Source organism: Anastrepha ludens, chromosome 5 (assembly GCF_028408465.1).
Source record: "Anastrepha ludens isolate Willacy chromosome 5, idAnaLude1.1, whole genome shotgun sequence".
NCBI lineage: Eukaryota > Metazoa > Arthropoda > Insecta > Diptera > Tephritidae > Anastrepha > Anastrepha ludens.
The window spans coordinates 49,147,146-49,262,319 of NC_071501.1; the positions used below are offsets into that span (position 1 = coordinate 49,147,146).

Below are 115,174 nucleotides of genomic sequence, written 5' to 3' on the forward strand. Positions count from 1 at the left end.
GTGCAACATTTGGAGACAGGGCATGAAAAATATGTTTACCCACGGCTCGAAGTTGGACGGAAGAGTTGCTGGGGGAGTATTCTGCGAGGAGCTTCCCATGAAGCTCAAATTAAGGCTTCCGGACCAATGTAGTGTTTCGGAGGTAGCCGCAATTAGGGAAGCAGTGGATTGGTTGCTTACTTCTGTAACTACTGTAAAGGACGTAAATATTTGCTCCACAGCTAAGGGGCAATTAGGGCCTTGGGTTCGTTGATTCTACATTCCCGGTCACAGTGGCATAGAGGAAAACTGCGGGGTGATGAGTTAGCTAGACAGGGGAGCCTGGAGACGATTTCATCGCAAGGGTTACCTTGAAAACCTTTGTGGTCTACTACTTGAAAGATGCACGTCGCGTCAACTCAGTAAAGCTAGTGCGCAAATATGCAAATTCGCTAGATCCTTGTGGATAGATCGGGGGCGCTCAAAGGAACTGTTAAAGCCAACAAACCCGCAGCTCTTGAATTGAGGTGGAACCATAACAGCAGCTCCTTCTCAGCTGCCCTGCTCTCGTCGGGCAAAGATTTTGGCATCTGGGCTCTCACACCGCTACACTCGCGGTATTGCGAGTTTAAATATCACACACCTGGTGCAATTCATCACTAACTTGAAGCGGTTAATACGAACGTCATAAGCCACTAATTCAAAGCCTCTTCTACCTTTCTCCACCTGTTTTATATTTGTCTACTCTCTTCTTGCCTAATACAAATGTTTTTTTTGTTGGAGTGTAGTATGCCGCGTTTACTATGCTCCGCAGGAATTTGTTCTGCAGACGTTGGAAAGAGATGATGTCCTTTTGACTAGCAAATTGTCCGGTTATTGTTGTTGTTGTTGTTGTAGCAGTATACTTAACCCTGTCAGAGTTGTGAAGATCACCGGTAATTTTCCTCTAGCTCATCTAACGGTAGACCCAGGAAACTTGCCATTTCGACGCGTTGGGTCCAGAGGGAGAGGGGTGATAGATGAGTGTGTTTGATGGGACATTTGAAAAGGTGGTTAGTGTCATGCGGGATTCACATGCTTCACATATATTTAGTATGTCGGAGTCAATTCTGGATAAGTAGGAGTTTAACCTGCTGCAGTATGTAGAACGTAATTCTAGCTGGAGCTCTTCTTCTGTTTCTGGGTGGTGGTTGGACTCCGATGACGACATTGGGGGTCGGGAACTTAAGAAGTTAGTAAGTGTCCGGTCCAGCAGTGGTCGATTTGTTTTATCCTGGATATCGTCGGCGTAATTGAAGAGGTGTTTTTTGACCTGGCTGGGATGCGGCTCTCGTTCAAGCAGGTGAGATCTGCGGTAGCACCCTAGCAGAAACTGCTTGCTGAGCAGTTTGTTGTGCTCCTTCACAGCGAGCATCTGTGCCTCGTTATACAGGTGTTGTAGTGCGGACATCAGGAGGCATCCTGTCGCTGTCCGAATAACAGTGTTTTGGCAAGTCTGAAGCTTTGTTCACTGCGTATCACTAATACCAGGCGATCAGAACACCTTGCTTTATCTTCCTCTGTTTAGAGATTTGGTCTGAAACTATTACCGACGAGTGTCGATCACTCAGCTTTTTCAGCATCATCATGTTAACTCCGTCAGGACCAATGGCTTTTAATACTTTCTTTTTGTTGATGACCCCCTGAACCTCATCACAAGAGAAAGTAGGTGTCGCTCTGTCGTTCGTCAGTTTGTGCAGCCTTCTGGAGCGCATCTCTTCCAGTCCGATGAAGCGCAAGTGTTGAAGGTGATATCCACCTTGTCGTTGTGCTTCCCCGGGCTCGACAGGAACCTTACGGTGGACTAGAGCCTACTCACTCCACTGGTGAAGTTGCAGGTCTTCAAGTGTTCTTTCCATTTAGTCCGCTTATGTTGGGCGACTGGTCTAAACCGGTTGTTGTTGCTGTAGCAGCATAAACATTCCCCGTGCATATACGAGGAATGCTGCTGAAGTGACAGTCCTTGGCCGGATATAAATCCGGGTCGTTTCGGTAACGTAGAACCGACAGCTGTGGAAACGGGTCTAAACCGGTATTAATGTTTGCTTGTAAATAAGTAATTTGTTGCGTATTGATAAGCCCGAGCGCATCCCAATGAGAGTCTTTAATACAGTAGGTTCTGTTTTTATGCGGTAGATACGTTCCGCAAGAAACAGCATAAAGAAAAAACAGCATAAAAAAAGCTACTAGTTCTATAGTAAAACTATAGATACGTTTCAAATGCTAAAACCGCATAAATCTGAAATAATGTAATAAAATCGCAAAAAAAAAAAAGGGCACTAGTCTCATATTATTACTATAGATACGTTCCATAGACCGCATGAATCTGAAATAATTAAATAAAATCGCATAAACAAAATATTGTATCTTTGAAAATTATATCTTTATATATCTTCCATACTTGTAGGGTTAGCATTTCTGATGTAATCTGTGATGAGTTTTTGCTTAGCTGGTTTAGAATCTTGTTTATATGTACAATTCCCGATAGGTCGACATGCATTTTGTAATTTAAAAAAAACCGCACTATTTCAAAACCGCATAAAAAAAAGCCGCATAAAAACAGAACCTACTGTATAGCTGATTTAATTTCAAGTCAATCGCTTCTCGTTTTTTCTTTACATGAGCTAGATACATGAGCTTGCGATACATCAAGAAAAATAGCTGAACAAACTTGTTCTATCCCACACAGTTGATTAATGTTTTCAAACGGTCGCATTGCTATTGAGATTAACGAAGAAACAAACCCCTTTTTGGAAGTAAGAAAAATATCTGAGATTCTTTCGTTTCAAATTTATTCATTTAAGAGTAAATCTCATCGCATTTTCAATAAATCTTAATCGTAAATAATTGCTCATGATATCCTCAATATATAAACAACTGTTACGTCGAATATAAAACGATTATTTAGTCAACAAAGTTATGTGAGTACTGTGCACACCTACATGGATACAAATATGTGTGTGTATAATTCAATAAATACACTTTACAACGTGTACGTGTGGTGTGAACGTAGTTGTTATATTTAGTAACAGTAAATTATAAAAGTTATAGCTTAGAAATTTAACACAAAGTTTTTTAATGTAGAAAAAGCCTAAAGATATGTAAAATAGTTTGGTCGGCACAACATTTAAGCTTGGGTTATATAAAACAATTACGAGTTAATAAGAAATATACAAATTTTTAAACATTCTAGAAAATTTTAAGCTACTGAATTGGCTGTATAAGAAGTTTGCCCGTAGTTTCTATTTGTATGGCAAAAAAAACGCAATGTAGAAGTTGCAAATGAGAAAATATAAAAAGTTGTTTTTTCCTTCCTCATATTCCTTTCAAAACAGTTAACATCACAATCCTCAAAGCATATATTCATATACGTGCATATGTGTGCATATACTTCTAATATGAAAGTATTGACTGTTGGGCGCGCCGTGCCATTCGATCTCAAGGTGTCAATGTGTTTATCCGAAGACCTTCTCAAAGCATTCGTGGCAATATGGCTTGTCGTTTTGCTCCTTGAAAGTGCCTTTGTTGAGCTGCTTCAGGCAGAAGGCGCACACAAAGTGTTCCGGGTGAAATTTCTTGAACATGGCAGTAATGCAGCGACCGGTGATGGGCTTAGAACAGCCGGCGCAGAGCGAGCCGCGCTTAGCATGATAATGTGTCTCACAGTAGGGTAAGCCTTCGTGATCGAAGAAGGAGCCGCCTTGGAATGGCCGCCGACAATCCTGCAAATAATTAAGTAATATTAAAATTATTTGTTGAAATAATGAACAAATATAGAAATAAATCGATATTGTACTCGTATATGAAAACTTAAGACGGATTGCACTTATACGAGGGTTGTTTTTTACATTTAACACCCAATAATAAAACCGCAGTAAAATAATAATAAAAATGACTTTATTGTTTTTCAAAATAATATTCTTGGAAGTCAATACTACACTTTTGCATTCGCTTTAACTAATTTTTAACACCCAATAATAAAACCGCAGTAAAATAATAATAAAAATGACTTTATTGTTTTTCAAAATAATATTCTTGGAAGTCAATACTACACTTTTGCATTCGCTTTAACTAATTTTTAAAACACTTTTTCCCGTGAAGTATTGGGTTGGCAACTAAGTAATTGCGGATTTCACTCATAGATAGCTTCAGTTGAATTTTTAGGTTTGCAGACGTAGTACAAATGTAAAACACATTTTGTTATTTGATAGTTGGCAATTCAGCTGTCAATCAGTAAAAATCATTGCGTAGTTTTCGTTTAGCGTTCGTTGAAAAATGGAAAATCGTCATATTTAGCTTTTTTATTTCTGCAAAGGGAAAACCGCATCGCAAGCTCATAAAAAGTTATGAGCTTTTTATGGTGACGAATCTTTAAAAGAATGGCTGTTTTGTCAAAATTGGTTTGCCAAATTTCGGTCTGGCGATTTTTCACTCAAAGATGAAAAACGCTCTGGTCGTTGAAGTTGACGACACCCTAATCAAAGCAATAATCGATTCGGATCGTCACAGTACAACACGTGAGATTGGAGAGAAGCTTCATGTATCACATACATCCATTGAAAATCACTTAAAACAACTTGGCTATGTTCAAAAACTCGATACATTTTTTCCTCACGAACTGAAAGAAACGCATTTAACTCAACGCATTAACTGTTGCGATTTGCTAAAGAAATGTATTGAAAATTATCCATTTTTAAAGCCACTAATAACTGGCGATGAAGAATGGGTTGTTTACAACAATATCAAGCGGAAAAGATCGTGGAGCAGGCCAGCTGAACCAACTCGAACGACATCAAAAGCTGATACTCATCAAAAAGAGGTTTTGTTATCAATTTGGTGGGATTACAAAGGTAATGTCTACTTTGAACTCTTACCACCCAACCGAACGATCAATTCTGATGTCTACATTGAACAACTAATAAAATTAAACAATGCAGTTGAAGAAAAGTGGGCCGAATTGACAAATCGAAAAAGTATTGTATTCCATCATGACAATGCAAGGCCATACACATTTTGCCACTCGGCGAAAATTATTGGAGCTTGGTTGGTATGTTTTGCCACATCCACTATATAGTAGTCCTGACCTTACATCATCTGATTACTTTTTGTTTCGATCTTTACAACACTCCTTGAATGGTAAAGATTTCAATAATGATGATGATGTCAAATCGTACCTGATTCAGTTTTTTGCTAATAAAAACCAGAAGTTTTATGAACGTGCAATTATAGTGCTGCCTAAAAGGTGGCAAAAGGTCATTGATCAAAATGAGCAATGCATTACAGCGTAAAGTTATTTAGTTCCATGAAAAAATTGTCTTAAAAAATCCGCAATTACTTAGTTGCCAACCCAATAGATGCCTCCAAGCTTCTTCAGACGTTGATCTCCCATTTCATTTTTATGTTCAGAAACAAAAAGAAATTATTAGGTGCCAAATTAGGGTTGTAAGGCAGATGACCTATTATTTCGATCTTTTGAGTGCTCAAAAACTCTATTGTGCGCGCAGATATGTGAAAGATCTCATTGCCTTGGTGAAGGATGATTCGTTTTCGGCGGCTAGTTTACCACTCAGAATTGACTGTTTTAAGTTTCTCTAGTCGTGCAGGCAAAGGCAAACTTCCGAGTGTACCTCTGCCGCGAAAAAGCTCCTCATGAAAACCATTTGCCTTTTGGAGTCGGCTTAAAGCTGTAGGTCCATCCATTTGTGGAACAACATAAAGACGCACACCAAACACCTAACGCTCGGCTAAACATCTAACAAAAGTATACGAGTCAATTATTTATTTATTTTTTAGTGGTGCAGTTGCGACATGGCCAGATTTTCCGAAAAAACAGGCGATCACTTGAACACTTGGTTTGAGCTGCTTTTTCTGCGTACAACTTTTGCTGGATATACATAGCTCGTCTCGGAACACTCATACTGTCCATTGCAGGTTTGTTTCCGGCTCATAGGTATAGATCCAAGAAACTTCCATGTCGAAATTTGTAATAAACCATTGCATGCAAATTTTTCTGCTAAAATATACCAAAATTTTCAATACAAATATCGAGCTACCGCTCATCACATATAGTGTTGCAAAGGCGCAAATATGTAACGTATGGAAAAAATCGATTGATCTATGCACTTATTTTCTACTTTTCTGAAAGCGACAAGAGAAGGAAGCATGAAGGAAGTTAATACGTTCCAAAAAAGTTCTTCCCGCAGTATTCTATACAAAAAATGTTAAATATTTAATACTTATTTAATACCTCAGATGTAATGATTTTGTGACTTAGGCTATTTGCGAATTCAACTACATCTTAGCATCTGTCGAACTTGATTTTTCTTTGCCTAAAATAGTTTTTACTAATATTCTTATTTCAATGCCTTAATTTAAGTATTGCATAATTGTTAAATAGTCTGTAGTCTTAAGAAGCTTGACGGAGGGGCACCCAAACTAGTGGCATATGCCGATGATATAGCTATAGTAGTTACGGGAAAGTACCTGGACACCGTCAGTAATGTGATGAACAACACTCTCAAAACGATACACCAATGGGCATCACGCGCAGGGCTAGGGATAAACGCCGGAAAAACGGACATGGTACTTTTTACCAGGAAGTACAAAGTTCCGGCGTGGAACCTACCGAAGCTAGGCAACAACGAACTACTTCTCAAAGACTATGCGAGGTACCTCGGAGTAATACTGGACAGCAAATTGCTGTGGAAGCACAACGTTGAGGAGAGGGTGAAGAAGGCCAGTAATGCACTGTACGCATGTAAAAGAATGCTGAGCGTTACTTGGGGTCTATCACCCTCTCTGATGCATTGGTGCTACACAGCAGTAGTCAGACCGATATTGCTGTATGGAACCTTAGTATGGTGGACTGCGACAAAAAACTGGCATACTTAATGCCGTTAGAAAGGATTCAACGCCTCGCTGCTCTGTGCATAACAGGAGCGATGAAGACCACTCCAACGGCGGCGCTGGAAAAGATACTCAGCATACCACCTATTGACCTCATGGCGGAAAACCTGGCAGCGAAATCCGCGAGGAGGCTAATGGCTGCGGGGGTATTCACCTGCAGAACCTTCGGTCACAGCTCAATAGGAAAGTGGAGCTCAGGTGGCACGGACTATATGACTCAGTACTTTAATTGGGAGAGAAGGTTTCACACTACAATTGAAGAGAAGGGATGGCACAAAGGCATGAAGCCTGGCCATAGAACTTTTCACATCTACACAGACGGCTCGAAAACTCCAGACGGAGTGGGAGCGGGTATTTACTGCTCAAAACTGGGAATAAGGCAGCCTATCAAGCTGCCAGACCACAGCAGTATTTTCCAAGCGGAAGTTTTTGCTGTGGGGAAGGCCGCGGAGCTAGCCTACTCTAGAACAAGAAAGAACTCAACAATTAATATATACGTGGACAGTCAAGCAGCAATAAGAGCAATAAGCTCATAATGTATTAAGTCCAAAAATGTTCGACGGAGCAGGGAGGCCATAGAAAGGCTAGCCGGAAACAATAGGCTGCATATCTACTGGGTACCTGGTCACAAAGGCATTATGGGGAACGAAATAGTAGATGAGATAGCAAAAAGTGCTGTGAGGCTACCATTTGAACAAGAGAACGACATACCAAAACCACTAAACACAATATACAACGAAATGGACGACCGCATGAAAAGGCAAGTGGAAGCTAGGTGGACTAACTTGACCACATGCAAAACAGCAAAAGTCATGTGTAGAACTAACGACAAAAAACTGACTCCATTCGTACTTACGCTCTCGCGAAAGGAATGCAGAACTATCATAGGTATGCTAACAGGCCACAATCTATTGGCTGCATATGCGTACAAGATAGGGATTGCTAACACGGACAAATGCAGAAAATGCAGAGAGGATGTTGAGGAGACTTTAGAACACCTTCTGTGCGCTTGTCCGGCATTATTAAAAACGCGACTAAAATGCCTGGGAGCCCCACTGTTTGAGGGTCTGGAAGACGTCTCAAAAGCGGAGCTCCCAACCCTACTTAGATTCGCCAAAAGCGCTGACATCCTACATGATGTCTACTTCAGGTATTCATAGAGGTCGGTCTCCATCTGGTATCGCTAGGGCCAAAGGGTCTATGCGCGGCTTATTGCCAACCAGGCTAACCTAACCTAACTTATCCTAGTCTGTAAGAAATTATTGAAAAAATAAAAATAAATTCAAAATATACCTTCTGCTCAAATATGAACGAGACGTTATCAATAAAACGGTCCGCGGATGACATATGGCAAAAATTAATTTTTTGTTTTTTGGTAGGACTGTTATAAGCTTACATGGCAAATTTCAGCGTGATATGTCACATATGTAGTTTGTTTTCTGTGCTACTGTAAACAAGTCAAGCTCGAGTGTGTTCTTCGAGTTCTCTTTTACTGACTTCAATTGTCTCAAAATGTTTTTCACGGAGCGGTAACTTATACCAGAAGGTATAAAAAAAATTAAAAAAAAAAACAAAAAAAAGTTTAGGTTAGGATAAATGACTGACGTTGCTAGGAGCCCACTTGAATAAAAAATAAAGAAATAAAAAAAATAAATAAAAAAAAATTAAAAAATAAAAAAATATAAAGACATAAAAAAATAAAAAAAAATAAATAAATAAAAGCAGTGAAGCCTGAGAGAATATACATTTTCACATGTTTTATTTTGAAACAACATCTAGGTGCGTCTTTTGAAAGACCCTTCTTTTGGACTGTAGTATGTTTTAAAATGTATATCTTTTAATTTGCTAAGTCTAAATAAAACACGAATAATTTTCTAGGACTGTATTGAATTTTTTACTACGAAGAAAAAAAAATATGCTGCCAAAGTGACGATGGCATCCAGTATTGAAAGGACCTCTAGGACAAACCGACAACAAATTCGGACGAATTCGAAAGTTTCTTTTTAATATTCTAGGTTTGTCAGTGCAAAAATTAGTTTTTAAGTTTTTAGGTATTTAGTGGATGATTTCACCACTCAAGGGGTTTTTAAAATTCCGCACTTGCCGTGGTTGTTAGAACTACAATAAAAAAATGCTAAACCGAATTTGAATATACATTTATATTTTTTGTTTTTAAAGTTTTTCTGATCGTTAATAAAAGTGCCCTAATTCAAGGGTGTGTTTTGATATAACAAAAAAAGTTTATTCGGGCCTAGACAATCTCCTCCAAAATCATTTACGAACATTGTAGGAAAATAATTATTGAAATCGGCAAAAATTGTCTTCTCTAGTCGCAAAATCCCCATTGTGCTCCGTGAAAAATAATCTTAATATGTGTAAGAAAATGTGAAAAGAAAATGTATTGCAGTATATTGTATGGCAATATCGCATTAAATATATATTTTTTAATATATACTTTATTAATACAGTTTAAAAGAAATTTAACCACATCAACAAAGTTTTGTTCGAATGCAGAAAACAAATTGTTTTTGCAACACAATTTTCTTTCGCCTGGCCCCTGATGCATTGGTGGTTAGCGCGCGATATGTACGCTGTATGTACATAGGTATGCCTGCATAAGCATATGGGCGGAAAAAATAATTGTGAATGCGCTCAGTTTTGATATGATCGCTTAATTTTTAATTTCATACAAAACAGTTTATTTTGCTGTCGTTAAACATTTTCATTGCCGAAATCATTTCATCATAATTTTTTTATCTTTTTTTGTTTTTGTTTTTTTACCATTCGCTACCAAAAATACAATCAAATAACAATTTTAGCACTCAACGACATGGAAAAATTTAATGAATTTTTGTATTCTTATTCTATATTACGCTTGTCTAGTATGAGTATCCCAGAGGAACATGGAATATATCCAAAAGGGAGGAATAAAACTTCATTCCTTTTGACATGACTTCGAAGCACTAGACCATTATTACTCCATTATCACTCATCTTAGAATAGAAATGGAGCAATAGAATTCTCCAATTTTGTGGCTATTCTTTTCATAGATTATGTTTGTGTTGCTACTTTTAAATGAAAAAAAAAAAAAATAAATAAAATAAAAATAAAAAAATATAAAAAAAATAAAAATAAAAAAAGATAAAAAAATAAAAAAAATTATTAATAAAAAAAAATTAATAAAAAAATAGAAATAAAATAAATATAAATAAATTTAAATAAAATAAATAAATATAATAGAATAAAAAAATAGATTGAATAAAAAATAAACCAAAAAACCAAGGCGAATCTATTAAGGGGTTATATACCTTGTGTTGGACTAAAAAATCGAAATTTTTTTTAAGGCATATTCTAAAAGTACATCATCTTAAAAATATAAATTAAAAAAAATCATAAAGATCGGAGCACTAGAACGGAAGTTACAGGCCGTGGAAGCGCGCGACCTTTCTTGGAAATGAAGTGCACGCAAAACTTTAGACACGATTATCTCGAAGTCGTTTTTTTTTTTAAATTACCATCGCGGTGATCATTATTTATCAAAAACTATTTGACCTATTTGCATAAACTTTTTTTTTTATTATTCGAAGTTACAACCTCGTGAATTATAATTTTATAAATATTTGCATAGTTCGCTAGAATTAATTTTTTTTTTTAATTTTTCAACCCCTCAAAAATAGTTTTTTTTTTGGTGCAAAGCGGTTTTCATATCGAGAAAAATCTTTTTTGGGTAAATTAACCGTTCAGATTCACTAAAAAATATTTTACTACAATAATCATTTAATTTTTTTGATTTCAGTTGAGCTGCTCATGCTCTACTGTGATCACCGCAAGCCTCTTCTAAAAAACAGCGTTTCAACAATAAATAATAGCATTTTTTTTAAATAAAAACACCAAAATGTATTCTTTGAGAGTTACCCTTCAGTATGATATAGGCCTCATTTGAATAAAAGTTCCAAAACATATTAAAAAAAAATTATGACAATCGTCCATTTTTTCGGGCTTACAAGGTATACCTATAACCCCTTAAAGTTGGTATCAGTAGACCAGCTGTTTTTTTTTTTCGCTATGTACATTCGAATGTCAGCACATAATTTAATTAACCCTAAACCCCTGTCGTTCCATTTGGCACCTTAATTCCATGTCAATGGATCGTTCGCGTCCGGCGCTTATTTCTACTATATAATACCAACAGAATATAAGAAAAAATCCATCAAGTATCTTCTAAGCTCCAACTAAGAATATCCGAAGAGATTTTTTCAAAATTTTTTTATTTTAATAATGTTTTATCATAAACAACTGGTATGAAATATGCACCGTGCAGTAGTTTCATAAAAAAATCATTATTTCTCATCAACGAATTGACCGGTTGAAGATCTGATTATTTACATTAAATTTGTGACTTAAAAATTAAAATTTTGTAATGAATTTCAATTCACACGGTTTTTTATAAATAAATAAAATAATGAGAAAGTGTGCAATTTGTTTATAATAAATAAATCTCGTCTTTGTTTTCTACTTTGAAGGGCCATTCTAATATACAAAATTTTGTTGTTGTCCTAGCGCCACCTAGTGTTGTCCTTTAATGTACTCGTCTTGCAAATCAACTATCAACAAGTCTCTAACTTTAAACTATTGCAATTGTTCCAATTGTTTGTCTGATGAATGGATTCCTAAGGGTAAAGGACTACTCTGTAATTACTTGGTTCCGCGGTACGCGCGGTAAATTTGCTGCAGGTATTGCTTTATTAGGCCTATGCCCTATGAAGATCCATGATTGATGACCATGATGATTTTTTGTTAAAATTTAAAGGTCATTTTGTTGAAATTTAAAGCAAACAAAATAAAAATGTTATACACAGAAATGTAGTGAGCAAATGCAGTAATCGAATCCCAAAGGGAAGTACTGTTGGACTACTCAAAGGATGGATGACTCAAGGTTCTACTGGGAAACTATTTATATGTATTTACATACATATGACAATAATAAATTTCTGTTGCATACATAAATACATAAAGATGTGCATATACTCGTGTATACTAATACACACAAATGCATATCTGTATACCATTATATGCAATGTAGGTATGTACATATATGCATACATTAGGGCGGAGTAATTTGTTCGGAGCAAAATCTTCAAAGAAAGTTTATGACATTTTCGAATTCTACGCTAAATTCTAGGCAAAAATTCTGAACAAACTATATTTTAAAAATGCCGTTTGACACTCCCAATTAAAAAATGTTAGCAGGTTTTTAATATAATTTTACATCCCGATGCACGAGTATTTACATTTTATATATCATCCATTGGGTACTGCTGGAAAAGGAAGCTGCTATGCAAGCACTCTCCCTTCATATAAAAGAAAAATTTAACCCAGCAGATCTTACTGGATACCTCACTATCCTGAACAGGGTTGAACATGCAATGCAGCATGCATGACCCAAACGAATGGCCACACGGAACCCGTACTCAACTTTACTAAGAAATTCAAGGTTATTTTCCGTTTAGGGAAGAGTGGAATACAGGCCAACATGGCTACATTATGACTCGCAGAAATGGTATACAGATGGATCCAAAACACTTCAGAGGGTAGGAGCAGGAATAATGGGGCATAGAGCCCACAAATCTTTAACACTGAGTACAGATACCACGATTTTCGAAGCGGAGCATTTCGCCCTAATGGAAAAAGTAAAAAATTAAAATACTCTCGGACAGTTAATCAGTCCTCAAAGCCTTAAATAGCTTTACGTTTAATTCAAAAGTGCTCTTAGAGTGTAATAATGCACTCAGAAAACTGGCGACTCTCAATCAGTTTTCCCTGATTTGGGTATCAGGACATGGGGGGCTCGAAGAAAACGAGCAGGCAGACTTTTATGCCAAAAAAGGGGCAGAAGGGCCATTTATTGGGCCAACCACATTTTTCGGCTTTAATAAAAATAACCTAAAACAGGAAACCCAAAAAAAGGACCCAAATAAGAACCAAGGAATACTGCAACACGGTCTTAATCACAAAAAGTTCCTGAACTGTAATACCAACAGAGCTAAATCGACTCTAACTCAAGGCGAAAAGGGCCTAAGATTACTCTTTAGAGCACTTACAGACTACTTTGCCTACAATAAGCATTTCAATACAATGGGACTATATGGCTCTAGTTTATGCAGGTTCTACTGTGATGAAAAGGAGTCCATGGAACACTTAATCACCAACTGTGAAGCATTAAATCACAGGAGGCACAGAATCATGGGCTCATACCTCCTAGAGGATGAAGGACTACAAATGCTCCCTTATAAGGAGCTGGTTCGATTCCTCGCAATACTAAATAATTAAAATTAAGCACAACAGATCAATCTGGTCGTACTGCATAAAGGTCTTAGCCTAACCCGTACAATCATTATCATCCATTGGGTACAGTACATAACGCCAAACTTACACGTAGTTGTTTTTAAAGTTTAATACATGATTTTCAACTTTCCACATTTCTACAAAGTTTTTTCTTAAGTTTAAAGAAGTATACATTTCTCTGATCTGGGTTCCAGGGCATAGGAAAATAGTGAGTAATGAAATTGCTAATGAGCTTGCCAGGAAGGGGTCGACTGAATTGGTCTTAGAGACATTGTAAGCGGTCATCAGCATCCCCCGGATTGTTGATAAAGCGGACACAACTTATTTCTCAGGAAAACAGAGAAGAGGTTTAGCTCGAAAACTCTGTAATCTTAGTACAACAGACGCAGGACTCCACGATATTCAATTTCCAAATTCGTAGTTATGTTTATCGGTCATTGGACGATCGTCACACACGCGGAAAAGCTAGGTTTACCATTTAACCCCCATTGCAGAAACTGTGGAGCCTTTCAGGGAAGGCGGCTGTTGAGTACTTTCTCTGTAAATGTCCGGGTTGGGCAGCTAGACGATTAAGGTTCTTCGATAGCTTGGGGCAATGCGCGAACCTAAATCCCATCATTATTCTACATTACATCAACAGCTCTTGCTGGCTGTAGATATTTGCCTCTTAGAGGTCGCATAATAGTATCAGACCGGAACTTTATTGCTACTTGGGGTGTGCCAGAGTGGTACTTCAACCATTTCACCTACCTACCTAGAAGTATATGTAATTTCGTAAATGAGAAATTGACTACGATCAAAAATGTTTAATATACCGCTGTTTCTCTTCGAAATTGGGAGGGTCAAGCGTAATTTCTGAGACATAGGTTTTCAACATTTTTGCTTCGAAGCTTAGAATTCAAATATGCAATACACTTTCTTGGAAAAAAAATGCTCCGCCTTAATATGTATGCATACATATTCTCATCAATGTAATAAATTAGTATTCATTAAGCGAGAAAAATTTCATTTTGCACTTAAGCGAAAAGACAGACCACATATACAAATACAACAACAATGAATTATGAATTGAAGAATTGCATTCATGCAAAGCCATTAGATCGTTTGCAACTGTTATGCGCTTTGGCATCTTGACAATGTCACCATCGGATATAGCAAGCAACTATTGCGAGCTGCAACGATTTGTCGCCGACAAGCAAAGTGGCATTATGAATTAGCATCAAGACGTCAAAAGATTGAAAGACAAAAAAAGAAACGGAAAAAATTTTAAAAATGTAAACAAATTTTCGGAACAGAAATGTAAGTATGAGTTTTCAAACCATTGCAAAAAATTCCAAACGCATTTTGTTTTGCCAATACTCAACACGTATGTATGTATGTATGTATGTAATATATGTATGCATGCACGCTTGTGCGACACGAAGAACGTATTTTTAATAAGACTATTGCCACTTTCCCTATTGTTGTTGTTGTAGCAGTTCTTCAAGTCCTGCCAGTAAGATGTAATCCACCAATCGTCGTCGTCTCTCCCATCTCGCTGTAGGCCCAGGAAACATGCTCTTTTCACGGGTTGCGTCCAATGGGATGTTAGATGAGTGCGTTCAAGTGGGCATGTAAATAAGTGGTTAGTATCGTGCGAGGTACCTCCACATGCCGAACATATATTGAGTATGTCGAAGTCTATTCTGTATAAGTAGAAGTTTAACCTGCTACAATATCCAGAACGTAATTGAGCCAAAATTACGCGGATCTTAAGAGGCAGCTAAAGCTCGATTAAGGCATTCGGATGGTGATAAGAGACTCCTGATGAATGCCGTTTAATGCCTGCCTACAAACTGTCCGTTTTAGAAGTTTTAGTCGTATTTAATCCTGGCTCTCGTCACTATAGTCGAAGAGATGTCTCTTGACTCGCCTGGGATGTTGCTCAGCCTCTAGCAAATATTTGCAGGGGTGATTACTGTGATAGCAACCCAGCAGAAAATGCTTGGCGAGTATCTTGCTATGGTTCTTAAGCGGGAATATGAAATCCTCGTTGCGCAGATGTTGCATGGAAGACGTCAGGAGACATCCTTTGGCTGTCCTGATGGCAAATATTCTAACAGCTCTGAAGCGTTGTCCAATGCGAAGCACTAGTACGGTTCCCTTAGTTGCACTGATGGGAGTTTTCCACCAAATACACGGCTGTTAACTGAAATGTCTAGCAATAAATAGTACATCGAATAGGTATTAAAATAATTAGCGAGTATAGAATTTGTTAGTCGGCCGAGCTTTTTTGTTCTTAGTGCAGGATTTCTTACGGAAAACATGTTCATGACACTAATGCACTCGGAGGTTTTTCATTGCCTGTCGAGGAGTGAAAGCTCTAAACACTTTTTTAATATAATTTGATTATTCATATCTATAGAGAGCATCGAGCGTGGAACTAACCGATTTGTAGATGAGCAGAAGCCCACCCACTCAGCCAGGGTAGCCGCTTGACGTTAGACGGATTTCAGTGTTGGAAGTTTCAGAAGATAGTTGATAGTTTGGCGTAGGTTTGCAATTAAAATGGTGTAATTTAATTTTTAGTCACATACAAACAATTTTTTCCCACCAATTTTTGGTGATCCAAAGGCACCAAGTTAGAAAGCAAGGGGGTCTTAGCTACCATTACAGTTTAGCAACTTTCCATAGTTCAAGAAGTTGATATTAAACGGAATCGATTGTACGTAAAACCTAGCAAGTAACTATAGTAAGAAGGCGCTAAATATGTTATTTTCTAGTCTATTGCCATATTTTTATAGACTAGTGCCATAATCCTCCTCCAATTTCCTTTGAGCACAAACGGGCAAAGTAGAGCAGATTGCTAAATATTTTACGCTTCAACTTGGAGCTATTGAACAAAATTTCAATTTGTGGGTGCTGGCAGCCTATCAAATGGACTAGGATCAAAGACAAACATAAAACGACAAGAAATAAAAATTATCGAGTGAAAAATGCGTGGGACAGCTGCAGTCTTTGGCGGTAATTGTAAAGTCGCAAAAGTCTACAAGAAGCACACTCAAGTACAACCAACATGATTTATATGTACACAAGTATGATATTAACAGTAGGGAGAGCAATTTTTTACTTAAATTGATAATTTAGTAAAAAAATATTCATTTTGAAAGCACGATATGCACTACCTGCGTTCCTTAAGAAATAAAGTAAAATATGACGTTACTGTCTCCGTCAATTTATTTAATAAGATTTGTTTATATAAGATTTGTCTCTTGGCATGTCAACTGTAGAGAGGAGCAAACCTAATTGCTTTTATTTAGTGAAAAAAAGGAAATACAAGTTTTTAAGATTATTTGGAGAGTTTGACGTTTTGGAAAACTTTTTAAGAATGTGCCCGGAAAAATGAAATCAAAACTTTTGATAGCCTTTATTTAGTGAAAAAGAAAGAAAAGCAAATTTCTTAGAATATTTGGAGAGTTTGACGTTTTGGAAAACTTTTTAAGTATGTGCCCGGAAAAATTAAAGGAAAACTGTTGATAGCCTTTTTTTAGTGAGAAAGAGAGAAAATAAAAGTTTCTAGACTATTTGGAGAGTTTGATGTTTTAGAAAACCCTTTAGGAATGTTTTCAGAAAAACGAAAGCATAACTGTTAAAAGCCTTTATTAAGTGAGAAGAGAGAAAAAAATGTTGTAGACTATTTGGAGAGTTTAGTGTTTTGAAAACTTTTTAAGAATGTGCCCGGAAATATGAAAGCAAAACTGTTGATAGCCTTTATTTAGTGAGAAAAAAAAGAAAATAAAATTTTCTAGACTATTTGGAGAGTTTGATGTTTTGGAAAACTTTTTGGGACTGTTTCCAAAAAACAGAATGCAAAACTGTTGATAGCCTTTATTTAGTGAGAAAGAAAGAAAAGCAAATTTTTTAGAATATTTGGAGAGTTTGACGTTTTGGAAATTTTTTTAGGAATTTTACCGGAAAAATGAAAGCAACATGTTGAAAGCCTTTATGTGGTGAGGAAAAAAGAAAATAAAATTTTGTAGACTATTTGGAGAGTTTGGTGTTTTGGAAAACTTCTTCGGAAAGTGTCCGGAAAAACGAAAACAAAACTGTTAAAAGCCTTTATTTAGTGAGAAAGAAATAAAAAAAAAATTTTGTACACAATTTGGAGAATTTGAAAACTTTTTAGGAATGTTTCCAGAAAAACAGAAGGCAAAACTGTTGATAGCCTTTATGTGATGAGAAAAAACGAAAATGAAATTTTACAGACTATTTGGAGAGTTTGACGTTTTGGAAAACTTTTTAGAAATGTGCGCGGACTTTACGTTTCATTTTTAAAATACCAATGAAAAACTGTTTTAAAAAAACAAAAAAAGGACCACCCTAATTCTCGTCTGTGGTGTATCGGCTTATAGTATCGCTATGGGGGCAAATATGTATACCTACAAGTACAATAATACATGGCAATATATGTAATTTGTTTAAATATGTACAGTCGAATGGAAATAAATAAATGTAGGTGTTATTGAAAAATATATTATAAATAAACAAGTGCTTTTAAGCATATACATACATATATTATATATGGTATAATATATGTATATAGATATAGTATATATAATATGTATATATATAGTATATATAATATGTATATGCACATAAGCATTTCTATATATACTTGTATATGCATGCATAAGTGCATGACCATGTCCGTGAAGGTCAAATTGGAAAATCTAGCGGCAAAAATATTACGAAAATGACACAGAGGTCACAGGACACCCATTGAATATTCAACAGGGCCGAAAACGAGCACTGGCCCCCACCTTGCCTTCCTCAACTTAGGTCTCAAGGTGGCCACTACGTGCGCAAGGTCTCGGACGAGCACAACAGCCTCAAGTGCACGCTGACGCGCTAAGTGAGTTTGCAAGTTGAATGTGTGTATTTGTGTGTTTTTAATTTGTTTTATTTTTTAATATATTATTATTTTATTTTTATTTACAAATAAACAAATTACAATATTGCCTTGTATTTAAAAATAGCTTAACTTAGCCTAGTTCATAATTGATTCGACTTGTTAGTTTATACTTTCACTTCTGCTTTCCTCTTCCTCTAATTCCATCCATTCGATACTATTTTAGTTAGTTTTTAGTTTGACAATTAGAAATAAGGTATATATATATATATATACATAGATATATATATTATTCTTAAACATGTTCTTGAGGCACTGTGGCACAGCGATATTCTATGCAAAAATTCAAAGTTCAGGGACAACATAAGGCCATGCAGCATGGACAGGGACGCAATCACTGTGACATTGGCGAAAGCACCAATGGTCAATGAGTTCATGCGCACGCACTGCCACGCTTACGTTGAGAGGGTGTTGACAAGCAATTTACAAAATTTATAAACTTATTACAGCAGCAGCAGCGACGACGACACATAATTTTCATTTGGTGATGATGAGGAAGAATCAAACGAAATCAAATTCAATTTCTCAATGGAACGCTTAATGGCAACAGAATCCAATTGACTTCATTTGTGGATGTTCGTGTGTGAGTGCGTGTGTTTGTGTGTTTGTTGTGTAGGTTACAGTGGATTTTGGAGTGGGTGTTTGTATCTTTTTGTTTTGAATTGCAGGTGTTTGTAGGTGTATATGTATGTATGTTTTGTGTATTTGTGTATGTATGTGTGTGTGTGTGGTGTTTGTGTGTGTGTATGTGTATGCATACGCGCGTCCATCCGCTTTTCTAGTTACTTGCGTGAAATATCAGCAAAAATAGAAACATTGCGCTCCGGCGTTTCTTAAAATGATCGGCCGAAACGCACGCTGGCTACTGCGCTTATTTTTGTTTTTAATTTTTGCACCCGCCACGCACTGATTAAATGTAATGGCTATGTACATATACATACGTACATTTCCGTTTATATCTTTCCGAGGCACTTTATGTGTATGTAGCTGACTTAATTTGGTATTTGCAAAGTATCAAATTAACTCAAAATTAATAAAAACGAACTTTTCGAAAACAAAAATTAACAAAGACAAAAGAAACCGCGTATTGCAATAATTCGAAATTAAATTTTCCACTCAGTGCAAATTGTATTTCGGTTTATTCTTCCTCATCGACGCCCACGCATGTTGGGCAGACAGGTTTGCCTTCCATGGCGTAGAATGATTTGCCTCTCACCGCTTTCTTGCAATCCTAAAAAGGTGAAAATTACAAATAATTTAAGAAATGCACAAAGTTTACAATGATTCAAAAAAACTATAAGCGCGTTCGCAAGCAAAAGAATTTCAAATCCCCAGTGCAGCAGTTGATTTCCCCAGCCTAACCCCAGGCTGTTGGACAGCTTAGCTGATGCGAAATTCTAATTCAAAAAGTTGTTTATTCAACTTACCCGACAGACGAAGCAATCCGGATGCCATTGAGAATTCAGTGCCGAGATGTAGTTCTCCATAATGGCACGGTTGCAGCCATTGCACTTGGGCGCGAACATCTCAAAGTAATCGTTGCGGCAATAGGGTTTGCCATCGCGCTCATGGAAGCCGTCTTCGCCAAATTGTTGCCCACACTGTGCGCAGAAGAAATGCTCTGTGTGCCATGTCTTGTCCAAGGCTGTCACGCATTTCTACAAGGGGAGGATATAATTTAAAATGTTATTATTTTCAAAAAGTGCAAAATAAACAGAATTCTCTGTTGGCCGTACATCTAAAATAGCACCGTTACAATATGCACAACGTGGACTGAACAGATTGTGGTAGTCCGGCTCGCAGTAGGGAAAGCCATCGCGTTCAAAGAAGTTGCGTGTGCCCAATTCCTGGTTGCAGTGATTGCATGTGAAGTGCTCCGGATGCCAGGTCTTGCCCAGCGCGGTGATCACCTGTCCAACAATTGGTTTTTCGCAAGCGTTGCAGCAACCCTTTTGCACGGTATTGACTCCTTGACGACTCATATTGGCTTGTAAACTACCAAGCATAGAATCCAACTGATCTGGTTCGTTATCTTCTACAACGGTAGAAGTAGTGGTCTCGGTGATTGTTTGTGTTAAATGTGACACACCCTTGTTCGGTTTAGCGTAGTCGGTAACTGTTTGGTGGTGGTGATTTGAACCGTTGTTTACCTTAAAAAACAAAACGAAAAAAAATGTGAATATCCTTTATTAAATCCTTGACCAATGCGAAGGATTGCAAAAATTATAAATAAAATCAAGAATAAGTTTGGCGCCGTGCCTTACGTTCTCGTTTGCGATCTAAAGCGTCTGGTGAAAATTTTCAAACTGAAAATACTTTTATGCGCGACGATCTCAAAAACTCAGACTTCGTCTGCCGAAGCAGTACCAACTAAGAAAATATTGAAAAATAGAAGAAGCAGCGAATAAAAAAAAAAACAAAAACAAACACATTTTGAACGTGTTACAGACTGGGCACTGCGTCGTCTCAGGCAGCAGTCTCTGGGCATTGCCAAAAAAAAAAAATATATGTGTATGTGTGTATGTAGAAGAAAGCCGGTCATACGCGGGCAGCGCAATCCATTCAGCAAATTATATACAAATATATATATATATATATGTGTGTGCTTCCCTTCAAAAACTTTGAATTTTGCTTTTCTTCTGCCGTGCCCACATATCCATAAAGGGTATTCCCACTTGCAGCATACCACCGAACCCGTCTGGCGCCCCCACGAGTAACTCAGCATTGATAAATTTTTTGTATGCAACTAATCCTTAAAAGCATATGGTGGGACCGACGGTGGAGTCTAGGCAGTAAACAGCCAAGTCAAAATTGCACGTACAAGTTTTGCGTGCTGTTTACAAATAAATGTGTGTTTGTGTACTTTTTAATTTCTGGTTTAAAAATTCGCCAAAAAGGGTCTATAAGCGGCATGGAATTGACTGAAGCTTTGGTATTTTCGGTTCTTAGGTTAGTGTGTTGAGTCACTGCTATAGAAATAAATTAAATTAAAATCTCGCTTTCCTACTGCAGAACTCTCAAGCTTCCTATATTTGTACTTAAATTCTTAACTGAATATTGTTATGATATCCTCTCAGATAGTCAGGCGGCTTTGAAAACTCAACTGTAATCACCTCAAAAATGGCAAATAACTACCTGAATCCTCTTAACACGTTAAGGAACTTCAACACAGTATTATTTGGTTCGGTTCCTGGAAAATGAAATTTAATGAAATGAGCTGAAATTTGTTGAATACTGGCGAAATTCTATCTGTCAGCGATAAGCGAAACAATTCCTAAGGCCGCACAGAGAATTTCTGATAAGCTACTTTCGCTAAGCAGAGTAGACTTAAGACTTTTAACTGCTTACTTTTGACCTTTTACAGGCCACTGTAGCCCGAGATACAACTTAAACAAAATTATGTCTCCGAGACCATCATCTGCGGATTCTGTGAAATGGGCGCTGAAAATTCAGAACCATTTCTTTGTGAATGTCCTGCACTAGGCAGAAAAAGGCTACACCAGCTTGGTGGTATTGCTGTGCATTCATAAACCCCAAAATGTGCCAAAAATTTTAAGAAGCCTTAAAACATAGGATACCTCAGCATGCTTTGCAGAATAGATATCTTTTGGTCGCAGTGCGCAGTAGCGTAATAATAATAAAAAATAATAATCGTATCATCTCTGTTTCGCACAATTTCGGAAATTATCATGCATGAAATTTTCAACCTTCGCATGCAGCAATAGGCTGCCTTAGACGTACCTTAGTTTATATTCGGTCAAAGTACCTTTGGTCATACGTTCTCTGTAGCTCAATTTGTGAAGACGAAGGAATGCAAGTTTCCTGTTTTTCCTCATTTCTATTGATATCTATTCTTCCATAAAACAAAACCCTCATCTAAGAACTCACCACTAAGAGGTTATAGGGGATTTTACAACATTTGGGAAAGGCGGTTATTAAAGCAGATGCTTGTAATCCTGTGTAATTGCCTGACAGAGTACAAATTTCAGCCATGCATGGATGTAGTAGATAATGTACATAGTACCCTATCGAAAGATATAAATTTTTGCAAGTGGCGGTGTACGTCAATCATATTTAACGACAGCTGCAGTATACAAACGCACAAGCAATGAAGTGCCTTAAGGTCAAAATAAAGACTTCCACTACTCAAAATGATTTCTTTGTTTATTTAGTAAATTACCATTTTTTAGTCGAGGAAGTCTATTGTTTAGAGTGGTAATTTTACCCTCAGCCAAACATAAATGAGAGCGTTGCCTGTTGATTTATTTTTTTTTTTTAATTATATTTGATATATTTTATCGATTTCTTGTGTCCCAAATAGCAGCCATAGAATGAAATTCTAGAATTTTTTCGAGAAAGTTATATGCAAGATGTAATAACATCAAGTGTTCCGGCCAATTTGATGTATACACATTTGAGACTTCTTTAAATCCATCATTGGAAATATTTTTCGAAAAATGAGGCAGAATGAAAAAAACGACTACAACTGCCAAGTCTGCGTAATGAAAACGAATATCATTACTACCTGGTACACTTTATGTCCTTGCACATGTGAATTGGAAATGTGAAAAAAATTGAAAGAGTCCAAATGAAAGTATTCAGACCAGAGACCAAAAAAAGTAATCTTTATTTAATTTTTTTCTAAAATATAGTTCATACTACAACAAAATCCATGTAACTTAAAGTTTCACAATGCGCATGAAATCTTAAAAAAAAATCCATACAAATATAAAATTCTGATTAAATTTTTAGAAAAATTCCAAGTATGCAGTTTTATATAAATAAACTTATATTGGGCATTTGGCTGAGCTCCTCCTATTTGTGCAGTTTTATAGCCGTGGCAGTTTAAAGTCGCCCAAAATCCGCGTTGATTTTTACAATTTTTTTTTTTTTGGTTTTATAAAAATCATTCTCATCTGACTCGAAAAAATTTGGAGCTCTTAACAATCTTCCATCGTTTATTATATCAAAGCCTCTGTCAATATCTTGAAAATGAGTCATTCTTACTAGCTTTCAAAATTCAGGTGCACAGACATTCGTAAATTTTCGTATATTTCTTCTGATATTAATTTGCTTAAAACCAACTTTAGTACTCGTACCAGGTTGTGGTGGGTTTAAATTTAAACTCGGATCTGAGCTGAAAACCAGGTGCTAATTCGACTGCGATTACAATAAACTCCAGTTGTTCTTAAACCTCGGTTTAACAAATTTTGGCTCGGCTTTATTTTTTAAGTGTCTACTAAAATTGTCACAGGGGCCATGGCTTTCTTCTCATTTTGGGAGAATATAATATTTTAAAGGGTATTTCAAAAGACGCACCTAGATGTTTTACAATAAAACATGTAAAATTTAAATTGCAAAATATAATATTTTATAATATATTGTAGTATTCCTCATATTTCCATTTTTTACGTCCTTAAAGGTGGAAAAAGTGCTTGGGCTGATTAATGAAAATTTTAAATGTTGGGAGGTAAATTATTTTACATTATTTATTTGGGTTTTAAGAGTGATTTTAGCGCTAGAATTTATTTTTTAAATATTTGATGCACAGGTCCCCTCCGCTGAGTGGTCCAAATCACCGGTTTTCAAATCGATTATCTTAAATGTAATTTCTAATAGAGAGCTTGACCACGGAAACACAAGACACAAGTTGTTAGTCTGCATGCTTTTAGAAGTGGGAGATCTTCCTTAGAAGCCATCCAAGATGTAATAGCTAGCGTAGAACATGCCCAGGCAGGTAATCGATACTGCAAACGCTTAATACTACTAGCCACACTGGATATTGGAAATGCTTTCAACAGTTTAAGTTGGGACGACGTAATTGAAGCCTTAAAGGTAAAATTCAAGATCCCGAATAATCTATTGAAGATTATTCGTAGCTATCTAAGCAATCGCGTGCTCTTATACGAAACGCGAGAAGGATGTAAGACTAAACAAATAAAAGCAGGTGCGGGCCAAGGATCAATACTCGGACCTGAACTGAATATATGGTACGATGAAATCCTTCGAATAGAGATCCCTGAGGATTGGATTTAGTGGGATACGCAGATAGCATTGCAGCTGTAATAATCGCTCGAAACACTGACGAAGCCAAGAGGAAGTTAAATCAGGTGATGATCCGAGTTCAGCCATGGCTAGAATACCATGATTTAAAGCTGGACACAAAGAAAACAGAGCTAATCCTTCTAACGAACAGACGTATCCCATTAGGAGTAGATATACAAGTACTCGATGTCACTTTATCGACAAAAAGAGTGGTCAAATACCTAGTAGTGCAATTAGACACTAGGCTAACTTACTGGGCGCACATAAATCATGCTGCCACAAGAGCTGCCAAAGTAAGCGGCATTTTAAGTAAGCTCATGGCAAACCTTGGAGGTCCAACGCAGAACAAGCGAAAACTTTTAATGGACACGACGAACTCGATTCTCTTATACGGATGCGAAATATGGGCAGATTCGCTAAGGGTGCAATGGCGGCGGAAAATTCTGCAATCTGTGCAACGCACCTGTGCTCTCAGAGTGGCTTCGTCATACAGGTACTGTTCGTACCTAAAGCAACGGTTTTAGTTATCAGCGGAACCATCCCTATAGATTTTCTAGCACAAAAGCGCAAACGGAGATGGAAGGCAAAAATCACAGAAACCCCAGTACCACGCTTCTCCGATATTGGAATTCAAACGCTCACACTTTGGCAGGCAATATGGAACTCTGAACGGTACGTAGATGGGCAGCGAGACTAATACCCGATCTAAAAAAGTGTGTAGAAAGAAAGCACGGTGAGGTTAACTATTACCTCACACAGTTTTTGTCCGGGCATGCGTCTTTTCGCAAGTATTTGTGGCGAATAAGAAAAGGGAGCCTTCCAAACTGCATATATGGATATATGGTACTGAGTATGATGATGCGAGAGGTGGAACATAGAGAGAACAAGTCTGGAAGGAGCTATTGGTGTATTTACACCTGAAGAAATTATCGAAAAAATTATGATAGACGAAGAAAAATGTAATGCCGTCACAAATTCCGTGGAGGACATTATCCGAAAAAAGAAGCGTGAAATGGAAAGTTATGCTGAGGAGCATTGAGCATAGGTTCCTCAAAACAGCCGACTCTGGACGCTGGGTGAGTAAGTAAGTACCTCGAAGCAAGGCGGAAGCAGTCCCGGGGTGGAGGGAAAAATTCAAGAGAAGAGGAGGGATATTTTTAGTGGAATCACCACACACGTAGTGGCGACGATTACTGTATGGTGCGAAGGCATTTTTAACCCAACCTCACTGCCAAAAAAAAAAGTTGTTAGTCCTTTCGAACTTAACTCAATTTGCTACAAGTATCTACATGTTCTTTCGAGATTTGTAATTTTTCAAATGAAATGATTTGGCTCATGGTCAGCGAGCAATAAATATTAAGAAACAGCAAAAACTTTAAAACTTTTGCAGGGTGAAGAAAATTACAGAAATTTAGACCATAAAGAAGAAGCAAATTAAGAAAGCGACCACTATATTCAGGAACGGAGCAACACAGAGTGATGAACACTGATGACCTCAATTCTGCATAGAATTATAGTAATGGTATAGTTCTAAGAGGATGAATTCAAAAATACAACTTAACGAAATGCAACAAGTTGCATTATATTTTACTAAAAATAAACTCTGAAGCAGCAATAGATTTATAAATCTTTCATTGGCAGCAATCATTGGCGACACGAATAATTAATTTTAGATAAATAATCTGTAGGCGACATATGCTCTTAATAAATCAGCATTGGCATCAAAGTCATTACAAAAATCTGTCAACTGTCTCTTGTTAAACCTAATTGAAAACTATAAATTATGGCTCTGGAGTAGACGGTATGAAAACAAAATTAAAGTAGGCTAAAGTAACACTAAATCTATTTAGGGATAGTAAAGGAAGAAAGATATGAAGGAAGAGAAAAAATGTGAACGTGTACATATGAAAAGACGATATCATAAGTTCCATGGAAAAATACTGAGAGGCTATTTTTTTCACAGTGGAATAAAAATGGCTATCGACACGTCAAACGTGGCAGCGGCCTTTCAAAGTTGAGAGGTTTCGGAAAAACTCAATTTAATTATTATTTTTTGCATACAAATTCAATTCAATTATACATATTTTAATTTATTCAAACAAAATACCAGAAAAGAGGGAAAACGAACGATATATGCCCGTTGTTTATCGATTCGATAAATTATAATAAAATATTTATAAAATGTATATTCAGGTATTTGAGTTTCAATAATCACTGCAGTTTGATTACTGATCGTGTATTGTGCTATTTGATTAATTAATTAATGTTTCTCGCAAGTTTTCGTAAAAACAAGAGGGCAACTTCTTGTCGATGCGATCCAATTCAGACGCAATCTGATACCAAAGCCCACCAAGTTTATTCGCCAAAAGCCAATTAAGACTCAATTAATATGATTTACTTACTTTGGTATGTAAAGTAACATAAGCTCGGCGCAAAAAACTTCAAAAGTAAACACATGTACTTTATGGTTGAAAAAAGTGCATATATTTTTTTTATCTCGTACAATTTACGACGAATAAAAATTATTTTTTCTAAAAGCGGTCGCCACTCGGAAGGCAATGGCAAAACTCCAAGTGTATTTCTGGCATATCTCCTCATACAAAATATCTGCCGTCCGGGGTCGACTTAAAACTCTCAATTTATAAACAACATCAAGACGCACGCCACAAATAGGAAGAGGATCTGCGCGATTTTGACCGAGATTAACAATCGTTTCTTTCTCGTGCTACCCGGCGCCAGTTGGACACACCAAATGAATCTAAGTTCTTCTGCATCTGATCTTTTCTTTGCTACCACCAGCTGGTACCGAATCGAATACTTTGGAAGCTGGAGCATTTGTATCGATTCGGACGACATGACCTAGCCAATGGAGCCACTGGATCTTTATATCGTCGTAAAGCTCATACAGCTCAGTGATCCATCTCCTACGATACTTGCCGTCATCAACGTCCAAAGGTCCAAAACTCTCAGCTGAATCTTTCTCTCAAATACTCCAATGAAAGCATCATTCGACATTCTCATCGTTTACGCTTCTGCGCCATACGATAGGACGGGCATGATGAGAACCTTTTAGTGTTAGTTTTGTTCATCCAGAGAGAAATTTACTACTCAATTGCCTACTTAGTCCAAAGTAGAATTTGTTGGCAGGAGAGGCATTTTATTATCGGGGTTCATCGAGCTGGTTCGTCGGTAAATGAAGTCTCTTTCGAAATCATAATTGTCAACAGTGACGTGGGTGACGATACGCGAGTGCGTCGACTGTTTGCTTTTAATTCAGCTTTGAAAAAGCAGAACTAACAGCGCGGGTTTTAAGTCGGTGATGTCAATATTCTCGGTTTTCTCTATTTTCGTATAAACAAATAAATGATTGCTGTTTTGACATAGCGTATGATAAGGTGGAAATTTCTGATGGCAAAAGTTCATTCAGGTCCTCAAACCTGAGTAGAGAAAAGGTGGTGAATATTTTGCTAAGTAATGGCATGGAGATATCGAGACACAGTCGGATATTTTTGGTGCCCTCCGTCTAACTTAACAGATAGAACTTCAGATATGCAGTGAAATTGTTGGCTGGTGATTTTTCATAAATAGTTTAAGCTGCCTGCATGACAAAAAGGTCTTTTTAAATTGGTTTACTGAATTTTCAATAAATATTTTTTTAAAAGATTGAGAGTTTGTTTCGAAATCACGAGACTTTGCAGTTTTAAGCAAACATTAAAGAACCACCGGAGCAAAAACGCATACTCATGCATTATATTGTGTACCTAAAGCACACAGGCAAATCATGAGATTAACTCAGCTACGGAAATACACCCAAATATTATTTATGTATGAATATTGCATGCTGTTGTTTTATTTCCTTCGACTACAAAACATAAAAAAAGAATTATTTAGCTGAGTGGCACACGTTACGCCAAATATATATTTATGTGTATGTATGTATGTATGTGTACCTATGAATGTATGGCTGTGTGTAAATAAAAGGCCAAAGTAAAACGAATTGTGTTTTTGGAACGATATTTTGTTCTGCTGAACGGAAGCAGATACATTCATAAGTAAATTGGATCCAACACCGATCAAAGGACAGGGCGGAGATGTACGATTCGCAACCCAAAATACTCATAATAAAATGAAAATCAGTTTTCTAAACAATGCCATATAAAAGTAAATTGAAATGAAGTCCAACAAATTGCAAGTACGATCATGCTTGCAAACATACATATTTATATGCGATGTACATATGGATGCGTGTGTATATTTTAGGAAAGACCACTTTGGAGAAGGAGGAGAGAAGAGCGCGATTTGGTTTTTATTTGATTTTTTTTTTTTTGAAGAATAGAATGAGGATTGGAAGGTTGGCGGGATTTGGCAATCAAATGCCTGCCAACTAGCAAGGAAAACAGTGAACGGCCACTCACACACACATATATATATACATGCATGTATATGTATGTATGATTGCATGTCTTTTTGTCCGCCCAAACGCTTCCAAGCAATGGCAATGAAATCTAGCATCGTGTTATTTTTTGTTTTTGTTTTCAAAGGAGAACTGAAATTAGATAAGTACGATACTAATATAATATAAAACGAGCATGAAAACGAAAATAGACCAATGGAAAGCGTAGCGAAAGGAAACTAAATTTAAATGCTGTGTCGTAGAAACGTTTGCGGCAATTCGCGTGCGGACTGTGTGGATTGGAAGCGCTTGACTGCCCAGTTGTTTGGTTGGCTAGTCGTTGAAGTGGCCGTGTGCAATATTGTTTATATTTTTGGCGTTATTTATTATTGTCAGAATTTTCATCAAATGCTAATAAGCGACGGTGGCGGCTGCAAAAATCAGCCGAACAGGAAGAAAAGGGATTGTAATAACAAGGGAAGGAGGGAGGGAGACAATATGAGGGAGAAAGATTAAAATTGCGAAGACAGAACGTTAGCAGTGCCAGCAACAATAACATCAGGTTCAGCAACAAGGCCGCCGTCGGCCAACGAATAGCAAAATTTTTGGAAAACAAAAAACAAAACTAAGCAACAAAAGCAACAAAAAACAACCGAGTAAAATATTTCAAAAATATTGTAATAGTTTATACAAATGAAAGTCACTATTACAAGAGACATACATACATATACACTCTTGGTCAAAACTTAAGCACCACCTTAGACATTTTCTCATATACCAAATTTTTTAATGAAATCGACGATTAAATTAATGCAGAAACAAAGAGTTTTAGGATAAACCAAAAAATTTAAAAATAAAATAAAAAATACAATTTGGAATCGCAAGACTGCAACGTTGAAAAATAAAGCAAACTCTTATATACCGTTAAAAGTTTTAGTGGACTAGACTGCTTCGATAGAGTAGACTTTGCGATACCAGTAAATAGAACTGGAAAAAAATGAATGAAAAAATAAATGATTAATGAATTTGAACGGCTCGTCACAGAACTGATCAATATTTTTTGATTGATTTTTAAATTGCATTTTCTGTACATCCTGAAAAAAGGATTTAAAATTACGCGGCTTAAAGACTTCTTCAGAACACGACAGTTCAAAATTACCCTCCTCTTCAAGCTACTAAAAAAAAGGTAGAGTAGAATGGGGTAAGATAGGCCATTTTTTTTGGAGAGCTCTTGCTACGGTGTTTTTGCATTGATTTTGAAAAATAAGCAAGATTTTGAAAGGTTATTTATCTGCTAACATTTTGGTTATACTGACTTATGTTTGGCTAAATATTTTTTGGAAGCTGCATTCAATAAGACAAAGGTACTTTTTTCGATATTTTCAAAATCGGGGGGCACGATAGGTCACTATGTGTGAGAGGAAAAGAACAATGTACATGGCTTGGAAATTAACGTTTTAACTTTTATTTATAGAGTATGAACACTGCACATGTTATAAAAGTTAGGAATTTTTCTTTAATTCATCACGCGAGCACGTAATGTTTCGAACGGAATTTTAAATTGTTTAGAGGCTGATCGAACACTAGCGCCATCTCGGACTGCCGCGATTGCGTTTTTTACATCCTCTTCATTTCGTTTCGGCGTTTTTCGCACATAATTACGCACCATTTTGCTGCAAAAACAATTAAAATTTATTTTATTCAATTAAAAGTAGTGACCTATAATGCCCCCAGACGGCTGACCTATAGTGCCCCCAAGCACATGTTTTATGTTAGTGTCGATATTTTTTTTTAAAACAATAATATCAAAAAACTAACACATTATTCGTGTTCAGCATTATTTTCTACGTAAAATAAAACTCACCTGACAAATATTTACATACATTAAATGCACTGCACCGTAGAATAAAAAAAATGTTATGTCGGAGAAAAGCTCACAAAAAACTAAACGACGCCAGAACTAGGATAACTAATGAATGGTGACGGCCGAAATGACAGTCGCAAACGTTGTTCCCCACCACGTATTCAATTCACATAAGACGAGTGACCTCTGCAAAAACAGTGCGACGAAATCCCCACCTACCTATTGTACCCCCATACCTATCTTACCCCATTCTACTCTAATAATAGTAATAAAAATTACTAGTAAAAATAAAATTAATAGTATAACTCGAATTTAGTCGAAGAATTATCAGAAAAAAACGGTTAGTCATTCAACGAACAGCAAAAAAGCCAAGCATGTCAATGAACAGGGAGGCCAGACGTGACTTCGGCGAAATCCTCCTCAACTGGAGACTGAAAATGGCAAACGCTTGCTCTCTACACGGATCAAAGTACATTGTGACGCGACATTAATAATCATTTTGTTTTTGAATAACTTGGTTACTAACTAAAAAAAAAATTTTGAGTGATGGAAATCTTTATTTTGATCTTTACGCGCTGCATTGCTCGTCTTTTTGTGTACTGCAGCTGTCTCAAGTCACAAGAGTCAAATGTTATAATCTTCCGACAGGACGATTAGTTTTGCGCCACCTTTACAACCTGAACGATTCGCATTGAATAAGGCTAATAAGGGAAAGATTGAAGCTAAATATTAAGAACAAATGTAAAGCATGTAGAAGGCAGCGCGAGTATAATGGGCCCTGAATTACTGCAAGGATTAGTACTTCAGCACAAGAAATGTGATATTGTTATATACCGACAAACACATGTCACTTAAATAAAATTTGTTATGTTGGTACACTCTTCATATGAACGTATGTGAAGTTTCATTAATCTGTTAATACATTCAATGGTTTACAAACCCTTTAGTATCGACGTGTCACAGTATTTTCGACAATGGAAAAAATCAAATGCAGTGTTAGAATTTTTATTATTTATTTTATTTTTAAAAGTAAAAGGAAATTTATGAACGAATCTTGAAAGTGTGAAGGACTTTTCGTGATCAATTACTACAGTAGAAAGATGGGTTACTGAATTTAAACGTTATCGTACAAGCTCCTTAAAGACGATCCACGTCCAAATCCGATTGAAAGAGATTTAGTAGAAACCCTAGAGATAAACATGATAAACGGTTCACTAGACAGGGCTAGTTTACTGAGGCGGTAGCCTTTGGTCGGGAAAACCCCTAGTTATTCCGATAACGTAGAACCGGCTGCCATGGGAATGAAACCCTAGGGATCTCATTGGGCAGTGTAAGCAATCTTTTGACTGAAGTATTGGGTTTCATAAAATTGTGTGCACAATGGGTGCCGCATTCGCTAACAATGGAACAAAAACATATTCGAATGCGATTTTCTCAGCAACATTTGGAGCGTTTTCGAAAGGATAAAATGGATTTTGTGCATCGATTCATTACTATGGATGAGACCATGATCATAAATCAAAACAAGAGGCTCAAGAGTGGTGTGTACCTGGTTCTTCGATTCCGAAACGAGTTTGTGTAAAGAAATCGGCCAAGAAGATGTTAGCATCAGTTTTTTTTTGGATGTGAAAGGAAATTTGTTTGTGGATTACTTCCAAACTGGTATAAATTAATTCTGAATATTATTGTAACCTTTTAGACCAGCTGAAAAAAAAATCGTAAAAAATACTTAGTAATCAAAAGAAAGAAATTATTTTTCATCAGGACAATGAACTGCGTTACAAGAGCATTTTGACAATGGCTAAAATCCAAGAATTACAGCTCGTATTGTTGGAGCATCCGCCGTATTCACCAGATTTGGCCCCTAGCGACTTCCATCTGTTTCCAGACCTCAAAAAATGCATGCGTGGGAACGATTTTTCATCAAATGAAATAAGATCTTCCCTTAAGGGACGGAATTCATAAATTGGAATCTCGTTGAATCAAGCGTATTGATGTTCACGGAGACTATACTGAATAATAAAGTATATTTCAAAGAATAAAACTGTGTTTTTCTTATCGAAGCGTAAAACCTATTGAACAACTTAATATATCATATATACTTATATATTATGTAATTGGCGCTTACACCCTTTATTGCGTGTTTGGCCGAACTCCTCCTCCTATTTGTGGCGTGCGTCTTTATGTTATTTCACAAATAGATGGACCTACAAAGCTGGTTTTTATGATAAGCTTTTTCAACTGTTCCTATCATTTTGATATTTCATGCAATGGGATTCGAACCTGTGCACTTCTGAATGTTAGTCACGCATTAACTCGTACGGCTACGGCAAAGTGGTGATGCTTGTTAGCACATGTACATGCTCGTACACAAAGTGAGTTTAATAAGTAAGGTGTCTTTTCAAATTTCGCGGGAAACGAAGCACATTCGATTTTCTTTTTTTTAATTTTTGTTTTGTTTTGTTGTCTTGGAATACATGTCGTATTTGTTATATTTTCAACAAAAAAAAAAAAAACAGATTAAAATATCCGAATTTTTTGTAACAAAATAAGACCGTATTTTTATCGGACTTTTTATATTCCCAAAACAGAAAATACCTATAGTATAGATAGTGATTTGCCTCAACTAAGGACATAAAATCCGCATCGTTGGATCAGCTCAGGCTATACCAAAAGGGCTTTTGGTCGAGGTAGTTCGACGATTGGAAAAGGCATGGGCACAAGCATAATATATCTGAGGGGTATTACATTGAAGGGGATAAAATAGATATTGACGAATAAATAAATATCTTTCGAGAGAAATAAAAAGCCGCTTTACTTTTCGAAAACATCTCGCTTATTTGTACAAACACATTGGGCGTATATATATAGACGGGTATCTATACAATATCGCTTATATATGTGCATACATAGATACATACATACATACATATGTACGTATATAATACATTGCATTGAACATTTTAAGCGATTCTTAATAACCTCGTCAATTTTATTTTCTTTTTATGTTCTTGTGCGCGTGACAACACAGCGATTTATCATTTATATTTTGCATATTATATTATATTATTTTTATATTATTATATATGGATACCTTGTTTATGCGAACTCAAAAAAGATTGCGAGGACAAACCATATATCAGTATGGCAAAACATTATTTGCTTAACAAAAGTTCATATGCTAATAAAAATACTGATAATGTTGTTGCTACTGTTGTAACAGTAGAAGCATATACTAGAAATGCTGCGAGAGTGACAGCCCGGATCCTTCCGGTAACGTAAAATCTACTGTCTACGGTAGCTGATGGTGAATCGGGCAAAAATTCAATAATTGAAATGCCATTTTGAAGGCCAGCGTCACCGGTTAAGGTTAATTTTTGCAATAGGGAAACTTGTTTAAAATGTTGTGAACTAAATATACAAGTTATAAGTAAAGTGAAATATTAGCGAGTGAAAGGCATTTAGTGCAGTTTGATCCAAAACCAAAATTTTAAAAAGGGTTGCCCCGTACGAAAAAATGAATGAATTTGACTTAAATATACCATATATGTATTTAGTCTTGCCATAAATTCCGTTATTTTTGCTTTTGTTCGTATGCATTGTCTAAATTATATTCAGTTTCGTGGCAAATTTCGCATCTTAACAATGGAATGGGCACCTAAGGAAACTCGTATTGCAATGATTGCATTACAAAAGTGCGGTAAAAGTGCAAGTGAGATTTACGAATTACTGAGAAAACTTTATTTTCCCCAAACGTCTGAAGTGACAGACAGAAAAAGTAGTGGTCGTCCTTGCGTGGCAGCCTTAAAAGTCGAGGAGAAAGAATTCGCAGTAATCCCCTTAGAAAGCAGAAAATCATGTCCAGGGAAATTAATATATCAACCAGATCTATGTCAAGACTAATTAGAGATGATCTCCATATGAAAACCTTCCGTCGCTCAACTGGTCATCTTTTCACAACGCGCTTGAAGAAAATTAGACTCGACAGATGCAAGCAGCTTCTCTGGTGGCATGCGGCCAACGGCCAGGAAAATAAATATTATTTTCACAGATGAGAAAATTTTCACTGTTGATGAAGTTTTTAATAATGAAAACAACAAAATCCATGCTGAAACTCTTAAAGACGCAAACAATTTCGTTCCAAGGGTTCAGCGTGGCCATCATCCACCCTTCGTTTGGTGGGGAGAGACCTGTAAAGGCGATGTACTTAGGATGAAGGAGATGTACTCTTCGTTTCTGCGAAAAAGGGGTTAAGACCGAGGCAAAAGTGTACCAGGAGGATGTCTTAGAAGGCGTGGTGAAGCAGTTGAGCAGTACTCTCTTCAATGGTGAGCGTTGGATCCTCCAGCAAGATTCCACTCCAACCCATAGAGCAAAAACCACCGAACAGTGACTAAAACACAATATTCCTGGGTTCATAGCCGCAGAAGATTGGTCGCCTGGATTGGTCATCTCTCAAAATATTTTTTTATTTATTAAAAAGTTATTCAAAAACAACTGATTATAAGTAAATAATGATAAATTTTGGGCCACCTTGTAGTATTTTAATCGAGAAATATTAAATCTAGAATCAATAAAGTTTGGCAGGCATTTGTTAGAATGGTATCTTTCATCTTTGTTTTTTTTTTGTTTGTGTTGCAATTACTTTATTAGTCTTCAAAGAGGTATAATTAAAAAAAAATTACTTTTTTAATTTCCTTTATTCTATAAACGTTTAAGGCAATCACGTGTCCATATATAAAAGTACATTCTTGGAAAATATAATAGGAACAAATATTTTTATGTTTTTATTATTATCATAATTTTTTTTTGTGCAAACTTCATTTATTTTGTACCTTACAAGGTCAAACAATTAATGTACAAATTTTATCTTTTGTCCAAAATATTAGACCTACTCCTCGCTCTGCAGAGCATCCCGTCTATAACACATTTTTTAGTTTCGACACAAGAGGTTTCTTCTTGCAAATTGCAGCATTTTTGTTTTGTTCTTGCTATTAACAGCCTGTATCGAACTGTCCGCCTTGTAACTTGCAAATTTAGCTCAGTCTTATGTTCGTTTGATGAGAAGAGAGGTTTAATTTCGCTGTGACGTATGAGTTTTTTATTATGAATTGCTTTAAAAACTTTTGAGCATTTCATTAATTCTGCTACCCATCGATTTTCCTTGTTTTCTTACATTTTTCATTAATCTGGTGATACAGTCCACTCGAAAAAGTGAAGTGCACTATTTCTATAATATTTTCCAACAGATTTATATTGAATTTCCTGAAGTCCTGACGTGCTATCAATAATTGACCTCCAGATCGCACACATATCGATTTTTTTCTGTGTGCTAAACATATTGAAATTTGCCCAACTGTATGAAATACATAATACATACTGCAAAAATGGAAGTACTTGTGGTACTCCAAACCTTTTCCTTATAATCCACTTAAAAAATCGTAAAAATCATCCCACGAAAATTGTCACGAGCTAATTCAATTCTTAGTAACTGTAAACAACATACATAAATTACACTCAAATGTGGAGGTGGACAATGGTCACTATATAAGTAGTGACTCACGCTTTCAAAGCATTCTTGATTTGCGATCGTTAAAAAAAAATAAAACAAATTTTCAAAATGTTGCAATGCGGGGGAAATAATTAAACACAATTTTTTCACATCTTCAGAACATTACAGAACTTTGTATAAAAGTATCACAAAGCTCGAGTGAACCAAGAATGGCTAAAAAGCAACGTTCCAAACTTCATAAAGTCCACACAATGGCTCTCAAATTCGCCAGACGCGAGTCCGATGGATTATTCTCTTTGGGCCATTTTGGACAGCAAAGTCCGAACTAAAAGATTCACCAGCATCGAGGCGCTAAAGAAAACCATTGCCCGTGAATGGGCCAAAATACCTTCAAATCACATTCGGGCAGCTTGCGATTCATTTCTGAACCATCTCAAGGCCATAGTCAAGGCCAAAGGTGATCATATCTAACAAAAGTAAATTGATTCTTGATTTTGTATCATTTTCACACATCCTTTGCTTCGAATTGAATAAAAGTAATTTTCCAAGCTAATTTTATGGCCTTTCTAATCAGTTACACTTCGAGTGCCGGACCCTGTACTATAAGTGCAGTCATGAGAGAATCCCTCTTTCTTTTTTTGTAAGTATTTAAATTCAAAAACAATTGTGCTTGAGTTCCCATCAGCTTTTTAACTATTGAATTTATATCCTGTATTAAATGACTTAATAGATTTGCAATAGCTTCTGTGATCCTATCGAACACGCCGTCCAATATTTTCGATTTTTTAGCGATATCACAAACAACGTTTTTTAAATTTGACTACTTTAACCTTAAACTAGGAGGTGAATAGGTTAATTGGTGTAGAAATTGAGTATTAATGATCCATGGCAAAAGGGAATAGATTTTGCGAGTACTTACCAGACTCGTGAATAAAAATATTCGGTAAGCTATGTATCATAGTTGCATAGTTGCATAATTGAAAGCTCGAAGTCAATTATATCAAGTTTATTAGAAATAAGGCTTTTAACAACGTCATTGCATAGCAGAGGATGCGTTCCTGCTAAAGCTGTCCAAATACAGACATCGAAAATATTCACCCATCGACACTCAATATTGCTCAGTGGTGGCAATGTTTAATATGTGGATCCCCTTTTTCCGTTTGAAAAATCAGAGGGTTTCAGTGAGCCGAAACAGCAAATAATATAAATAATGCAACTGCACACAGAGTACAAAAGCATAAGGACCTTACGATGCAGCCCGATAAGAAAAGCGGAAATGCACAGGTTCGCGAGTTTACACTTGAATTCGCGACCGAAAAAACATTCTCTAACGTTAAGAATGGTATTTTGGACACTGACGTGACTCTTGAATTATGGAAATTTTTATTCCACCATTCGGTTCTATGCTGCCCGGAGTGAAATTTATAAAAAAGATTAAAATCCTAAATTGCCAACTATGTAAAAGAAGAAAAGTGGGCAGAACCAATTCACTTGTCACTGGAGTATCGCAATAGAACTGTGCGCATTTGAGCAATAAAATCTTTTCTCGATGAACAAAATCCACATTTTAGATATATATCTCATTATACCGGTGCTATCGCATGGTGCAGAAGCATGGATAATCACAACATCTGATGTTTGTGGTGGACCTGACAAAATACTCCTATCAGGACAGCCACAGGATGCCTCCTAATATCTCGCCTGCATATCTACACGTTCCCAACGAGGCTCTATAAGTATATGCTCCCGGTTAAGAAACACAGTAAAATGAGCAGCAAGCAATTCCTTCTAGGCTGCTTTTACTGTTGGAAGCACCCCTGCAGACACTTCCTAGAGGCCTCACCCATGCAAACACCTGCTCGAACCTGAGCCACCCCCCAGGCAAATCAGGAGGCATTTCCTCAACTACGCGGACGAGATCTTAGACAAAACAAACAGGCAGCTACTGGATCGGACAGTGTACAGACAGGCCATAGACGACATTCATCGGGAGACTCTCAGCATCTTCTTAAACTCCCGACCCCCGAATGCCGTTATCGGAGTCCAACCACCACCAATCGCAGACGAAGAGCTCCAACTTCCCCGAGAGTCCCGCGTAACCATGGCAGAATTACGTTCTGGATATTGTAGCAGGTTAAACTCCTACTTATCCAGAATCGACCCCGACATACTAAACATATGTCCAGCATGTGAAGGCAACCCGCACGACCCTAACCGCCTATTTACATGCCTTCTTAAACTCACTCACCTAATACCCCTCTTCCTCTGGGCCCAACCTGTTAGATGAGTTAGACGATAACTACACCGCACTGCCAACAACAACAACAACAATATCCGATCAAACAACGAGCTTGTGTGCAGTGTATTTTTAAAGTTTGATCTATTATGTAAGAGTGGTCTGTGTCACGCCTATTTTCAAACCTTTTTCAAATAATCATTTTGTTTCCTTCGTCATTATGACATGTTTCATTTTCATTATTTATATATGTATATATTATACTTTTGGAAATTATCGATATGTAGAAAATGGTGTGATTACTTTTCTCATTTGCTACTATTCAGCGGCTATCTACATTTCCTAGGCCTTGGGTAACAAATGGGTCCATTTTGATGCCAAATTTTGTTCAAGGTATAATGAGCACGGACGACAGAACGTATAGGCTGTTGCATGCAACAGCAGAAATATTTAGGTTTTAGGTCAAATGCTTACAGATGCACATAAATATATTTTCGCCTGGCGAGAATAGCAAAATAATATTGTAGTAGAATCACCAGAGTGGTTTATCTTACCTTAAAATCAGATAGAGATGCCATTAAGTCATCCAACTCTTTAGTGGCAGAAGAGGCATATCCAGATGGTGTCGCTTGGTTTCCCAAATAAGTGTCCTTATGTTGCACGATTTCCTTCTCAACAAGACCAACTTAAAAAAAAATAGAATAAAAGGGTTATTAAAAGCGATGTCAGATATTTAAAATAAAGAATCTCAGTCTACCTGGTCCGTCCGGTGCGAAAGCTTCAGTTTTTGTCTCACGCACGGTAATACTAACGTGGCGCCCAGGTGTCGGTGACTTGGTAAGGCTACTAAAGGGTTTATTCAATAATTAATACTAAAGTTAAAATAAAAATATTTGATTTTAAGTATTTACCCATTTGGTACCGCATAATTCGAGGCATTGTCCATTTCGCTAAGCAGACTATCAATTGTTGGCCGTTCATCGCTGGAATTGTAGGTATTATACTTGGAGATAGAGTTGTAACTCGTTGGCACTATGTTTTCTACAAATAAAAAAGTCAAAATATTTATATTGAATATATTTTGCAAAAACGAGAGTACAACGCCCAAGTAACTTAAATTTGTTGGGAACAAAAAACATCTTTTCAAAAAATAATAATTTTTAACTTGCACGCAAAAGTAATAGGCTCGAACGTCACTCTTAAAAGAGTTCTCGCTTTACAAGTAGTAAAATCTAATACTACACCAACAGATACAGAAAGTATAAAAAGTCGTGATTAGTGAGCCACACTAATTCCACCAGAGATCCTCAATTGTATTCCCAAAAATCCAAGTTTGTACGCCGAGCCGTCCAGGGCGTCCGGTAGTAGAAAGAGTCCTTCAAAAACTATGTGCAACGCGTAAGCCTAACGATTACAATTTACGCAAAAATTTCTGGGAGGCAAAGTTGGAGCGTATTTTCATTTAAATGAAAGTATAAAATTGCCATTATTGGCCACCTACTAAAGCATCACAGGTGTGCATTGTCATTATGTGGTTCTTAAAATAGTCTTCATTTATGTACAAAATCAATCAAATAGTCCCTCGTTGACCTTTTTTATACTGTACATTTGGAGCATATTGGAGTTAAATAAACAGTTGAATATGTCCCAGAGTATAACATCAATTGTTGAAAGACAACTGGGTTAAGCAAGTCCCAGTTCGAAAATGACATTTCATTTTTTTTTTTAACGTAGAATTCTTTCTCTCTACCAATCCGGGGGAAATGAACGAGGACTTTGCATAGCAAAATCATTCAAGTTTTAGTGGCTAAATGCTATGATTTTTCTCTTTTGCCTTTTCTACAGGTTTGGGAAAAATCATGCTAAATTTTGTTGTTGTTCATCCAACAGCACGAACATTCCCTAAACATATTTGGGGTATGCTGCTGGAGTGACAGTCCTTGGCCTGATATACAGGGTGAACGATATGAAGTTTACCAACTTCACACTGCTTGTATCTGTAAAACAGCTCATGACATCAACGTCAAAATTGTTCAATATATTGTTTATAAGCCATCAAAAGCATTTGCGTCACAGTTTTGTTGAATTTTTTTTTTTTGTGATGGAATTCAAACATAATAGAGTGGTTGCGTTATATTTGGCTGGAAAATCCGAACCAGCCATTGTTCGTGAGCTCAGTCACCTCAAAGTGAATAAAATGTTTGTGTATCGCACTATGAAACGTTACAATGATACTGGTAGCATTGCAAAACGCTATGGAGGTGGACCAAAAAAAACTGCAACAACGCCAGAAATGGTTCGGAAAGTGAAGACTCGACTTGAACGAAATCCACGTCGAAGTGGAAGAAAAATGGCCAAAGAACTGAAAATATCGCAAGACAGCATTTGACGCATATTGAAAAATGAGCTCAAGTCAAGGCTTGCAAGTTCCAAAAAGCACACGATCTTTCATCCCAGCAAAAAAAGTTCGGTGCGAAAGAGCAAAGGAGTTGTTGCGCTAGCACGAACGTGGCGAATTTCCTAACATTGTGTTTTCTGATGAAAAAAATTTCCCAATTGAGCAGTTCATATACACTCAAAATAATCGTGTTTACTTGACCGAACGCTCATACGAGAATTTGAGCTTACTTATGGCCACTCGAAGCAATTTCCCAGCGCAAGTAATGGTTTGGGCCGCAGTGGCCGCTGATGGACGCTCTCCAATCGTTTTTATCGAGCCTGGTGTCAAAGTGAATGCGACTTATTATCGGGAAAATGTTTTAGAAGCTGCTTTAGAGCCGTGGACACGCAAACATTTCGGTCGTAGACCATGGACGTTCCAACAGATCTCGGCACCGTCTCATAAAGCTCGTGTAAACCAAGAATGGTTAAAAAATCATGTTCCACACTTCATTTCGTCCACACAATGGCTTTCAAATTCGCCAGACACAAATCCATCTGGTTCATTTTGGAGAGCAAGGTGAGGACTAAAAAATATGTATGGATGCGCTGAAAAAAGCGATTATACGAGAATGGGCCAAAATACCTCAAGATCACATTCGTACAGCATGCAACTCATTTTTTGACCGTTTGAAGGCTATAGTCAAGGCAAAAGGTGGTCATATCGAGCTAAAGTGAATATATATTAAAATTGTAATCATTTTTGAACAATTTTGTCTTTGAAATCAATAAAAACTAATTTCACACAAAAAAGTTATGGTGTTCGTTCACCCTGTACATCAGATACGTCCCTGAAAATAATATTTTTTTTGTAATTTTGCCAAAATATGTCGTCGTAATAAAAAAAAAACACAGAGTAGTAGGTAAATTAATGCTTCTAGAATGTTTTTTTAACGAAGTTTTCCTTCTTCGGGCTTGTTTGGTCCGCGAGAGATATTTCATTACTCTCCTACCACTCATATCTGTGAAGTATGCGCTGTCCGCCAACTGCGGCGCGCCCTCTAGGCGTTTGAGGCATCGCCTATGCATTACGAGGAGATCAGGACAGCAGTAAGTAAGTATACAGGGGTCACTTACAAGTTCAAAACTTATATAAGACTGTGTCAAGAAAATTATTGTTTGTCGAATTAAAAAAAAATGTATTTTATTGTATTTCAGTTGTTACCGAGTATGGCTGTCTATAACTAATTCAAAGGTCGGGAGTTCAAGCCTCTCAGGGCAATTTTTGCTAGGAAAAATCTTCTCATAAAAACCATCTACTGCTCGGATATTTAAAACTATGGGAGCTTTCATGTGAAAGAAAAAATTTAAATTCACTGCACTATTGCAAAATACAACTCGGCCTAGTCTTTGCATTATACCCGAAAACACACTCATTTTTACATTATTTGAATGTTGAAGTTATTACCTTTTTTCTCATAATTACTATTGTATCTCGCATTACTCAAGTCCTCCAACAGTGAATCTAATTCTGATAGGTTTTTAGAATTTTGCTGCGCCGAAGTGCCGTTGTAGGCACCACCTGTTCGTCCAAGGGAACCCTGATTTTGATAATTGTAGGACTGGCCAACCGGAGACGCTCCGCTTCCCGCTACTAAGCCATTGTAACCACCAACATTTCGCGTTGGCGACACCGCAGTTCTCTCCGTAACGCTGTAGTGTTCTTGATGCACTACCTGTGACGTAAATTATATATTAAATATTTGATTTATATTTGGTAAGTAAATTAATAAATAAAATTGACAAAATATGTGCAACACTTACGGGTGGTGGCACTGCCTTTCCCCGCAAACTTCCATAACCTGAGCTATCGCCGTAGTTGACATTTGAGGTATTATACTGTGGCTGGCGGCTGCCTGGCACGCTGCTTTGTAGATCGGCAAGAAGTGCATCTAAAAATATATAATTAAGGAAATACGTTAAGAGTATGTTTATATATATATGAATGTAAGTAAGTAGATTTAAAAATTAGCTTGAGTTAGTTAAAAATATTGATTAATTCTCCCACTTAAATTGTCGTAATCGCCGTAATTCATAGCTTGCAAGAAAAAAAGGCATCAACACTTCATGAATTACAAAAATACTGAGACAGAAAGTCAACTTATTCACTGATAATATTGGTAGCAGCCACGAAATACCTCAAATTACTAACACATGAACGCACGCTTACTAACAAAGACTTTCGCAATGTGTTTATCTTTCTGGTGAAGCGCTACAGCCCGTCAAATGGTGCGTTGGCAATACAAAAGCGGAAAAGAATAAAAGAGGCTCTAACCTGAGATTACCATATAATAGAATTTCATGCGCATATTGAAAGGATCAAACATATAAAGGCAAATATCCGTAACCGGACGATTTTGTGTTACTCATTTTCAAAATTATTTTATTCTTTTTTAACAATCTTATATTTCAAGTTTTTAAAGTTTTGCCTAGGCAGGCACTGGCATACCTCCGAGTGTATTTTTGCCATAAAAGAGCTCCTCATAAAGCCATTTGCCGTTGATAGTCGGCCTAAAACTGAAGGTCCCTCCATTTGTGAAACAACACCAAGACGCACGCCACAAAGAGGAGGAGGAGCTCGGCCCAACACCTAACAGAAGTGTATGCACCAATTATTTATTCATTTAATTTTTTTAAATAGCATTTGATTTGGTCTGTGAAAATAGAAAAATGGAGAGAAATTTAGCATTGCAAGAAAATTTAGACAGGCCGTAAGAATCTCTGCGTAGATGGGCCCATTTTTCGGTACGGGTACGGAGCTTCGTTTGCTGTGGCCTCAAATAAAGGAAAACTATTCGAATTCACCAAACCCTTTCCTTTTTTTTAGTTTTGGTGCTATTTTTGTGCAATTTTTAATTAAATTAATAATTGAAATTTTTTTTTATTTTTGTCTTGTTTAATCCACGATCCATTTCCTCTCTTTTTTTCAATTTCGTTTTCTCGTTTTTGATTTCATAAATTTCTTAAGTACGCAATTAGGGTGCATGTTTGAATATGAACAATTCGTAATTTTGGTGTTACTACACTACACGAAAAGAATTGTAAGACCAACTAAATTTCTTGTATTTTTATTATCAGTTTAAGGCTAACAATCTATGTTTTTAATATGTAAGCTTTTAATGATACATTTTTTAAAAATATCCAGAACTAAGCGCACATTTCACGAAGCTTAAATTCATTATTAAGAAAAGTAAGATCTACAGAAAACGAAAAATTCTTAGGGTTGGATTATAATTTCAAGCTTAGTAATTTGTGTTGGATCCTCCTTTGATTATAACTTGTTGAAGTCGTCGAGGCAACGATTTGATTCTTTTATAATATTTTGAACAATTTTTGACCATCTAACAATAACCGGACTTCTGAGAATTTTAGCGCTATTGAACTGTATTCCATTTTTGAAAACCGATTGATTAAGTATTGTCCATACATTTTCGATTGGGTTAAGGTAAGCTGCAGTCGGGCCATTCTAAAAATGTATTTTTTTTTTTGGTGCCAAAAACTCTTTTGCCTGACTTTCTTGTAATGAGATAATAGGCGCCTTCGATTCGCCACTTCTCTGCTCGCAGTTTTTTTTTGCTTGACGAAAAATTTGCATGTGAAAACGAAAACAGAGAAATTATATAGGTCAGCGATTATTTTTTTTATTTTTTATTTCAAGAATTTAATTAAAATCAAAATTACAAAGTTACCTCTAACTAACTAAAAAATAGAGTTAAATAGTACAGAAAATTCTTTCCTTGAAACTGCGATATCTATAAAGTTAGAATTCGAGATCTCTTAAAACATCACGAAAAGCTCGTTCAATAGTATCATTACGAGCATAATTTGTATTGAACTTAGATTTAAGAAGAGTATTAATAAGAATTCTGCGAAGTGCAAGAAAATGTGCTTTGTATGAATGCGATCTTACTAATATTCATCAAGTGCTTCCAAACAAATGTAATTTTTAGCAGCTCCTTTTCAGTGCTGCCAAAATTTGTTTATTTGTGTCAGTTGATTCATCTGTTCACTACCCGTTGGCGAATCTAAGGCGCCTAATGTTTATAATGGATTCCGCAGGCTCCACAGTGGAAAAGCAGAGATGTCAGTAATTTCTTTATTAATATAAGTATGTATATCTGAAAGAAAATTTCTTATATTTATCTATAAGTAAAAAAAATTATTACACTTTTCCAGCAAACGTACGATATGATTTCCACCCTTTTTAGTATTTACTTGCCCACTTAAATTAATCGAAAAGCTGCTCAAAATATTTTGTATTGCAATATTTCATGCATAGCGTGCGCGAGCTGTCTGTATTGCCGACCATTCGCTTTTGTTTATGTCATTCCACTTCCGATAGCGGGTTATCAGTAGATACCTGTTCGTGCAGTGTGGGCTAGTAACCGTTTTTCGTTTAATTTTAATTAAAGTTTTTGTACCCTGCCTACATAAATTGAAATTCCGTTGCATAGTTAGCAATTAATTTAATTGAAAATTTTATTTTTAATAAGCTACTTTAGTCGTAGGCATTAGATTTTAATAGTTTTACTGGTTTCCAAAGTGGTATATTATACTTAACCCTTCCAACAACAATACTAAAAATAATATTTGTGGAAAAATTGTGTATTATATTCCTTCAAGGTTTATTAGCTTTGAAACTTCAGCGGGGCTGTTGTGCGCTTGTCCCATTTATTTAAAAATCAGTTCGAAATGTTTCCTTATAAAAGCTATTTAATATAGTATCTACTACATATTAACTGCGGCTACACCCGCAAATCAAATTTGTATGCTATAACCGCAAAGACTGAAGTACCTTTACTTTGAACCAAAATTTTCAAATTTACACTCCTTTTTATTCGTCCTTGTAATTAATTACACCTGAGATCAACTCGGCACTTCCAATAAAATCGAAATGGTTTGTAACTTTGTACTTTTGGGCGTTACAAGCATAAAGGGCATAGAGCCTCCAATGCAGACAACCTATTATACATTCCTAACCCTGCTCTTCTCATATGACGTATCGCCTCCGAGTGTGAACGTAATCGGCAAAGTGCTACAATTTTCTGAAAGTTTATCAGTAATATACAAAACGAAAACCCTCAACTTCGATATATTGGACTGTAAATACATTATAATTTCTATAAATTTCTCCACTCAAGCGAGATCTAATGGGTCCAAGAAAACTCGCATAAATTCTTTTCAGACGCATTCCTATTTAGCTATTTAATTTCTAGGGACTCGTATATATTTCTAATATGACCCAACTCGTAAACAACTTCTGGCCGCTCTAATTCTCGTTCTTGTACTTTACTTATTGTTATTATTATTTGCTGTGGGAGTTAAAATCCTTTTTTTTTACTTTATTCTATAGCGAATATTGTATTAATTTATTCTTTCCAATTTCTAGTAATAAGAATGAGTTGAGGTAAAACAAAAACCTCAAATCAGTTATATACCATTAGAAATGATGCAGAAGATGCCTCAGAAGGCAATTTGCTGTTGTTGTTGTATCAGCAAAAACAGTCCCCATTTATATACGAGTGCTGCTGGAGTGACAGTCCTTAGCCGAATATATAGTAAATCCGGGTCGTTCCGGAAACGTAGAACGGACAATTCCGTCTTCTCAATGGTGTTCAGCAACTTCATCGACATAATATTGTATTTTTTTAAATTATTTATTTTTTTGCTTTCATTATTGAAATTAAATTTTTTCTTGATATTATTCAATGTTTTTTTTCTTTGTTTTGGTTTACTATATCGTTTGGATTTGGCCAATTTGTATGTCGCATTGCGTATTTCAAAGTAAAGGGTTTTCCAATAAGAGGTGTTATTCCCGTAAAAGATAAATGGTTTCGTTACTTGTGTGGCAATACCATCCAATTTCGGCCATAAAAAATCGTTGATTACCTCTCAATAGCGCACCCCATTCACCATAACTGTTGCTCCAACTTCATTTTCGAAAAAGTAAGGTCGAATGACTCCGCGATAGACAGGCTTTTCAACAATAACTCTTGGATTTTTTGAGCTCCAGATCCCACAATCTTGCTTGTTGACGAAGCCACCGAGGTGGAATCACTCAAGATGATTTTTCGATGGAATTCCGGATAATTACCGTGCATTTCAACGACCCAATCAGCAAAGACACGACGTTGTTGATGATCGGCCGGCTTGAGTTCTTGTGTTAACTGGACTTTATAAGCCAAATACCCGAATCTTTATGCAAAATACGGTGTAATGACGTTTGTGGAATACACAACTCCAAAGAACGACGAGGAATGGACAAACCTGGGTTTTCTTCAACACTTTCGGCTACAACAGGAATATTTTCGGCTGTTCTTGAGCGTCATGCACGGGTTTTATTCTTCACATCACTAACTCGTCCCAATAGCTCGAATTTTTTCACCAATTTCTGTATTGCGGTCCGACAAGGTGCTTCCCGATGACCCAAAAATGTACGAGTTTTACGAACCGTTCGCCAAAGCTTCACCATTCTAATAGTGAATTTTACGTTGTTAGGCGTGAATTATTAATGGCGTAGTTTCTTACTTGGCAAATATCAAAAAATGACAGCTTCAAAAGTGACATCTACCGAAATAGCGGGCTATTCAAAATAACATCTGTTATTGGAAAACTCTTTATAATTGGAAAGTGAATACGAATAAGAGAGCAAATTTCATTAGGGTACATTAGGTACAGAAATATTTCTTTTCAACTAGTTGGTTAAGTTTCGGGGGTTGAACCAAGTCAGATCATTAATAAGCTATTTCGTGATATCTCTACCATAAATCCAACTTGCCATTCTATATTCTTGTGCAAAATTTTTGTAGTACCAAATAAGACCCTAAACATGAATTTTCGACATATACAACTCCAACGCCGCTGTAGCCGAATGGGTTGGTGCGCGACTACCAACAAACTCATAAGCCCTCCCAGTCATGGCCACAAAAACTTGCCAAAATTGATTTGCCATCAATGAATGCTGTAGGAGCCTATACGCTACAAACACATAAACAAATCACATTTTTATATAGGATAAGATAACAAATTAAAAAAATAAACACCTGAAATATTTGCCTTCAAAATAGATATTTTAGTCTACGCCATAGCTTCTGTGCTTTTGTCAGACAGACAGTAGGTCGCAAGTTGCTACTGCTACTTAAATAATGCAAAATAAGTAGGTATTTTGATCATTAAGAAGCAGTGATTGCCCTCCAATTATACGCTACGTTACTACGCTAAACACTTCTCAGAGAGATAATCTTCCATCCAAAATTATCTTTATTGTGGCATATTTTTAGAATGAATGAATGTTAATTTTTTTCCATATAAAAAAGCCATTCGCTCAGTTTTTGAATGATGATTCAGTAGTGGGATCAATAATTATAGGGAACCCAGTTGCTAAGGCAAATCGAATTTAAGAGCTGAGTGTACTAAGTTTAGGATACGCCTATTTGATTGTATCTTTAGAAGTTTAAAGGCACAAATTTATTGAAATCGTTTTGTGCATGATATTTTCGATAAATGAAATGCATTTTCAACCTGAATGCTAAAATTAAAAAACAAATATCCGTGAAAAAAAAACCGACCGGTCTAAACTAGTACTGACTTCGGCAAATTACTTCAGGAAACGTGCTGTTTCGACGGGTTAGATGTAAAGGAACCCAAGAGCTGTTAGCTTTCGTAGTCTAAAGTATCGATGTTTATGACTTTCGACAGCCGAAATAGCGTCGCTTGGACAAAATTATGAAATATTAAAAACAAAACTTAAATTGGTTTTGTTTATATGGGTTGTGTTTTTTCTAATTTTCCATTGTATTTTTGTGTGCTGAACATCATTCAATGGGTCCAACAGTGCCTATCAGAGTTTTAAGAAAACTGGGAGGAAGACTCATAAAAACCGGTCTGTTGTGTTTAACCTACTTTTCTCAAAAAACTGATGCACTGGAGAATTGAACAAAAAAATTTTTTTTGATTATATAGCACTACTGGCGGGTATCGAAGTTTAGTTAGTAGCATCTCTTGGAAGAACACACACCAAGCTTCAGCCAAATCCCTGTATTTCCTTGTGTTTGGCATTCGTTTGAATCGAGGAAGTCGATTGATTTTCTTTTTACATCACGACAACGCACCAGCTCACGCCACAGCAGTTGTGGTTACAAAAGAATAGAAATAGGGTCAGCTTGTCTAGTCATTTCCCCCTATTCTCCAGACATTGCCGGAAAAAGATTTTATGATGGAGATGATTCCAAAAACGAATGACTATTTTTCAGATTTTGGCAAATCCTATTATTCGAAATGGATCAACAAACTAGAACAGTGTTGGCCTAAAAGGAGACTATGTCGAAAAATAAAAAAGGTTTACACAAAACAATTAAGTAGGTTTTATTTTTTGTACGGACTTTTCAAACGACCCTCGTACATCGGAATCCAATCTCATATAAACAAAAAACCTGTGTAATCAAACAAAACGTTGATGTCGATTGGCGGCCGTTAGAGACAAATTTTACATGAAATCAATGTTTCCAATACGGCACGGAAGTCATTTGAATGAAATAGTATTTCTTGCTGAATGGCAAGTTTCACGCTTTCCAGTAATAAAAAATCACTGAAAAGTATTAATCCGCCTTTTATTTACAGCTGAATTGAATTAAATTCTCAACGATAGTTTTGGGATTCGTTATATAATATGTATTTATTACGTCATATTTGAAATACTCACTTGTTTATTAAATTGCCTGCTTAATCAAGCGAACTTACCTAGACGCCTTTCAAATTCGCCTACTTTAAAAGCATCATTTGGCGGACTTAGAATTGATGATGAAAACAGCTTAGAAGACATTTTTTAAAAAGGAAGCCACTGTAAAAATATTCACGCGTTGGCGAACATCACTACGTACTAACGGTTATGTGTCGATTTAGCAACCGATAGCATAATAAACAGAAATTACGAGTATGTGCATACATACATACGAATGTAAATGAAAATTATGCGAATTTAAAAGGCAAGCAATGTTGGTCAGAATATATCTCGACGCGAACCAAATAAGGTCTCAATGTTTTTGACTTGAAACAATTTCCTCAAATGGCCAATGGCGACGAAAAATTCTGGATTAAAAAAAACTGAAATATCAACAAATTACGCAGAACAAATATCGTAAAATCAACCAAATTAAGTGATTATTACCATCAGCACAAAAGGAAACTAAAGCGAAATACATAAATATTCTGCGTTTGATTTCAGCAAATCTAGTTTGTGCTCGTACCCTGCATATTACAACTCCCACATAAACAGGTGCATGGAGAGTCAGAATGCCAAAGAGCCAATAGTGGAGTGGAGTATGACGGGCGAATATAATTTTAGTATTGCTGTTTAACTACTTTTACCACATAAAAAAACTGCCAAAGGAAAAATGTCTAAAAACATTTATATGTATTTTATATTTAAAAAAAATGTTAATATTTAACTTTGAACATAACCGAAACGTAGTTTATAGGTTATTTGAATACTGCTAGTTCTTTCCAGCCTAATATTTTAATTTTTCTGAAAGTAAAGAAGTGGTGAAAATCGTAGTAATTTGGTATTTACCGAGGACTTTTGGACTTCAGAAACTATGCCACAAGAGGAAAGAAGCCAATGTATCCACAAGGCGTTCAAACGTTTAGTAAGATTTTTTAAGGGGGGGGTAGGGTTTAGCGCTAAAAAAAAAACACTTTTTTTTTAATTTTTTACAGAAATATGGCTTAAGATACTTTAATAAAATCAGTTGCATGTTATTGTACATCTTTTCAATAAGTTTTTAAAAAATATTAATAATAAAATATTGACAAATAAGCCCATGACAGAGTTTTTTTGGAGATATGTTTTTCGAGGGGTGCTCTGCGGTGCCAATCGGCATTCGTCGTAGAATCATCTGAAACTAAAAAAGTCGAATTTTTCAGTTAAAGTATGACGTAATGCTCCCCCCTACATTAATAAATTTTTTTTTTTTTCATTTTTGTAGTTTTGGTGGCAAAAAAACGTAAAACGAGCATTTTTGGCGAAAAATTTCGCCATATTTGTAAGTGAAAAACCACCTTAAAAAAAAAAATAAATAAAAAAAAACAGTGTAGGGGGGAGGTATATTTGATTTAGAAAACGTGTGCCAAATTTGAAAAGAATCGGTTGAATAGTTTCGGAGTTGTGTTGGCACCGACTTTTAAGAAGTCGTTTCGGGAAAAACGCGTTTGAAAAAATGACTCTGAGAAATTATCGATGCTCCGCATTCGAGGTAGAGTGCCTACAAAGGCTATAACTTTGAGAGTTCTGCTCCGATCCACTTAAAATTTTGACACAACATTCTCGAAATGATTTACTAATTATAAGATGAGTGAAGAAAAAAATTTCGATTTTGTGACCCTACCCCCCCCTAAGGCATATTTTTAAATGCTGATTTTCACTCCAGCAAGTGTGCGGAGCCATGGTCACCGTGGTTATTGTAAAAGTTCACAAAGCCCTGTCAAGCGCAGTGAAGTCATCGGTTGTCGTCGTCTATCTCATTTAACGGTAGGCCTAGGAAACAGTCCATCCACACATTAGCATGGCTCCCGCAGAGTGCACAGTACCACCACAGCACTCACCGCCATAAACACACAAGGTAATTGTGGGATTAACTAAAACCGCCTCAGAGAGAAAAAGGGCTGCCCTAGTAGTGCTGGACATACCCAATGCCTTGGATACAGTCAGCCATAACACACCACTAGATGCTATTCCATTCCCATGGGAGCCGGTTCTACGTTACCGGAATGACTCGGGTTTTTTCCGACCAAGGACTGCCGCCCCAGTAAACTAGCCTATTCTAAAAGACAAAACTGACAGAAATCTACTGGACCGTCACCACCTTCTTAAGCTCCCGCCCTGTGAATGCCGTAATCGGAGACCAACCACCACCTATTGCAGATGAAGAGCTTCAGCTTCCCCGTGAGACACGCGTAACACTGGCACAACTACGTTCTGGATACTGTAGCAGGGTAAACTCCTACTTTTCCAGAATCGATCCCGACATACTAAACACATGCCCTTTAAAACCTACCTTTAGTTGAGCCTGACGAAGACGACCGGTGATAAACCCTACACTGACGAGGCTTCTATTACTGTTAAAACAACTAGATGTTATTCAACAATCGTCTTTCATTTTTTAAGACCAATGCTCAAAACAGAGAAGGATAAATCATGAAGTGCCGCAGAGTGGTGTCCTCTCACCTTGCTTTTCAACTTCTATATTTAGAAGCTTCCGCAAAGACGAGAGGGAGTTTCATTTGTCTCCTTTGCTGCCGATTGCTCGACAATGGCATCCGAGCAGTGACATACATTTATGTCTTTGTTTTCTAAAGTGAGCGAATATCTGGCCAGGTTAAGGGGCAACGTAAAATGCTCAGCAAACAGTTCCAGCTGGATTGCTAACGCAGGAATCACCTCTGCAGACATTTGCTGGAGGCTGATCCGCCACGTTGGCGAGTAAGGAAATATCTCTTCGACTATACTGACGAGACTCAGGATCGAACAAATTACAGTCAACTTATTACCAACTTATTAAACTCCCGACCGCCGAATGCCATCATCGGAATACAACCACAACCCATTGCAGACGAAGAGCTTTACTCACCTAGCAATCCTCTCTTTTTGAGCCCAACCCTTACTGACAGGGCTTGATGAACTGTTACAACAACAACACCAAAGGGTGGATCTGTTAAGGAGGCATGTGAATAAGAGTTAGTGCCATACGGGGATCTTCACATGTCGGGCATATGTTGAGCATATCTGAGTCGATTCTGGATTAAAAGAATTCATTAAGGTGACAAGGGACTTCTGATGAATGTCGTTAATTGCCTGTCAGTAAGATGTCCAGTCCCTGTCATGTCTATTCTATTCCCAAACATGTATAGGGAATTTTGAAGATATTACAACAACAATAGCCATCATTTTGTATGCCTTAGCGATAATAATTGACCGCATTGGCGCTATGATTTGTGTGCGTTTGACTTTCTTGTTGGATGACCTGAAAAAATTGAACGTTAAGCGGATAACCCAATAACAATTCATTTCTTTAAGGTGAAACTGTCCAAAAGATTTTTAAAACTAGGATTGCCAAGATGTGCTATTGAGAAGCCGAGATAGTTGAGTTGTTTCTCAAAATAATAGGAATATTTTCTGTTCCTAATAATGGTTGGTGCGTGACTACCATTCGGAATGCAGAGAGATCGTAGGTTCGAATCTCGGTGAAGAAAAACTTTTTTCTCGGTCACCCCTCTGCAGGCAATGGCAAACCTCCGAGGGAATTTCTACTCCTCCTAAAAAATATCTGCCGTTCGGAGTCGGCTTGAAACTGTAGGTCCCTCCATTTGTGGAACAAAATCAAGACGCACGCCACACATAAGACGAGGAGCTCGGCCAAACACCCAAAACGGGTGTACGCGCAAATTATACAATATATAATAGGACTATGAATAAGTTCGTGCGGCTTTTTTCGAAATTTGAAACTTTATTGACGTAAAATGGTTACAAATTTAATATTCAAAATATTGTCCATCGCTTACTACTACTTTTTCCCATCTTTCTGGCAATTCACGGATTCCCTTTGTGAAAAATTCGGTCGGTTTTGCCGCAATCCACGAATCGATCCATTTTTTGACTTCATCGTAATTACGGAAGTGCTGGTCAGCCAGGCCATGTTGCATCGATCGGAAGAGATAGTAATCGGATGGCGCAAGGTCTGGACTATACGGCGGGTGGGGTAGGACATCCCATTTGAGCGTTTCTAATTATGTTTTGACCACTTGTGCAACATGTGGCCGAGCATTGTCATGTTGCAAAATAACTTTGTCGTGTCTATCGGCGTATTGCGGCCGTTTTTCTCGCAGTGCTCGGCTCAAACGCATCAATTGTCGTCGGTAGACATCCCCCGTAATCGTTTCATTCGGTTTCAGTAGCTCATAATACACAACACCCAGCTGGTCCCACCAGATACACAGCATAACCTTCAGGCCATGAATATTCTGCGCCGACGTCGATGTTGAAGCATGGCCAGGGTATCCATACGTTGCCCGACGTTTTGGATTGTCGTAATGGACCCACTTTTCATCGCCAGTCACAATTCGATGCAAAAAACCCTTTCTTTTGTGCCGTTGAAGCAGTTGTTCGCATGCCATAAAACGGCGTTCAACGTCTCTTGGCTTCAATTCATACGGCACCCAATGGCCTACCTTTCGGATCATTCCCATGGCTTTTAAACGTTTGGAAATGGTTGATTGATCAACTCCCAAAGTTTTTGCAACCTCTTCTTGCGTTTGAGCCGGATCTTGATCGAGCAATTCCTCCAATTCGGTATCCATGAACTTTGGCGGCGCACCCTCGCGTTCTTCGTCTTCCAAGCCAAAATCACCACTTTTAAAGCGTGCAAACCACTTCTGGCACGTTCGCTCAGATAGAGCATGCTCACCATAAACTTCCACCAAGATACGATGACTTTCGGCTGCTTTTTTCTTCATATTAAAATAATGAAGAAGAATTCCCCGCAAAAACACATTATTTGGCACGAAATTCGACATTTTCAAGTGTGGTAAAAATATTGTTGTTTACGCTTCAAATAAAAAACTTATACTGACGTTTGTGCCTTACGACAGTAGCTCTCCAATGAATGTTTGGAAATGTGGATCGATGGAATAATAATCAAGTTACGCCATCTGTTGTAAAACCGCACGAACTTATAAATAGACCTATTATATAAATATATATGTATATTAGGGGGAGAAGGAACCATACCTCTAAAACGAATTCTGATGTCCGCCAATTTAAAAATATCACCATTTTTGGCCTTTAAATGAAAAAATCAGCTAAATGGCTATGTTTTTTCTTTATTTTTATTTATTTATAATAATATTTATTATTTATTTATAATAATATCTATTTTTTCTCTTAAGAAATTTATTTAGTCAGAACATATAATGTGTATGTAAATGAAAAAATTAATTTAAGTGAGTGATAGAAAAGAAACTAAAAAGTTCGACCCAAATTGGGGGACATCAGACATTAGAGGTATGGTTCCTTCGACAAAGTTTCTTATTTTGATCCCTAGAATATGATTTCCACAGAGCAATGGGCGATTTTTTTGCCTCCCCACAAATCGACCCGGCCTAATATATATATAATATACATAAAATAAAAATATTTTATACACAGAAAAATTTATTCCTACTCAAACCGATAGATAGTCATTTTGCCATTGATTCACGCTATAGTTTAATAATTTTGAGGAATCTGACATAAATTTCAAATACTCGTATAAACACCTTACGTCATAACCTAAGCCTGCAACGTCCTTACCTATTTTCAATTTAATGCCGCTCTAGTGAGGACCTATTCAATTAAGCTAAAAGGTTTCAAATATTGACGATCAACTATCACGCAATCACAACAAAAAACAGAAACATTAATCTGTAACCACACCAATCACAACAATTAGAATAACATAAACAAAAGATGGAAGATTAGCCGCAACCACAACAACACACTAAGCAAATATCATAAAAATAATAACAAAACTATGATGGTATTTTCAGGTAGTGGGAGCCACATACATACACGCATACATACGGGCATACGCTGCACTATTCGCCTATTCGCAAACCTAAATAAAAACATTTCTATGTATATGAAATATGGAAACATAGCAAAAACAAAACAAAATTCGAAACACCTGTCTAGGCATGAGTGGCAGTTCGAAAAAAAATCAAATGGCCTAGAATATAGAGGCCGTCTAACCGGCTGATTTACAATCGAAGTATACGCATTGGCGTTCAGTTATCGGAATACATTGGGCGGTCACATGGCGTTGGCGAAAAACGTTAGACACAGAGTTCTAATGCTGTAATACAAAAAATGAAAAAAGTTGGGAGAATTGGGAAATATAGACGGAAGCGAGAATGTGTATGGCAGCACACCCACCTAATAAAAGTAGAAAATGTTAATGTTTCTTGCTTTTTTTCCATCAAGAAAATTCACATAGAAATAACTGACACATACATGAATGTGCATATGTATTACATACTTACATACATACATAAATAGCAAGTATGCTTATGAGATTATTTTTGGATAGCGATTTCAAAATCGATTGAGAATTTTTAAAAGTAATGCGCCAATTGGAAAATAAAAACGAACATGGCGAAAAAAAACACTGAAGTGTCAAAGAGATTTTCAGACTTGTCGATATTTTGAAGTTGTACGAGGAATCAGTGAATTAAAAAAAAAAAAATAAAATAAATAAAACAAAAAGTGTAGCAACACTAATCTGAAAACGCCTACGAGTGATGCCAATATAACAGTTTGCCTAAAATGTGAATAAATTAAATTTTCCGAATATGAAGTCGATTTATGCCAGCTTGAATTCAATTCATGCCATATATACAGGGTGGGCCAAATAAGACCTACTAATGTTAGGCACAAATAACTTTTTTATTTTTTGACATATATTAACTATTTTTCTCTTTTTGTAGGTTATAATTGAATTGCTGGAAATTTATTATGGAACCCTACAATACAACACAACGCGTTAAAATTAGTTTTTCTATTCTTACACAATTAGCCACACAAATTGATTTTTTAAATAATGTTTTGATGTCGGATGAAGCGCATTTCCATTTAAATGGTTATGTCAACAAACAAAACTGTAGATTGTGGGCTCTGAAAATCCAAGGGCAACACACCAACATCAGTTGCACCCATCTAAATGTACTGTTTGGTGCGGTGTTATGGCCACTAGTCCATATTTCTTCGAAAATGAGGACGAAACGCCTGAATCGATTTCAGGAGCTTCTTACCGAACATTGATTGAAAACTTTTTGCTGCCAATGGTGGAGCAGTATCCTAATTTGTGGTTTCAACAAGATGGAGCAACTGCGCCTACTGCTAGTCATTAGTAGGTCTTATTTGGCCCACCCTGTACAAGGAACTATAAAATTGCTTTTAGGAAGCTTTCAAAAAATACCGGAGCATGGAAAATATTTCCTGGTAAGAACTAAATTTTATTCAGATTTCATAATATTTTTAAATACATCTTTATTTTTTAATTCAAGTCAGACTGATTAAAGAAAGTGGTAATTAGTCAGTTTACAGCCTACGCATGGTTTCAAGTCATGTGATCGTTTCTGCGACCAATCCCAGGATACTCGAACACACCTTCTCCTTGAATGTACTCGTAGCATGAAAAAGGTTGAGACATCTTGGTCAATTGTAGCCAGAAGAAAGGCATAATTGCTCAGTCTAACACAACTTTATCTTAAGTTTACTAAGCGAACTGGATCTGAAAGAGGTACTGTGATGAAAGGTACCATGAGATCGAAGTGCAAATCTCAAATAAATCTAAATCTAAGTCACGTGGATTACCAGGCAGAACTGAGCGATGGGTCAATCTTGCAAGCACAGATCAAGTCCAATATTCGTTTCATGAGCCGAACGAAAATTGTACACCAAAGTATTGTTGTTGTCGTGAAAACGCCAAAGAGTTGTGCCCTTGACATGTATTATCTCTGAATGGGAAGTGTACAAACCTCAAAAGATATGCAAGAATTAAGTATTGGCAAAAACAAGGGCCCTCGCAAAGTTAACAAAATTGATTAAAAAAACCACACACACAACAGTGCAGTATTTTCTTTCCAAGTACAAGAAAAGCGGTAAAATAGGAAGACCAGTTGATAGTGGAAGGCCAAAAACAAGGTTCATACCCCAAGCAGAAAGAAAAATTGCTGGTTTTATTAAGGAGAACCCCAAAACTTCCACTGTAGTAATAGCTAAAAAGTTGAAAGAAGCCTCAAATTATAGTGCAAGTTTTTTTTTTTAATTTACTCCATATTGCAAGGCAAGCTAATGAAACTATAGAGCATGATGCGACAAATTAACATTTAATTGATCACGCAGAGAAGGCTCTAGTAGCCGTTGAGCACTGTTGTTGTTGTAGAAGTATTCATTAAGCTCTGCCAGTAAGGTGTAGTCATCGGTCGTAATTGTCGATCACATCTACCTGTAGGCCCAGGAAACTTGATATTCAACGGGTTCAATCCAAAGGGAGAGGGATGTTAGGTGAGGGGGTTTCAGTGGGCATGTGAAAAAGTGGTTAGTATCGTACGGGATACCTTCACACGCCGAGCCTATATTGAGTATATTGGGGCGATTCTGGGTAGGTAGGAGTTTAACATGCTGCAATATAATTGTGCCATAGAAAATAGGGTCTCACAAGGCAGCCTAAGCTCTCCATCTGCGATGGGCGGTGGTTGGACTCCGGAACGGAATTCGGGGGTAGGGAGTTTAAGAAGGTGATAAGAGACTCCCGGTAAATATTCTTTAATGCTTATCTATAAACTGTCTGATCCAGTGTTCGATCCTGGATTTCGTCAGTTAGTTAAAGAGATGCCTCCTGACTCGCCTGAGATTTGGTACAGCCTCTGGCAAGTGACTGCAGGTGCAGTTCCTAAGGGAGTATCTTTCTATGCTCCTTAATCGGAAGCATAGTAGCCTCGTTGTGAAGCTGCTGCAGGGTAGACATCACGACGCATCTCATGGCTGTCCTGATAACGGAAACAATCTTAATAAAATAAGCAAGCAACATACTTTTTGAACTAATTATAGTATACGCATCTTCGCCTCAAACCATTTAACTTTTAAGCAAAAAGGAGTACAAGTTATGCTCTCTAATTTACAGGGTTTCGGAGTTTTGGAGTGTTACCCGGATGAATTGTTAATAGCTTTTGAAGGGGGAAAGGTAAGTCAATAGTCCAAGATCAATTATTGTAATGAAGTATGAGAAGATTGATGTTGCTTTGCTAAAATTGAGCTAAACGCCATTCAACATTTCGTGCAAAGCTCCAATCAGTTTATCGGACCGACCCAGCTGATGTTTCTCTATTCCCTTTCCTCCTATCATAAATAAAAATTCCGAGGGCATTTTTACCTTATTTGCTCTTCTCTTATAACAAACGAACTTCGAAAAAGGGGAATTGAGGTATAGGAAAAAAGGGTACCCCCTTTTAGCAAAGAATGAGTAGTACAAAAAATTGTAAGAATTTAAACTTTTCAATAGAAAATAATCCTAAAAATTAGTTTTTGGGTCCGAGACTATCAACAAGAGTCAACTAGAATCAATCATAAAGCAAGAATTTCTGAAATCAATATAGGATTTTATAAATCAGCATGGAAGAGATAATCAAAAGGTTAATCAAACAAAAATGTGTCATCTTTGTACCTAGAAAATCTGCTTCGCAAGAGTTTAAAATTCACCGATTTTCTTCGCGAAAAAAACTAAATTCGCGAACATACAACTCCACGTGAATATTTGCGATTGTGATTACGGGTCACCCTATATATACAAACAAATGCTATGAAAAAGAAAATACAAAAGCTCCTTAATCAATCAATTCAATTAAACTGCACTGTTGTTACTCGCGACGATGTTAGGAAGAAGCTGCCCCTTCTACGTCGGAGACAGTTGTTCATGCTCCAACAGAATATTGTTATTTTTTCTGATAACTCTTTATTGCATTTATTAAAGTAATTGTTATATTTATAACATAAAGGCGATTCAAGTGTTATTGACATGTAGCGGCATAGCAGATTTTACTGCTTCACTCTGATCACTGCCTCAATTGTTGTTGCTATTATTGTTAATTGTTGCTATTGCACAATCCCACATTCACAAAATAGTCGTATATGCACACATTCACACACACTAGCAATTTGACGAACAGATGTGCTGGGCACAGCTGATGCTTCACTCAATAGCTAAGCCGCCCAGCAGGGAAAACCTGAATAATTGACACAATTGCGAGCCACTTTTAACTACTAATTTTGCGAAGAGTGCGATTCAGCGCATTAGATGGGGCTAGTTTACATACTCAAAATATCCGACATGTGAAGGTACCCGGCATGATACTAACCACCTATTTACATGCCCTCTTAAACTCACTAACCTAACACCCACTCCTTCTGGACCCAACCTGACTAAACAGCATGTTTCCTGAGCCTACCGTTAGATGAGATAAACGATGGCGATCGGTGACATGCTGACAGGGGTAGCTTGACCACTACTACAACAACAACAATATCAAAAACAACAACAAAAACGATACTAATAATAATAATATTAATAGAAACAACCCCCAATAACAACAACAACAAAAACAGTAACAACGACAACAACAACAGCATACTCCAACAACAACCACATACTCCCAAAACAACAACAACATACCCCAACAACATCTCATAACAACAACAACAACAACAACAATAATAATAATAACAACAATAACAACAACAGACCCTAACAACAACAACAACCCCTAACAACAACAACCCCTAACAACAACAACCGCCAACACAACAAAAACAACAATAACAACAACACATTTTGCGCCTTTTGCAGAATTTGCTATCCTAGGACCTCCTGAATGGTACGCCAATGCCCTTACCTACCCTATGTTGTTGTAACAGCATAAACATACCCTTTAAATACATATTTGGATAATTACCCACTGGAGTGACACTCCTTGACCGGATATAAGTCCGACAGTCGTGGAAACATGTTCTACCCTATCGACTGTTCCGACAACGGTAGAAGCGCTAGCTCGAATATAGTTCCGTTTCTTATAGATCAAATACGTGAAATTCGCTACTGGTTCGGAGATAACGAAAAAGAGATGTGACTATGAACGATTGACTCTTCCTAAAATAATACCGTGCGAAATGCACCATTTGCTTAAATGGAATAGAGAAGGAACGCCAATTAGATATGGTTACAAATTCACTAAAAGCGAACCAGTTCGCTACTAATTATTTTTCCCGCAGATCATCAAAGCGAAATTAATAAAACGGCAATAATACATACATATGTATGTATGTACGTTTTTACGTATGTATGTATGTATGTATTTTCAAATATTCGACAGCGGCAAAGGAAACTCATTTTTATTGACTTTAATCGATTGTAGCCACATTTGGATTTTCACTAAATTTCTTGTAAAATTCTGTTTATTATGCTTTTTCAAAACACAGTTTTTCTTCGCACACGCGTCCGATTTGAACGAAAATTCACGTAACGCAATAGTTACCTCAGTCAACAAAAATTAATTTTCAAAATTATTATTAGTTATTAAGATTCGTTAGAATTAATAAATTCACAAATATTTTTCGCTGACAAAATTCGCTTGCAAAATCTCGAAGACAACTAAACGCGCTTACTTTTAAACGAGTACCACAGACGCACGCTAAGCAGTTGGTATAGTGAAAAACCAATTCACTCACTCAATACATAATTCACTCGCTTCGAGAAACGCTACACCACTCAACTGCGTTAACACTGTGGGCATGCGAGCTCAGCTAAGTATCAGCTACGAAATTTTCGTTTACGTTCTTTTTTTGCATTCTATTCAAGTTGAACGAAATTGTATGCAATGTTCCAGCAACTTGAAATGTTTTGTTTTTGAATTGTGTTTGTTTGGATTTTGCTTGATTTTGAAAAGATGCAGAAACTCATCTCCACGATTTACAACGCCACTCATTGACATTTTCTCTACCTGCAGCTTCCTAAAATGACTTCCCTTGCTTGTGATGCTGAAAACTGTCAAAAGAGCAACACAAATTTCCACATGTGGCACTCGCTGACGCCGATCTCACCTTGATCGCTTCGAGTGAAGCATAAATGAGAATAACAAAAATAAATTCTCAACGAAAAAATAGAAAAACGAAAACATATCAGTCTACCAGATTTTCTACTTAACTCGGGGGTGACTTACAGTGGGGTCGAGAAGATATAAAAACACAAGATTTACAATGTTTAAGAATTGGAATGGCAAAAAGATATTTACCAAGATTTTAGTCTTTTTTTAGATATGTTTTACGAGTAAAAGCCACGGCTAACCAGTGAAGCAAAGTGACAAATGCAAAGCAAGCAATAAAGAAAATATTAGAGGAACTCAGGAACCATTTATTTTGATCTAAAACGCAACTTAGCTACCTTGATTCTGCACTATTCCTCTTCTTAAGGGATATAGTGGCGTAAAGCGTCGTCAATTTGCTAAAATTCGAAAAAAGTGTATAAAGTCAATGCATCCATACTTCAAAATCAAAAAAGTGCTATAAAAATGTCTGTGGAGATCTGCAGAGTTTTGTAAATTTACTTACATAAATCGATTTCGGAAAACAAACTAAAGTAGTTTTCTCAAAATTCATATGGGACGGAATGTACCATATAATATTTTTAAAGCAAATTAAACTGTCAACTGATTGGATCTCCCACTTGGGCATACCGAGAAGCAGTAATTGTGTACAGACTCATTTTTCAATCATTAAAAATTTTTTTTTTTTTTTGTTAATAATAACAACTGTCCAACTCCTCAAAATAGCCCTTTATTAACTTTTTATTGGAAAATTTGTTATCATTTATGGTATTGTATTCTATCTCAGATGTTCGCCTTGGGCGCTCATTGACCTGGGAGTGGACACAAATGATCGAGTAGCATCCAAGCTGTTATTCAAATAAGGACAATTTAAGGATCACTAACCAGCAAACGCTTCAGTTCAATAAAAGTTGCGGCTGCAAGAGAGAGATTTTCCATATGAAAACAAAACACACTGGATTGTGCGCTGAGCTGGGGATCCACCAACTAAAAAACCGCCTAACGATTATAGGGTCACGAAAGAAAAATAGTGTGAAGTTCACTGACAAAATAAGCAACGTAATACCTTACTAATTATTCTCATGCTACGACTGCGGCTTAATTCATAAGCCATTTTCTATTTTTTCCGCATTTTGTTGACCAATTTACTATTCGGCGCCCTGCTTTAGTGAACTTCTCACAATTTGCGCCACATTTCATACAATATTTAGGTGGTTCACAAGGTGTCATAAAGGGTTGTTCAATTTCAAGGGCCGATGTTGAATATGAACCACACCTAAACGTCAACGACACCGTTGAACTTCTTTCTTTGGGGTTATTTAAAAGAAAAGGTGTACGTCGACAAGATTCAAGAATTAAAGGATGAGATAATTCGGCACATTAACGGCATAGAACCTAAATTATGCCTCAGCGTCATCGAAAATTTGGACCATCGGATGGACGTATGCCGCCGAGGCCGCTGCGGATATTTGGCCGATATTTTGTTCCATACGTAATTGAGCCATACCAATATTATCATAATAAAGAGAAATGACAACAATTTCCTAAAAAAAATTGTATTTTATTCAAAATCAACACCGGCCCTTGAAACTTAACTACCCTTTATATGTCATGCGTTATAAAGTTTTTAACGGTTAAGTAAATGTTTAGAGGATTAAAACCACAACCACAAACAAATTTATAATACGAATGTACGGTATCTTTTGAACCTCCTACATATATGTATATGTATTTTAGCCGTTACAACACCATCTTTAAGACACTTACGGTATCTTTTTGAATGCCCCAGTTATATTTATTTTTTACTATTTATTCATTTACTTATATTTTTTTTTAATTTTTTTGTTTGTTTATTTTTTAATTTATTTATATATTTATTTTTATTTTGTCTTATTTTATTTGTTTTTTTATTTATTTATTTATTTTTATTTATCTATTTATTTATTTTATTTTTTATATCTTTTTATTTATTTACTCATTTATTAAATTTATTTTTAATTAATTACTTATTAATTTACATTTTCTTACAGACTACACAGATGCACAATGTATAAGGTGGCGCAAAATTAATCACCTAATATTTGAATAACTTTTTTACTAAAGAAAACAAATTATTTTGAGCCATGGAAATCTATATTCTGACCTTTACGCGCCCCACTCCTATACGCCAATTGCAAAGAGCATAAATCTCCTGATAGGCTGATTAATTTTGCGCCAACTTGTATTTATGTTACAATAGTATTCTTTATCCAACACTATTTCAATCAAAATTCGAATTGATTTCGTTCTTCACTGGAATAGTTCTCGCTCTCGCAACCTTAGTATTGAATCGCAAAGTAATTTAGCGCTCACTTGATGGAATCAACACACTGTCAAGCTGCTACTTAGAGATTTTGCGACATACATAAATATCCGATTTTGATCTAACTGTGCGATGCTTCGGCGCATGGATGAATCATTTGACTTTGACTAAATTTAGCAACAAAAAAGCAAATGAAAATTAAAAATCAAATAAACGAAAAACGAATCTACGACGATGACAACAAATTATATGAAAGAAAAACATAAAAATCGTGTATAGGAGTAAGTTTATGTGCGGCACATACATACCTTTATTAAATCAATTAAATGGGTCGCTCGCAACGTTCATACAAATGACAACGACCCGCCAGTGGAAATATTTTTACACTTCACTAAAAATTAGGAATAAAGTTACGAAAACGGTAAAAGGAATTATAGTTACTTGTAGCTGTGGACTTTTGACAAAACAAACAAAATGTAGAGTCACAGGTTTTGCTTTGAGGTCAATAAATTGTGATTTTTGATAGAATAGTTTAATACTTTATTGAACTTTTATTAAGTTGGCCATTTGACCTGCAGCTATAATTTATAAATTGATTTAATATTTCGAGAAAAGCAACCAATTTAGTGTCTGCCAGAAAAAACGTGATAAATCGACTTAAGTTGTTTTATCAAAGGAACAAAGATATGTATATTCTTAAACTCATTCCAATTCACAAATTCTGCCTCACTTTCAGATTTCCCTTTACATTAAATATCAAATAATAACGAAATATATTTCATTGAAAATGTTTCACAATGACAATTTTTCTACAAGAACTTTTTCTACCACCATAAACTATATTAAATACAGTGAAGTATACAGATACATACATATTTTCTTTCCAAAGGTCAAGGACAAGCGCAATTTTATAAAGATCTTAATAAGCTTGCTAAAAGCAAAGCTTTAAGGTCCCTTTATATTGTGAAAAGAAAAACTTTTAACTTGTCCATGGTTCATTCGATAGCGGCATCTATAGTAATTAAAAATCCGTTTGGTTTTTTATTTGTCAGATCAGCATAATTCGTGAAAATTTTACTTCGACTCGTCTGACTCTAAAGCACCACACTTAGCCACTAGTACTTGTAGAATGAGTTCCAACGTGACTGTTAATATTTGCGGCGTAAATTTCGTGAATGCCATTCACAAACGGTTGTTAAGCCAGAAACAATCGAAGCTGTGCGTCAACTTATAACGCAAGATCCTCGTGTGACATATCACGAGATCTTCGGCATTAGTCTGGCCCAATATTGCATGAACATTTATCGTGAAGAAGATTTCTTCTCGATAGATTGGTGCAAAGAAATGTTGAAGAAATTCCGCCGCGATGGTGCAAAGCAGGTCTATGACATCGTAACAAGTGACGAATCTTGGATCTGTGCATATGATTCGAAAACGAAACAGCAATCGACAATATGCGTGTTCTAAGACGAGTTTAATCCAACAAAAGTTGTACGCAAAAGAAGCACCTCAAAGCGAACGCTCAAATAGTCGGCTGTTTTTTCGGAAAATCTGGTCATATCGCAATTATTCCACTAGAGATATTTAAAACAGTCAATTCTAAGTGGTACACAATCATTTGTTTGTCAGAAGTTTTCAGAGAATTAGCCAAATCCAACCGCCAACGACGAATCATCCTTCATCACGACAATGCGAGCTCTCACGTATCGGCTCACACAAGAGAGTTTTTGAGCACTAAAAAGATCGAATTAATAGGTCATCCGCTTTACAACCCTTGTTCGGCATCTAATGATTTTTGATTTCTTTTTGTTTCCGAGCGTCAAAAATAATATACGAAGTCAACGTTTTTCAACACCTAAAGAAACTGTTGAAACCTTTGAACTGCTTATTTTAGAGGTATACAGTTCTAATTGGCAAAAGTGCTTCGAAAGGTGCTTCGAAAATTGGTTCAAGCGAATGCTGAAGTGTATTGGCTTATTTCTAGTATTGAGAATAACCCACTCTTTTATACCGCTTCTGAAAAGCGGTTGGTTTCTATGAGATTTTTACACGGCAGAAATGCACCTCGAGATTGCTTGGCGCGGAGAGGACTCTATTACAAAATTTTAATTTTTATATTTCGTCCCCTTAGTGTAACAATAGCCTATGTGCTCATAGGCTATTATTTTTTTATTGAATTTTTGGATTCTCCATCGTCGATTTTATAAGTGGTCAAAATTTTGCCAAATTCTAGTTCCACAAAGTGGGTCAAAAAGTCAGTCAAAAAATAAAAAATATTTACAGACATAACGAGATTTGAGTGAGAGCTACTTTCGACAAAAAGTTTGAAATTCATTTTCTCAAAACATCAAAAAATTTATAGGCTATTTTAATACTAAGGGGACGATTTATAATATTTGACTTATCGTAACCATTTCCTTTTTATAATATTTGACTTATCGTATCCACTTCGGATTTTAAATCTGGGACCAATCGAAGGATAGGCACGCGGAAATCACGTATAACATTTTTGTATTCCGTAATGTATGGCAACACTGTGAAAAACACCCAACTACGTTTAGGTTGTGCGCTGAAATATTTTTCTTTTTAAACTTTTTAAGACTTGTACATCCTTTGGTTTAAAACGTTTGGCTAAGATATTCTGGGTATTTCGATTTTTGCGAGTTATCAAGTGGGCGAACAAACTAACAAGAGAAAGAGCTTTCCGTTTTCCTGATCTACGAGCACATATTTTGTATATCCTGTATTTGTACTTTTTATTTTACAAACTCTAAAGTTTATTAAATGATCCGTAAACCAAAGCTTTGCCAATGTTCCTTAAAACCCATACAAGACGAATTTTAGGAGAATTAGCAAGCGGTTAGTGCTCAATAAATATTTTACGGTGCTATTAAGGCAGTAAATTGCGTCATTTCAACACTACATTTTTATGTGGCAAATTCTTTTTTAAACACATATTAATTTTTAGTATACCCAACTCATATGTAGATGTATGTATGTATGTATGCACGTTTGACTAGTTAAGCTTGCTATGGAGCTTTAAGTAAAATTTATGTAATGGAATGTTGCGAGGAAATTGTTCTAAATGATTTGAATAATATTAGTCTTTGCACGGCTGCCCGCGCCAATTCTCAACAAACAATTCAAACACAAATGAGATGCGTAAACAACTTCGCGCCTAAAAGTTTGCTTCGTTTATGAATTTGTATGCCAGCGGTAACAGTGGCAGCCGCAGCCAAACGGTGTTGGTTGTTGCTATTTATTAACAAAAAGGCATACAACTTTATAGGCACATGATTTTTATGCAATTTCATGTTAGAATTTTTGTTACATAATTCGAAACACGACGAAAATATTGATCTTGTGGAAGATACCGAATGTATTTTAGAAAGCAGTAAGCTTGGATTTAATAAAACCTTTTTTACACTTTTTTCGAAAGAAAATGAATTGCTCGCTAGCCATTTAAAGTAGGTATTTGCTTTAAGGCAAGTAAAGGGTTTTTCAATAAGGGCGGGTAAATGTTGAAATGGAATAAAATGGCGTTTGCTGTGTGGCACGTAGCGCCGTCCTGCTGGAACCACATGTCGTCTAGGTCCATATGGTTCTATATGGGCCATAAGAAATTAGAAGGGCCACCACGTCTACCGAAAAATGGGCGCAATGCGCGCAACGTTTGCGTTAATGAACACTCATTTTGATAATAAAGTTGTATCATATGAACGTGCTGTTCAATCGTGTAACTTGCCATGATGATTTGGCATAAACAACTGAATAATAAACAAAAGATTTGGCAGATGTCACCAAAACAAAATGGCTGCCGCAGGGCGCCAAAATCGACCCGCGCCAATTGAAAACCCCTTTAGAAAAGCCACTTCGAGTGTTTAATTTGGAGCAGAATACAGTGATACCGTTTCTACACTGCTAAACATTTAGAGCAGAGTTTATGAAAAATATTGCAGCGCCTGAATTGTGCCAAACAACCCCAAACTTAAAAAAAATTTTATTCAACCTTTTAAACGCCGTCGAAGCTTAAGCAAGAAATACAATCAAAATGTCATCATTTATGCTATCAATCGGTTGTTGTTGTTATTGTTGCGGATAAACATACCCATACAAAAATAATTTAATTATAATAATGGAAGCAAAAATAAGAGAAATTGTGAAAAAAATGATTATGTCTAAGAGGTTGCTGAACACCTGCTGAACATAGCATAATAACGTTGCATGTAGAGTTGTTAAAGAGTATATCTGTAGGTTTTTTGCAGGGTGGAGAGAATTCAAACGGTGTAATGAGCATTAGACCGTTAACCGGCTCTTAGTGATTTTGAAGGAATCAGCTGATTTGTTGATGTAACCGGGGTTATGAAAGCGGTTCGTTTACGAAATAATTGAGATTGTGTTGATGATACTTACGCTATCGTATCAACGTATTTTTGGCTTTAGCGGAGTGATGTAACTATGAACTTGAAAGGTAGTTGCCATTCAGGAAATCGTATGATGATCTTGGATTTATTACACTGTGCGACAGTGAAAATATACTTTTATAGAGACCTAGTACAACTTGTAGGTATAGTAAAACTAAGAAACGTGGTATAGGAGAAATTTCCAATACACCCCCAAAATCTCATTTTATGGCCATAAAACCGTTTTTCAGTAGGTTGATGTGAACAATCACTCCCAACTTCGCCAATTTCCATCCGATTTCGAATTTGTTTTTTTAGTTCGAAAGAACAAAAACAAGCCTTTTTGACAGTGTGTTGACAATTTTTCTGAAATGACAACTGACGAGACTGTAGACGGAAGTATTTGGATTTTTTTTATTTTTTCTCTATTTTTTCAACTTTGACATAATTTTTACGATATTATCCGTTAGTGAGGATTTTTTTTAGTACACTACTGTTATAGTAAATTTAATTTTGCGTCGAATGAGCTATATTTGACTATAATTGAATTAAAATTAATAGAGTTGTGTGAGTTTTAAGATTTTATTTTTATTTTGTACTAATTTGGTATGTAGGCATCGAAGCATGAAAATGATAACAAGTGTAATTACAAACACATAATATTTATTGGAGTATTGTGCAGTGCAGCACTGTACGGTATGGTACGGTGCGGTACGGTGCAGTACACAGCGGAACTGGTTCCAAACTTAAAAATGCAGTGGAAACGGCCCTTTGGAGTTTAGTATGGTACGGTACACTTGTCATTCTCTTCATCAGTTTTGAATACTTCTCTGTAAGAAATTCGATCATCATCATTCATCTGAAGTCGTCATCAACTAAATTCCATTGTTTAAATCGAGAAGCGAGCATTTCAGATTGTCTTCCCGATAAAGTAAATCACGAGAAAGATCCTGAAAATCTGAATTTGATACAATGTGTCGTTCTGAAGACTTAGAACCAGACGGAAAGTACTCTTCATCATCAGGTTTATTGTTATCAGTTTGATCATCATCAGCAATGAGTTGAACTTCCTTCAGTTCATGACTTGCAGTTGAGTCAATCATATCGTCCAAGACTAAGGGGTTCTTAACAGTTGCAACATCAGCATACTTTATGTGCTTTCGAGTTTTATAATGATGACCGTTTACGTCCGTTTTACAAAAATAACAATCATCTGGTTTATGATAAGGCTGATGATGCCACATCATCGGAGAATATTGAGAAATTCGACTTTTCTGGCAACGTTTTGATTTATATCTCTTGAATTTCAATGAAACAAACAATAAAACTTTGACGTTTTAATAAGGTTAAATTATAATAACAAACTTCTTTTGTTAATCAATGTACAGTGTGAACTTTGGTACACTTGGGAGCTTTTTCATATTTCTATTGAAAAAAAATGTGCTATAATATGTCAGATATTTTCGTAAGTTCTAACCAGTTGTGTTGTATGCAGTACAGTGTACTCTTATGTATACATATATACTCCAATAAATATTACGTATCTATAATAACGCATCAAAACACGTCCTTATTCCCATTTAGCGTAAGTTATACCTACATACCAAATTAGTAAAAAAAAAAAAAATCTTAAAACTCACACAACTCCATTAATTTTAATTCAATTACAGTCAAATATAGCTCATTCGACGCAAAATTAAATTTAATATAACAGTAGTGTACTAAAAAAAATCCTCACTAACGGATAATATCGTAAAAATTATGTCAAAGTTGAAAAAATAGAGAAAACATAAAAAAAATCCAAATACTTCCGTCTACAGTCTCGTCAGTTGTCATTTCAGAAAAATTGTCAACACACTGTCAAAAAGGCTTGTTTTTGTTCTTTCGAACTAAAAAAACAAGTTCGAAATCGGATGGAAATTGGCGAAGTTAGGAGTGATTGTTCACATCAACCTACTGAAAAACGGTTTTATGGCCATAAAATGAGATTTTGGGGGTGTATTGGAAATTTCTCCTATACCATGTTTCTTAGTTTTACTATACCTACAAGTTGTACTAGGTCTCTATAAAAGTATATTTAATTTTTTTTTTTTTTGTCACACCGTGTTATTGATGGGATATCTAATTATTGGGATAGTTTCATTACCCGATTCGGTGCGGATTGAGTTTGTGTTTTCGTTTAGAAGCCATCACTTTCATGATAGTTTGGAAAATGCAGATTGATCATTAAAGATAATATTTTTGCACAGTTTGGTATGCGCTAGAATCACTAGGTTTGTACATAGAGGTACACCGCAGGGCGGCGTCTTTTCGCCTCTCCTTTGGCTAGTAGCTATGGATGAAGCTTTAACTCGCCTAAACAGGGGAGGAGTAAAGGTGTTAGCACATGCCGATGACTTGGTCCTTATGGTCTCAGGGCCCTTCCCATCAGTAATGGCTGAAATTTTGGAAGGTGTACTAGATGCACTCAGTTGCGCCGCCAGTTGCGGTCTCAGAGTCAACTCTGACAAACGGAGTTGATGCTATTCACCAGGAAATACAAGCCTCCGCCTTTTAAGCTTCCAAGGCTAAACAACCAGTGTCTTACAATCGCATCGGAAGTCAGGTATCTTGGTGTAATACTTGACCCCAAGCTCCACTGGAAGCTGCACATAAAAAATCGAGTAAAGAAGGTCAATATAGCCTTCTACGCCTGTAAATTTATGATCAGCAAAAAATGGGGTCTCAAGCCACTTGTCGTACTTTGGAAGAACAACTTAGTGGTTCTGCCAATTTTGACATGCAGTTGCCTAGTTTGGTGGGTAGCTCTCCAGAAGTGCTAGAACACCACTAAACTAGAGAGAGTGCAGAGAACTGCATTTGAGGGCATCACTGGTGCTTGCAGAACATGCCTACTGCTGCGCTCAACGTTATTCTGCACTTCCTGTGGATCTGTAGGTTAAATCCATTGCTGCTCAGAGCGCTATCAGGTTGAAGGAGCTTGGCCTCTGGAGACAATTTCCTGTAGGACATAGTAGCATCTTGAAGCAGATCTCTCCTTCCTTCTCTGTTCTTCGCACTGATCTCTCCATCCGCAAACTGTGTTTTGAGGGTTGTGCCAGGGCTATTTTTCCGAGCAGACAAGACTGGAAGGAGGAGAGAGTCGGCACGGATAAATGGAATCTGGAGTGGGAGCGGGGGTTTTCTCTAAATCAGAAAGCATTTCGGTCTCCTTTAAACTGCCGGAAACGAGCAGCGTTTTTCAAGCAGAGGTCTTCGCGATCCTGCAGGCATGCAAAATACTTCAAGATCGCTGTTGGAAGGGAGGCATTAATATTTTTTCCGATAGCCAAGCTGCGATCAAGGCACGGTCGTCGCCGTATTGCAGCTCTCTTCTGGTGAACTCCTGTAAGGAGGAATTCAAACATCTCGATCGAGCAAAAAACATCTCCCTTTTCTGGGTTCCTGGGCACTGGAATATAGAGGGAAATGAAATTGCCGACGAGCTTGCCAGGAAGGGGTCGACAGAACCTGTTTGAGCTTTCCCCCTCGCAGACATAGGTGTCCCTTTGTCCGTTGTTAAAGGGAAACTACACAATTTTTTTCTGAGAGAAGCGCAATACAGATGGAGGTCTGTCTCATCGTGTGCTATTTCGAAAACACTATGACCTCAATAGAAATAGAACGCTTAAGGTGATGGGAGTCCCCCGCCATTCAATTTCCAAACTCATTGCGGTGTTCACTGGTCATTGGGTGATCGGTACTCATGCGGACAAGCTTGGAGTTCCGTACAACCCCTATTGCAGAAGCTGTGGGGATCTGTCAACTACTGGTACCATTGATGGTTCGTCATCATTCATAATTATTTGCGAATTGTCCTGATCTTCTTTTACGAAACCCCCATGTGACACTTTTCATCTTCAAAAGTAAACGTCTTGTCCGGTAAGCATTTGAAAAATAGGTCAGTTTCATCAGTATCTATTGAAAATGTCTCGGCCATCATCGTTTTCACTCGGTGTTTTCAATTTACCTTGCCAATCTGAGCAAACAGCATCATTAACAATTCCACTTTCTCCACAAACTTTTTTTTAAACACGACTCCATTCCTCTTTTTGAAATTTGTAAGCCACCCTTCACTTGTCGCAAAGTTTCGTATGTTTAGAGTAGACGCGAACTCTTTTGGTTTTTCCTTTAACAAAGTTCCGCTAATAATGGGTGGGCCATGTAAAATTTGCTTTTTTAATCGGCTATAAAAAACAAACTAATCAATATTTTTTCAAACTTTTTTTTTATTTTGAAGATTGAACATTGCCATTTATGACAATATAACTTCGATTTCGTGTTTTAAAGCATCAATCGTCTCTGGATGGTTCGCATAGCATTTGTCCTTAACGGCTCCCCACAAAAAATAGTCCAACGGACTTAAATCACAGCTCCGAGGCGGCCAATTTATATCGGAATTTCAGCTGATTATTCGGTTTTCAAAAACGGTAGCCTAAAGTTCGAGTGCAACTTTGGCAGTGTGACAAGTTGCACCATCCTGCTTAAACCAAATGTCGCCTATGTCATCCTCCTCAATTTTTGGAAACAAATCGTTGAGCATGTCACGGTAACGCTCGCCATTTACTGTAACCGCGGCTCTTCGCTCATTTTCGAAAAAAAATGGCCCGATGATGCCGCCAGACCAAAAACTGCACCAAACAGTGACTCGTTGTGGATGCATTTGCTTCTCTACAGTAACGTGTGGATTTTCTGAGCCCCAAATGCGACAATTTCGCTTATTGACGCAGCGACCGATGTGAAAATCAGAAAAGAAGAAGAAGACTCACCACTTTGGAAATAGGTTTTCAATTTTTCCCAATTTTGTTCAAGCGTATAGCGTCCCATTTCGTAAATGTCAAACCTTTAAGTAAATTATGAACACATTTGACATGTCATTTTTGTTACCATTCTCAAAACAATAAGTGGTTCAAAAAGCAAACGCTATATGGCCCACCCTGTAGATACTTTTTGTCCTTTACACTGTCTAAGCGAAATGACCAGGCTTTCTTCCAGAAAGGAAATTCACCTTTCAAATTTTGTTGGAGGACTCGTGATGACTTTGAATTTATGAAAGGTTCGAAATATCGCAGGTTTGAGAGAGTCCAGAGTCGACTGTACCAGATTTAGGTGAGTAACCAAAAATCCAAAATTTGTTCGATTAAAGATTTTATAGCAGCAATGACTGAAATAGCATTTAAGGCTTCAAAGTCACTTTATTATGTTCAAATCAAATTTCATCAGTTGAGAAGAAATGTGAGAATGCGAACATTAATGCGCGATAAGGAAAAATGGCACAAACAACACACAACAATTCCGCCAAATTCACTTACAGCGGAGGAATAGCGGCACGAGATGGGCGCTACTCTTGTTTTCTGTACAGTCTCATCTATTATTAAATTCGATACCTAATATTTTGAAGTTTTCGGTGTTGTTTATTGTTAAAATTATTGCATGTAATATTTGAGTGGCAGTGTTTTTTCTTGCATATGCGTATGTGTTTACATTTTCCTGTGCAGAGCCTTGTGCTGGAGTTATTGCACCAGTTTAAAATATCATTGTGAATGTCGTTCAGATTTATGTTTGTACTTTTTTGCTCATTAATTTTTTTTATGAGAGACAGAACGTCTGCGTAGGCGAGAAAATCAATTTTTTGTTTAATGATATGACGTTGCTGAGTTTGTTGCTTGTAATAAGGAATAGCATGACTGTAATTGGGGACCCATTTTTGAGTGGCTAAGTTGCAGAGAATTGGAACGCTATTCCTTTTTTAATTTTCTTGTGCTCCGATTTTATTATACGTCTTGGTAACGATATTGTAAAATTATAAACCTTCTCTTTCGGATTTTAAGGTTGAGCTTTGGAAATCTGGAGATGGAGGGTATGTTGTAAAATAGAGAACAATACATGGAGGGGGTTCCAATACAGTTTGGGGTTGTTTTTCTGAAAAAGGTTGCGTTGCACTATACAAAATTCATAGAACCGTGGACCGACTCAAATTCAAAAACATTTTTCAGACTATAATACTTAGTCTTAAACTTAAGGGGTTATATCGTCCCCTTAGTATAACAATAGCCTATGTGCTCATAGGCTATTATTTTTTTATTGAATGTTTGGATTCTCCATCGTCGATTTTATATGTGGTCAAAATTTGGTCAAATTCTAGTTCCATAAAGTGGGTCAAAACGTCAGTCAAAAATAATAAATATTTACAGACATAAGGAGATTTGAGTGAGAGCTACTTTCGACAAAACGTTTGAAATTCATTTTCTCAAAACATCAAAAAATGTATAGGCTATTTTAATACTAAGGGGACGATATACCTTGTGTTGGGCTAAAAACTCGAACATTTTTTTATGTCATATTCTAAAAGTGCATCATCTTAAAAATATAAACTCAAAAAATTATAAAGATCGGAGAACTGGAACGAATGTTACAGACCGTGGAAGCGCGCAAATTATCCATAAATGAAGTGCACGCAAAACTTCAGACGTAATTATCTCGAAGTCGTGTTTTTTGAACATTATCGTCGCGGTGATCATTATTTATCAAAAACTATTTGACCGATTTCCATAAACTTTTTTTTTAACTAATCGAAGTTACAACCTCTGAAGGGTTGACTTTTTATAATATAAATATTTGCATAGTTCGCTGGAATAAAATTTTTTTTTTAATTTTTCAAAAATCGTTTTTTTGGTGCGACGCGGTTTTCATATGGAGAAAATTTTTTTTGGGGTAAATTAACCGTTCAGATTCACTAAAAAACATTTCTCTACAATAATCATTTAATTTTTTGATTTCAGTTGAGCTGCTCATGCGCTACCGTGATCACCGCAAGCCGAGGGCGATATCAGCAATAAATAATAAAATTTTTTAAAATAAAAACACTAAAATGTATTCTTCGAGAGTTGAATAAAAGTTCTAAAACATATTTAAAAAAAATTATGACAATCGTCCATTTTTTCGGGCTCACAAGGTATATAACCCTTTAATTCTTATGCTGTAAAAAAATACCTTTGTCATAGGTTTAAGTTTATAAGGAAGTGGTTGAATGATAAAAAATATGGTCGTACTTGATTGGCAGGAAGAGTCACTTGACTAGAAAATAAATAAGGTATTTAAGAAGATTTCAGCACGGCTTCCATCGAGTGCACGGTAGCACCACCAATACACTCACCGCCATAAACACACAGGTTAATCGTGAATCTAACTAAAACTGCCTGCGAGAAGACTGTGTGAAAAGCGTTGGACCTAACGAAGCCTTTCGATACAGTCTAGCATTCCACGCTACGAGATGATTTTCAACAATCGACCCTCCTGCCGAGACTGAAGGCAGTCCGCGAACTACTTGTGCGGCCGACAAGTCTGTCAGACCAGAACTCAAAACAGAGAAGGATAAGCCAAGGAGGGTGGCGTTCTTTCCCGCTTGCTTTTCAACTTCTATATTTCGAAGCTTCCCTAACCACCAGAGAGAGTTTCCAGTTTCCATCCAACAATGACATAGAATGTGACTTGTCTTCCAAAGTGAACGTTTATCTCGCCAACCTCTCTCTCGCTTTTTCACTGCGAGGAATCCCCAGACAAATATTTTTTTCTACTAGTTTAGTTTGAATACGGAAGCATTTCATTTGCAATAACTGAAAATCTATCAAGCTCTATGCCAAAAGACGTGAGGAATGTAAAGCAATGGTTATTGGACAAAATATTAAAGTCAACACGCTTTCGAAAAATATGTATTGTAACAATCATATTTTTTGTTATTTTTAGATTCACATGTACCCTATTTCCAAAGTTAATGACAAAAGATAGTTCGCTGCCGGAAAGGCGTATGGATTGTCGTTTTTTTTTTTTGTTTTTGTTTCCACGACAGTTGGTTTTACGTTACCGAAACGACCCGGATTTATATCCGGCCAAGGACTCTCACTCCAGCAGCATGTAAGTATGGGGAATGTTTATGATGCTACAACAACAACATCAACGTTTTTATTTTTAGTATTGCTGTTACAACAACAACAATACTTTTATATGCGGTTCCATATATTTTTCGCAATACTGTGCATGCGTAAATCTTTTATTAAGGGGTTGGCTGAACTTCTACACTTTTTGTGTGCATCTTGGTGCGCTATTTTAAATATTTGTGTAATGTTTCTTGACTATAATGGGCTTTACCAAATCAACTCGGTCCATGAACTTACTTTTGCAAATACTAAGAGCTCCAACACTCTGTTGCTTGTCTGTTTGACGTACAGGCCCTTTTGCCAAAATTTGAACATCTTCCGATAGCATGATCAATTTTGCGCCACCTTATGTACAGTGGCTCAATAAAGAGCTCGGACACCCAAGTGATTTGATTTTAAATCAAAAAGTATATATTGAAATGTAAATCTAATGCGTTTATGTGTTACATTTATTTTCGTTCGTATTTTTCAAAACTACAAAAAACATATGTTTACTGTCGGACGTAAGTTTTTTTTTCAGGAACTCTTCAATAGGTCTTCTCCACACATATGATTGTGCATCTGACCTAAAATATTAATTAAACTTGCTTTCATCTGCAAATGAAATGTGCTTCTAAAGGGTTTTTCAATAAGGGCGGGTAGATGTTGAAATGAAATAAAATGGCGTTTGCTGTGTGGCACGTAGCGCCGTCCTACTGGAACCACGTGTCGTCTAGGTCCATATGGTTCAATATGGGCCATAAGAAATTGGAAGGGCCACCACGTCTACCGAAAAATGGGCGCAATGCGCGCAACGTTTGCGTTAATGAACACTCATTTTGATAATAAAATTTCATCATTTGAACGTGCTGTTCAATCGTGTAACTTGCCATGAGGATTTGGGATAAACAACTGAATAATAAACAAAAGATTTGACAGATATTACCAAAACAAAATGGCTGCCACAGGGCGCCAATTGGAAAACCCTTTAGAGCTCGAAATCCTTATTCCCATGACGCTTTGCGAAATTTATTCTCTTGCGTCGGTTAATCTCTTTGATGAAAGTTTTTTTCGTGTAACTCTTCCAATAGAAAAATATGAAATAAAAATATTTAAGTTGCATTTCTTACAACAATTTTGAATTTGAAGCTGCATGCACGTCCGAGTTCTTTATTGAGCCTCTGTAGGTGAAAATCATGAAGCTCACTTAATCCAAGGTGAACGTTTTTTACAAAATTTTATACTAATAATGAAATTATTTTAACTTTTAAAGGCAAAAATTGTTCACAATAACTATTAAGTATTTGTTTAAGTACTAATATAAGCATGGCGTTAAGTACACGCACATTCTACTTACATCCGGGTTGTATTCCTTTCGCTCGAATTGTGCGATATGGCTGCCTTGCACCTGGATCAAATTTTCCATACATTGTTCTATCCATTTTGGTTTTTTCTTGCTGTCATATAAATTTGGTTATATTTTGCTCGTGGGCTTATTTTTCAAATCGTTCGTGAATCGTTCCGAAATCCCTTTCCGAATCACTCTTCTATGGCACTAAGCACTTAAAGCAGCCAATATACACTTTTATAGATATTCATTAAAAAATAAGAAATTTGAACGAATTTTCCGTAAATGACAAATGACTACACGACAAGGATAAATCACTTGATAACCACGGTCACAAACCACCGACTTGGCGCGATAAATAAACGTATGTATGTATGAGACGACAAAGCGTGAACTCGATCGATTGTTTTATCCGTTAGTCGTTTGCAGCCGGTAGATCAAAGATCTCTGACATCTGGTGTTCACACCATCAACGCTTCACTGCGATCTCACGAAATTTTGGATATTTATTGGCATATATAAATACGTATGTACTACCCTCATATATAATATTTGAAGTGAGAAAAAACTGAGAAAATTATACAATTTTTATTTTCGGTTAATAAATGAAAACATTTTAATCATCTAAGCGAACCAGTCGTCGGCGACATATAGACACAAACATACCTGCATAAATACTTACATATGTATAACAAGTGGGAGCGGAGCGCTAGAGAGTGAGCATGTCCGAATACTGCCAGACTGTTGGCCAGGCAAGCTGCCAAACAACTTGGAACAATATGCAGTTAAAATAGCAATCGCAGTCTCATGAATCTGATGCGACAACATTGGAAGCGGGCAGTTGGCCAAGTAGCCAGCGTCGCTGCCAACGGTGTTAGCGGGCAATACAGCAACAAAACGCAACAGCACACAACACTTCTTGCCTTCATTTATTAATTCACGTAGATGTTAATACCCAACAAACACCAAAAATATGTATGTATGTATTTATGTAACCTTGGATAAATTTATAATCTCAAGTAAATATATTTGTCTGTTTGGGTCCAGTTTGCCACTAGGGAGCGCATGAGTCAAAAATATTGAGACGGGAGGAAAAAGTGATAGAGACAAAGGATATGTCTGGTACTACCAAGAATTATGGATGGCAAACCGCTGCGTGATAATATAGCGCCTCAGGCGGCAAATATTTAGACCTTTAAGACTAACTTGATTTCGAACACAGAGTGTCCGCTTGTAAAAAAAAGAAGTGTCGCATTTGGAAAAGCAGAAATATCTAAAAGGGTACTAAAAGCTAGAAATATGAAATGGGAGAGATAATTTTCACCATTTTGAAATGGAAATGCATAATAATTATCGTTAAATGAGATGTTTCATATATTTTTAATTTTCATTCATGCTCATCATGTCACCCTGTAGCCAACTGCGATCCATTATACCATGTCAAAAACTGTATGGATAAGATATTTTACTTGCAAGAATGATAGAAACCAAATTGCGCCCATTAGAGAGTGAGTGACGTCACATTGGTGCTGTTTCATGTGAATATCTCACAAATATGCGAATATGAATGCTAGAAGAAGAAATTACACAAACAACACACGAATAAATTGCACAAGTGGGACGTCACACACAGAGCGATTCTGTCGTATTCGCTGAGAGCAAAATAGCGGTACCACGATCGGCATCACCTTATTATTTTCTCCATCGGGTCTTACTTGCAGGCTGATAGAAAAATTAGAGAAGTGTAGAAAATGAATCTGTAATCTGAATTTAGCCGCTAAAAAACGGGCATGCTAAGGAGTAGATACCCACGATTGCAGAATGCGAAGGTGTGACCAACAGTATACCGTTAACCGGTTCTCAGCGATTTTGAAGGAATCAGCTGCTTTGCTGACGTAACAGGGCTTGTAATAGCGATTTGTTACTTTGTGTAGGTCATATACGAAAAAAATCAACTCAACCATCACTCATGCAATTATATATTGGAAAGTATTCAGCGATTATCAATAGAAAAGGCGTTATTTTGACAAACTACCCCGGACATGAAACAAGAAATGATAGAAATGTTGTTTGTAGAAGCGGTGGCTTCTCGATAGGCAATGACATCCGAGTGCATTTCTGCCATGAAAAAACTCCTCAAAAACCATCTGCCATCCGGAGGCTGCGATTAATTATTATTGCCCCAAAAAGATGCTCTATAATATCCGGATTTCAGCTGTATGACAGGATGTTTTCCATACAGTTTTGGTTATAGACAGAGCAAGTGCTTACACACCCTTTTGAAAACGAAATATTTTATCCTATAAAATTTACTTTTCTTCCACTTTGTCTAAAAATTTTTAGAGTTAGCAACTCAGTGTCTGGCTAAGGGAGCCGATTTGTCAAGAGGGAATGAGAAAGCTGATTACTGAGCAAACCTTTTATTATTGAATCATGGCATAAGATTGACTTTGTGTTTCAAAACATTAAACCAGAAAAAAAGTTGTTCTCAAAAAAGTTTGCAGTTTTTTTTTTAATTCGAAAAGTTTTATTCTGTATCGAAAATACTGTTGAAAATCAACGTAATATATATATATATAGAACACCCTTTTTGGGTGTTTGGCCGAGCTCCTTCTCTTATTTGAGGCGTGCGTCTTAATTTTGTTCCGCAAATGGAGGGACCTACAGTTTCAAGCCGACTCCGAATGACAGATATTTTTTATGAGCTTTTTCATGGCAGAAATACACTCGGGAGTTTGCCTCTGCCGACCGCTATTAGAAAAAACTTTTTCTTCATTTTGGTCTTTCACCGAGATTCGAACCTTCGTTCTCTCTGAATCCCGAATGGTAGTCACGCACCGACCCATTGGCTACGGTGGCTGAAAATCAATCGATTAGTAGTTTGAAAAATACGTCACATTACACTCCAATTTTTCCTCCAATTGAATACAATCGTCATGTCTATTGGGTATGCATATACATACATACAAATATATGTGTTTTTTAAAGCATACTATATTTTCGTTTTTTCTTCTATTATTTATTCGTACATATTGCATATTTGTTCTGAACGAAATGAAAACAAAATTTTGTGATTGAATTTCTAATTTACTACTACGCTGATCTCGCTAGTTCGCCCCGCGGCACTTGTTGGCCCACGCAAATGGAGTCTTTTGTTTTCATCGACATCAGTGACACAGTGTGAATTCCATATTGCGACACTCTCTTGGGTGAATTGTGTTAGCCGCCCGGTAGTTGTGCTACTTCACGAGCACAAGTAAATGATTCTGTGACTCAACGCTTTTTTATGTTTTTTTTTTTTGTTTTGCACAAAAAGCATATTTAAGTAAGTACATTTAAATCTTTGTAGATAAGCGTTAATATATTTTTGGAGAGCAAGAAAAAATACTTTTTTTGTTGTTGTTGATTAAACGATCATTAAGTGAGATTTGCACCGAACATTGGTGTAATAAGGTGCAGTGCGTGGAACGTAAGAGAGAGAAATGAGATTAATGGGATGCATCTTTAAGAATTCGGGAAACAAGTGTGATGATGATGCAATCGCGCTCTGCAGAAAAGGAATTAACCGGCTTCAAAGCTAAGTAATCAACAAGTGAGATATATGTATGTACATATATAAACATTTTTAAACGTATGAAATTAAATTTTTGAGAAAGGAATTCAAAAGTATTGAAGGGGACACATTTTAAATAGGTAGAGAAATCAACATTTATAAGCTATTTTATTACTTCATATTTTATTTGAAAATACCACGATTCAATAATAAAAGATTGTGTAAAGTTTGGCAGCTGTTTTCGAGTCCATTGATGCAGTTTGGAAGTAAGGGAAAAACGGGCATGAGTTTATCCCCCGGAAAAGGTATTGGAAAATTTAGAAAAAGGTCATTTTACCTTAGTACAATTTTATGTTATTTTATGAATGGTACTTAACTATTTATATTCTTTAAATTTCAAGGTGTGTAGGTAACATTTCACTGATCTGGGTTCCAGGGCATAGGAACACAGAGGGAAATGCTGATGAGCTTGCCAGGAAGGAGACTTAATTGGGCTCAGAGACCTCCTACCCGGTCATCAGCATCCCACTGACTGTTGTTATAGGGAAATGGCACAACTTACTACTCAGGAAAGCACAGAAAAGATGGAGATCCATTTCTTCATATGCTAGTTCGAAAACCTTTTGGCCCCAGTACAATACACGCCGGACTCAGAGAGTTTTGGGCACTCCACGCCATTCAATTATATTACCAAACACTTCGCTGTATCTTGTCATTGAATGATCGGCACACACACGGAAAAGCTAGATTTAGCATTTAACCCCCATTGTATTTAGAAGCTGTGTGGGCCTTTCAGTCCGGATGTGGCAGCTAGACGATTAAGGTCATTTGGGTGCTCCTTTCTTTCACAGCCTGGTACAGTGCGCCAACATGAATCCCATCAATCTACTTATATCTTAAAAACTATAAGTTTCCCACAAAAGATATTTTTCCTATTCTTAGAAGACTTTTGGGTATTAACTGTGCCATATCGCCCCAAGTCGAATAAATTGTTTTGATTGAGTCCCTCAAATTTTTAATCTGATCCTCAGAAAGTGTTTGATTGACGTGGAGTTTCAATTTACATATCTAGTTTTACAATTCGTTTCTTAAGATGGGACAATTCTTTTCCCAGGTGAAACACACGACAATCAGTATATGACCTAAATTACAATACGATTAAATAAAACTATTCGCTCGGTTTGCGTAGTAGCGTCAATCAAAAAATGGGCCGTCTCGGATTCATTCCAGCAATGCAAAATTTCGATAGGCACCGAAAGAGCATCACTAGACAACTTCGCCCTCTTTCGAACTGGCCCAATCTCCAAATCCGTTGCGGAAAAGTGATACACGCAAAGTCTTTCCCCTTTTTTCAATGAAGTGCCGCACGATTTTACGCATTATTTTCTTTGCATTTTGTGGCACAACAAAAAAGAATCTTGCCCGCTAACTTTTTAACAAAAGTACTTTTCAATTCGACACCATTGAACTTCTTTATCTGGGAATACGTGAAAAGTATGGCACATGCCAATAAGCCCGAGATAATTCACGAGCTGAAGAGCGCGTTATAAACGATGTACAGCACGAACTATGCCAAAAAGTCGTGGGAAACTTTAAAATGTACATTCTGTATTTACAGAGGAGTCGTGGTGGGCATTTGCCGGATACTGTATTTCTTACATAAATGCCATAGATTCATAATGAAATAAAATCATCAATGAAATAATTTCAATTTTTTTTTGTTCTTTATTTACAATCACCGGTCTTATAGAATCACCCTGTACATATTTGTTGAGACGGCGTTGGTTCTTACTCATAATGCACCACGGGAAGCATAAATTTCATCTCCCTTGTTAGAGAACTTTAAGGCAAATCTAGCCAAACGTCGATCAAAAAGCTTCAAGTTGCTAACACATTTTGTTCGTTCATCCGTCTGGGTAGTAGACGTAAAATATTAATAGGTCGATGACTAATGATGAAGAAGACGACCCGAATTTATATCCGGCCAAGAACTGACACTCCAGAAGCATTTTCCGTACATGTGAGGGAAATGTTATATCTGCCCAGATGCGAGAGCAATATTTCCATAAGCATTTTTTGAACCGACAGACAGATTCAATAAAAGTCAGGGAGACAGACCTAGATTCAGTAAAAATGCACAGCTTTTTGCGCATCCTAAAGCCCTCTTTATCGCTCTATTTTAAGTAAATATGAAATAACCAACAGCTTCACATCCAGAGGCAATGCAATGTGCATCTGAAAAAGGTGGCACCTACATATGTATCTCAACCTAACATATCAAGCGATGGTTTTAATTCTCTTTAAAAATATAATACAATTCAGAAATATTGTTGGAACGCATTTTTTATTATAATCCGGTAGATAATTCCATGGCATTTATTTTTTGAAATGATATTCAGCATACGAGTATCTGGGTTGGTGCGTGACTACCAATATGAAGTACTTATGTTCGAATCTCCGGGCATGGAATAACCAATAATAGAAAAAGTTATTTCTAATTGCGGTTGTTCCTCCGCAGGCAATGACAAACCTCCGACTATATTTCTGCCATGAAAAAGCTCTTCTTAAAAAACCATTTGCGGTTCGGAGTCGGCTTAAAATTGTAGGCCTCTCCATTTGTTGAACAACATTAAGTCGCACAAAACAAATAGAAGGAGGAGCTCGCCCATGATGGCTTGAATATTGCAATAAAAAGATTATTAAGCGCGATTTTTGGCAAGTTGCGCCGTCTTGTAGAAACCAAGTGTCTTGTCGATGTTTAGCTAATTCATTTTTGGAAACAAACATTTATTCAGCATGGCTCGATAGCGCTCGCCATTCACCATAACGGCAGTTCCTTGCTCATTTCGTAAGAAACAGGGGCCTATGATACCGCCGGTGCTCTGTGAACTTCGCCAACAGATTTCTTTTTTTTTTCCAAAGAAAACTTCCACAATTTCGAAACTTTGTTCTAACGCTAAACGATTTGTGATGGCTTGCCAAACCTCACTGAATAGAAATGTCAAAACAGTTCGCCATTATCAGTTGTCGTTATCGATATCGATAGTTCTCATGCAGCTAAAAAAAAACCGTAAAAACTATGGCCATTTTTCTTTCTAATCAACTTAAACAATGTGTAAGAACAGTGAATTATATGCTTTCAGCCATTTACCACATCCGATAGCAGCCGCCTACTCTGCTCTATAAACTTCGTTCAGGAATTTCCTCTGTTGTTTGCATTTGTGCGTAAATATGCGGAAGGGCCAACATATGCACATACATAGATAATTATTTATAAAAGCGCGTATTTATTTTATGAATTGCTCGACGTCATTCATACTTGGAAAGTAAACACGGAGCTTATAGAAAATTGACTACCCTTAAATGTTCACCGATTTGTTTACGATATTGGCAAATGAAAATATTTTTTGACCTCATCAGCGCCAACTGCGTGGATCAGTTCACAAATGTGTGTGTGTATGTATGTATATATTGCTGTTATATACTACGTGTGAAAAAACGTACACTGGTGGAAAAAATAATCACTGACATAGGCAGAAATGGAAAAATTTTGAATTTCACCAAATTGCTTTGCCATTCTATGTCCATAAGCCCCATAAAAAGTGCGGTGACCTGTTTGCTAATTATTTTACATATAGCATTTTCCTACCCGAGATTTCGTACAAAGTGTTCTAGTTCCAGTTTCCTGGAATGATTTTTTACAATACCTGCATACATCACTTGGGACGCATTCAACACCTGTGGCCCTAAATGCAACCAGTTCGAACAAACGGCTTAGAAGCTGGCACTGCTACCTGTGCATTATTGTTATCATTCTTATTAGGGCACTGCCCACTGCGACCACTATGTATTGGTTACAGTACTTATCACACTGCCCTCGTATATGAACTCATAAAATGTTAATTCACTATTTTTATACTTCTTTGCATTGTTTGAAGGCAATTCAAAAGTTTTCTGTCCCTTCACTCTTTCACTTTCGATGAAAGCCGTCAATCTCTCGTCGACTTCGCATTTTCTGGCAATGTTAGACGGAAATGCAAGTGGTTTGATAGCTCGGCGAAAGCGATGGATCGTTTACATGTAAAAGCATATTTTTAGCACTCTGCGGCTAAACGTAGACATGTTGCAACGCGAATAAGGGGTGATTTTTTATTAATTACAAAATGGTATTTTAAATAAAACACAAAGAAGGCTGGGCGGTTTTAACGAGGTCGGAAAAAGTTTTTTCTAATAGCGGTCGCCCCTCTACGGACCTACAGTTTTAAGTTGACGCCGAACGGCAAATGGTTTTTTATGAGGAGCTTTTTCTTAGTTGAAATACATTCGGTGACTTACCATTGCCTGCCGAGGGGCGACCGCTTTTAGAAAAAACGTTTTCTATCAATTGGAGTTTCGTGCCCGGGATTTCAAAACTTCGCACTTCATAATGGTAGTAACGCACCAACCTATTCGGCTACAAAAGGATAAACGCGCCAATTCTTCTTCTTAATTGGCGAGATAACCGCTTAAGGGTTTTTGGCCTCCCATCAAATACTTTCAGAGCCGGAGCGTATATAGGTACTTATATGTATGTACACCCCTCTTCTATCCTTCGGAATCTTTCATTTGGCGTGTGCAATTTCCTTTTTCCCACTTCCACACTTGCACATACAGTTTCAACAGACACAAACAAGTCTTGCCCCTTTATAGCAGCAGCTTGCACCTGTTTCTTAGATAGAAGTCGCACGGCACTAGACCCAACGAACACTCGTAAACCTTTTGGCAGGCAATGCGAAATGAAGCGCAGAAGAATTGTTTCGGTTCTTCCTCAAATCGTGTTCTACCACTTTTAAGGGGTTAGGTGGGTTTCAGAGATTGCAAAAAAGGAGGTTTTGACTATTTTTTTTTTTAGTATTGTATATAAATCATATATTTTATTTAAGCAATTCACTATATCTAAGATACATATATAAACAGTATTTTGTGAAATTTTTATTTAAAAATTTCGAAAACTCAGCCGTTGGTACCTCATCTTCCTTAACGTCTCAAAAAAAAATCTCTTGCTGTGGACAGCATAACTCAGTATTGGTTCATCTAAAATCAGAAAACCAAACGGATTTCGTTAGTACATGGATAAATCTCGTTGTTGTACAAAGGAAAACAAAATAATCAAAATTTGAATTTTTGACAGGCTTTGAACCAAAAAACACATTTTTTAGTGAAATTTTCGACATACATTGGCTCAAAAAAAATAGTTGTAATTAAAAAAAAAAAAAATCCTTCGTTCAGTAACTAGATAATGTTATTTCAAAGATTTGTACAAAATTTGAATTAAATCGCTTAATAACTTTTCGAGATATCGTGCCCACCGACTTAAAAAATGGAGTTTTGAGATAAACACGTATACCTGCGAAGCGTTCAACTGACGTGGCCTAATGGGCGGAACTTCTGAAGCGTCTATCTCTTAGAATTTTACTCGGATTGACTTAAAATTTTAGGAGAGTATTTTAAACGTACTGTACTATTTAATGAGATAAAAAAAATTCGATTTTTTGAAATTTTCAAACCCTCCTAACCCCTTAAGCTCAATTTTAGTAGCAGTTTTCTCAAGTTTCATGTGCAATACGTTTCGTTCGGTTTCGTTTTTACAGTTAAAATTTTCTGACGAAAAAACCTCTAACATGAACGCGAGCTGTGGTTATACTGAAATAATTTGTTAACATAAGGGAGATAATGGATTCGGAAGAGAAGACTTAACGCTAAGCAGTTGGCGGTTGTTGGCGTGGATGCATACTGGCGTGGGTGTCTGTCCACTGATGACTCATCAATTACCTATAAATTGTTGCACGTAGATGAAGGCAACATTACCGTCAGTGATGACGCTGCAGATAAATGGTTCCAACAAAATCGGGCATGATCCAGCAAGATGGTGAAACTTTACTGAGCGTGAAACCATCAGCTTATTCGCCTAGATAACTTAGGTCATCTTGTGATCTGATGATCTGTGGACAATTTTCGTGGGCATGTGTAAAATCGGGTGTAAATAATAAAAAACTAGCTGAAATTGAGGCATTTAAGTCAAGATAAGACCGATTATGCTGGAAAAAGTGGTACCAAAAATGGTACAGAAACTAAATATTACTAAAAGTTTTGGGGCTTTCCGCGTTGGCGACGGCATGTATCGGAAGCGATGGAATAATTAACTGTATGAGCTTCACGGTGACATAGACAATGTGCTGCGAATAAAGATCCAGTGCCTCCGTTGGCTAGGCCGTGTTGTCCGAATGTACATATATTGACGGTGATAATAAATAAATATCATTGAAATCAAAATAAAATGTTTACCACGAAGTTCTTATTAATTAATAGGTTATTTAAGATCAACATATCGCAAAATTTGTGATTTTCTGGTGGAAATAATCGTCCGATTATTCGACAATTCAAAGATTACTGCAAAAATTTGACGAAACTGGTTCTGTTGAGTATAGAAAAAGGGCTGGTCGCTCAGACTGGGGTTTTCTGAAAGATAAAGACTTTGTAAATAAGCCAACAACGATTCCACAATTGAAATGAAATATTCGGATAGAGATTGCTGAACTCAATGAGGTAATGTGTGAGCGAGTCCTTCTTCTCGTATGGCAGTTCATGGTGGACACTTAAGTGATGTCAGTTTTTACATATAATTGCTAAGAGTCGTATTTTGAATGAAAATAGTGAAACCTGAAAGAATCTTAATTTGCACATGCTTTATTCTAAGTGTGCGTCTTTTGAAAGACCTTTAGGTATTTGAAGCAGCCTTAGAATGGGTATTGGTTTTATGATAAAAAAAACTTGATTCTTTCACTTGTTGTTTCGTGACCACAGTGAGCAATGAAGTAGTGCCCAACCGAAAGGTAGCCCCGTTGGATACCCCTGAAACAAATATGTATGGCACTCTAAAAAAAACACCCGATGTAGTTACTCATATATACATATATGTACGTTCGTTTGTACATATGTCCATCAGTATTCACATACAATTAATGAAAGCACATTTAAACGCACAAAATTAACGCAATTGAATATGAAGTACAAAGTTTGTAAGAATGACAGACTTTTCTTACATATTTATGAGGGAGGTAGAACTGATTTTTTTCTAATTTTGAAACTTCTTGCGACTGATGGTTGCTTAAGTTTCTTGGCATTGGCCACTTCTCAGACCGTGCATAATGTGTGTGCATGGAAGTGGCAGAGAAAAGTGCACGCAGTTGTTCAACTCGCATAAGAGGGGAGTAACGGTCCACTGAGTCAAGTGTTGTTGGGGATTATATTTCACTGAAGTAAAAACAAATTGTTTGGAACGATTTGCTTTATGTTTTGCACGCCCACGAGGGGTTCGTAAATTCTAAACTAAAATTCCAAACTAAAAATAAATACAAGGTGGCGCAAAATTAATCACCAATTTTTTGTTTGTTTTTTTTTAATATCTTTTTTACTAAATAAAAAGCAATGATTTTGATTGAAATCTTTATTTAGCTCTTTACACACTCCATTACCTGTCTGTATATTTTTATACTGCAGCTATCCAGTTCACAAGTGTCAAATATAATTGACGTACAACGCCATTTGAAAAAAAATTATAAATATTCCGTTAGGGTGATTAATTTCGCGCCACCCTGTATATGCCTCTACATTTATTATTTTATGCTATTACTTATGGACCCACTGCGAGAGCATAAATCAGAATAACTTAATAGCGATTTTGAATTGCATTTTTAGAATTTCAAGAAACGAATAGCCGCACAAGAAAGTGGGCATGCGGCATTGTAGATAAGGTCAGCTATAAAACTCTGTAGAAAGCTACATATGACTCGTCGTCAGCATTATTAAGCACTTTTCAGTCAAATAACAGATTACTGCGCCAATGCTTCAAGAATAAAAACAAAATGAAGTAAGTTGACGAGCAATACTGGTATTACATTCGCATATCACAAAAGTCTATAATTCTCAACAGACTTATAAAATATGTGCACAGTTTGCGCTTGTCAATAATTAAGAAAGGGCAGAGACCAAGGGCCTGTCTTCAATAAAAAAAACGCCAAAACAGTCAGTGCCACTGCAATTGGGAAAACATTTTTTCAGGCACTTTTATGTTAACTGCCCGTTGTATATCCGAGGATACAACTGTGCTATTTAGCGCGTATTCATTCCCAGATTATGCTCTATTTGTGCTGAAATTTCAGAATACCGCCCTTGACCTTTCGTTATCACGCAATCTCTTTGGTGAATTCTTCCAAATATATGATGTGACGATCATACACGAATTGCTTGTGGATTAATTCTGCATTAGGCGTTATATTTTGCTGTCATTTCAAAATTAAAATCCATATAAAATGCTTGGGCGTGAAATATGCATGAAATTTCACGACATAGTTGTACTCTGTTTACGCTGTGAAAAAGTTCGCAACATAATGCCAGCAACATTTTTTGATCACTGTTTGAACTGCATTTGCTATTTAAAATTTAGAAAAAAGTGGCAATTCGTCGAATTTAAAAATTGTGATCAAATTGAAAATCAAAATAGGCTTGATCAAAAATTTTTGTTTTATTACCACAATTTTTTGCTTTAATAGAGGGATGCGTAAATAATAGGAATACCCAAAACTCAAATGAGAGTAAGAAGCTGGTTTTCATCGCCTCAATCAAAAATGCCACCATTTCTGCACCCACTATGCAAGCCACTTCTTCCAATGACGGCATTTTTTAAATTTTAAATTTTCTTGTTTTGATTAATTTTATTACTTTATTTTTGGCAATAGCTGCTGTGTCAAATGTTCGCATGAAATAAAATGATGTTTTCAGCGAAAATTCACGGCTGTGAACCGAGTATCACCCTTTAGAATAAAGAGCCATGCATAGCAAACGAAAAAGTGTCAACTTGTTGGATATGGATTTATGCTTCGGATGGTGAATGAAATACTTTAAGAAAACTTAAAACTCATATTCACAATTGGTACGTCTATTAATCTCCATAGTTCGTCAGAATATCTCTGTTCAAAGTTGACAACAGATAATTTTCTTCGAATTCATTACAAATCATTTCACAAGGCATACGCCAATTATGGTGAGTTGGAGGAGTAATAAAAACATGGAAGTGGCAAATGAGCTACAAAACAAAATAACTTGCCACATCTCGAAAACGGTGAGTTTGCGAGTCCATGTATTAAGACGTTTTTATTCTTTTGCTATGAACTATTTTACCACCTTAAATATTAAAAAAAAACATTTTAACACACTGAATATGATTAATAAAAATAATTTATATACAAATAAGTGTGTCCCAAAGTTTGAACGAGAGTGCATTTAATTTCATTACAATACGTAAGATTATTACTCTCTATGTATATGGTAATACGAGGGTTGCCTCTTATATTTCGCGCCTTTACAACACTACGTGTAATGCACTGTAATTCGACATTCTTATCGAAAATTTTGGTATTTTTTGGCATGAACTTTCATATAACGTTTTCACTTACGAGCTTTTTTGTTCTTTTTTCAGTAAGTTGAAAGTGCATCTCGCCCAAATCGTGAAAATTTTCGAGCGATGATTTACTACGATTTACGAGGTGGACTATCGAGACAGGAGTGCATTCATCAACCTACTTCGACTCGACAGACGCTAAAGCACCATATTTAGCCACTGTGAAACGCTTTTGTTCGGGCCGTCTAAAAACGATTGTTATGCCAGAAGCAATCGATGCTGTGCGTAAATTCATAACGTAAGTCATGTGACATATCACAAGATAGAGGCATCCTTCGGCATTAGTGGCACCAGGATACATTCAATATTGCATGAAGATTGGTTCTCGTTTGATACCGGCCCAGTGTCGATTGGCGTAAAGAAATGTTGAAGAAATTCAGTCGGCGTGATTCAAAACACGCCTATGACATCGTAAGAGGTGACGAATCTTGGATCTAAGTAAATAAGGAAGTCGGAAACAAATCAGCAATCTACTGTATGCATGTTCTAAGATGAACTTGATTCAACAAAAGTTGTTCGCGGAAGAAACACCTCAAAGCGAATGGTCAAACTGACGTCTGTTTTTTCCGAAAATCTGGACATATCGCAATTATTCTACTAGAGATACTTAAAACAGTAAATTCTAAGTGGTACACAATCATTTGTTTGTGAAAAGTTTTCGGAGAATTAAGCAAAACCAACCGCCGACGACGAATCATCCTTCACCACGACAATGCGAGCTCTCACGTATCGGATCGAATGAATGGGTTATACGCCTTACAGCTCTAATTTGGCATCTTATGATTTATATTTGTTCCCGAATATCAAAAATAAACTGCAAGGTTAACGTTTTTCAACGCCTCAAGAACCTTTAAACAGCTCATTTTGGAAGTATCCACTTGTGAGTGGCAAAAGTGTTATGAAAGTTGGTTCAAGCGATAGAAAAAGTGCATTGACTTTCAAGGAGAATATTTTGAAAAACAATAAAGCCATTTTCGTTATTATTTGGCAGTGTTTTCATTATTTGGTGCGAAATATAAAAGGCAACCCTCGTAGTAATATGAGTAATAACGGAAACGGGCATGCTAAAATTGGTTTGCTTGAATTTACTTATGCTTTTGACGACCAATATTAGCGTAGCCTTAAATCTATTTGAAGTGCGAATAAGTCATTTACGTTGCATTTACATCTAAAGAGGGATACTTTAGCAATTTCTAAATAAAATGTTGCACGATTACACTTAAACTCTTAAAAACTCTAAAAATAATATCTCCCCAGAAGAGCATAGACCGGGACTAATCTAAAGTGTTATTCTGATCTGGGTAATATTTTGCGCATTTGACATTCAATGCAAAGGCACGTCGGAGAGCTAATATCAAATTACTAGATCCGCTTTTATTTTTAGTTTTCAATAAAATATTTAAGCTGTGAAGTGCCTACAGAAAGTCGTTTATCTTTACGCAAGTAAATAAGTTTGACCGTGAAAGAAATAAATTACAGTTTCAATTAATAAAAGAGAACAGGCTCGATGCGGCTGTAAAAATAATTGCATAACGCCTCCAAACCTCGTTGAAGTGTATGATCTCAAACGACATACAAAACTCATACAAACCTATATAGGTACGTGCATATGTAGGTACTCATATATAAAAATTATTTGTAAAACCCACTTTGGAGAAATGCATTTCTATTTTACAGCCACAATGAAAAAGAACCTTAACTAGTAAAACAAACAGCTGTTTCAGGACTAGTATGGGACTAGTACATATTGCACTAGTCCAAAAGCGAACCGCTCGGCAGTGAGTAAAAGAGTCTGAAATTGTGAAATCCGACAAATACAGACAATAAATCGCCCTCCTCAATCGTTTTGCCCTTGTGAGTTGACTTCGGCATCTGCTGCAAAAAATTGTTAATCAAGCCGGTAGGGACAGAGATGAGATTTTTTTTTTTTTTCAAATTTCATAAACAGAAATATATTTCGAAGCGAGCCTCCTAAATGTTACGCCAATGCTCTACTTCATTTGCTGTTGTAGCAGCTTAAAAATTTCCTACATATGTGCGGGGAATGCTGCTGAAGTCACAGTCCTTGGCCAAATATCAATCCGGGTCGTTCCGGTTACGAAGAACCGACTGTCATGGAAACAGCTCTAATTCATTAGCGAGAGCTGGTCCAAAAGTATTGAAAAATGGACCTGTAAAATTCGGAGAAATTGTCAAATCAGCGAAAAGAGGGCATGCAATGAGGGAAAATTACCACTTTCCGAGACATAGTCGAAGAACTGGTCTGAATTCACTAGACGCTCGCAGGTCAGTACAAGTGGATTTTCCCGCAGAGTGCGCCGTTTTTGCAAATTTAATATTTTCTTATTTATTACTCTATATTTTCACCATTTAATGCACGCTTGACATTTTTTTTATTAAAGAAAATATCCAACGACTTCGTCAGGAAATAAAAATTGTCAAAAATCAACGCGACCTTTGAGCCACTTCAAACTTGCACTTCATTATACCAAAATTCAATGAGCTATAAAACTGTATACCTAAGTTTTATCTAAAGAGTAAAAAGTTTGAACTATTGATGAAAATCTGCTGAATTTGTATACATATCGTACAAAGATTTAAACTTTGGGTTATATGTTTCTTGTTATGGAATGAACTATGTATATATTTGTGAACATATAATTGAAATTAAAAAATAATTAAATAAATATATTAGTTAAAGCTTGTTAATATGTGGCGTGCACTTTCTTTGGACGCTGACAGTGTAAGAGTTGAGCGATTTGCTATTCACCACATTTTGCGCTAAGTTTTTAAGGGAATTCTGTCAATGACATTTGGTATCTGTCACATGCTGTTTATTTATGGATTATTTTAAATTTTGCCATTCAGAAAGCGTTGAGATACTCTATTCTCTGGCACGTAAGAAGACAAATTTGAGTGACGTTCCCATGGCAGCCGGTTCTACGTTATCGGAATGTCTCGGGTTTTTCCCGACCAAGGGCTGCCGCCCCAGTAAACTAACCCTGTCTAGTGACCCGTTTATCATCACACACAAATTTGAGTGTTAAAGAAAGTCTCTCTTTGTCAAAAGGTCAAGATTATCGATGAATTTTCACTGCCTAAATCTAATAAAGAGTCATCCGCCAGTTTTTCTTGGCTGCCTAAGAAACAATTTTCTACTTTTCTAAAAAAATTAAACCTATTTTTTATTTTTTTTATATAAAAATTCTTTTTGTTCGGACAGATTAAAACAAGAGGTATGAAATATTTACATGGAACGAAAGGCAATAGAAATCGGACCTTTCACCTCTAATATCTCTGTCATCGTCTCTCATCCCTCTGAATCCCCATATCAGCGTAATTAACTTTTCAGAGTACCAATTTTCGATAGCTGAACGGGCCCTATGTTACTGGACCGCAGCCATAGCTAAATGAATGGCAGGTAAATTGCGATTTTTCGTAATGAGGCAAAAGTTCGCATTATTGAATAAGAAGTGTTGAAAGTTACAAATAACTATATGGCAGTGTTACGTTTATGTTGTATTTGAAAGAATTACCAGTTTTAACCCGAAAACCCTTCTCGTACTTTTTGGTGTTTCTCTGAGATAATAAATTCAGCAAATAAATAATAAATTCAGGGACTGTGTAGTTGGTTCCCGGTAGGTAATGGTAAACCCATTTGTACATTCCTGCCATCAACAATTTTGTCATAAAAACGATTTGTCGTTCGAAGGTGGCAGGGAACTATGCAGGCCCTTCCACTAGTGCAACAACATTAAGAGAAGCTCACCCTATTCTAGTACATGTAACTTTAGTTATACATATATATTTGGGGTATTCACAAAGGTATCGTAAGAGTCATAAAATTAAACGGCTTCATTTATTATTCAGGGAGCTCGCAAGGCATCGTACAAGTCGTATGATGAATTTCACACAGTAAAAAACTAGCTGGTTTTGGTTTTGAGCCTTATAAACATTTATTTAACCGTTAAAAACTTTACGACCTAAAATAATTCGACTCTTACGACGCCTTGTGAACGCAATACACAATGTGGCGCAAAATTAATCATCCAATCGAAAGATTTATAATTTTTGAAAATGGCGTCGTACGTCAGTCATATTTGGTGGCAGCTGCAGTATACAAACAGACAAGCAATGGAGCGCGTAAAGGTCAATATAAGAAATTTTCTCATTCAAAATAATTTTTTTACATTTAAGAAAAAAGTTATTCAAAAACAAAATTGGATGATTAATTTTGCTCCACCCTGTACATACATATATTGCTATACATATTGCATAGATTGTTTTGTTTAATTATATTTGTTTTTAATTTAGTTACTGAACTCATTTCTTTATTGCTTAAATTTTTGCTTAACAGGAAGTTCTCAATACCACCTGAAAATTGTGCGCGAAAATCAACTACAAACACAGCTCGCAAAAAAATGTAGCACATCAACATTTTCAAGTTTCAGCCATTTATTTCTTTATTTTTTAGTTTAAATTTTCTATTAAATATTTTTTTCTCTACATATATATTATATATATATATTTTTTTTATTTTTTGTTTTTTGATAAAAAATATAGCTCACTATGTAATAAAGACCATAACAATCCAAGCTTCAAATTTGGTACAAGATTTATAAAAATTCGACAAATTTCCATCAAAATTTCAAAATTTTTAGCCAGAATAAGCAAACAAAAACGAATACATAGTTCTTTAGCCCTTTAAATTTTATTAGAAAAAACATTAAATTTTCTGATACGAATTTTTTTGGTTTTTTAACGAAAGTAATGAAAGTTTTCGATAATTTCTTTTGTTTTTAAGGGAAACAACTTTTTTTAATATAAAAAATATATGCATAAAAAGAAGTAGTGGATTTATTTTATGGACGGTGTTCCTCCATTAATGAAAAAATTATAAAAAATTAACGGTATTATCTATCAACTTCAATTTTGCACTTAATTGTACTAAAATTCAATGGGCTATAAAATTGAATACCCATTTTTATAAGGGAAATTTTCAGTAGAAGCATTGCCAAAAAAAAAGCAGTTAATAATCTCTTGTGAATGAAAAATAATGAAACTTTTACAGAGAAGAACAAGAAAGACTGGATGCAATACTAGTTTGCGCTAACACGTTTTGATATTTCAGAGCAGTTTGAGAAATTGTAATTTAATATTTTCTTTTAAATAAATAACTATTTTTTTAATCAGGCCAGATAATACCAGTATTTGCCCCCAGCGATCCATCTTTTACTGACAAAACCATCCAATAAATAAATCAGCGGTTCACAAATCCACGTAACAATCCTCTGGAACACTGCAATTTCAATCAGAATTAACTGCACCGGTAATCCCGATTAACGCCGCCGTCTGTCTAGTCTTTCGATTCTTATATTTAACTGTAGGCGAAAAGTTGCGTAAATCATACGCCATAGTAACCACCCATTTCATCGCAATTTATTACAATATTATTTGTCTTATCGGAAAAAAAAAAATTCAGCGACAAAGTGGTAAAGAATATAAACTTCAACGCACGTATTGGGATTATTTTTTTAATTGGCGATTTAACAATCCAGCATTTAATATATGTGTGTATGTATGTGCATATTTTGGTATCCACGGTCGCTACTTGTTCATCTGTGGCTGTTTATTATAATTTTATTATAATCGCAATACATTCGTAATCTTTATACGTTAGTAAATTTCTGAAATGATTTCATTTCCAGGTGCATTACGTAATTAAATATTTGAATTAGCATCTCTAGATTAGCGTTAAGAATTGCTGTGAGCATCCCGCTTGTAAAAAAAAATCTCAGCTTCAAGCAATTCATAAAAGAGCAAATGATTTTTGTTTTTGTTTTAAACGAACATCAAAGGGTAATCACTGTATTTTAGGTTCTTAGAGCGGCGGCTTTTTAAGCATATTCTTATTCGTCAATTGTTTATTTTTTGCTCGACGCAACAACATTTTCGTATATTTCATTAAGTAATTAAAAATTGCATTTTAAATATTTACTAACAAAAAGCACTGAATTGTGTGAAATAGGCGATGCGCGATACGAGTACGCGCTAGATGCGATGTGCGCGCTTATCTAGGAACGCCAATACTGCCAGCAACTGTCAGCGGTCGGTCGACGGCTGCTACCCAAACCACCAGTCGCTGATCATAGGCAGAAGCGCCAGCAGTGCACAACCAGCTAATATGCGTACCAACAATAGATCGTCGACAGAACTGATAACCCCCACGCCCGCGTGCTCTGTATGGATAGATAGCGCGTTGTTTTTGTGTTCGCTGCGTTGGGGAGAAGGGTTAGTTGGGCTCAGCGGAAGGCGTTTGCGACCGCGTTCGCTTTTGCATTTACGACTTTCGCGGCGTCATCAACGCTTTCTGGTATTTACATAGAAAAGTGCAGATGTATGTGCTATAACACTTTCTGGGAGTAAATGAGTAGGCAAACGAGAGCGTCAAGAGCATTGGTAAGTGGAGGCCGTAACACTCAAACGGCGCACACAGAGAGCATACAGTGGCAGTCATTGTGTGCTCAAAAACCACAAACAAAACCAAAACCGAAACACTTTCCTGCTATCAATTGAATCAACCCACAGACTTTCTTCAACAACAGCAACAAAAACTAGGCGGCCGGCAATAATATGAACAAACAATTTTGCCTACGACCAAAATATCAAAATGAGAATGCAACAACAGCAGGAACATTAAACGGCAATAACCCCATCATTAAATGTGGCTTTGCAAAGCAATTCAATGCAGCTGCGACCACGACCACGCACTTCAACAGTTCAAGTCCCTTTCTTCGTTTGACACTAACAACCATGGATCATACAAGAGCCAGCAGGAAAATTCTGCTTCACAAGTTAATTATTTTTTTACATCAATGATCTATTTTTTGTTAATGAAATATTTTGATAAACCTAATGTAATTGTATTTTTCAGTGCCTGTTTCTAGTAGCTAAGATCAAAGAACCCCTAGCTTTCTGGTGTTAAATCACAACTTTCATAAAGGGTTTTCCAATAACAGGTGTTATGAATGAATGGATTGCGCTATGGAGAGATGATCAACGATTTTTTATTGCCGGAATTGGATGGTATTGATCTGGACAACGTTTATGTTCAACAAGACGGCGCTTCATGCCACACAAGCAACGAAACCATTGATCTTTTATGGGAAAAGTTTCCGGACCGTATTATCTCTCGAAGAGGTGATCGCAATTGGCCACCGAGATCTTGTGATTTAAGAACTTGTGACTTTTTTCTTTGGGCCACGTGTAAGAGAAGGTCTACGCCAACAGCCCAGGGTCGATTCAAGACCTCAAAGATGGAGTTCGTGAGGCTATCGAGGACATAGGGCAGCCACTTTGCAATTCGGTTATGGAAAATTTGCTGAAAAGGATATTGTCCTGTAGGCGTGGTCGTGGTGGTCATTTGCCTGATGTTATTTTCCACTATTAACGGCATACCTTCTTCTTTATAATGGAATGAACATCCGATCATTTATATTAAAAAATAGCATTTTTCTTTGAATATCAAAATAACACCTCTTATTGGAAAACCCTTTACGTTTCTCCAAAACAGTACCAAAAAATTTCAAGGGTAAATAAAGGGTCTTTCAAAGGTGAGGCCTAAATGTCAGTAGTGAAAAATTTCCAGACGGTACCTTTTCTTAGGTGCCGCCGTAGCCGAATGAGTTGGTGCGTGACTACCATTCGGAATTCACAGAGAGAACGTAGGTTCGAATCTCGGTGAAACACCAAAATTAAGAAAAACATTTTTCTAATAGCGGTCGCCCCTCGGCAGGCAATTGCAAACCTCCGAGTGTATTTCTGCCATGAAAAAGCTCCTCAAAAAATATCTGCCGTTCGAAGTCGGCTTGAAACTGTAGGTCCCTCCATTTGTGGAACAACATCAAGACGCACGCCACAAATATAAGGAGGAGCTTGGCCAAACACCAAAAAAGGGTGTACGCGCCAATTATATATATTTATATGTATACCTTTTCTTAGGTATGTCATCCCTTACATTTGACAAGTAGACGAATCTACAATTGGTTTTCTGTTGAGAATATGCTGCTGTAGCGCAAAATGTTGCTGAGCGAGTTTAAACAGCGATATCTCGACGTTCTCGACGATTCGGTATTCATGAATCGATTGATTTTATCTAAATTATGTAATTTTTCACATATAATTGTTGAGAGCCGTATTTTGAATGAACTGTGAATACTGAAAAAAGCCTGAGGCGTACTGGCTTTTCAAATAACTCCACAAAAAGAACTCCGGAGGAGCCAGAGGTCTGGATGTCCAGCCAATGTCGGTGTTTTTTGGTATCGCGTGTCCAGGGAATTTTCGTTGCAGAAACTGCATTGTTTGATTTACAGTGTAACATAGCGCACTGTGTTATAACGGTCTAGACCTATTTCAGACATTTGTGGCAAGACATAACAAGCCAACATCCACCGATATCGATTCCCATCGACCGTTTTCCCTTCTCCGCAGAAGAATGAAGATGGAAATGATGGTCATTGTAATGTCTTGGCCGTCGATGGACGTCATGTGGATGGTCTCCCACTGCCCCGAGAAATTCGAGAACAAACGACGTGCTGTCAGTCGGTTCTTGTTGGGCGGGATATTTTCGGCGATTTGCACTTCGAGGAAACAAACAACTATTTTCAATTTACTGCATAACTATTTCGGTGCGTTGAAGCGATTCGTGGTTAAAATTTTACTGAATTGTCGTTTCCGAAGCATCATATTCGAGTCAATCGATTGATAAATTTTAAAGTTATTCAATGTTTACATAAAGACCTAAAAAATGCCGATCCTGTTTTTATTTGTGTTAATGACGAAATATCAATGACGAAAATTTTGCTAATCGGATGAACTGTTTGAAGAAGAAATGAAAAGAAAATGCATAAACAACAAAAGCTACTACAAATTTTGAACTAATAACCCGACAACACTTTTTCTAAGGCGTTCAACGTGCTGAAGCGGAATCTAACTTCAGAATGGTCCCAGTACGTTTTGGAAATATTCCGACTTAAATGTGCAACACCATGAGATATTTTTGTTTAATGTCGAGCCGTATCTCCAAGTACAACTTTTAGCCTTCTAAGCCCATCACGATAATGGCACTGGACTGGAACCCGCAAATGAGCAGAGGTCGCGGTCGGACAAAACATACTTGGAGAAGGTCGATATTCTCAGCAGATGCCGACATAACATGGGACGGCGCAAAAACAACAGTCCAGAACCGTGTTCGATGGAGGCCCTATGCTCCCAAGCGGAGTGAACAAGGAGAAAAAAAAACATTTTATTAGGCAAACTGTAGTTGTCTCTGATATGTAGTGGCATTACAGCCAAAATGATGCAGCAATCACTCCAAGCAATATCCAACTAAAATCTTGCAAATGTATTACCCCAACCATTTTTTGTTGTTATCATTATTTAATCTCATATATTTGTGTGTTTTTATTTATTGTCCATACGTGACAAGAGCAAGCACGTAAAATATTTATTTACCTATACGCAAATCTGAAGTCACAGCCAAAATGATGCACACGCATTTAGTGTTGGTTGTGACAAAAAAGTGCCAAATTTTAAATGCGAAGTAGTGATATTAGAGCCTGGGAATAGAGCAATCAAATCTGACGCTAACAGATTGTGGTCGCGTGTGGGAAATTAAAATCGGTCGTCGAGCATCTGTTGAAGTGCATGAAATAGAAAAGATGGCAAAAACCAACGAAAAATCGCTATAATGGTTAAATTAAGCCCTAGCACTTCTAAGACGCTTATTGAGCGTTACGTGTGCAAAATACGGCAAAAACTGCACTTAAAAAGATTTTCAGTGACAATGATTCTAGATGGGCTGGCCATATAACCGAAGATAAGAACATCTGAAACGACATATTTTTTGCTGACGAATCCCCCTTTTAACCAAACAACCAATTGGGCAGGCTTACGTATTTGAAAAACATAAAAAAAAATTTCCTAAAAAGTGACACAAGATTCGGGACTATTTCGCTTGTATCAGGTAACGAGCCGAAGCATAAAAGGCGATTGTACAGAATTTGCTCATTTGCTCACCAGCGGAATCGCCAGATTTGAATGTTATTGAGAACCTGTGGTCGGTTCCAGAGAAAAAAAAAATTCGAAAACATGAAATTCGAAACTAATCTGAGTTGTGATGATAAAACGTTCACTAGACAGGGCTAGTTTCCCTTGGTCGGGAAAAGCCTGAGTCATTCCGGTAACGTAGAACCGGCTGTCATGGGAAAAAATTCAAAAACATGAAATTCGAAACTAATCTGAGCTCAAAAACATGCAAAAAGAATGCCAAACAATTGGTTCTGGATATAATAAAAAGTTGATGGAGTTGATTGACAGGACTGTTAAAGACTTTATTCAAATATCTGTAAAATCTTGCTCTCAAGCATTCCATTGGCCGTCACACCAAATGTTGTATTGCACCATACAATAGGAAAGGCAAAGAGATTTATAAAATGGGGTTTTTGTGCATCGAGAGAGGTCTTTACTAATCAACTATCTACTTAGTCCAAAGTAATACTTGCTGACAAGAAAGATTCTCCGTTAGATTGTTGAGAGTTTTTTTTTTTTAATTTTCATCCAGTTTGTGACATGTGGCTTGATATCCTTATGGAGGTCTTTATAGTTTTATGCCGCCTCCAAACAATGTTAGTTTAAGAGTACAAGAAATTTTTGGATGACAGAAATACTTCCTGAGGCTCGCCATTGAATGCCAAGACAGATTTTTCTGTTTCATGTCCACAGTGGGCATTGAATCAGAAACCAAACGGCTTCCCTAAAACAATCATCAACAATTGCATTGCCGAAATTGTTTTGATAGATTTCATCAGAAGTCAATGCATGGATGCTGGATTACAAGATTTGGCCATCCTAATCGAAATTATGAGAGGAACTTCGGCTGCCACGTCATCGAGGACTCGGCACGAATCGTCACACGTATTCACACACTCGTCCAACCAGGCATTGTTCAGACAGAAACGAATTTTTTCTTATATCTCACATTTTTTCGTAAACAAACCGCTGTCATAGCCTCGGTTACGTCAGCAAGCCAGCTGATTCCTTCAAATTCGCTGAGAGCCAATTAATGGTCAGATGTTGGCCACATCTCCGCATTCTGTCAAAAGCTGTCTCACTCGTTTTCAGACTGTCCGATCTACTGCAGGCATGTTATCAAATATTCAAATAAATAGTGGCGCGCAAAATTGATCATGCCTGATTTTTTTGAATCGACAAGTATTAATTTATTTGGGCACACTTGGTATACGGTTTTTATATAATGCTTACGAACATGGTGTTTGACGTTTTCGTTGTCTCGTGTTGTCACTGCTATTACTCCCCCTTCAATTACTTCCAATCTTCCATCACTTCTAGTAGTCATAGAGAACGTAATTGTGCCACCTGGAAACTTAAGAGCAGGCATAACATGATGCGCCTGCAGCTTCGCATCTGTGCCTCTCCAAGTGCGATCGTGATTATCTAACTCCCGGCAATTTATTTCGGTATCACCTTTCTGTAACATTTTTCCTCAATCTCTTAAGCTGCGGTCTTTTGTCTTTGTACGTTTGTCAGTGAATAAGGACTTCTCGCCTTTCGAGCCTCTTTTTGAGGCTATTGTCTCTCAGCGATCACCGCATTGTCTCTGCAGAAGCTTCGCCGGTATTGTTTACTGCCAGATTATAGGATATTTGGGCGGAAATTTGATATGACCGTGACGACTTCCCTTTCATAGATTAAGGATATTTTACCTTATTTGTTATTTCTAAGTCTGAATTTTTTTGATGGACTCTGGAAAAATTCCAGGCTTTGTTGATATCTCACGATGGGTTTTACTGCAATGAAGTAACTTCTTTAGTTGTTGCTTAACCGACGTGCTTATAGTCTTGCCCACATTTCGAAAGTAAAACAAGAAACGAAAAGAGGTGCGTTCTGCACCATTCTGATGGGTTGAACAAAATTCAATGTTCCGCCAACTCTTGTGAAACCGAACAGTGCTTACTGTTATAAATGCCATATGTAATCAAGCTTGCTCTTGACTGTATTCGGAACAGAAAATTCAGAATAAACGTTACGAAACATAATGTCTTCATTTTTGTGAGTCACTGTGCATTATCTCTCGAATTACATTTATCTTATGTTTATTATCTCATTTTTACTTTTATACTGAAATCTAAGAGATTCCATGAAGACATTTACTTATATATGCATACATACATATACACATGTGGCTACATACTTCTATGAACTATAATACCGATCAGCAGTTTCGATGTCTTTCTCTTAAACATTGCTATGCGTACTTATGCAAAACCTATTCACATGTACGAACATATAATTGAGCGAAGTGCATACAGTATTCGCCAAAAGTAAAGCAGCCCCCTTATAGGATTTCAAATAACGCCGAATAATTCAATACAACTAAGTAAAATATTGTATATTACGCACACGGATGGACAGACATGGTGAAATCAACTCCTCTTTGGGGAGTATACATAAGTGTGTATGGTATGCCATACAACCGTTATATGCATTTATATCGGTGAAACCAAAATTAATAAAAACATTTTTCTAATAGCGGTTGCCCCTCGGCAGGCAATGGCAAAACCTCCGAGTGTATTTCTGTCATGAAAAAGTTCCTCATAAAAACATCTGCCGTTCGGAGTCGGCTTGAAACTGTAGGTCCCTCCATTTGTGGAACAACATCAAGACGCATATCACAAATAGGAGGAAGAGCTCGGCCAAACTGGTAGCAAAAATTAATGGTAAAAACTAAATTATCCTCTATTTTGTTTTTTTTTTTTTGTAACGATTGCTCTGGTTTGTGGCTTGTTAAATAACTTCTATTACTAACAGTAATTAAAACTGTCTGTGAGCAAATGTAAATAAGTTTCACAAGAATTTAAATAGTTATTACTGTAGAATTGTGCATACAGGCAACTTATTACGTAAATTAAACATCCAATTTTGTTTCAAAAATATATAAAAAAAAATCAAAAGAAAAAATTAAAACAAAAAAATTTTAAAAAAATTTAAATTAAAATAAAATTTGTCTATTAACTAAAAACAATTACTTTTAATTAAGGAAATCCTTATTTTGACTTTTACGCCCACCATTGCTTGTCAGTTTGTATACTGCAGCTGTTTAGTTCTCAAGTGTCAAATATGATTGACGTACGACATCACCTTGTATGGTATACGGCAAGAAATACATTATTGCAAGAATTTAAAAATATAATTTTAAGTATAAAAGTATAAAACTAAGGGATTGCTTTTCTAGTATGCTGAATGAAGTCCACGAAAAACTCCAAGCAAGACGACTCACTAATAAAAATAAAATTTTATAGCAATCCTATAGATTCTTTTAATCAAATGGAAAATGAATTAAATTTGCCGATTAAAGCTAAGACGATTAGGCACGAACAGTTTAGGCGGGAATATTCAGTTGACAAACCCATTTATTTCGCACAGAAAAGAAAGTCTTGAATATGCCAAATCCTCACTTAACGGGATGCTTCAGAGTTGAAAAATTGTTTTCTCTGATGGATCCAAATAAAAATTAAGAGATTTAGATGGAAAAGGCGAGTATGAAAACCAAAACGAAAACGATTAATTGTTCGATATCCTCACGCAACTACCAACTATGAGAAAGAATAGCCAAGGAATCGATACCAAACAAAGAGAGTACAGCTGTGATTTATGTACGAGTATATGGACAGTCTAAAGATGTAATGTTGCTGTATGCTGAGAAAGAAATGCCATTAACAATTACTTTGGTGTCAAATCACGTAAAAATAATTTGTAATTATCAAATCAATACCTTTCAATATTTTATCTTGGATATATTTTGAAAAATCTCTTAGTAAAAAGACAAAACGTTTACTTTAAATCATTGGATATGACGTAAATGATGTGTTTCTACCAGTTTTCCTTTAAAAAATTATTACTTTCCTTAAAAATATTCAAAAGTATTTTATTGTACAAATCGCCCATATTTCCAATCGCATGATTTGTAGAATATGTCTGTATACAAGTTTTTGTATTAATTATTTAAAATATACTACTAAGTTGGTTCCTAAAGTTGCGGAGCATTATCGTATTAGGTCAAAAACGACATAGATCGTGTTTTTAAGGTTAAAATGCAGATACCAGCGGGACAACGATGTTAAACATGCCTTTAAGCAATATAAAGCATAGTTACAGCAAAATTCTGTGGAGATTTTAGATTGACCCGCTCAATTCCCCAAATTCAATCTCAATTCTCAGCCTCAACAATTCCACAAATCTCAATACGATTGCGAACTTATAGGGGATTACGAATTTGAAAATTAATAGCGAAAATTGTACAACAAAGAAAAAAGCTATTAAAGCAGCCTGGTACAACATATCGTCGGGATTATTAATAACTTTATTTCCTCGATGCTGCAGTCATAAAAAGTAAAGCTTTTAATATAAATATTAAACAATAAGCTTAAATATTTTATTAAGTGAGCTGCTTTAGTGTTATTCATTTATTTATTGAATACCGTGAATATTTCTAATTTTATTTTTTAATATTAAAAATACTGCATAATTTTTCTTATATTTTATTAATTTATAAGAATAAATAAGAAAACAGAAGATGTAAAGATATGCAATATTTTACGTTGTTTTATTGAATAAATTAGCAGTGTTTGAAATTCTATAAATTGGCTGTTTTATTTTTGGCCAATACTGTATGCACAGTTTGTTTGTATGTGCATATGTGGCTGTGTATCTTTAAACACGTTACAAATTATTTTTCAGTTTCATTGTGATAAGACTCTTATTAGTCACTTCAATGGAATTTTAGGAGAAAACCTACACCGACGATGACTGCAAATGTTGACTCCTGGAATGCGAAATGAGTTGCGTGCTTTAATACAAAAAAAAAATATACATATAATAATAAAAAGCCGTAAAGATGGCCAAATTCACTTTTGTGGACATTGATGAACGAAAAATCGCTAATAAAAACTGAACAGTGTGATTGCAGATTAAGCATGCATATTAGGGTGGTCCCATTATATAATTTTAAGCATTTTTCACTCAAGGAGGCGAAAAATCTAAATTCATTCGTTTCTATTTTATAAATTCATGCTTTACATCTTGGGAAAAATTACATTTTGTTATATAATTAGTAATTTTTTTTTTTTTTAATTTTTTCTTACATAATGATAAATATTTCACGATGAATAATCTATTTCTGTTGTTGGCTGCAGCATTATTCGATGCACAACAATAATTGGGGTATTCAAACTATTTTCATTTCAATTTCATATTTTCATATTTCAAATATACTTTCAACTTATCCCTTCATTTAAAACACAAATATAATATAATATTATGCTTTGTTTTCCACAGAGAAAAGTGCTAGCCTAACATCAGCACGTTTGAGAGGCCTACGCAGCGGCCCCTGTACTGTTAATGACACATTCTCTAAAATTTGTTGGGAGTTCTTATTTCGTTTTCGCTGATGATGCAAAGTAGCGGATGTCGATGTTTACGTGTCCACACTCATACACAATACAACAAAATAAACAGCACAGGTACGCACACACACATATTTGTATGTGTTTGTAGCTTTCATTGAGTCCAACTTCTCTTACTAAAAAGCAAAGTGCGAGCACTAAGAAAGATGATCGAATCTGCATGCCATCTGAAACATGCAAACCAAGTGAAGAGTCCACTATATCTACACCGGCATCTATGAAAGAAGGCCCCACCCCACCCACATAAGATTTTGTAGAATTCTGACTTACCCAAATCCTCCATTGTGTTTGCTTAAGTTGCTATTAATTTGCTCCTATAGGAATGCAAAAGGTTCGTGACACGATATCTATTGGCAAGGCTTAAATAATTGCGTGTTCGGTTCACTTCCACTTTAAGGAATTTCACTACTTTACATTCACAAAATCGCGAATTTATTCGAAAGATTCGCAGCACAACACTAATTGGTAGTATAATTTACTTTTTACAATATTTATTTTTAATCACAGCTTACAACTTTTACGATAATTCGCCACTTCGCGACGACAAGGCAGCAGCCGCATAGAAAACCAAGTTTAATAACTTTGAAGCAAGACTCTGTAAACTCCAATTGCCCTCAATTGATGGCCAAATGGATTTGCAACGGAATGAGACGAGTTTTGCGCAAAGCGATGGACTACTCAATCGATAACTTGTAGCGATAGATTTTCATTTTTTTCGATATGTTAACATTGTAGTAAAAACTAATTTCTTAACTGTAATATATAATTAGAAAGCTTTAGTTATATCCGTAACAATTTTTCGTGCCTCTGCTGATTCTAAAGCATTTTTGGTGTAAATACTGTTCGATGTACACAAAGTTAGAAGATAAAAAATGTTGCTATTTATAGTCATGTGTTTCGATTGTACAAAGCGCAATGTAAACAAACCAAATTGGGAATGGCGGTGCGCCATCTATGGGTTGTTAGCAAATGCATTAGTTACTCACGGAACGGTTTATTCTGTTCAATTGAAACAGCTGACTGACCATAGCAGAGAAAAAAATTATTTATAAACACTTACAGTGCGGTTAACCGTAACACACTTCGCTAATATACTATTTTCTTTCCCCGTATTTGAGAAAGTTGTTTTTACCAGTCTAAACGCAGAAGGAAATTGCATAGTCTAGCTCCGATTATCAGAATGCCTTTTCTTTTTTCGGCAAAATCGACTCATCTATCAAATATCATCTAATATATTTAAAGACAGTTATAACTGGCATAAACCTACATGAATCTATTTGCTTTCCATAGGAATTTGTTTCAATAATATTGAAATTTCTCAAAGCAAGCCTTGGCTTACAACTTTTTGATGTGCAAATTGCAATATAAAGAGTTGCAATCGAACCTGTAATGTAAAATATTCGAAAGTAGGTTCGGATCTCCGTGCATGAAACACCAAAATGATAGAAAGTTGTTTCTACAATCCCCGAGTATATTTCTGCCATGAAAAAGCTTCTCCTAAAAAATATATTCCGTTCGGAGGCGGCTTAAAACTGTAGGTCTCTCCATTTGTGGAACAACATCAACACGCACTCCATTTGTCTGTTCGTATAAGTATACTGCAGCTGTCTAGTTTACAAATTATAAATCTTCCAAAAGAGTGATTAATTTTGCGCCACCTTGTATATACCTAGTTCGAATGCCTTTGGAACTGTAATTGTATAAGCTACAAAATAACTGATGAAATAACTCGTGAGATCCATAAAAAACGTGAAGAAATTCAAAGAAAACTAAAAAATTGCGTTACGCTTTGTGGTAGAACAACGAAAATTTGAGCAGACGAAATAGTTTGATAATCGGAGGATTCTGAGGGAGAAGTAGCAAAGCTTTGCTCCAACAATTGAAACGAGAACCCAGTCGCTAAGTAACGTTAGCTTACAGCAAGGGGAACTTTACAAAAACAAAAAAAAAATAGCACATCTCATGCCGTATCGCTTTTTGTATCGACTTCATAATTGATATTCGTAAATTATTTGAAGCTTAGGTAATAATAATAAAATAGTTAAACATACATAAATACAATGATTGAACCACCAGTGGCCAATGAACCTCCTACTAAAGTTTCTGCAGTCTTCACCATTTTCCTATTTATCCTTCGATACATTTACCTCCAAATCGGACTGCACGATCTATGGATCCAAAACTTTGGATGAATACTCCTCTTTTGACACAGAAAACTTACCTTTGTACAAAATCAATATTTACATATATAATTATTTATTTAATACCACTTGTAACAGAAGAGAGCGAAAAAGCGTTTTATTCGACAAAAACTTTTTGATTGAAATCTTATGCGATGAAAAGTTCTCCTAAAAAATACGCTTCCGATGAATTTGAGATCAGCTGCGATGACTAAAGGAGACAGCGAGTAACATACCATAAATGCTTCATAGGCTCACTGTTAGGTGACACCAAGGACGATAACTGATAGATCTAAACAGGCAGTTGGCAAAACCTACTATCGTTCCCACGACAGTCGGTTCTACGTTACCGGAACGACACGGATTTATATCCGGCCAAAGACTGTCACTTCAGCAGCATTCCCCATATATATATACGGGGAATGATTATGCTGCTACAACAATAACAACAATACCTACTACCTTAAATCATTGCATCTAACACCGCCTCCCATTTGGGTCACCAACATCAAACAAATGAAAAATCTTGTAAACACAGAAGTTATAAAATGATTTGCAAAAGCAAAAAGTTTATCCATTAGGTGTGCAACTAAGTTCTCGCTGTTTTTTTTTTTTTTTTGATGAAAATACCACTTTATTCTGAAAAAATGGTTAAATTGAATCATTGAAAGTATTTTCCATCGCTGGCTACTACTTTTCCCCATCTTTCTGGTAGTTCTCGTATACCGTCGCGGTAAAACTGTTCATCTTTTGAAGCTATCCACGTATCAAGCCATTTTTTGATGTCTTCATATGAATGGAACTGCTGGTCAGATAGACCATGTGCCATCGATCGGAACAGGTGATAATCGGACGGCGCAATATCTGGAGAATATGGCGGGTGGGGTAGGATTTCCCATTTCAGTGTTTCCAGGTAGGTTTTAACGGGTTTGGTAATGTGAGGCCGAGCGTTGTCATGCTGTAGAATCGCTATTTCATGCCTCTCCGCGTATTTCGGCCGCTTCTCGTGCAGTGCTCGGCTCAATCGCATCAATTGAAATCGATACCGATCCCCAGCGATGGTTTCGCTTGGTTTTAATAGTTCATAATAAATAACACCAACTTGGTCCCACCAAATACATAGCATAACCTGCGCAGCGTGAATATTCGGCCGAGGCGACGGCGTAAAAGCATGACCGGGCAGTCCCCATGACTTTCTTTTCTTTGGATTGCTGAAATGAATCCATTTTTCATCACCTCTCACGATGCGATGAAGAAAACCCTTCCTTTTTTAGCACTGGAGCAGTTGTTCACAATTGGAAATGGATTGGCGGGTAACTCCTAATACTGAAACAAGCTCTTCTTGCGTTTGATGCGGATCCTCATTGAGCAATGCCTCCAATTCAGCGTCTTCGAAGGGTTTTGGACTTCCTTCACGCGGACGGTCGTCAACATTAAAATCACCATCTTTGAAGCTACGGAACTAATTTCGGCACGTTGTTTCACTTAAAGCAGCACCTCCATAAACTTTTTGTAACTCTTGATGCGCTTCAGCCGCCGTTTTTTTCGAATGAAAGAGGAAAATCAACACTTCCCGCAAATGACGATTATTCGGCACAAAATCAGACATTTTCACAAAACCAAAAAGTATATACTACCAAAACAAAATCACTAATATGTCGAAGCAGTTTGTTTACCATATGTCTAAGCTTGGTTTATGACGTTTACGTTATGTTAAAATCGACTAACACACACTGCTGGCGGCATCTATTGACAAACAGCGGGAACTTAGTTGCGCACCTAATACTTTACTATATCGGGAAAATAGTTGACATTCGCATATGCTAACCATCTCAGGAAATCTGAGAGATCTAGGCCAGATATATGTAACTCTAGATCGTTCCTGTAACATAAATCTGACTAATATTGTCCCAAATGTTTTTTTCTGATAAGTCGGATTGCATGCGTCAATGCAAAAACAGCGGTATTTATTTATTTTTCTTTATTGTTCTTTATTTTTATTTAGTGCTGCTCAGTTATTAACACTTTTATCATTGCAAATAAATAAACTAAACTATAGCATAAACAGTTACACAAATACATATACATTTTACTTATAGATTAATTCATATGACATCGATAAAACAATTAAATTCTAATTCTAAATACATGGAAACTAATCTTCAACGGCTAGTTGTTCGGATGTACAGATTAGAGGAGCTTGTTTCAAAACAATTACCAACATACGAGTATGTATGTACATATATAGGGTGCATACGGTAGTTGAGGATATGCATATATGGGGTTATAACTTCCCGAAGCATTATTTTCTTCTTTTTTTTGCTATTTTTCGGATAACAATGGGGGAGTACAACTTAACTCGACAAATAAAGACACATGCAGCTAGCGTCGCTCTATGTGCAAATGACATCAATTTATATATCTTTATCTTTCTTAAGTGCGCCCGAGGAGGTTATTGCAGCTAATACAAATTGTATTGAATGATTTTATAGATATTTAGTAAGCTAATGTTGTCTAAAAAATTCGTGAAGTTTCATTAAATTTTTTTCAAAATGAAAGCTAATTATAGTATTACACTCGAATTGTCCTCAAATACTGTGCGCACCCTGTATATAGTAGATGAGGATAATCTTCTACAAATGAATCTAAAAATAAATAAAAAATAAATGCGTGTATGTGTACATTTGTCTTAAGAATTTTACTAATAACTAAGAAACAGGGACGGAAAATTGTCAATTTTTTCTTAGTTAATTGGCAAACCACTTTCGTTGTGATTTGCAATAGGGGTTTTTGAGCGGAAAGAGAAAAAAGTAAAACCAATGATATGAAACATAAAGCAAAGCTCTGGAAATAACCAATATTTTGAGTGAGAAACAAATTAAGTTAAATTAATTTCATTATTCGTAACGAAAAAACCCAAGCCTTATTAAAGTCGATCAATATTTTAAAGCAAAAGAGTAGAACCTCAATAATGATCATAATTCTTGAGCAAACAAATAATAGTCGAAAGGTAATTAATCGTTTTTTGAGTACAAAAACATACTTGTATTAATATTATTATTATTTGAGTATAAAAATAAAATATTTATAATATTATAAACTGATCGAGCGAGAAAAAATGTCTAAGCAAAATAATGAATAGGCGAAATAATGCATGAAAATCTGATTGAATGAGGAAAAACTTGCTAAAAATATGTAAATAATAATTGTTTTTTAACAAAACTCAATAAAAGTCGCAGAGTAATCTCAATAAAATTGATAACAAAAATTAGAATTCTTCTTTTACGTTTTGTTTTTTTGCTTAAGAGGTTAGGGGTAGTCAGAATTTTCAAAAAAATTTTTTTTTTTTTTTGCATTTTCTTAAAGTATAATATCTTAAAAATATTGTGTGAAAATTTGAAGTGAATCCGACAAATACTTTTCGAGTTATTCAACAATTAACAAAAGGCGCTCGGGCGCTCCGGAATCGATAGCAAAACTTTAAATGCGTTTTTCTCAAAACTATGTTTTTTAAACTGGTGATCACTGTAACATAAAAACCGCTTGCTAGATTTCAATAAAATTTATACTGCTTTTGAAAAACATAAAAAACTCGTGCCTGATCGAAGGATTTTTTTTCCAAAATTTCGATTTGAAATTTTGCTAAAGTCAAGTCGATGTATTAATTAAACATAAAGCAAAAAAAAAAATATTGAAAATCATCATTTTTTCGGGCCTCTGACTACCCCTAACCCTTTAACTCATAGAGATTAAATTCTTTTTAGTAGATATGCAACATTTCACATTTTGAATTGATATTTGGGAATTGTAAAATTCTTTAGATTTACATCAGAAATACATTTTTTTTTGTTCCTGGGCTTGTTAAGTCACCTTGTATGCGCAATAATAGAATAAAAGTGAGTTTCTTGAGAAAAATTGGCAACAGGCAGCTTTGAAAATGAAGTGTGCTCATGTATTGTATTTCGTATGATTAAGTAAGTAAGTAAGTTTTTCAAAACACTTTTATAACGTGGTATACAATAAATTTATTCTAAAATATAATATGATACATATAAATGATTGTAAAAAGGTTGGTTGTAAAGTGATTTGTATACAAACGTACATATATGTATATATAGTATATAAATTATTTTCAAAGTGGCCCAGCATAACAATCAAAGCCGAGTTGAGATTGAGTTACGGCAAGAGTATCTGCACTATACTTCACATGCAATCTTAAATTTGCCAATATGATTGAGGCGACAAAGGAACAGCGGCGCCTTGTTGTTGTTGTTTTAACAGCATAGTTAGCCCTGTCAGTGTAAGTATATCATCGGTCGTCTTCGTCTAGCTCATCTAGGGGTAGGCCCAGGAAACATGCTGTTTCGACAGGTTGGGTCCAGAGGGAGAGGGGGGTTAGATGAGTCTGATTGAGGGGGCATGTGAAGAGGTGGTTAGTGTCGTGCGGGGTACCTTCACATGCCGGACATGTGTTTGGTATGTCGGGGTCAATTCTGGATAAGTAGGAGTTTAACCTGCTACAATATCCAGAACGTAATTATGCCAATGTTACAAGAGTCTCACGGGGAAGCTGGAGCTCTTCATCTGCAATAGGTGGTGGTTGGACTCCGATTACGGCATTCACAGGACGGGAGTTCATGAAGGTGGTAACGGTCTCCCGGTGAATGTCGTTTATTGACTGTCTAAATACTGTCCGGTCCAGTAGGTTTCGGTCAGTTTTGTCCTGGAGTTCGTCAGCGTAGTCGAGGAGGTGTCTCCTGACGTGCCTGGGAGGCGGCTCAGGCTCAAGCAGGTGTCTGCAGGGGTGAAACCTGCGGTAACACCCCAGCAGGAACTGCTTGCTGAGCAATTTGTTGTGCTCCGCAACTGGGAGCATTTGTGCCTCGTTGTGTAGATGTTGTATGGGTGACATCAGGAGGCACCCGGTCGCTGTCCGAATGGCGGTATTTTGACATGTCTGAAGCTTTGTCCACTGCGAATCACTAGTACCAGGCGACCAGACAGGCGCAGCATAGTTTAGAACCGGCCGGCCAATTGCCTTAAATGTCGAAAGCAACAGTTCTTTGTCTTTGCCCCAAGTGCTGCCGGCCAGCGATTTGAGGACCTTGTTGCGATTTTGGACTTTAGTGGCAATTGCGGTTGTATGCGCAGAGAAGGAGAGCAAGCTGTCAAAGGTTACACCCAAAATTTTGGGGTTATTCACAGTCGGAATTGGTGTGTCGTCGACTTTTACCTTAAGGGACAGCTTGACCTCCTTTGTCCAGGTGGTGAAAAGGGTCGCCGTGGACTTGGTGGGGGAAAGTTGGAGATTCCTCGCAGTGAAAAAGCGAGAAAGGTCGGTGAGGTAGTTGTTCACTTTGGAACACAGGCCATCGATGTCATTGCCCGACGCCATTATCGTGCAATCGTCAGCGTATGAGATCAGGGAAACTCCCGCTGGTGGTTGGGGGAGCTTCGAGATGTAGAAGTTAAAAAGCAAGGGTGAAAGGACACCACCCTGCGGTACGCCTTGCTTAATCTTCCTCTGCTTTGACATTTGATCTCGAAAAATCACTGACGAGTGCCGACCACTCAGGTAGTTCGCGGACCACCTCTTCAGCCCTGGCGGGAGTGTCGACTGATAAATATCATCTAGTAGCGTGGAATGGCTGACTGTATCGAAAGCCTTCTTTAGGTCCAACGCTACTAGGACAGTCCTCTCGCAGGGGCGGTTTTGGTTAAGCCCGCGATTTATCTGGGCGTTTATGGCGGTGAGTGCCGTGGTGGTGCTGTGCACTCGTCGGAATCCGTGCTGGTGTGGAGCTGGGGCCAGGTGTGTCGTGTAGAGTGGGAGTAGGAGGGCTTCAAGTGTCTTCACTACTGGGGAAAGGAGAGTTATCGGCCGATAAGACTCCCCTTGGTTGGCGGGTTTCCCAGGTTTCAATAGTGGGACCACTCTCCCTGCTTTCCACTTGTCAGGGATGATGAGAGTGGCCAGAGACAAATTGAAGACCCTTGTGAGGTATCCTACTCCCAGGGGTCCCAGATGCTTCAGCATCAGCGCGTTTAGTCCGTCAGGGCCAATGGCTTTCGATGATTTCGGCGCCTCTGTTGCTCTGGTTGTTCTCCGATTTTGGTTGTTATTGCTTTACGCCAACTTATTTATTTAGACATATCAATTTCGCGTTTAGTTATTAGTATTATTTTTTTTATTTTACTTTAAAAAATGTTGTATACCTTTTGCCCGCTCGGCAGTTTGGCAACTGCTCTACACTTTATGCCTCCAAAAAGGGCTAGGCAAGCAGCGTAGATATAAAGTCTTCACATAATAAAAGTCACATTTAAAAATATGTAAAAGTGCACATATCGTGAAGTATGTGAAAGGAAATCTATAATTAAAGCTTTAATGCATGTACATAATGCATTTATTTACATATATATGTATATATACTCGTACATGCGGTCAGCGTCGAAAGAAAGTGTGCACAACATATTGAGAAGTTTTGAATATTCATTTATTATTTTTTTAATTTCAATAATTTTTTTATAAAAATATAGTTCTTACCACAACGAAAACTATATAATGCAAATTTCCACACTTTATATAAAATTTATAAAAATTCGACAAATTTTCATCAAAATTACAAACTTTTTAAACGGAATTTCTTTAAAAATTTTGAATATGCAATTTTGTACTCCATTGAACTTTGATATAATAAAGTGCAAGTTTTAAGTGGCTTAAAATTCGCATTGATTTCTCACAATTTTTTTTGCTGACGGTGTTGGGTGTTTTTCTCCATATCTTCTACACTATAAAGGGGAATGTCTGTACGTTGTCCGAGCATCACTACGAAACGACAACACCAAATGACGTAAATTTTTATACATTCATATTTTCACCCACTGAAGGTTATAGGCATGTTTTTATGATGGAACTCCCTTCCCACAAGGCCGCGCCACCACTCCCATTCGTCAATAATAATCGAATATTTGCTTAAATTTAATCTAAAAAATCTTAGTTT

The 115,174-nt window shown here is 36.6% G+C and overlaps 1 protein-coding gene across 8 annotated transcripts; it reads right to left on the minus strand.

Annotated features, from left to right (window-relative positions):
* Positions 1–2,793: 2,793 nt before the first annotated feature.
* LOC128864973 (leupaxin) lies at positions 2,794–106,647 on the minus strand. Of its 8 annotated transcripts, none has more exons than XM_054104800.1 (10): positions 96,454–96,527; positions 77,409–77,613; positions 42,471–42,598; positions 42,115–42,382; positions 39,179–39,308; positions 39,025–39,113; positions 38,822–38,952; positions 19,954–20,367; positions 19,645–19,875; positions 2,794–3,740 (listed from the first exon to the last, which is right to left on the minus strand). In XM_054104800.1, the coding sequence occupies exons 2-10, from the start codon at positions 77,491–77,493 to the stop codon at positions 3,474–3,476; spliced, it is 1,743 nt and encodes a 580-aa protein (XP_053960775.1). In that variant the 5' UTR covers positions 77,494–77,613; positions 96,454–96,527; the 3' UTR covers positions 2,794–3,473. The 8 variants fall into 8 exon arrangements, with proteins under 8 accessions (XP_053960775.1, XP_053960776.1, XP_053960780.1 ...); XM_054104801.1 differs by lacking the exons at positions 77,409–77,613; positions 96,454–96,527 and adding exons at positions 49,446–49,545; positions 60,825–60,931; XM_054104805.1 differs by lacking the exons at positions 77,409–77,613; positions 96,454–96,527 and adding an exon at positions 106,264–106,647.
* Between the last annotated feature and the right edge of the window lie 8,527 nt (positions 106,648–115,174).

Excerpts from the sequence above, each read along its gene's own strand:
- LOC128864973 (XM_054104800.1), bottom strand. The coding sequence starts at position 77,493 with ATGGATAGAACAATGTATGGAAAATTTGATCCAGGTGCAAGGCAGCCA. Across the intron at positions 42,383-42,470 it reads GAAAGGCAGTGCCACCACCC|GTAGTGCATCAAGAACACTA; the intron begins GTAAGTGTTGCA and ends TTTACGTCACAG. Across the intron at positions 19,876-19,953 it reads GTAACGGTGCTATTTTAGAT|AAATGCGTGACAGCCTTGGA; the intron begins GTACGGCCAACA and ends CTCCCCTTGTAG.